The 137,730-nt window shown below is 41.0% G+C and overlaps 1 protein-coding gene across 1 annotated transcript; it reads left to right on the top strand.

Moving 5' to 3' along the window:
* Window positions 1-16,664: 16,664 nt before the first annotated feature.
* me1 (malic enzyme 1, NADP(+)-dependent, cytosolic) lies at window positions 16,665-104,530 on the top strand. Its single transcript, XM_080501234.1, has 14 exons — window positions 16,665-16,898; window positions 49,234-49,367; window positions 53,487-53,636; window positions 76,888-76,963; window positions 80,019-80,180; window positions 91,225-91,328; window positions 100,261-100,370; window positions 101,558-101,655; window positions 101,808-101,921; window positions 102,096-102,201; window positions 102,445-102,587; window positions 102,665-102,838; window positions 103,095-103,193; window positions 103,626-104,530. The coding sequence occupies exons 1-14, from the start codon at window positions 16,767-16,769 to the stop codon at window positions 103,791-103,793; spliced, it is 1,770 nt and encodes a 589-aa protein (XP_080357360.1). The 5' UTR covers window positions 16,665-16,766; the 3' UTR covers window positions 103,794-104,530.
* The last annotated feature ends 33,200 nt before the right edge of the window (window positions 104,531-137,730 follow it).

The raw sequence follows: 137,730 nt of genomic DNA, 5'->3' as shown, positions 1-137,730 counted from the left end.
GTGTGTAATGAGGGAGAGAGAGGGAAGAGAGGGGAGGGAGGTGATGATACACATCTGGCTACCGGGGGAACGACCAGAACACGATGCCAGAAACTGATCGCTTCTGTCAGTCACCGTGACGTGCAGCAGAATCCAGTCCACTGCTGCTGGCGTCGGCCATAAAGTTACACCTGTTCCTCAAACTGTGGGAGGGAGGGAGACGGGGCGGACCGGGAGACATGGGTGGGCTGCGCACCTGACCTCTCTGTGAATACTCATGACGTCCGCTCGTCCACGTGGGTGGTGACCACTCACACACATACGTATGCATATCTCACTCACAATTTTCAAAGAAGGATGCACCTCATCCTCCCTCCTGCTCTTTGGGTGCGGGCCCCCATTTTATCACACCAAACCACCATAACTACCTTTTATAGGTTTGACCCACTGACCAATTAAATGTTTTACGAGCACCCTGCAGTCCCGTGCAGATCGTTGGCTCCGGTGTCTGAAGCTCTTGACTTGTGCACCGTCATGCTCGTGTTCACAGTGCCACACAGAGACTGTGGAAAAACGTTGTGTATAAGTGACATCACCAGCTGCTTTCTGAAGGGACTTTTTGAAGCTTAAGCTGGGTTACCACTCGCCACAGTCTTACTCCAATTACTGAAGCCACAGAATCCAAATTATTTAGGTAATAAATTGGGAGGAGCAGAGGCAGGGTGAGTGCATTGGTTTTAAATCCTGAAGTATCGTAGTGGATAAATGAAATGACAAGACATACAATTTATTTAATCTTATTTACACCCAAAAGTAGATTGTCCTTGTTGACATAGCTGAATCTGAGATTACTTTGCAGTCGGCATAGGAGCTGCCTCACACAGCTGTAAGCTGGGTATTTGTAGTGTATTTTACCAGTATTGTGTCTTGAACATATTTACACTACTCATTTTATTCTGCCTCTTCGTAGCTCACCCTCAACATAAATACATAGTCCCTATTTGGCCCCGTCCATAGACATTCTCATTCAAGTTAATTCAAACAAGACGAGCGTGTCCTTCACAATGAGGCAAAGATGGAAATCAAGCATTATTTTATGCAGATGGAAAATAGGATGTAGACATGTAGACTCTTGTGGAAAATACTTTTTTTTTTTTTTTTTTTATATTGCTGCTCTTTTATAGGAACAAATACAATAGCCACTTTGACAATGTCCATATAAGTTTCTGAATCATAAGCAGCATTTGTCAAAGCTTATGGCTAATATGTCATTTGATAGTTTTAAACATGCATGTGTTGTCATCCAACTTAGGGATCAAATCCTGAAGCGGTAACCACTTTGGGTGCCTGAGTAAGACCATAGGCACCACGTCATGGCAGCCCACCTCTCCAAGTATGGATTCACTAAAGGTTAAATATGAATGCGATGTGTTAAATGTGCAAAATGTCCCCAAGGGGATGAATAAAGTCTGCGTTATTGGACAAGCTGTGCGGGGAATGATGATCAAAATACAGATCAGGTTGGAAGTGAATAAAAATCAGAGTGACAAAGAGACAACTATCTTTACAGAATCCAACACAGCGATTTAACAAAATTTCAGGGTTACAGTCAGTTTCCTCAGACCTGCTGATGGATTTAATGATATGCATCAAGTGGTATGAAGTGGATAAGTATGAGTTTTCTTGTATTTATAAAGGTGAGGTTACAACAGCGAGCTGTGCACACCAACAGATTAAATATTTGCACACTTGAAATATTTCACGAAGCCATTCTGATATGTTTGGAGCAGTTTTTGGCATCAGCTCAAAGAAACATTTGCAGAACCAGAAAAAGGTGGAGGCTTTCTGCTTGGGGTTAGTTCACTCCTGGTCCTTGATGGCTGCATTCCTGCACACCTTCAACGTAACCCCACTTTAACTGAACGTAAGGATTGGCTTGTTATCAGGCTTTCTGCAGAACTTCCTGATGATAAAAAAAATATAATCCAGGTGTGTTGGAACTGGAGAGCATTGAAAACATGTTATCCTGGAGGACCAGAAGTGCCCACCTCTGGGTTAGAGGAGAGAGAGAGGGAGAAGAGAGAGAGAGAGAGAGAGAGAGAGAGAGAGAGAGAGAGAGAGAGAGAGAGAGAGAGAGAGAGAGAGAGAGAGAGAGAGAGAGAGAGAGAGAAAGAAAATAATTGGATAGAGACAGAGAGTGATAAGCAACAAAACAAACCACCATTTTAGAGCTCTCTCATTTCTGAAATGCAAGTAATTACATTAGATCAGATTATTTTTAGGATCATGTAAATGGGCCCATGTTTTTCTTCTGACAGATTTAAGCAATTGGACGTCTGTGTCTGGGGTTTGGCCACTGAGATGAATTATAAAATTGCCTCAACAGTTGTAATTTTATTTGTAAAGATGTTTTACAAGTATTAAAAGGACAAGGTCACCCTGCTGCACCAGACACCACTGTGACAATTTGAGAGTTTTTGGAGAGGCCCAAAACAATAAAAAAATCTGATATCTGATCCATTAAGTATTGTGTTCAAAGTCTCTTTCTTTAGCAAAGTGGCCAATCAACAATAAATAAAGCAGGTTTTCCTCTGTTCCTGTGGGAAGAGGGTGAGACACCCAAACAGGCAGAGCTCAATCATCTTCAATCAAATGCTCGGTTTCAAATCCATTTTCTCTTTCCCCTTCATCACCACATTGCACCTGCATTCATTGTGCTCTGTTGAGTCGCCTTATCTTTGATGTCTAGACTTACCATCGACTCATCTTCCCGACCTTAACCCTCCTGTAGCCTCACTCAGGTCTGGATCTCTCACTGAGTCACTCATCACTTCGTGAACTCGTCGCCAATCTTCATCCGTACTTCGACTCTCTGCCCACCTGCACTGAGTTACTCACCACTTCTCCACCCATCTCCAACTGACAAAAACAAAAAAGCTGGGAATGGACTCACCCATTTCTTAAGGTCTCAACAAATGATTGAATGGACACTGCTGGCTCCATCGCATCTTGCATGTAAATTGTTATTATGTTGTGACACAACTCCATATGGGAACACAAAGCAATGCAGCCTTTCATGCTATTAGGAAAACTTACGTTATATATTTTTAGGTAACTTTATGACTTCCACAACAGTCGTGCTGCTCAGCTGAATGTGATCAGGGTTGTTGTGATTGTAAATTTTTTTACCAGATGAGAAATCACAGTCATTCGTAAAATATGTGAAGAATTAATAACAGCAGAAGGGATTCTTCCACTTTCACTTTGTATATTGAGAAGTCATTGGGCTGTGCTGTTCTTCCTTTAATAAAACATGGAAGAACAGACGTCATTGTTATTAGGCATCTACTTTTGGCGGTAACTCATTCATAACTGACTAATCATCCATCTGACTTCGACACCGGCGGACTGTGGGCGACGGCAGGATACACCCTGGACAGGTCACTACTTGATTACTGTGTAAGCTGATAAATTGACCAACCCAGAGTTTAACTGGTGACCACTTGCTGTAATGCAATACTCTAATTAGTTTTACAATTTCATTTGCTGATGTAGTGGATTCACTCTTCATCACTTTTGTAGTCGGTTCAGCTTCTGCCTCTCTTCATCCAACAGTTAGCTTTACCATTATCTGAAGCTGTTGGCCCTCCAAATATTTGACCAAGCTTTTGGGCACAACAGTTATAGTGCTTCATTACATGTTAGGAGTTCATCTGTTTTCTGTTTGTCTTGTTTTTATTACTTAATAGTTCAACTTCCTACAACTAACTGATTTAACTTCAGATGAACTCAATGAGTGAATCAGTCATCAGATTGACCTACACAGTGAATGTGTCACAGAAAAACTACAATAGTACAGTACACAACGTTGCAATAGATATCTTGAAATCATGCTTCCACATACCAAGCCTCATTTTATTTATAGTCCCTTAAAAGGGGACTGCAATTGTTTTTGAAAAAGTAATTAGGAACTGTATAATACGCACAGTTCTGGTAATATTCTTGGTTTGGTGCATAAAAGTCTTGACATGGTAACAATTCCATTTAAACCACACAGTTACCCCAGAGTTGGTACAAACATGCCATCAAAACTAAACAAGAGGAGATGGTGCTTCACAAGTTTATGTGTGAATGTTGTTTTCAGAAGGAGCTACCGCTTATATATGTGTATTTGGCATCTTTCTCCGGTCCTCTCAGACGCTCCTCAACACTGTAACTGTGGCCACTGTTGTCACGATCGCAACTCGCGCAGATGTAGAAAAGTATTGAATGTCCCTGTTTTCAATTGAGTTTGAGGTCGAAGGTCAATCAGGAGCAGTGAAACAACACACACAGAGGAGGTGGGAGGCCTGTGCCCCCTGTCCTGTGGCTTTCAAATAGAAAAGCAGTGAGTGATATTTCTGCCGCACTGTGTGTATGTGGGTGTGTATAGAGGGGCTTTTGTGCTGAGTGACACACCCTCACGGGAAGTGCTCCCCTTTGCGCTCCGTTCCTGTAGGCGGACGCTTATTGGTGGAAGCGAAGGTTTGAGGAATTTCATTAGATGTGTTTGGGTGCACTGGATGACACTTGAAGATCCTTCTCAGCAGTAAACCAGCGACTGATCGAGGGTCTTCAAGGACTGCGCCAAGTTACAGTGCGACTTTGATCCTCCAGCCGACATCTGCCCTCACTCAGGGATGTTAACAGGCTGCCGCTGTGCACCTCTTCAAAGTTATTTATTGTCTGGAGGAGACCAATTTAAGATGGCACAAACCTTTATTTCCTCCTCAGCCTCCCGAGACCCTCGTTGCTCTTTTCCTTGCTGCCTGTAGCCGTACACATTAAAGGCTACTGGCCTCTTTTACACAGACCGCACTAATAAACCAACTCACTGACCCGTAGTTGAAATCCCCATTTTTTATTTAGACAACTGAACGGTCTTTTTACCCTGCTGCCCACTAAAACAGACTGCCATTGATTTGATGAGATTCTCTAATGCATTGACCCGCAACCAAACATTAATGCAGTATATATATATATATATATATATATATATATATATATATATATATATAGTAAATGTGTATATGTATAAACAGCAGATGGATGGATAGCTAAAGAACTCGCTTAGATCCACATTGAGTTTATAAGCTTCTTTAATGGTAAATATTTGAGTAAATGGTTAGCATGCCAGTTTGCACAGACTCCACTGTACATGATGAAAGGCCAACTGAAGTCATACGCGCTGCTTTGATTCTCATGTGCAGATGAACAGATGGCCACAGTCCTGCTGCTGAGAGGCAGGTCACAGAAATGCCACTTATTAAATAAAATAGCTTTACCGTTGCATTTTGATTCTGCACAAGGATTTTGCACTGACACTGAATATATACAATTTCTTTTGTTTTTTTTACATTTTATTTTATTTATTTATTTTATAATTGGGCTGCACTCCTATTGAACATTTCACTGCTTTTGCCATCTCGACACATGTTACACGATCTGGCTCGTCCCCCAACACAGTCCATCACACACTCACTTATGGTTATGGCTCTCATATCAATTAAATCTGAAGTTTACTGCCGAGCCCAAGTCAGCTAAATCCCAGATAAAAAGACAACCTGGTCTATCAGCTTAGCCACAACATTAGTTACATCGAAATTACAGTGAGCTGACGGACCTCCCCGGAAGTGATGGAGATAACAATGTAATTGTACTGAAAACAAAAATCCGTTAGTGAAGTAATTCTTGTATTACTCTAACCTGCTGGAGGGCTACAGGACTTGCTTATTTCATGCCAAAAAACAAGCATCTGAAGCATCTATCAATCTTATCAAAAATGAGGAAATAATGTAAGCTGCCTTGCAAGCTTGCTTTTTGTTCCCACAAATCCAGGGATAATATTTGGATGCTTGTGGCTTCCAGTTGTGATTTATGATCTTGTAATCTCTGCTGTCGTACAGTAATTGTTAGTTTAGCAATGCAAAAGGGCTTGAAGGCAATGGTATTCAAGCTCTGTGTATCTGTTGAAAAGGGGAGACCCAAAATAGGAGGTGCCCTTTCTCTGACCTTTCCGTCACATTCAGATTCACTCGGACGGCTGCTGCACATACACAGCAGAGCCTGAATGCTCCACTAAGCACCGGTGTGACGGCTCAGTTTAATTTCCAATGAGAGAACAGTCCTTCCCTCCTCATCCATCCTACTTATGTCAAAACAAGAAGCACGGCGGAGATGTTTTGAAAAAGAGGAAGCAAAACAAACTCCAGCCCTATCTCTTATCACCATAATAACATGTACACACACATCAGGCAGTCATGCTTCAAGCAAAAGTTTGAGCAAGATATCAGCTCACACAAAAAATCTGTTTCTACCACTGAGCAATGTGAGCAGAGATGTATGTTGTGCAGCTTATACAGCTGATGTACATAAGCAAGGATCACTCAGAAACACTGGAGAAAGTGGAACCGACATTTCATGCTTGTTGTCGACAGGAACGGAGCCACGGTGGATATGCACTGAGATGAGACTGTTTAGACACACTGAGACAAACAAGGCGGAATATGACATCTATCCCCAACAGGCCTCTTGTTTATAGTGGAGGTTTGGACAGAGAAGGTGTTTTCATTTCACTGCACTGTGCCAGGACCCGAGATATTTGAGAGGAAGAAGGACACGAAGGTCTATCTAAGAAGGACACGTGTATATCTTCAAACCTTTTTGTTTTATCCAGGAAAGCCTTCTCATTTGCTTTTGGATGGAAAAATACAAAAACATCATTAAAAAAAAAAATGGCCACAACCTTTCTTGCAAAGAGAAAGAAGCAAAGCAGAAAAGCGTCGGTGTTTGCTTGTTGAATGAGACATACCCTGGGGGGGTCAAAAAGGTTAAACAAACACACTGTGTGACTAGGTTAACACACTAATCTCTGTCCCCTTTCCTGGAGAAGAAAGGGCTTTTTGTTGAAGTGCGATCATGACGCCTCTCCGGCTCATTCTGCCAAATGCCATTTAACAACTTTGACTGGAGAAGCTCTCCTGTCTCCCTGGATCGCCTTCTGCTGACTCACATTCAAAGCCATGTTCAACTCTGTTTGGGAAATCTCGGCTTTACTGCTGCACTGCTTTTTGTCTCTGGCTGCAGTCGTACCAAGCGCAGCGGCACACCTTGTTGCATGGATACAGTCTTTATTAAAAAGGTTAAAAGACTCAAATAAGTTAATACAAGTAGAAAACCATGCGTGCTGGGCACACCATTGAAAATAATGCTTTGTTAAACACTTACTCTAATGAAGCGTTTGCTATGGAAAATAGTAAAAACTCTGAGAAGACTTGCGACATTGTTAAATTTGATAATAATGAATGGGGTATATTTATTGGGGTTTACTTAATAATTCAAATTCATCAGCTTCAGTAAGTATCAAAAACATGATTTAGGGTCAAATTTTACAAAACTACCAAATGACCATGACACTGGTATGAGGGCCGTGATGTGAGCCTACTTGGTACATTCATAAGGCTTACTTAAGGGCTCAATAGTACTTTCCTCAGGATGTGTTTTGGGCTTTTTTTTTTACTCAACCTAGCCTATTATGATCAAGCTCCTTCTTGCAGTACACTTGTGTCAACTCAGCTTGCTCTAATAATGCAAGACAGAAAAGCTGCAACTTAAAGTTCTCTCTTTTTCCACCTCCCCAAATATCCGTGGGCTCGAACAGTGGGTCATTATGGAGAGTGATCAGTGAAAGAGCCCATTGATTTGGTGGGCTGTGGGAAGGTCACGTATGGACTGGAGCGAGAGAGAGAGGGGTGGGGGGGGGGGGGGGGGGGGGGGGGGGGCAGTCATGTATGCATGGCACCAGATTTGGAAGTGCACGCGTCCCCTCAGGAACCCCTCCAAAGCATCCACCCATTTCCTCCGCTGGCGCTGAGGGTACGCAGCAGGCCCAACGCCTCAGACCGCTTTTGTGAGAGCGTGTCAGCCAAACAACAGCAGTTCAGGCTTATTGCAGGAGGAAACGTGGTTCTTGTTCAGACTTTCCTCTGCCAGTGATCAAACGTACGCGCTGCCAGTTCCGAGAGGTGAAATGCTTTTGACAACCTATGGAATAGCAAACTGTGAGAAAGGGTGTTCTGTGCAGAAACAAATCACACAGACGTCATTGTAGCCGGAGTGTAATGGTCCGAGGTAGTGATAATTAAAGAGGGTGAAAGGTCAAAATGGAAGCTGAGGCAGGTGAACACACACTCGCCCCACACACACTCGCCCCACACGTTGGCGAACAATTTGACTTTTCTTCTCATCACCTGCTGGCTAAAGTGTGTATGACTTAATTTACAGTACACATCTTGTAACATATTTTGAGTGACGTCCTGGAAAGTTCCATGCAGAAACATTCTCCTTCCGTTAAGGGTTGGTCATTGCGGCATAGAGGTGATGAAGCCCCTGATGTGAATCAGATGTTCTGCCTCATCACTCTGCCCATAAAGGAGGAACCCATGGACACACAGGTGTGACGGTCGGGCGTGGACAGACAGAAGAGCCTGGAAGAGGCAGCAGCGTTTGGTTTGTGTTTTGTTTCACTTTAATAAAAGTATGGTCTTGGAAAGCCTGGACTCTGTGCCTCTGTGGGGGAACCCGGTGGTGGCAAGTGCAACTGCTACAGTCGTATCTCAGGAGAAGCATGAAGAGGGAAGGTGCAGCCCAGTGCGAAGCATTCATCAAAAGGAAGACAGTGATGATCTTGTTTTTACACTGAAACACTGGAGACTGTCCTAGTATGCATTACTCTATAGTGACAAAAACTATACTCTAATTTTCGAGTGATAAAACTCCTCATGTGCTCATATTTTAACCACTTTCTGCACACGACTGAATCTTTCATGACGCGCTTGGCGGTATAATGGAAGAAATCCACAGGAGAGAAATCTCGAGGTCTGAGGACATAAATACAGTCCCAAAGGTATTTAGCACCTCCAAAGTTAATTTTTACTTTTTATTTGAAAGTTTTTACACTGATTAACAAAATATGATCATATTTTAGAACGCTGTTGATCTACACTTTGATTTGCAAAGTGGAATAAAATCAACAATTGAAATCAAAATGCAAATGACCATTTCTCACTAGATTTAGAGTACAATCCCATCTCAGTCTTTCTGCTAAACATACATTGCTGATTAGAAGTAGGTAAAACTCCAATTTGAGATTTGTTTGGAGAAACATCGTGAATGCAATGATCTTTGTGTATGTGGACTATACTGTATTTAACTATTTTAATTGAATATCGATTCTGGATGACATGATGATGAACAGTTCTAGTTCATGCTTGATGCTATCACAACTGTTCATACTTGCGGATAAAAATATTGATCAAAAATCATTTGTTCTACACAGATCCATTCATCTTTTAATTTTTCACCGAATCTTTGCAGGTCACAATTGACATAAATATTTCTGATCTCAGATCAGCTGTTGTGACATTATGTATCCATGTGTATCAGAAATGCCACATAACTTGGATAACTACTGTCTTGAGAGCAATGTGTCTCTGTGTCGTTTCCTCGCCTACACAGCTCGAACACCACTGCCCCTCCTCACACTCCCCCTTGCACTCCACACTTGGTGTGTATTGCATCATTTGGATGTCTTGAATTAATTACAGAGGAGGAAGACAGCCAACACCAACCAACTTTTGGCACAACGTTCACTCTCCATGAAAGTCAACACAGGAACAATTCAAGCAGTCTTTTGTCAAGCCAACATATAATTACATGCAAATACTGGAAGTCGTGTTCTCATGACAACAACTCTTGATTATAAGTTACAACAGTTTTTTATGCATAATGCGATCTAATTTTTGTTGACTGTTTGGATTAAAACGCAATAAAAAAGCATTGCTTTCTGCAGCTGTACACCCTCCTGTTACACTCAGGTTTGTGCAGAGCTTTTTTCACAATAAAGTATGTTATCGTCATCAACTGGACATTGCACTCCATTCTAACAAATAGTGAATTAAATACGTTTACCATTTTTCACGATTTTATTTACAGTATACACAAAGAAGTAGGCTAAGAAATCTCTCAAAATATACCTTGAGGATTGTATTTGTCAAACAATAATTTCCATGTAATGAGATTGTCTTATCTGTGTTCAAACCACAGTACTGTTTTCACAGCTAATTTAATTTATGTTCACGTTTATAGGATTTGCTTTATAGCCTCCAAACACCGTCTTTCATCTGTCGAATGACACATTAAAAAGTGCCGTCCCCACACTGCTCCGAACTTGAGTGGAACTCTGTTCCCTATAGTTTATACAGTGACATCACAATCAGGAGCTCTTTTCCCACCATACAGCATGTCTGTAATTACATCTAACAACTACGTGTGTGAATCCTTTACCATCAGACACAGTGCAGGAAGTGCGGGCCAGGTGTTGCTGTCAGTGCGTGGCAGAATGATTGGCGGTAAGAGAGAAAACCCTGTGTTTGTGGGTGATTTCATTCTCAGTAATTGTATTTGTCTTTGTCTGCTGCCTCCTCCTCTTCCTGACCAGAAAAGCCTCACGGGGATAAACAAAAGCCAAAACACACAGGGAAAAAGAGGGGGCTGTTGTTTGTGATGTAGACTGGATGGAGAATTCATGGAGAATGTATATTAAAGCAGCTCCTTTCCACCTGTGACTAAGATGCCATAACAAGAGAGCAGGCCTATAAAGCATCTGGTTCAACAAGGTTGTAAAAAGCAGAGTCATTCTGTTAATAATACAACTAGTTATAACTGGAAGAGTTATATTAGATGTCATTACATCACAAGTAATGTCTGTGTTTTATCTTGCTGCTCATCAGAGCATGTCAGGGAGGAGCTGCTCACATTGACATTGATCTTTGGCACTCTGGCCTTGACTGATATCCACATGAAGCTTTTTTTTTTTTTTTAATCATTGCTGAAGCTTAAAGGAGAAAAGCAATTTATTCACACCTGATGTATTCACCACTGACTCTGTGACCCTAAATTGAATGCAGCAGGTATAAAAGATTGATAGATTAAAATGATCATCAACATGGTTATTGTAGCTATACATGTCATTCAACATTGATTTTCAGAAAATAAGGAATCCTGACAATGAATTGTGAATACATTTACATTTAATGGGGCTCCAGGCAGCTTCTGGACAGTCTGGCCAAAAGTAAACACAGATATATCATCTTTCTGGACAACAGTTTTGCAACAGCATGCACATTTTCTACCAATGGAGGAGTGAGATAGTGACGTGACTTTGAATGTGGACTGTGGACACTGCAGGTAAATCCAGTGCCAAACGACCCCACAGACCCTTCAGAATGTTTGCAAATGACTCCAGATTGCCGGCCATAATAAGTGTAAGCCAAGTCCACAAGCACAGACCTAAATTAAACTGAAGGGTGAGACTTGGGAGGATGGAATCAGAGGTGGAAAGACTGCATACCTTGGCGAACTGGTGGAGCTCCAAGTCTTAGTGCTCTGCTGCCAGTTAGTGAGGAAAGCTTTTTTCTACAGACAGAAGATCCTGTTGATGCCAGACCTGAAAAATCCCTATGTCCATTCAGGCTGTGGGATGAATGAATGCATCAACAGCTTCAACAGGCACTGATTTAAAAAAAAAATGTTTTTGCTACATTTAACTAACAGGTTCTGGTGCTTCGTTCACTTTGAGGTATTTCCACCAAATGTGCATGGTTTGTCATTAAAAAAAAAAAATAAAAAAATAATCATCACAATAGGCAAAAGGCAGAGTGCCTTGACCTGCAAAGATCATGATTTTCAAGTTCCCTAAAGTGGAAATGATGAATGACGGTGAAAAAAACAAAATGCATTTGAAAGGACCAATATATTTTGTGTTTGATATGTTGCTCAGGAGACTCAGGACTCTTGACCCTGGAAGCATTTAATTTACATGTGGTTTACTTGAAAACTCATCTCTGGATCTCAGGTCCTGAAGCATAATGAGTCAGGGCATTCCCTGCACCAAAGAAGCAATCTGCAATAAACACGATGAAGACCGGGCCTGAACACGTTGTCAAGTGACAGAGTCTGGATAGAGTTTATAGTACATGGTGCTAGAATAACAAAACAGTTTTGAATTTACATACATTTTGTTTTCTTGGTTCACTTCTAAACACTTTACAGCCAGGTGGACGACTTCCTCCATCCTTCCATCCAGCTGTTTGAGCACTGTGACCACCTCTGGTGGGTGTGCTGGTGGTACCTCTCAGGCTCTCATGCATTCCTCATTCCCTCCGTACTGCCAACTGGCAACCCGCCTAAAACCTCCCAAATCACTTCCAGCTCCTGATAAACACATGGCAGATGTTTGTCGTCCAGATTAGTTATTCAAACACAGAATCAAAGCCTGCTAAACAAGGTGATCACGAGGCCGTTAGTTTTGTGCAGGCTCACTTTCGGCTGGACACTGATGGGTATCAAACAGCGACTGCTTTGATGGAGCTGCTGGCAGTGTCACTCCTTTCTGCATTCCCCATGGTTGACTTGAAGTCATTCAGCATGGAGTCGGGGATGTTGCTGCTGTTTTATCTCTGTCTGGGTTTCGGGTTTAGCTCAGACACATTACACGTCTGAATTACAGCTGTTGGTTTGTACTTTTCTTAAGCGTCTAGCAAACGCAATACATGTATGGTGCATCCTTTTCAGGGACAAATGTAGGAAGTTCCCAAGAGGCTTAGGGCTGCTCAAGTTGTGTCAATAATAGGCAGCGAGTTCAAGGTCTTGGTTGGAGTGGAAATGAACAAAGCAATCGATTGTGGTTTGACTGTCTGGTTATAGTTGACAGCGAGGAGGCCTGGAATGCGTAGATTGGGAGTGAGATTAAGGGATTGAGGATGTTGCGCAGTGTTTTAGAGGAAAGGTTTGAGAATCTGTCTTGACATGGATGGGCTCCGGTCGGGGCCTGATAGAGGCTGTCGAAGGAGAGGTGGGGGTGTCTGCTGTTTTATTATAATACATAACTGTTGGATGATTATTTTAGGGGGTGAAACAGACAGACAGGATCTCAGAACATACTAAATAGTAGACTGGGGTATAGAAGAAGGGGTTCAATTAAACAACAAACAGCTTTGCCTGTTCCTACTAGTTTTTCCAGATATAATTAATGTTTATATGCCTGTGTGATATGAATGGGTTTATGTGGGGGTTATGGGTACATTTTTACATGAACTGTGTGTATAAATGAGTATATAGCTGAACAAGACAATTTTTTTTAAGGTAGACATGTCTGAAACAAGTTATCACCACCATCAAACTCAAAGTGTGTGATTAATAGCATGGCTGGAAAAACTAACACACAATTCAGATGAAAATCACATCCACACAGTCTGGACCAGGTAAGTTGCATTCTAAGTTCTAAATTCCTTTGGAATTTGCAAGGAAGAGCTTTGTTTGGTTTAGTTTGCCATAAATATTTATTATTCCAGACAAATACAAGTGAGTGGGATAGCAGAGTCCTGTCAGGTCTATCCATTTGGCAGCAAAACTTTGATGTTGTCTTGGGGGTTTGAGGACAAAATATTCCAGAGCTTGTTGCCAATGGCGTACAAACACTGTGTGACGTGACCCCATATGAACTTCAGCAACTCATTGACTCTGTATTGGTGGCCTTTTGCTTTAATGCCACCAGATGAGTTATTGCAGAAAGGGGTTAATATAATAGAAATTCTGAATCAATGGAAATAAATGTTTGAGTGGTGATGCAGTATCTTGAATTTATGTATGGTCATGCACAGACAGACGGGCAAGCTGATGTTGATGGTAGTTACATGGTTGGCAAAAATGCATGCCACTTTGGAAAATGAAATACATGTCAAATTGAAAATATATTTTTTTAAATCAGTAGAAAATAAAGGTTGTTGAAGAACAAATAAAAACAGTCTAGAATGTTGAATTAGCATATGCTGCTCTGAAATAGTTTAAAATTGCACAAGTTAAAGAAAACCCAAGCATTTTGCAATGAAGAGATGGAGGAAAATATAAGATTCCTCCACCCTGCTCTGCAAAAATACTCAACTCTATCAGCCCGGCCATCTTTTTAACCTCAGGAGTGAGACTCCTGACATAAAATATGCAACACACAAAGTTCCATGGGTTCACTCTCCTTTTTATCTCACCATGATGCACACGGCCTGTCAGACTGACACTGTTGCATGGGGCTGAGCTGCAATAAGTACAACTTGATTGTGGTCACTATTAATGCAACTATAAAGCAGTATGTTTTTCATTTTGATAAGCTTGTGCACTCCCTGTGCATCAGTTAAACAATTGATCCCATTTATTTAAGATAACAATTTAAGCCTTTACCCTACAAAGGGTTGTAGGTATTGGAATTAGTTATTAAAACATTAGTTATTTTCAAATGCATGTTTTTGGACTGTGGGAAGAAACTGGAGTACTCACACAAAACCCATGCACAGAAAGACAAGCACAATTCTGCAGAGAGAGACTCGAACCGAGATGTAAGATTAGATTAGATCAAACTTTATTGCTCAGTATGGGAAATGTCCATCAAGGAAAGAAAATCCAGCAGCGATACAGTAGCAAAAAAGAAAAGTAGCAGCACACATAAATAAACATGTCGATAAATATACAGATTTCTTAATCATATCTAATATTGCATCTGTGGTTCTTACTTAATCCTTTCTCTGCATTTAACCCTTCATATAGCTACTTACCCTTAAACACATGCTGAAGTACTGAAGTCAAGGGCCTCAGTCAGTGGTAACCTGTCAGCAGTAGGATTCAAATCAAAAGATTTCCAGTCACAGACTTACTTCTCAAACCACCACAGTCCTAAAAAAGAAGGTGCTCTGTGCAACATACCGTTCTTGTGAGTCTTTGAGGACACTTTGACTCAGACAGACTGAGATGAGAGATCTAACCACCAACCTTTGGATTGGAACACAACCCGTTCTACCAACTGAGCCACAGCTATCCTGATTATACTGCTATATATATACACACACACACACACATACATATATATATATACATGTATACACACACACACACACACACAAATATATATATATATATATATATATATATATATATATATATATATATATATATATGTATATATGTATGTCCTCGTCTGTGTCTTCATGACTAAAAAACAAAAAACAAAAACACTGCTATAGTAGAAACCAATGACAAAACACAAAGTTCTAAATACTCAGTGAGCCTGTGACAGTCACCTCGTCAGCTTGAGTGTTAAATAACCTTCGTCTCGCTCCCAGACTGCCGGGGTATTCCTCGCTATCAGACTTCACTGCTGCCTAATGTTGCATAACTCTCCCACCATAAGTATGTAAAAGGCTGGAGCTTGACCTTGGCCTCAGATATCCTCTCTGCTGTCGCAGCACTCAGATGCATCACTTTGTAAAAGGAACTTCACTTTATGCCTGCAACAGTAACCAAGTCTCATCCTGAAAGCCGTGGGATGACAGCATCAGCTGGTTATTTTCTGTTTATTATGCTCTGTAAACGTCAATCATGCCAGACATTAATAATCAATGTTAATATTATTATTTTACCAGCCCCTTTATTCATTTATTATTTATGTACACATATTATGCAACTAAGGTTTATAAAGGTAATTTCCATTATGAAAATAAACATAGTGGTTCAAAACAGTATAATAAATGGCCGTACATATTTCTTTGTGACAATTTTACACAATCATTTCTAAACTGTGCAGATATCGTGACAACAACAAGAACGTAGCACCTGCTGACACAGAAAAGACCAAGTTGAAATTTTTAAATCCCAGAACCTTAACATTGGCAATGATCGACATTTGGTTGTTAACTTTTCTACAATATTTTTTGTCATGTAAACAGATGGGAGATTTCTTTTTACATTCTTCAACCAATACTTTTTTTTTTTTACAACCTTCATCGATTTAAACTTTTTCAAATAAAAAAACATCTTTAACATTTTTAATATCTTTTAGACTTTTTAAAATATTTAAACTTTTTAGAAAAAAAATATTTTAAACAATGGACGGGAACACCCTTCAAATGACCTTTAACCTCCTTCAATTTTGAACTGCTAGAGGTCGGCTATACTTTCAGCTAGAGATTTCATTTAACTTTTAAAAACATTGCCGCATTTGTCAACTATTCAGGTGACAGTCCCGCAAGTAGCGAGGACCTGGTTAATGCTGCTTGCAGCTTTTACTTCGAAGTATTGGTTCGAATTTGACTTGAGCCAGTAAGTGTATTCTAGGAATAATACAGATAGACTTATGTACATATGTTACTTTGTCTGAGATAGGCTCCATGCAAAAATTCAAACATGTAAATTGAATAAGCTGGCCACTTTATGTTGTAAAACAGGGTTGGTTAAAAGTTAATACTGATTTTGTAATACCTTGTATTCTTATTAAAGTATTTGTCCCATGCATAATTGAGTACAATCTAAGCATTGTACAAAAGTGAGTACTCATCCCACCTCTCTAATCTAATTTGTCTGAGTGAAGCAGTGAGTTCACCTCCTGCAGTGTCAAACTATCAGGAGGATTAAACCATGTGTTACTATTTGTGTTCTGGTGTTTTGCAACTGTTGCCACAAACAAGAGGGAGTTTGCTCGCATCAAGACCTTGGGTAGATAAGGAATAAAAGCAGGCTTCCTGATAAAGAGGCAGCAGGACGCCTTCGCCCTCAGCTGAGACCTGCGGCCGGATCCTGCGCATCCACTTGTTGAGTTCACCACAGTTCACCGGAGCGGCTCTATTTAAAGCGGCGGCAGCGGCGACATGGCGGCACGCGGGCTGGTCGAACGGGAGTCGGTGGACACCGAGATGCACAGGTCCGAGGAGAAGAACAAAAACTTCGTGTACACCAAGAAGAGGGGCTACGATGTCACCCGGAACCCGCTCCTCAACAAGGTAAGGTAAAGCCGGACGCGCGCAGGGAGTTTCCGCCTCGTTTAGGTGAGAGAAGCGGTTAAACATGAGTTGCCTTCACGGGCCGTGGGAAATAAGACCACTCCACTTTGAGCGTCAATTTTAAAACCTCAGATTCAGCTGAACATGTGATTTTTATTTCAAACGTGGATGTCGGAGTTTAACTTACTTTTAGCAGTTTTAAATGTCTTGAAATCGTTAGATACAGACACATATGTATTTCCAATCTTGATAGAATGTTCACATCAGGCCTGCTTTGAATTGAGCTCACTTCTTATCGTTATTCTCCACATTAGCAGCATCAGTCGCTGTGTTGGATAATTAGTGTCTAACAATTTATTCATCCAAGTGTTTATTGTTTATATGTTATGTTTGGTCAAGTCACCGAGGGGTAAGTGAATGGAACATTATCCAGGGGGTTTAGGTATGAGCTTTAGACAAGGTTATATTTAGATTTAAAGAGACCAAACGTCTCTCTCTCTCTCTCTCTCTCTCTCTCTCTCTCTCTCTCTCTCTCTCTCCCTCTCTCTCTCTCTCTCTCTCTCTCTCTCTCTCTCTCTCTATCTCTGTCATGTATCACGTTACAGGGACACAGACAGTATGACAGTAACACAATCAAAAGCAACTCTGAATTCCTTTTCTGTTGTCACAGTTGTAATAATCCATGTATGATCATTTTATTCTAAGACAAAACGTACTTGAAATGTAGACGTAAATGAAAATTGCTGATAGTTCCCTAATAATCATGTTCTGACTGTGAATAAGGCTGAGCAGCATCCTGATCATGAGACAAGAGGATGACGTTGCATGTTGTTGCTGGAGGGAAAGCATATGCTGCTTGCATAACTTGAGCTAAACATTTGGTGTTACATTAGAGTGAAATTGATTCCCATGCCTCGCTTAGATGCAAAACAAAGAGCCTCTGGCAGCTCTTTTGAGCCTTTCTAGCTTTTTCTCCCGGTTTGTGTTGGTGGGACGGGCCCCCAGAGGTCAGGCTGTTGTGACAGCGTCTCTGTCCGTGGTGCTGACTGACCTTCAAAACAGCTCAGGGTCATTCCTATGTCAAGTGTGTCCTATATACACAGAGTGAAGTCGGGCTGCTATGTGTCAGACTCATTTTGGAACAGTCTATTTTTTACCCTGTGAACAAATTGTGTAAACGGAATCGTTTCACAGTTGAAAGTTGGATTAAAACTGTAGGCCTATCTGCTTTGTTTGACCAGGATACAGTATTCAAAATATGCAGCTGGCATTTTTTTTTTTTTTTTTTTACAATATGAGCTGTTTCATGCTGATAAATGTTGCAGTTGATTTTGTGCTGCTGGCCTGGTCGCTGATAAGTGAGATAGCAGAGTTCACACAGGCCAGTGTGTGTTGGGGTGAGAGAGGTGGAAAGTTGGTGGCAGCACAGAGACATTTTTGTTAGGCTGGGTAAGACCTCTGGCCCTGAGAGCACTGATTACAGGATATCGCCTGCGTGTGTGTGTGTGTGTGTGTGTGTGTGTGTGTGTGTGTGTGTGTGTGTGTGTGTGTGTGTGTGTGTGTGTGTGTGTGTGTGTGTGTGTGTGTGGCAGTGTTAGGTGTAAAATTGGAATGAAATGCTTGATGATGTTAGTTTAATCAGTTATACACATTTACAGTTGCTTTAACTTATTTTCTCAATGTTTTTAAGTACGTTTGATTAAAGAAAGCTTCATTGTCAATGAGAAATAGTCTATTTATTTGCTGTGTCCTACGAGCCAGGGAAATAGCGAAAGTAAATGTTGAGGGGGAGGTTTTTGCACAATAAATACAGCCACTTCCTCTTAAGTTCAGTAACGTGAGTATGATAGTCCTACTCATGTGCTGCTATTAAGTTGTACCTTTGAGCACTTGAACTTATTTGAATACTTATTTAATCGATGTATTGTCATAAATTCTTGAGCTCTTATACAATCTAGAACCCTGCCACATTCTAGAACTCTGACATATTCTGGAACTTTGACCCATTCTACAACTCTCACATGATTTAAAAATCTCACATGATCTAGAATTGCAACGTATTCTAGGACTCGTACATTCTCAAGCTCTGACTGACACGTTCTAGAACTCTTTCATATCCGAGAACTCTGACACATTCTACAACTGTATAACACATCCTGGAGCTCTGACGCTTTCTAGAATTCACACAAAAGGCTGAATTTCAAAAGCTCCCAGCGTGCAACACATTGACGTCCACTGTCATTTTCAAACATCCAACAGTTAAAAAGTAACTGATCCTCCATTACCACTCATCCTACTATCATGTCAGTATGTTTAAACAACAGTACTTATTACATGTATATTTTTTTATATTTTTCTACTAAACCAACAAGTAATAGGTGTCATCTGAAACAGCTCATTGTGGCAAGAATCCACAGTTTGATTTTCAAAGATACATCCCGATAAAAAACTGAGCAGCATTTTGAGCTGACACCACAGCATAAAACAGCGTTACATAAGATGATATCCGGGATCTTCCTTTGTGATGTCTTAATCTTCTCTGCTTTGACTCTGCACAAGCAACCCCTGCTTCCTTGTGCGCAAGCTCGACTTTGGGGTGTTAATTTGCTTCTCTGAAGTCGTCTTTCACGCTAAAGATTCTGATTTTTCTGTCTGTGAGCTCATCTTTGTGAGGCTGTAGAAAAGATTTGTACACCTCATCAGTTTTGTCTGGCCAGGCCCAGTTCCCTCCACAGCTTTTCCAAAGTGCTGTGTCTAATTAGACTGTTTGACTTCTCAACCAAATGTACCTGGCAAACCGTACATTTTGCTTTGAGACAAATGAGTATTAGGTTGAACAGAATGTGTTTATATTCATTGATTGAATGAAGTTTTAGTCTTGCCTGAAAATGACGGGAGGAAATCCCAAAGATCTTGGAAGATCTGAATAAATTCCAAACATTTGTGAATCTATCATTTGCTTAATTATGTCAATAGCCTTAATCATCTTCATTAGAGTCTTTGCTTGGTTTATGACATCTGGCCTGCCACTCCTGACAGAAGTTTACACTTTATAAATGAGACCAAATCGTCATATAATTATCTGTAAGTGGCAGACTGGCAATTTAATGGGAGAGGCTGAGAACATTAATAAGTAGGCGTCAATGCTTATGTCAGCAATGGTAGTTTCATCGTGATCAGGATGGGGCTTCAGGTTTGAAATGTTGTGGTAGATATTCTAAAAACATCATTTCTTCCTTCACGCACAAAACATTTTTATTTATAGACAGAAGGATCACTGGCCAATATGTTTTCACAATCCAAGGAGATGTTGTTTGATGTCCATTGAGCTCAAAAACCACATTTTAAATAGATGCCGTCTTCAATTCTCACGTCCTCACCGCTTAATGACTTAACAGATAGTTTGTAAATACAGACTTTAGACATCAAAGCAACAAAAATAAGCATTTTAATTGTGCTGGTGGTTATTTACAGATCCATCCAGCTCAACCTTCTCTGTTCGCAGATCCAAGAAGGCTGCAGCCTTTCATGTTTTCATGTCTTCCTGCTAAAACACCTTAATTTGCTATAGATATAATTCATAATGAAAAAAATTGAGAATGGCTTGTTTTTTCACTTTTTTTTTTTTTAATTGTTTTGGGTCATTCAATAAACACAATGCAGTAACTGTACTTGTCGCTCTTTTTGCCACCATGTTGAAAACCTCTGTTGGTTTTTCTTTTTAGGGAAATGTGACTCCCTTCTGATAAAATCTCCCTCACTGCTCTGATTTGAAATAGTTTCTTTTTCTCTCCAGACTAAGAGGGTGACTGTTTGTGGTGGAGGTCAGTCTGGAGGCCTCCAGCTCTGGCGCGGAGACCTGGCCCAGTAAACTGTTTGTTTACATCTCAATTTACACCCAAGGGGCTTTGAATGGACCCCAGTGTACAACAGGGCACTTAAAGAGGGGCGAGATATGGTGACCTGAATCCTTGTGGAAGAATCGGTGGTCTGCCACTCAGGATGTAACACAGTGCTTTGTCTCTTTTAATCAAGATAACTTAGACTGGACTTCAAATGTTTGAATGTGGGTCCTTTAAAAAAAGTGTTACAGAAATTCCTGTATTTTTTTCTCTTTCATGCTGTTCACTTATTGCGTTTTGGTTTCTTCACTCTTTCCTAGTGGTGTGAAGACTGAGCGCGACAAGAGCCACATTTATTTGTTCTACATTTTACAAGGTGGCGTTTCACTACACTTAAAAGCGGACCGTCCGGAATGAGCTCAGAGTTTGTGTTGTCACATTGTTCTCAAGGAATATTGTGTGATTTTAATGAGGTTTTGTTACGAAAACAGAAACAAGCCTTTTTGGAGACTGTGACTGACTTCACTCAGCACAAGCCACTCAATTTTCTTTTAATCCTCTTGAATGTGTAACTTCTGCTCCCCTTCTGCTACGTAACACTTGAGCCGTACATGTGTGAGGCTTAATGAAAAACCAAGCCATGAAACAAATGCTCAGTTAAAAGTTCAAAAGTGTTCACAGTTGCAATATCTTCCATGTCGGATGATTTTTTTTTTTTTGTCAGGGGATGTAAAGCAACTGAAGCAGCACCACATGGGTTGTTGTAGATACTCATTTGTAATAGAAAGGGTGTCCCTGATTGCATGCACTGGTTTTGCATGTTTTCCATCCAGCTGTTGTTCCTCTACACAGCTTTATCCACCAGGGCAGGGTATGTCCTGGACGCCAGTCCATCACTGGACAAACTATGGTCTAGAGCAGCGGTGGGGAACAAAATTTCCCAAAAGGCCACTTGAAAAATTAGCTCTACTTTTGAGGCCAGAGACGTAAGTTGACTTAAGTTTTGCTCAATAGGAATTGTCTCTTGATAAAAAGCAGTTTATTACATGATTACCATGAGAGACTGTTGCTCTGCCTGTCTGGAAATCACGATTATGTTTCTCTAAATGCTAAGTTCAGTAAATAAGTATATACTGTATATTTTCTCTTTTTTATTCACTATGAAACACACTTTTTTTGAGCTAATATCAAACTCTGCTAACCAAGGTGTTAGGCACAACCAATAATATAATAGAGGTAAATAATGTGAAAAATATCAACATTTTAGAACTAATTTACTTAATATGTTTTTGGAATACAGGAGGGAACCAGAATAAAAAAAGCCTCCATCAGAGGAAGAACATGCAAACTCCAAGTCCAGAATGAATCATCTGATGGTGAGGTGACAGTGCTCACCACTACATTACTGTTCAGCCCCATTTTAAATGTCCATGACCTCATTTGAGACTCTTTTGGGGGATGCTGTTCTTGCTTGAACCAAGATTATGTGTTGTGATTTGACCTCCTTCCAGCTGACTTTGGTTGAATCATAGAAAACAATGCCTCCAGCCTTTAATCACTGTTGGTTGTGTTGTGTTAACTTAACCTTTGGTGTGAAGTCTTGAAGGGGGAAAAAAGGTCTTTGTTTTGCAGCCAGCTGAACCATCTCGTCTCAGTCCTGTACATAAACTGTGGGCGAGGAAATTGGAGGAGAAGGTAGGAAATGACTGCTGAAGCATGGTAGCAGCCAGATATAGGCAGACTTCTGTGGTCGAGGCAGTGGCACTTTGTTGCCCTCAGTCTGATTTGAGCGAGCCCGCGGGGACGAGGTGTGTTTATCCCCCCGCTTCAGCTGGCCCACTTCACCTCTAACAGGAGCCAGTCAGAGCACAACCTGCTAATTGATGCTGAGGGACGCGGCGCTGAAAGCAGCCTGTCCTCACATCGTCAGGCTTCGATTTCCTTCTAATCTCTCCACACATGCCCGCGAGCCTGCGCGGCAGATGTATGGACACACACATGAAGCCTCACCTTACTCTTGAGTTCACCCCCGCCATTTCCAGAGGTGGAACCGGATATTATAGGTGTGTTTTGTGTGCGCTCACCGTGCAATAAAGAGATGAAGTGGGGGTGCGCGGTGCAGAAAGGCCCCTCTGTGGTGCCGAAGAGAGTGCTGGCCACGCTCCACAGAAGTCCCTCTGTCTCCCTGCTTGATCACGCCTTAATGAGGCATCTGTGTGAATCCCGGGCCTCAGTACGTCCCTCTGACGCTGGTTCCGCCTGCCGCTGCTTTGAAAAACAAAAACAACAACAACTCTTAGCGCCCAATCAGGGATGCTGTTTCACCTCAAACACTGAACTGAGCTGCTGGTGTGCCGGCGCTCAACAGATGACCATTCACCGAATCTGCACTGTGGGCAAAGGCGAGGACAACAACCAGTCAGTAGAAAAAGGCCGAGGAGAACAAGAACGATTACTCCACTTTATTTCTTGTCATCATTCACAGTTTTACCACACTGGCACATTTTGTTAGCTTAAAAACATCAAAGACGGCAACAATGAATCGTACAATCCCCATGAAGTCAGGACATTATGCAAGATGGGGATGAAAACGTCGATGCTAAATTTCAACAGGAGGAGAACCAACTCTTGTAGTTTAGAATTCACGTTTTTTTTCTGCATTAAAGTGCAAAATGACACGCACTATTGGTATTGAGAATTTGCCTTCATGAATTTGTAGTATCAGAGATGTGTTCAAGATTGTGAAAAATACTGGGAGGAGTTTATGCTAATAGATTAATGTAGAACCTATAATGTGTTTAGGAGGAGGTGCTAATCTCCTCAGTCTTCTGCAGAGATGCTGCTGTTATTGTGGTGAGAGGCATTTTCTAAATGGTCTCCCCAAATATATTTTCTGTGTTGTACCTCCTCTTAGGTCCTGCAATCTTTTCTGAATCTCATTTGCTTTTTATGTCCTACAGCTTTGACCATATCAGGTATTTTGATTTTCTTTGTCTTTTTTAAAATGTTTTGATATGTTATGTAATTCCTCTCCTATCACTACCACGTCCACTTTACATTTATGCTTGTTTACTTCAGTGCTCCATCTGATCACTCCATGGATACCACAAGTAATGACAGAAACAATACTATTTCTAGTAGATAATCCTCATGTAAGCAAAGCCTAATGCACGCAAACCCTCATTGTGAAAACAGTGCTAGAAGAAAGGAAGAGACATTGTTCATCTACAAAATGAAACCATGATAACATGGAGGCTGTAACAGGGGGGAAAAACTGGCATATGATCAGTTCATCAGTTTGTATATTAAACTGCGGCCATTGACTATTGCTGACAGTCACACTCCCCTACCGCCTAATAATATAATGCAGCTCATCATGATAAACACATAGTAAGATATATTTTTGCTTTACTAATTTTAAGAGAAATGCTTCAAGAAGTTAAGAGAATAAGGGCTACTGGACAGAACAAATTGTCTTGTACTTCAACTGTATACAAATCTGATAGAGTTGCTATAGATTCTGACTAAACGCTTCAAAAGAGTTTTAATGTGTGCTGTATACAGACAGTATTTGAAACAGTTGTATTTTATAAGTGTGTTTGTAATTGGTCAATGCAGTGATTTTCAGGAGTTTTGTATTTGATGCTCTCTGTCATGCAATAACTTTTCTTTATTAATATTATTTACCAGATATTGTAAAATCCCTCAAACTCTTTGCATTTTTTTTCTAAAGATAATTCTTAAATCTTGATCTTCACATTTTTGACTGCATTTCAATGTTCTACTTATGATAAGTCACATTTCTGACCCATTAGAAAAATATTTTGTGAGATGTTCCATCAGTTTTCTTTATACAACACATAACCTTTGAACTCTTGAAACCTGTCTTAACTTTTTGGATTTGTTCCAATTTTGGCAAATCTTTCTATTTGAACTTTTTATATGCTGTCTTTATAATAGATTGAATTGATGTAACTGTGTCCTGTTTTTGTTTAAACTCTACAAAACATCCTCAATTCTCTGCATTCACTTGCTGACATGTTGTACAGGCTGCTGAGTTGTTGTTGTCTTTTTTTAAATAAAGGGCGTGGGGGGGGGGGGGAGTACTGTCATTCACATATATGAGCTCTAAATCCCAGGAAAACTCAAGCTGATCCCCTTGATTAAACAATGAGGTTTTGTTTACTGGGGTCTGAGAAATTCACAAGCTGTACGCATCATTTGAGTCTGTGAAAGGCAAATTAAACAGAGCCCAAGGCCAGACTGTGTTGTAATCAAAAGCCCTATTTGTAACCACAGGCTCTATACATGACATTGTGAGATGGCTGGCTTTTCAGATGGCGAAATGAAGAATCTCTGTTGCTTTACAGCGATGAGCCGAAACGTGTCTGATTGCTCACTGAGGATGTGCTGCTCTGCCAAATAGCAGGAGTTCTGATAACCCACTGTGGCAACTGGCACTTATTAAGCTCTCATGTTGGATTTACTCTGGTTTGGCTGCAACACTCAGCCCATTTTTCACCTCCAGAAACAATCTATTTTCACCACCAGTTTTAGATTTTGCTTGAGCTGACTAAATTTAGCAACAGAGAAACAAATGGCAACGGATACAGTTTGATGGTTTGATTCCAAAGCAGAAATGATTCTGTTTTTTTGTGGCCCGAAATCTTCTCCTGTGTCGCCTGTGGCTGGTTTCTCGACAGTCAATGAGTTTTCCATGTGAGACATGATGTGATCAAGGCCTCATATGTTTTTTTTTATTATTATTATTGGCACTTTAACAGAATTATATCATAGCAGGAGATGCCAGTGATGAAAATTTGTGATGAGCTGGCAGTAAATTAAACCATTGTAGTCTGGATTGTTGCTGAGTCATTATGTCAGTATGACACGAGTCCAGGGTTTAATTTCTCTTCAGCCTGAACTCGTAAAAGCGCTGTGCTGACAGCTGTCTGTGTTGGTGAAGTATTGCAGCAACGTTCCGTTTGTGCTCTGAACCAAAGTTCCCATGGACGTACAGTTTCAGCTCTTATCACTCTCCCAAGCTCTCTGGCGTTCTTCTGTTGTACAATCATGCTGGGACCAAGGGAAAAATGATTTTTCTTACTGATAGCGTGCAGCGAAAGAGCGATAATGCCCTTTCTTCCAAGTGCTTTTTTTCTTCTTCTCCATAATACTTGTTCTTAAACTTTGGAAATTTATGGAAAATGATCATACCCGATTTCTTGTAGAGATTGAGATAATTGACACCACACTTGTGAAGAAAGTTGTGAGGGGCTGGCGATTTAGCTTAATCCTGAGACTGAAAGAAGTGACAAGAAGTTGGCAGAAAAAAATGGATATTTAAATGGAAAGTTCCAGGAAATAAATTAGAGAGAAAAAATATTTTCAGCACGATTTCTTTGTCAAACTATCAAATCAACTGATTGTTTTCCCGAGAGCCTCAGCTGTATTTTGTGTTTGGATTAAACTAGTATATGTTGGTATTCATCAATTGATGCGATATTTTCATTCTCATTTTCATTTATTCTGATTCTAGGGTTTACATTCTCCCAAAACCAGAGCTGTACACAAGCTATATGTCTTTAATGCTACTCATTTCAGGAAAGAAGTTAATTTCTTTGAAATGTATTTAACCTTAATCCATATTCTGCCAAATATTTTGGAAATATTAACCACAACATTTTCATTTTCCATTACTACTTGATTTTATTTCCAGACAAGTGGCTTACTTTCAAAACATGAAGTACAAAAACTAGGTCAACGCTTGCACATAACTGTATATGCATTACCTTTAAAAATTTTGTACATAACTATCATATTCTGACATTATTGAAACATCATTATGAGTGACAAACATCATAGGATGTTGTAGCATTGATATTCATGTCCATTGTGGCTATACAAGTGACTATACATTTTCACAATATCATGATGCACAATGTACTTATTGAACTGTGATTGTGTTTACATGCACTGTACATTCATGTTCTGCAAGTTCAAAATGACATCATTTAAAAAATGTGATGAATTGCATTGAGGTTCCAAAAATTTGTGATTATCCAAATGAAAAGTTGTAATTGATTGACAGCCCTAATTATTTCATACCTGGTCAGAATTCAGTGGCACAAATGCACAAAAATAATGGTAATAGCCCAAACACAAAATAAAAGACAAAATAATCACTTTCAACAAACTGCTCCGCTTCTGAGACCGGAATATAAAAAATTTAATAGATTTTCTTTTTAATTTTAAAGCACAAATATATTAACATCTACTTAAGTTTGTATTTATTGTTTATTAAATAGTATTGCCATGCTCAACAACATTGCATGTTTCAACCTAAATCGTGAAGCCCAAATGTCCCAGTTATATTTTACATTTGATCATATTTTTCACAGTATCTACACTACTGTGCCTGTTTCAGTAAGTTACAACTAAAGAGCCACAGGCACTTTTTTCTTAATTTTCTTCAAATCCCATTTCATTAATACAATCACTTTGTATGGGGATAAATCCTCACACTCAAAGATGAACTGATGAGATTTTTGGACCCAGTTAGTCGTGGTCATTGTGTGGAAATCAGTCCGTGATGATGACAGACTTCCACATGAACATTCAAAGGGTCTGTCCGTGACAAGTCTGGCTTTGTGTGTCATAATGGGAGCTACTCTGTGCATTTGTTAACAATTCTCGCAGCCTATTCCACCTGCTTTTGGTCAGACATTAGTATTGAGTGCAGCTTTGTTCTTTTGCAAATGCAAAACAAACTGTCTGGCAGGAATTCAACACAATTTTCTTCACTTTTGTTCTGCGCGTGCTGCAAAGACAAATGAAAGAGGATTCTGACGTTGGTATTATCTCTGGGCGGGTGCAGAGGCCACGCTGAAACCTCGGTGGGTGTGTATTACGGGCTGTTTAGAGGTGGGAGACGGTGGTTATGTGAGGTTGAACTTGATGATGTTGGCAGTCAGATTACAAGGCTTCGTTTAACTGAGCGGTGAAAATGGGACAAGCCTTTCTCTGTTCACTTTGAATGCAGAGCAACTGCACTCGTCAGGCTGCTTCACTGGGTGGACCACTGAGCTCCTTCGAGATGTGTGTGTCATGTATTTATGCGAGTGTGAGTGAGGGGCTGTCCCCCAGGTGTGGCCAGGTGCTTCAGTTTGACCGCACGCATTGCCGGTGACCAGACATTCCTCTGATCGACTGGAGTGAATCGTCCAGACGAGGAGGAATTGCACCTCCGTTCCCCTCCGGTGACCACCCTGTTAACCTGAGCTTTACGTACACACACACTCCCACAATAACGCACATGCTCACACACACACACACACGTGCTGTTACCCCACTGCCCCCGTAAGTGCTTTTAGCAGTGTTTTCTTCTGGGCTGGCTCAAATAAAGTGAGTGTAATACGATCAGACTGTCAATTCAACTGTCTGCACACACACACACACACACACACACACACACACACACACACACACACACACACACACACACACACACACACACACACACACACACACACACACACACACACACACACACACACACACACACACACACACACACACACACACACACACACACACACACACACACACACACACACACATGCGCTGCTGGCGCTCTGTTTATTCAGCAGCAGCTCCGTCCAAATCACAAAACCTCTTGAGCTCACTTTTGTGTTATTTTGTGAGCTGGGCCTTCATTCACAAGGGAACAAGAGGGAAGCCATTAGGTTGTCTGACTCAGAAAGAGTGAGACTATCTGAGCCTCATCACCTTCCTATGAAGCTCGTCTCAAGCACCCCGCCTCTCTCGGCCTGTCGTTCTCCCCTCTTCTCCTCATCAATGCCGCTTTTGTCTGTTATATTAGAGTGGTGGAGGTCTTGTCATGCCTTAACAAAGATGCGACAGAGAGAATGTAAAGGTAGTATTTTGTTTCAACATTCTCCAGCATGCAGATGTATGAGCAAATGTTTTTTTTTTTTTTTCTTTTGTCCCTGGGAGGAGAGATGGCAATCGTTGTGAATGATCCTGTGCAGACTGACAGCTTCTGTGAGGGGAAGGTTAATACTAATGAATCTCTGTAGTCTTTTGAGTGATGAAATTGTTCAGTTAAATATATTAATTTCATTGGAATCGTCAGTTTACTTGAAGGTTGTATGTCCTCTGGGCGAGACACTTCATGTTTTTATTACGGGTCAATATAAGTAACCTACATTCATTTATCCTGGTGGTATGATGAAGGAGCATTAATTAGTATTTTGTTGAAGAGTTTGCATGAACCCGCTGTGCTGTCATGAGTTCTTTCATGGCTTTTCCAGATTTATTGCCCACTCTAAAGACCTGCGTTTGATTGATTGGTATCTTTAAATTGGCTTTAGATATTTAGAATTTGTGTATACATTTTTTTTTTTTTTGGATTCCTTATGTTTCCTCTGACATAGAGTGGAAGCACATCAATGGCAGAAAGTACCATTTTCCCAATGTCATCCTGTGGTTATTCTGCAGTTAATTAAACAAATTAGTAAACTAGGGAATGAGAACTTTTCTTGTCTTGTTGACCTACTTGATGATAGACATGGTTCAGAGAGACACATAGCAGGAGTGAGCAGCAAAGGGGCTTCAAAAGCTTGTGAATCACTGGGTAACTGGCAGCCTCGCTCACCAGTCATCATCAACTTATGGAAGATGTTACACAAGTAGGGCGTCATGTTTGCCCTTTGAGACAGCATTTCAACTTTGGTGGCCTGGAAACCTGTTGAAGGTGGAACCCACTGGAGGAGCAGAATGTGCATTTAGTTATCTAAGGTACCCAGTGTATCGGGTGTCTATTTGTGGGGGAACTTTGCTTGGTTGGGTAGGTGTTTTACCCGGATGGAGGAAACTGCTTTTTGAACACTGAAGTGGGTTACACATCTGGATGCATTGGAACGATGAACGTGAGTGTACTGGACGCTGTGAGTTTTGGATATTAATAAAGAAACAAGGTGATTATTCAACAGTTAGGACTTTCATTCATCCAACACACCAGCACGCAGCGCATCAGTTAAGACTCTGATGTTGCAACTCATGGGCTGAAAACAACGACTTGGTCTCCACGTCTTTGCTCATACTCACCATGAAGCAGCTGCAGCGCTCAGGAACTCTCAGATGGATGGATGTGTGGAGTGGAGAGAGTCTATAACACCATGGACCTTCACATGGGAGGTCCCATTTTAATTATTCTTCATCACTTTTAAAAAATAAAATACAAAAAATAGCAGTTGAAAGTCAAACAGTGTCAGATCTTAACCAATCAGTGGCTGTTTGCCTGTTGTTCATTGTGTGTTTGTTATTGCTCCTGTTATGATGACGGTCTTATGTTCTTGTTAAATCAATTTTCAAACTGTGCACGTCCAGATGCGTTCAAACCACTTTTTTCAGGAAACAAGACTTCCAGTCACATTCAGACGCCTCTCATCAATAACACATCTACAAAAAGGCAGCAGTTAAAAACAAACTGGCAAACTATTGCTTTTTTAGGTGAGCTGTGAGTTTTATAATGCTTTACTTAACCAGTCTGACAGTGTTATGGGCTCATTCTCGCTTTTTTTTTTTTTTTTTTTTTTTTTTTTTTAAGAGCATTCATGTTTGTTTAGTGAAGAGGCAAGTTCCTTTCCGTTTTTTCCTTTACCGTCATGGTACTTTCAGGGGGCCGGGTGCTGTGTAGGTGGCCGTTCACACTGCATAAACTTCTGTCATCACAGAAACTAGCAGTGACAACAGGAAAGCACATTTCAGTGGGGCCCGGAGTATTTGCTCCACAGTTTAACATTCATTTAGTTGTACGCGAAGTGACAGAGGTGGAAGATGCAGGTTCACTGCCTCTTGACATGGTGCAGAAAGAAGCCCAGTGAGAATGCTGCTGTTGAAATGTCCTCGTTTTTGTTTCTCGGCATCGACGATAGACTGACGGTTATTTTGAGGCTCCCTCTGAGATTGGATTGGCTTTCTGTTGGACCACAAAGAGATTAATCGGAGATTTCCTGTTAAAGTTAGACAGGTCAGCTGGAGTACACTTCCCTGTAAAAGAGGAGTAGTCAGCCTTATTGTTGCAGCTTTTAGATTGCACTTATATAAGTGACAAGTAAACTCTTCTGTATATATGTGTGGTAACTAATAGATTCATGACTCAACTGTTCAGATTTTTCAGGTTTGACAAAAAGAGTCTTAAACCCCTGTAACATCCTCTAAGATGGTCAATGAATGCTGAAGCCCAATTTGCCCAAAAAGTAAATGTTTGGATTCCAAGCTTCATGTAGTTGCTGATTCCTTAAGGGCCTTTGGAAGTTTTCCCTGCAACACTCAGGCTCCTAAGGGACCTGAACTGTTCAGCATGAAAAGAAGGCTTGCCTCCAGGGAGCCCGATGCGTTTGAAGAGTTCTACGTGTCTTCAACCCCCACCCACTTTAAGGCTGCCCTCCCTGTGTCAACAGCGGCTTGGTTTTCCTGGTGCTTCGACCAACAAGCGTGGCCCTACATTCACCAGCTGACACCTCTTGATTTAAGGAGCCCCGCATTCGCATATTTGCTCAGGATAAGGAATTTAAGACCATCCTTTTTGGTGCGTCTTGAAGCTCGAGCTGCTGCTAGATGGAGATCGTGACTCACAGAAGTGACACAGGAGGTTGTCTGCCCGCTAAGTGCAGATTTGGACTAGAGATGTGCTGATCTTGTCAATTTTGAAGGCTTCATAAGACACACTCCTGGAACTGATGCATAAAGCTTCATACAGTAATTACAGCCTCTGTGTCCTATTTTTTTATTGAATTTGGTTAAATTTTATTTTATATATAGAGCGCCAATAACAGCTAAGCCAAATAATGGAACATTTTCGGAGAAAAAAAAACAACCTAATATTTCCTATTGATGCCAAGATTTAATTTGTTTCTCCCTTGGTTTTCACAAACTCCATTCCAAATATCTATTCAGATTATCTTAATTTCAACAATTGAAGAGGAGGGAGTAGATAGCTCTTGTGGCATTCACAGCAATAAACTTTTTCTTTCTTGGTGAATTATATCAGCACTGCTTAGAATAACCAAATGTCACATTAAAGCATTTTACGGGATGTTCTGTTTTTGCCAACAAGTGGCAGATTCCCCTTTTTCCCGTACAGCACACCACTTTTGCTGTCAGGACAATTTAAAGTGACTCAAGAAGAGAAAATGTGTTTCTGTTGAATCGTTGACTGTTTCATAATCTTTGGAATAACTTCAAATAGCATCTCCGATGACTGAACAGTATTAATCAAATATGATATGCAAACACTTTGTAGGATATTGTAATTGTGGCGTGACGTTAATGACTTTGTACTTTGGTCAAAAGTGAGCCCAAGAAGAAAAAGAGCAGGTAAAAATCCCGGTTTTAACGAGGCCAATAACATTTTCTTCTCCTTTTGATCATGTGTGCCTGCAGTTTCTTCCATCTTTTCAGAGGTTTAGGAGTTATTTCCTCGAACTTCAGGCTTTTTGCCACAATGTTTGATGTAACATTGAAATAATGGAGTGAAACATGATCTGTTGTGAGAATAATCTGCTGCAGTAGCCCTCCTTCTACTTCACCTGATCTGTTTATATGCGGATTGTATTGTTTGGCCAATATTTTGTTAATGTTAATATTACAACGCCAATAAATTGGATGTCTCGGCAGCACTTGGAGCAGCAAATTCATTCAGTTTCTTTCAGTCAACTTGGCAACTGTAACAGTGTCTAACGGGATTTTCCTGAAAATGTCTATTAGACAGCTGCAGCTAATTCAGAGCGCTGATGCTGGAGTCCTCACACACCAAGAGAATCAACCACATTAAGTTTTCCAGTATATGAGCTGGCTCCCTCTTGCACGGAGTCAAAATATTAGTTCTGATCTCCAAAGCCCTAAATAGTTAAGTTCCAATTTATTCCAGGTCTTCTGCTATGAGCATTCAAAAATCTAAGGGTCGTCTGGATTTTGTATTAATTTTGAACACTTTTATTCACCATTATGTTGACCTTTGAGTCTAAAACATAGTCATATTATTAAAGAGTTAACATGAGACTAACATTTTGCTTAACAATGAAGTATCTTTATCAGTCATTCATGTAAGACTTAGCCAACGATCGACGTGACATTGATTATGGACATTGTTGTTGATGTCAGCCAAAACGATGCTAAATGGAACAAACATGGATCCCGTACTTCATCAAATGTCAAATTTCAGTTTTATACCAGATGTCATACTGCAGCTGCAGTCACTATACTGGACAGTTATTGTATTTTCAATTATTCAACTCTTCTGTTAAACAGCCAAAAAGTTTCATATAAATCATTTCCAATCAATCCTGACTTTAGCAAATAGTTTTTAGATATTGTGCCAACACTGAAAGAAAAATCAGCTCGTATTTGTGCCTTTGTTGACTTTACTTAAGACAAAGAATGACTTCTGTCAGCCAGTAACACGGCTTCATTTTTTTCAGATGTCAAAAACAAGTGGATATATTTTCTCTCCTACAGAAAATGTAAAACACATTAAACAAAAAGATGCTCTTCAAAGCACAGAACCCCATTTCTGTCCGATGTTTTTCAGTGTGCTGAAACTACTGCTATAGCATCCAACATTTAACAGATGAAAGAAAACAGATGACTTCACAGGGCACATTTATCAGGAGATATTTGTTGGGAATAGCTTAGTCAGGCTCCAAGATTATCAGTGGAGACGGACAGGAGCTGATGTGTGCTCTTTCTCTTCCTCCTGAGAGGAAGGGATGGATTTAAAGAGCTTTTATTCTGAGTTCAATCCAATTGAACCCTGCTATGTGTGCCATTTTAACAGGAAACAGATTGGGGTAGGGTGGCTTCTAGCTTTTGCTGAGTAAATCAACTTTGGTTTGAATATAATAAGGATGCCTGCAATGCTATGACTTCTGTCTGAATGCAAAACATGGCAAAAAGCAAGAGCTTATGTGCAACACCCCCCCCCCCCCCCCCAAAAAAAAAATCCCATAACGCTCTGCCACAACATTCATTATAGTCCTAAACATTTGCTTTGTGAACATTTTATAACATGCGACTTTTAGCTGGGAAGGTTGAAGAATCTGGAATCTATTTTTGTTATCAGCCCTGGAAGACAAACATTGGTTGAGCCCGCTGGCACATTTATGAGGCGCTGTACAATCCTTACATTCACACTCTGTTTCCTCTTTCTACCAATTATTAACAAGCCCTTTGTATCGTGTACGACACATACACATGGCCTATACATTCCTGCTGGTTTTTGCAAATACTGAATGTAATGATTAGACACGCACAGTAAACTGTCACTGACCTGTAGCGAGCTACCGTATTTACAATCGCTGATAGAAAAAAAAGGTCAAAGCATAGACTCGTGATTTACTGCAGATTGATAGGAATTTCTTTTTTTTTTTTTCAGCTACAGATTTCCCTGAACGACAGTAACAAAACTCTCAGTGTAAGTGCTCAGATTTCAGCAGCGATGATCATCAGTCTCAGTGTGGATGTCTCACGTCGTGCTCTGAATGACCCGTTTGTCAGGAGCCTCATACAGGTGGTCTGCTCTTTTTCCCACTGGCAGGTTTATTGGGCTCAGTGTGCAGTCCAGTCTGTCACTGCTCATATACACTCACACACGCAGGAGGAAGATGGGTGACACCGAGCTGTCTTACCTTCAAACCCTCTATAGCATATAGACATACAGTATACTGTATGTTATTATGGGATCAAGAAGAAAAAAATGGCTTCCTCATCCTGATGACTGTTATTATTTTTTAAGCCTAAAATTAAGTATTGAGGTGTCTTTCAAGTAACTCCTTATTATAAAGCAAAACAGACCTCAAATCCAATTTGAGGTTTCAGTGTTTGGACAGTTTATTTTAATGGCTTTAATGGGAAAATTAACTTTTTTTTTTTTTTTTTAAACCTGTTTCAAGTCAGTACTGTGACAATATCTAGCAAAGGTTCACCATTCAAATATTGTCTCATATTCACAAAAGGCTGTAATTCAGGCATTAAAGCTACTCTACCAGAATCCACACAGGAAAAAGGAAGAATTTAGGAATCCAGTTTTAGTTGTTGATGTACACCTCTAATGCATTGTCAAAATCTTTCAGGAGGAAATTTGTCTTTACACAAATACAAAAATGTATTTCCAGCTTTTAAATTTTGCAGAACGTACCCTGCTTAGTTGACATCTTCGCATCACGGAAACTCCCGGGAACAAAACGATTAACGATCAGTTTCACAAAATGTAAAACCATTCTTGTGGCTTGAATACTCTTTCTTTGAGAAAGTCTGGCTTTTTTTCGGGCTGCATCAGTCAAATGTTGATATTTTCACCCGAGGTGACGCACGCGTCTCTGTGTATCCTTTTATGAGAAGTATATTTTAAAGATGATTTCTGGTCGAGCAACTTTAACATTAGAATGGGCTTCTTTTGGGGAATGTCCGTCACTTCTGTTCTGATCTTTGTCATGAAAACACAATATTTTGCTGAAGTCTGGTATTTTCTTCGTAGAAACCTGAATCAAGCAGATTCAGCATCATCACTTTACGCTTTCTTGTGGTCGTCCTTTTGGCTCTTGACCTGGTGTTTATGTCACTCCGGTATTTTCATGGCTGTAACCGTGTGTCATGGTACTTGACAACCGTCAACGCATTTATACATGTAAAAAGCACATTGCAAGTAGTTTACAGCAGGCCAGTTGGTTTCTTATTCATTTATATTCTATTTTGTTATTGCTTGACCCAGAATTAGAATTCAGAACCCATAAATAACCCTTCGACTCACTCTGTGTCTAATTAGGTCAATTTAGAAAATACTTCACTCTTGGTTGGCAGCAGGAGAAAACACTTTTACTGCTCCTCAAGGTGGCCTTTATGGCTTTGCCGCTGAGTTTGTGACAGTGTCATTTGTTATTTTTAGGTTAGGTGCTCAGTCGTCACGAGGGAAAACTGAGAACGTTGTGGAGGAGCTTTTGTAGGCAAAGACTCCCGACACCTGTCATGTGTTGAACAGAAAAGCAGCCATGTTTTCAGTGGCCGTGGGCCAGGTAGTGCAGAGCATCTGGCCTGTGTGCGGCTCTGAAATGAAGAAGTGTGTGAGGGAGAACCGGGGTCATTTAAAGACCGCGTGTCACTGCTTCACCTCCATGGGAAATGAGCACAGACGTCTCCACCCTCACGCTCACATTGCTGCCTCACACTTTATTTGCTCTCTTGCTGCATTTTGGTCGCTCGTTTGCAGAATTTTCTATAGCGTTATGCAACCAACCGGAGTTTTAAACGCAACATGTGTTCTCTATGCCGCTCTTTTCCTGTACGTGTGATTTGGTGCTTCAGCAAAACATACAGAGGAAGTTCAGTTCTGTCAGTGAGACATGACTCGACTCTTTTCATTCCCGCTGGACCTCAGTATCGCTGATTTGTCCCCCTTTTGTTTACACTGACAGAGGTTGGTTTGTTCTATCTTCTACTCCATGTAATGATGAAGAAAAAGTTCCATCAGCCTATCATACACTGAGGTCTGTTAGAACCAACAGCATGGCTTTTGAGGCCCATTGGAGCGGCTCTGCAGCCACCGCAGAACGACTCTATTCCAAAGAGGTATGGCCTTCTAATATTGCTGCCATTTCCACTTGATTGCTGGTGCCTGTAGGATTGATATATAGTTGGGGGACTGCCACATCCATTTGGAACAATGAGTGCAGTGATGCCATTAGCATTGCTTCCTCGAAATTAGGAAATGCATTCCTGTGAAGTGTGGGCCCACTGCGTAGCTGGTTTAGGTTTACAATGAGGTTTTTTTTTTGAAACCCAAGAACATTTGCAGGACGCCTCTATGTGGCTGCACAATTTTAATGATTGACACAGACACTGATCCAGACATCTGACCCCCCCCACCCGTCACCCCCACCCCGATAACATGAGGTACACCATGAGGTACCCCAATACACCATGACCAGACCGAACACACACACACACACACACACACACACACACACACACACACACACACACACACACACACACACACACACACACACACACACACACACACACACACACACACACACACACACACACGGTTTTACTGTTGAAGTCGTTCTTAGAAATGAAAGAGCGATGGATGAAAGACCTGAGAGGATTTATGAGAGAGGAGGATAAATATTTCTGAGGAGCCTGGAGAGAGTTAAGGGGGGACGGGTCATTAGTTTGACTATGAGGGTCCCTATTTGTGTTGGACTGGAACCAGTCCGGTGCTCGCCGCCTGCCAGATTCATGGCTGCCGCATGTTTTGCAATCAAACGTGGAGAGTGGGCACGATTCCCCAATGAATGAATGCTTTCTTTTTACCGCTCGTTCCCTTTTATCACTCATCCAACACACACTTACCCGCTTGCTCTAATTTGAGATGTAAGGAAACACGTGTGAACTCACCGGACGTCACCATGCTGAATCGTTGGGCTGAGACTGCAGTGCCCTGGAAAGCACTAAAGAGCGAACAACAGAGGTTTAACACCTGTTTTCAGTCACTCATTTTCCATTTCCATAGTCTACCAGAATGTAGACTAAAGGTTGTACCTTGAAGAAAAGCTACAACAGTCCAAATCTACCAAAGACACTTGCGTCATTAAGAGTAAGCTGGTTTCCCCAATGGTTTTTAACTGTTGATATTTATGGCTTTAAGGCATAAAAATGTGTCTCTTAAAATTCCCTGTTTAATATAGTTCAATGGAAATAATACATTAATCTGAGAAATGTTAAGTATAGAACAAAGAAGGTTGTTTTTGCAGTTTTAGTTCATACAATAGTTATGTAGTAACTATAAATCTGCACTTGAAAGAACAGAAGAATCTATGCTGTCGTGGTTCCAAATTGTATTTTCCTATTTTTTATTAGGTGTGACGACAGGGAACTTTATCTGCATCTATATTTTTTCACAATTAGATTTGCACATGTTAAAGAAAAAATATAATACAACACTTAGACGGGCTCCAGGGTACAAACGGACCACAGGTTTAATTTTTATCCGCATATTCACAATAACTGTGTAGTTTCTCTTTTTCCTATGTTTTCTTTTAATTTGAACGTCTTACTTTGTCACCATTCCTTTCTCTGTTTCTCATCTGCGCTCTCTTAACCCACTTCTGTCAGTTGCACAGCCATGGTGCCTCACTCCATCTCCTCTCACCTCCACAAAGCTGCACTGGAATAAAAGAAAGTCATGTTTCATAGTTATCTGCCGACATCGTTGTCCACACCGTACTGCTACGGGTGACAGAACCTGGATGCAGCAGGTATCTGCTAAGCTGAAGCTTCATTCTTACATACCAGATAAAACACAAGCAGGATCTGGTAAAACTCTCACAGTCATCTATCAGGAACCACTCCCGAGAGAGTTCTCTGAGTATGCTCACAAGTCTTCTCATTTATTTGTTTTGATTACTAACACAAACCAGAAACGGGAAACGTGTTTCTTGCGCTAAAAAAAGGCCAGGCCTGATAGTTCATACAAGATGAAAATGTTGCTATGTGTAGGTGTCAGTTTCACAATGTTTATCCCTTTTAAATTCATTATTTTCTTTTTCACACTTTCCAATCAGAAAAAGTCATGGAACTAAAGTCCTTACTTTTTTAGTCACACATAATATTCTAATGTTGGCTCTTTGTTTCAAATTTAGCTAAACAGTCCAAAAACGGTGTGTTTATTTGATTAATTTTTTTTACAAGGAAAGCTGAGGGTGGTTCCAATAACATAATCAGCATGAGATGCTCATCAGTGATTTTATGTGCATGTCGTCATGGTGATGAGGCTGGTTACAAAACACTTGTTACAGAACATGAACCAGCTTCCTATTTGTTTCATGTTATTGTGTCATGTTGTTTCACTATTAGATCAATTGGTGAAACATTGGCTTGACTTGAATATGGTTGTTCATTTAGTTTCTTTAGTTTTGTAGCTACCTCACTGTTGAAGGATTAAGTCTGTCTGACGTGTTGACCTGTCCAGTATGTACCCTGCCTTCACCCACTGTTTGCAAAGAGCTCAGAAACAGTGTAGAAGATGGAGAAATGGAGTTCAGGCTCATTGTAAGCAGACCTGCATCTGCTCTTGTATGTAACAGGTTTACATCTGCAGTGAGGATGGAGGGTCTGTGAAAGCTCAGTCATTATTGATGAATATACCACACTCTGGCTGAAATGATTGCAGGACATTTATTGATTCATTGCTTCCTCTGTTCTAGAGAGATTCCTCACCGATGACCTCCTTCCTCTCGATTCAAACTGTATTCCAATGCTTTTCTTGTAAATTCCAATGCATAAGAACCGATAAGACCGTGGCTTGATTAAGATTTTAATGTATATTTTTGTTGTAGATGAAATGATTCCTGTCTGTGGAGCTCTGATAGACTGCAGTAGTGAATGTTTGGTCCTCCTCTCTTTTTCTCGACGTGGCAGCACCACATGGAGACTGAGCTCAGTGTGGTGAGTGGTTTGGTAGAACTGCAGTTATATAACGACCCTGGCCAGTTGGCTGATCACAGACATAAAGAGCTGTGAATACTGGCCAGGTCACCCCACCAACCACTATCCAGACGCTAACAGCCCGGTCAGCTTGTCTCCGACCTCGTGAAGCACGACCCTGCCTCCTACATTCTTTCTTATTTCCTCTTTCCCGCTCTTTTCTGTGTTTTTGTCATTCCACTGCCCGCCATTTTTCTCATCTTTGGATTCCATCCTCTAATCCCTGCTATGATAACTGCGGGATAAATCTGTCATTCCACAGGCATATCCACTCTCTTACCCCCACCAGCTGTTGTTACAGCGTCTAGACACACATACCGCTATTGATCAAACAAAAAGAGAGAACGGTGCGCTGCCGGACAATGAGGACGTCGTGGAGTGTGGTTCCTCTCCTGCGGCAGGATTAAATACACTCACCGCTAACATTTTGGCGGTTTGGATCAGGGTTTACCGCAGCGTTGTGTACAGCTCGTGTGTGTGTGTGTGTGTGTGTGTGTGTGTGTGTGTGTGTGTGTGTGTTGGTGTGTGTGTGTGTGTGTGTGTGTTTATAAACATCACAGTGGCGATAGAAGCAGGCGTATGACTCAGTCTTTCCTCCAGCTGTTGGCGCGAGTCTCTCCCGAGCAGGACTCATCGGGAGGCTTCCTGTGATAGCGACTTTCTAATTCTGGTTCATGCTGACTCCATGCATTCGCCAGCCTCTTGCATGTGCTTTGGTTTACAAATGCGCTTACTTTGCAGCGTCTGCAGCGCGTGTCGTGTTCAAGGTTAAGACGGGAGACGGTAACGTGGGGGATGTCTGAACCCTCAAGGCCTCGAGACCTCTTTGCTTTCAAGCCAAGTCCAAATCCCAGACTTCTCGTTTCTATTTTGTCCGTTTGCTGCCCAGCTGCTGTCTTTCTTCACTGACTGCACGAGGTGCAACGGTCAGCTGGGGCGTTACTGTACGCTGCACATCTCAGGGTAGCAGACCCGACCTGCAGCGCTTCGGGAGAACACGTGGCAGTAATGACGGGGTAGAGTGGATGGAGCTGATGCTGCTGATTATGGGACTGGCCTGAGCAGTCCTCCGCTCGCTGTTTGGTCAGCTGCAGAGAGCCTGTTGGTGGAAGAGCTGTGACATCACCAGCAGAAGTGGATCCAGATATCCCGGCCTGTGGCGGAACGACGGTGTGGGCGAACGCAACCGCTAAAGATGACTTTCTCACAGTCCACCTAAATGTCATGCAAATGTTAGCCTCCCCACAGCTTCAGTTTAGGTTTAGTCAAAGTCAACTTTGGTTTGGAAACCATCTACAAATTCTTTCTTTCTTTCTTTCTTTCTTTCTTTCTTTCTTTCTTTCTTTCTTTCTTTCTTTCTTTCTTTCTTTTTTTCTTTCTTTCTTTCTTTCTTTCTTTCTTTCTTTCTTTCTTTCTTTCTTTCTTTCTTTCTTTCTTTCTTTCTTTCTTTCTTTCTTTCTTCAAGTCATGTTATGTGGGACATATCTTTGCACATTTCTAACGGTCAGAAAAGTGCCGAAAGAAACCTTTGAAGTGTGAGCACTATTTCATCAAGCAAAAACTCCCAATTAATAAAGGAAGAATATAAGAATCCGGTTTGGAGGTTTTTGACTGGAATTGGTTGGTGTCATCTCCCAGTGGGTTTATCCTTAGATTGAGTCCTGAATTGGGGGCTTTTCTTTGTGGAATTTGCATGTTTTACCTGTGTGCATGTGTATTCAAGGAACCTTGGCTTTGCACATAGTGAGCTGGGTTCACCTCCAGCAACCTGTGGTCCACAGTAGCATAAATTGCCATGGAAATCACTAAATGAATAGATTACAATAGAACTTTATTGTCACTCTGTAGTGATGTTAACACAGTGCGGGCAGCAGTGAAATGTCGTTACAGTGACCTCAGGGTTAACAATATACACACAAGAGTAAAATGCAAAACTGCGAAGAAGATGGAATATTAAATATTAGAAACTGAATGTACCATGACGTGGCCTAAAAGCAAAGTTTTTACTGTTTGGTTGAGCTCTGTCCTAAAACACTTTTATAGGTTGTCAGCATCACTGATGTGGCTGCGCTCACTATATTTTGCAAGCCCATATATGTATCGCTTTGTTCTTTTTCATCCCCCGAAACCTTCCAACATGCTTTGTCTTAACATGCCTCATGAATACTGTTGATGCAGCGTGAATCATGAAGCTAAGCAGTCAAAGACAACATTTCTCAAGCGATGCAATCTGAACGCAGCAACAGATAAATGAGGGGACTCGGGGCTACGATGGCTATCGCTATACATCACTTTCGTCAAGCGGTTTAACTGATAAACAAGTTGTACAAGAAAGCCATATTGTCTGGAGGCCCGGTGCTCCCGCCTCTGAAAAGGGAGCTCTCCCTCTCCCACACAGCATTGAATAGAGAAGTGCTCTGTGGCCACACACGTCTCTGCCAGGTCGTATCTCAGTGCCAAACATTTGAGCCCTCTCCCTGTTGAAGGCCTGCAGGCCTTTGTCTCTGTGTCTGATCTGCGACTGCGGTTGAGCGAGGCTCAATGGGGGGAAAGGCCTCCCTATCGTGTTAGGCTCAGGTCGCTCTCAATAGAGGCTGTTTCTCCCAGAGCAGCGGGTCTTTCCATTCAAATTCAAGCAACAAGGGAGGCACGGGATGTAGTGAGGCGGCGTTCAACGTTTTTATTGTTTCGCTTGTTTGATTTTGTCGGGATCAAGTGTCTTCTCCTCTTATCTGTGAATTTCAAAGCAAAGTCAGTCATGGCTTTGTTGTGGGATTACATCATTCTCAAGTTTTCCCAGGAAAATGTAAGAGTTTTAAGGTTTCAAAGTTTTGGTTCAGGTTTTCCTTTGTCACCGCAATGACAACATTGTGGATGTTGACCAGTTGCTTATACTTATAGTGAAACCACAAGCCACGCGTTTGCTTAAAAAAGGATAGACTATTAAAGCAACACACAATTTCATGTAATCCCATTGGAAGGCTGCTCTATATTTTGCTGCCACAATATTCATGTTATTTTCCCAATTTGTTTTTATGGTACATGGTAGTGTATGGTACGCTGTGGCAGCCTGTCACACCCCCGACTTTACGAATCACCTGCAAATGCATGCTGTTGGACAGTTGTAGATATCGACAATACCTTAAAAACACTTGAAAACTCCACATTGAATGTCCAGAGTCAAACCCACAACCTTCTTGTGACAAAGCAAGTGTGCCAACCACTTTAAATATGAAGCAAAATTAAAGTAAGAATGGATATTTCAATAAGTTATTGTCTTTCTGTAAAATTGGAGTTGTCTTTTCTTTCTGTTTTTGCCTTCTGTTATTTTCGAGCTCCCTCTAGTGCCTGCAGTCACAATGACAGAAACAAAGAAGGACTTGAAAGCTCTTGTAAAGAGATTGTTTCTTTAAATTGAGAAACTGAACATGACAATCTTATAACATTAAGTGCATGTTTGTTATTTATTATGTGCATCAAGGGTGACATATTTTGAGTTTATTTTGTCAGGAGGATTGGAGTAAAACTGTCACCCTGATTTTTTGTTAAAATAGTTCAAACAACTTTGAGCATGTGTCATAGGAGAACCCAATACTTTTTGGAGGAGATCTTAATCATGAGACAAATGACAAATTGTGATATCCTTTATGACAAAGGGTATCTGGCCCATCTAGTCTGACACCTATTGAAATGCAGTAGGCCGCTGTCATGTTCATTTGTGGCAAAAAAGAAAACTGTAGAATTGTGACAGCTCAGTAACACAATCTGCATTTCCAGGCTTTAGCGTGGAACAAGTGTAAACAGTGCTGCAAACTGTTTCTATGATAGATTTCACCAGTGAATTTATAGAGAATGTAATCCAATACATTTAGTTGTATGAATAGATACATGTACAGTCGCTATGTGTGCAGAAGAAAATCTGTCTTTTTAAAGAGATTTTGTTTTCTCCACAAAGCTGGCTCACAGAGATGACACAGATAAAAAAAGAAAAGTTAAAATTGAAGTGGCTGAAGCAAGTTTTTGTTCCTGCTGTGGTTCAAAAGAATAACCACACCATTTCCCATAGTATAACCCGATGTTATCTTTGTATCTTGGGGTTTATGTTCGACATTTGAGTCGGCAGGCTGAGCGCAGTTCTCCAGCTTCTCCAGGACCCTCAGAAGACATGGCTCTTTTCATAGTTCAACAAGGAGACTCAGCTTTATGGCTCTTTAATGTCGGACTCCATGTCTGGTAAAGATCACTGCCTTTTTTCAATCTTCTGTCCGATTGGAAGTTTGTTTCACTCGTGTTTATAAAGTATCGGAATTTCCTTTAAATTCCCTTCACACAGAAGGTGAAATATGACTCGACACGTGATGGGAGGGTTGTGTGTGAGAACGCTTCGGGAACATTGTTGTTTTTCTGATAAGGAGCTCTCTTCTCCAGTGGCAGTAAGGAATTTGTAGATGAGGGTGAACCTCGCCTGTAATGAAGGGAGCGGCTTCGCTGTCAGCTCGCTGTTAGACGGAGCTCTGTTAAAAGGTTGTGGTAAAAAAGTGTTTAGGTTTCTCAAGCTTCGCGCTGAAAAGCTGCAACAAACCCGCCCTTTGAACTCCCTGGCAACAACTGAAAGGCATTTTATCAGTTTAAAAGAGCCCGTGCTTTCATCTTTCTTGTTTGTCTCATCTGGTTTACTAATTAGCTGTTTCCTCTCCCCGCTGGAGGTTTTGGGGTGGGCATGGCAGCAGTCCGAGGTTAGGGGCTGGCACTGCCCAGTGGGGAGATTACAGGTTTAGGTGGTTACCACAGCTCCTGGAACATGAAGCTGCGGGCGTCACATGTGTTGGCACAGGGTGAGGGCACCTCTGATGTGGTCGGAGGCCATGTGGAAGCTTTCTAGGGTTTGTGCCGCCCGGCCCAGTTCAGGACTCCCGGAGGAAAGAGGGAGAGCAGGCGGAGCGCCGGCAGTCAAACACTGTGTAACCTGTGTTCAGACAAACACACATTGGTGTGTGTGTTTGTGTGTGTGCGTGTGCATGTGCATGTGTGCCAACTATATATATATATATATATATATATATATATAATAAAGCTTATATAAAGGTTTTTTATTTGCATATTTACCTCCATCAGCTCCATGTAAACCAAGAGTCATTCACAGGATTAACTATGAGTCAGGACTTTGTATGGATGGGAGACAAACAGAGTTTAACAAGATTAAGCCAACTTGCAATATTTTATTGTTTATTGTTTCACTGTTTTTGAGCCTGTTCAGTCTTACTTCTTGTGCATGATATAAGTTCATATTTGATACAAGATTCAAAATGTTGCTCATCTGGTGGGGCATCATCTGCAACTCAATCATTGAGTTACACATTTGTTTTTCATGGAAACAGTATTTACACTTTATTTGTTGTTGTTTGCTGTTGATTAGAAACAAATGGAAACTCCTGCAACATTCTGAGTCACCATTGTCTCAGTATTTCAACCCTGGCCTGACTTGAAAGAACATCCTTCTTCAATCTTTAGCAAATCACCTAACAGGGATGTTGACTGAAAGACAAACAGACTCCGTAAGAAAATAACATTGGCAGCTTGATTTAAGGATAAGGGCGTTGCAAAGCCAATATTCAAGTCAAAAGTCAAACAGATGCCAAAAGTCAGAAAGACTTCAAGTCAGCATTAATGGTTCCCACGCTTTCCTGGCCAAGCTCTATGAACCGTGCACTGCTAATCTTCCTCGCAATGAATCTGCTCCTCCTTCTGTTCTCCCTCCATCTCCGCTGGCCACCGCTGACCTAACCAGCCATAAAGTCAATCACAAAGTCACTCCACAGCGCAGGGATTCCCCGTTTGGATGGCCAAATTGCTCAATCCTTTGTGGATGATGGTAATTGGTCATTTCGGTTTGGATTCAATGGATGGTGTCTGTTTCAGATATGACACTGGCAGCCTTTGAGCTGTGTTGGTAATTATTCTTAATGAGGCATGGCTCACTTTCATGCACTTTGAAGGACTGTGACATTATCATGCAGCACATATTACGCACAACTTTTAATTTATTGTCTATTTTTCTTCTCTGATCCACTCTGAAAACCAATGTTTGGTTCTGTGAGGCCTCTGGATGTTTTTTGAAAAACGATGAAAAATGTATTAAAATCTATAAATCCATATTTTTCTGACTTGTAGGCCAGGCAAGTGAAAAGGGGAAACTTCTGTTGCATTATGGGTGTTCACTTACATGACAACAGTGCTGGGAGCCACTGAAAATGCAACTATTTAACAATAACTCACCATTGTTAATGTTTATAACATCTGCAAGCATGTGTGTGTGGTTTCATTACAAAAACGATCACTAATGCCGATTCATGGCCCGGCATGTTAACGACATTGTTTTCATCATTTCTGTGATTTGTGTGTAAAATGACATTGTTTTCAAAATGTCACTGTGTGAACACAAACTTTTTCTGAAATGAAAATGCAAAAACATGTTTTCACTAGAAGCATTGTTGTGTAAACAGGGATGTAGTTGGAACATTCACAGGAGTTAGCATACTGCTCCACTGTGTGTTTCTCTGGCAGGTTTATTTCTAAACGGTAAAAAAACTCATCTCAAATAATCTATAACTGCCCACTGCACTGTATGTCAGTATGTTTGTCTTGAGTCAATAAGTATGTATAAATCGGCACATATTTAAAATGTATGCTGCGTTTATGAAAACCTCTCCTGCAAATAAAACTTAAAAACGATGATAAAAACATCTGCTTTTAAAACTCCCAAAATAAAGTGCAGAGTAAGCAAAAAAGTGCATGCGTCATTCGTAGCGCTGCATGTGTGCGAATCTGCTGAGTTAAATCTGTGCAACTGGTGCAAAGAAGACTGTTTATCCAACAGGAAATGCAGGTCTGTTTGTGAGGGTGTAAATGTTTGTCACAGGCGGCTGTACACAGAATGTCACTGTGCAGTCAGTTACCGCTGAGTGTGTGATTCTCAGCTAATGAAAGAGCAGTGTGAGGAACGAGTCTCGTTTTATAGCTCCATATAAAACCCAATTTGCCTGGTGTATTTTAAGACTTTTCGGCCCGGTACGTGCCGCACGGTCAGCTGCTCCAGACGAGCGGAGAGGCGGCACATCGTGGGCCAGCTGCTGCTGCTCCAGTCTGCCGGGAACAGCTGGCTCTGGGAAATATAGAAAATGTTTTTTTGATAATTGAAGGAAGGTTGCAATTCAAAGTTGCTTCTGTCTATTTGAAGTCCGCTAAACACAGACTGCACTGAGCCACGGCGAACGACGGGCCAACCCGGGGCGCGCTTTGTAGTCCACCAATTGCCAATTCTTTTCCCATCACGTCTGGATTCACTGGTGTCAATGTGCCAAGGCTGCTTGTGTGACACACAGTATTCTCTTCAGACTAAAGACGGCAAAAAAAGAAAAAAAACAAGATAAAATTAATTTCTTTCTGATGTCCTGCCAGAAGGGAAATGGCTTGTTTTTGCTTTGCCGCACTCTTTTTGCTCCAATCACAAATCAATGCGATTAAATCTGAAAGCAACAGTGTCGAGGTCTCAGCGTTTTTTTAATCTGATAAAGGAACTCTAACAAGATCTGGACGTGCGTCTGCGGTCGGCGCTGCTGGCTCGTTTGACCACAGGCTCACCAAATTCCACGTGCCTGACGCCGATTCGTGTTTCAACTTCTGATAACCCTTTATGTTGTAACTTAATCATGTCTTCTTGTGTTTTATAACCAGTGTGCGAGATCATATCTTTTTATTTTAACATTATAAATAAAAGTGAAAAAAAAAAAAAAGAATTACACCATGCTTGGCAAATGAAAGTGATTGGATGTCAGCTTTCTAGTGTCTAATGTGTCGAGTCGACTCATGGATGCATCATACTTCAGTTATGACAGTAGCATTTACTGGTGTATAGACTGTGACAACAAATCCTTCCTGAAATAAAGGAGAAAAACGTTGTTTTAATCTGCAAATGGTACCTGATTTGGTTTTTTTCACATCATACAACATTTTCATAGCAAATAAAAATCATATATCAGGTTATTTTAATATATGCTGCAATCACAAAAAGAGGAAATTACGTGTTGAAACATCCTTCAATATGTTAAGTTAGCATGTGTTTCAGTGAATGTCTTGTCAAAGGTAAATGTGCAGTGTGATCAGGTACATTTTAATTGCAACCAAGTGTTTCAACACAGCCATATACACACGAAGTGCCAGCAGAGGCGCTGAAAGGGCCATAGAGGGCAGCGGCCCAGGGGCCGAGCAGGTGTGGATGGGATCCCAAACATTTACACTCAATCTTAATAACCAGCAACAGTAGCTGGCACGGGGAGGCTGAGGTTTCACCGGGTCGCTGCACGTCCACGACGAGAGAAAGGGTTGAGAGTCGCCGCCGTGTCATGCCTCACTTGCAGAGAATAGTGGAGAATGTCGCCTCGGTTTGCGATATGGACTTGATGCTCGCTCCGGGTGCTTTGGGGACACGCACCCCCCCCCCCCCCCCCCCCCCCATTTCACATCAACAGAAATGTGCTGTGGCTGCTGCCTCGCTCTTGTGTCACTTTGAGGTGAAACATCTCCTCTGAGTGAAATCATTGTCTCCTCTTGAGAATGACCCTTCCAGTCAGAGGTCAGGCTCCTCTGGGTTTCAACCTTGACACCGCACGTGTGCATGCTTTTCCTGGATTCAAAGTCTCAGGTCGGAGGTGAGCGAGATGAAAGTCTAAGCAGAGGTCAAAGTGAAACTGGTTATTAGTCTAGGCCTTGCGGTGCGAGTGTTTGAGGTTGTGTGTTGGTGACAGCGGACATCACAGCACAATGTGAGCTGGCTGCAGCCTCTCTGAAGGCCGAGTGGCTGACAGGGAGCCCCTCGGAGAGCAAACACTCCCACAACACGTCTGACAGGCCACCGCTCAGCACATAGGAATGTAAGACCACAAAGCACTCTTCAGTATTTTCTTTTAATATTCGCTTATTTCCAACAAAATGCCAAGACAAACCGTATTTGCAAAGGAAAGACAATATTTTTTCATGCAGAAGGTTTCACTCCTATTTTGAACTTAATTCGAACATTGTTTTAAATAACTATGCGTCACAATCGTCTTAGATTTTAGAGGTCATCAAAGTGTCTGAACAGAGTGAGAGAGATATCTTCCAGTAACCAGAGATACCTGAATGTTACTGTTGTAAAAACTTTGAAAGCTAAGGTTCAGAGGTGTGAGGCTGTGCTGTTCTCACAGCTCCACTGAGATTCATTAAAGAAATTCCACACTGTTGTGTTATTTTGACCTGTCAGTCACCGGGAGTCAGATGTCAAAAACCCAGAAAAGCTTTTCAGCATCTGCAGTTTGTTGTTGTTTTTTTTTTCCTATGTTTATTCCAGCTTTTTACTTGCCACAGAATAATGTCATTATGAATGAATATATAGATTATTGGTCTTTGTTGCACAGACATATAGATTTCACACATTGGAATATTAACACTGGGTTGGTGCTATTCATGAGTTTATATCTATTTTAACACATTTCTTTTTCTTTTTTCTTTTTCTTTTTCAATGGGAACTGTTGGTGCTAATAGATTCCTGAAGATATGGTTCTACCTTATTTTGCATCAACACCTGTCAAAAAAGGTTAACCAATAATTTCATTAAAAAAAGACAGATTTTTATTTATTCATTGCTCCAGGAGTAAAACACGTTCCTACAGTGTGGCTATATGACGTAACAGATAAATATAAATGTATTCCACCTTTCCCCCCCAGACACCAGCACAGACACGATGATCCGGAGGATGACTCTTGCAGTTACCATTCTGAACAATGTGCTCTAAATGTAGCATGTAGCTTTTGCTCAGTCTTGACTTTAGTGTCAGTGTTACTTTGATTGAGATTAAATGTCAATAGTGTCTGGTGTGTGTTTGTAGGGCCTGGCTTTCACCCTAGAGGAGCGTCTGCAGCTGGGGATCCATGGACTCCTGCCCCCATGTTTCGTCAGCCAGGACGTCCAGCTGCTCCGAGTGCTCAAGAACTATGACATGAAGACAGACAGTCTGGACAGGTGAGACTCACATTTTCACAATCGATTTACAACCTCCTTCCTGTTTGCAGCCACTTGAAGAAGTGAGTTTCTGCTGATGCCCCAGAGAATCACTCAACCTCTTTACATTGTGCATCTTGAGATGCTGGAAGCTTTTCTATTGGGTTTCGAGGTGTTGGTGCCAATAATATAGACATCCAGGCTTTGATTTTTGACCTATATCCACTATATTATGTCTTCTCATTCACATGGAGACCATTAGTAACCATGAATAAAGTTATATTTCTTACTCCAGGGATTGTGAGGGGATGTATCCCCTCTTTGACGCGGCCTCCCATGGCCTCACAGCATGCCGCGGGTTCTTGCATATGGACGACCTCCAAACGTCGGCTTTTCCTCTCCTAACATAATAGATTACACTTAACACACCTCCACACACATCTCTATTGCTTTTCCTTCCATTTCTCCTTCCCACATCATCTTCTTCTTGTTTTCATAATCTCCACAGTAACCAGCCAGACTTCACTTCAATCCTTCATGCTCCATTAAAACTGCAGTTAGTATAATGAAACAAATATATCACCTGCTAACATTTAAACTGGAGTTTTTTAATCAGGCGCAGTGACTGTTCTGAATTAAATTCACTGAACTATGTTCAGTAATATCTGTGAGCGATATCCCATCTTTCTTTTGCTTTTCCATCGGCTGTCATTCTTTCTGTCAAGGATGACTGAGTTACGCCTGTGAGTCAGAGTTCAGGGTCAACCCGGTCCAGCAAGTTTCTTCCACCATAGCAAAGGAACAGCATTACTATCTAAAAACAGTCATGGCAGCTTGTTGTTGACATTCCCATGCCCTGTCAGTGTCGATTTCGGTCCGTCTCTGGAGACTCGAGTGCGCCCGAGTTTCAGTCTCGTGTCCTCATAAGTGCTGCTCCCCTGCCGCTGCTCGGCCCGGGCGTGTTTACACACAGTCTGCTGCTCAACTCACATCCCCTTCTTTGGTATTCACGGCAAGACGCTTGTTGTTTATTTTATTTTCTAGACATAATTCAAAACTTGCACAACTTCTCATTCTATTTTTAATGAGCTTTCTGGACTCGAATTTTTTTTTTTTTTTAATGTCAGTGGAATCTGTCCTGTTTTTTTAGCTCTTTGCGACTAAGTGAAGAGCAACTCACATAATGGAGTGACTTACGTACCCGCTGCGACTCTTCCGTCAATGGAGGAAATGGATGTTCAGAGACTATGCCAAATAAAATACTGCACTTATAAGCTGAAGGGACACGTCACATCCAATGAGGTTACTAGATGTCAGTGACAAGCTTGAATTGAATGCTGCGAAGGGAGAGCTGCTTGATCTCTCATGTGAAGATAGATTAAGACAGAGACAGACCGAGTTCTCGACTTTAAAGGAAGCAGTGCACTTCGTAAGTCAGCAGGGATACTGCTTTAGAAAGCCATGTGTACTGTAAATATTCCTGTTTCCTGGGTGTGGGCAGCAGTGTTCACGCCTTTTACGGTGAAAAATGGAGAGAGAAATCTTTACTGTTTGCAGGCAGGAAATCAGGCACTTCGCTATCAGGATTCATCTTTAAATTTAGTCTGCTGACTGATAATAAAGTCGTCAAAATTCTAATTTGTACATTTAGCCTAAAGCCAGCTGGCAACACAATGACTCAGTGTTTAATATATGTCCTTAGCTTTCCATTATTAAAGTTTCACTTCACCAATTTTAGACAGGAGGATCGGTTTACTTGTCAAAACACAAGTTCACTTTGCCTGTGGAAGGATGTTGTGCAAAGGTCTCTGATGAGGAAGTAATCCTGATGAGATCATCCGCTCTCACTTCCAGTTGATCTCCATTATAATCAAAATATAAAAGAAGAGAATATTTAATATTTCAACTTCAATTTAATTTTTTTTAATTCTTGCATGATAAATTGGTTACATTTCTGGATTTTCACAAGTCTCCCATTACTTCATTAAATTTGCTTACTGTGGTCAATTTAAATATATTTTTAAAGACGTTATGTTGTGCATGTGGTGAACATGTTTTTGCTATCTGACAATCAACTCTTTATATCCAGATCGGCAGCAGATCCACTCTCACACAGTCATGTCTGTACAGTATCCTTGAACAAACCAAAGTCTTGCTTTTAGAGAAGGGATTTGTCTCCCTGGAAGCTACTAGACATTAAGAGATGTCCCACCCTGCATTGCCTGGACTAACACACAGGCATCCTTTCTCCAGGGCACACCAGTCCAGCCCCTCAGGGGAGGACAAATGTCTTGTCACCTGCTTGTAAGGCAACGACGAAGAGTGCGGTAATCAGCTGATTGTAGTCTGCCGTCTCACCACTAGATGCCACAAAATTATCTATACTGCACTCACTTAATTACACTTTCTTTGTAAAAGTAAATGTAATATCAATACAATTTTGGTGTTTCCATACATTTCTATACCAAACACTGATTTGTGTTGTTGTGGCACGTCAATGCTGATGTGTGATTCCAGCATTGATGAGCAAAAATGAATATTTGCTGAGTTTTTTTTCTCTCTGATAGTTCAGAATCCTGTGCTTTAATCACACTGTTTTGTTTTGATACACTTTCCTAAATCTTGCTTACGGTGTCTCTGTGACCTCCTGGAGGAGGTTAACATCATCTGATCAAATTGCACAGCAGAATATTTCCTGTTTTTTTTTTTTTTGTTTTCACTGAAACATCCATGTTTCAAATAAAAAGTTGACACACATTTCTTACACAGTAAACACCAATTTAGCTTAATTGTATGTTTAGTTTAGTTCCCCCTGATCCAAATAAATGCGGTTTCATGACCCTTTCATGACCTTGATCTTTAAAGCATCGTTCACAGACACACTGTAGTGGAGTTGTCGGAACCTTTTCTCTCTGTGAGTTTGTAAAGCTTTATTCAATATGACTCATGGCTTTGCATTAAATATTTTGTATAGCTTTCACTTGATTGGAAGTAGTTTTCTGTTTTGGGAAAATACATTAGTTGTATTCTGCTAACCTTGACTTGGTGCTACTGCAAACACATATCATTCAAATAGTTTTATGGTCCTTTGCATTCTTACTGATGTTTTTCTTTCTGATTTTTACGGAAAATGACACAAACTGCACATAGCAACAACACAAAGCAGAAACCACAGCATTTGTGATCAGGAGTAGTTTTTTTTTCCGTTTTTTCTTAAGTTTACATTTTGTATTGACACCCTCTCAGCATTATGGCATTGATTCATGGAATGGGCATACACCTTGTTTTCCTTTGCTGATAGAGGCTTTACAGGCGCCATGGAAATAGGCACAGATTAATCACATCTACATGTCTTAAGCAGTTTTCCATATAACTAAAAGGAGTCCAGGAAAAGGGTTGTAATAGAACGTCAAGCTGAGAAAAATAAACACTTTGGAGTCAAAAGCAAATAATAGATCCAATGCTAAATTAATTTCACCTGCACACTGAAGCCCCTCTTGTGATATATTGCATGTGGCAGATGGTAATAGCTTCTCTAAAGTGAAAGCAGCTCTCTTGGAGAACTTGTGTCACTTCCCTGTATTGTGCAGCTGTTGTGTCCTAACCTATAGCAGAGAGGCCTGCATGCTTGTATCCCTTCAACAAGAAGCACCTTGTGCTTTTGGCTTTATGGAAACTTCTCTGATTACGAATAGAGCTCTCTTTGGCATGCGCTTGCCTAATTTGCTTCATGCGCAAACCTTAAGTTTGCAGGTGATCCCCGGTCAGAACAAAGACCGTGTGTCAGCTATCTGGGAATTGATTTGTTTGCAGTGCATTTTCTCAGTCATTTGGAATTGTCTTTATGCATTATCATTATATATCACAGAGGAATTATTTTCTTCTTCTTCTTCTTCTTCTTTTTCTTTCCATGTTATTTGAAGCATGCTCCGTTTCTCAGTTGACCTTGTGGTATTTATCCATATCATGCAGTATACTTATAGACACACACTCAATTCCAGGGTGCGTCTCTCACACAAACACCTCGTATTTAACATCTGATTTCAATCATCCATTCTTTAGTTCAGCAGGTATCGGCCCTCAATGTGGTAAAGATTAACATGCTGTGCTTCCCTGCTTGATCCTCCTTGCCACTCGCAGATATGTGTTCCTGATGGGGCTCCAGGATCGCAATGAGAAGCTCTTCTACCGGCTGCTGATGTCAGACATTGAAAGGTTCATGCCTATCATTTACACCCCCACCGTGGGCTTGGCCTGCCAGCAATACGGCCTCATATTCAGGAAACCAAGGTCAGTAAGATTTTTCTTCCCTCTTGAACTATGAAATGTTGCTTTTCCCAAGCAAATAAACCCAGTTCCAGTTTCATCTTACAAAAGAAAGCTGATCTGGTTTTCCCCTCTCTGGTTTATGGTTAATCACACGCCCAGCACTCAGTTATTGGGCGGTTTAGAGAATCGGTTGCTTTATTAGTTTTGTTGCTGCGCTTGGTATCTGCCAGATTTGTTTTTCTCACATTGACTCAACTGGAACAAAATATCCAGTCACAGGTGTGTGCCAGTAGGTCAAAAAATCTCACAGACTTATTTTTAGGTTTATTTGAGAAAGTTTGGGAATGTCGGTGCATTAAAAAATACAGATGTGATGAGGACTGTTGAACTCCATGAACCGTGACCTATTATTTTCAGGATAGAGTCATCAGCTGTGATTAACCTCATCTATTTTTTAAGAGGTGATGCTGTGGGTCAACAATCAGAAAACCGTAATAGGAATCAGTTTGCACTTCTTTAAATGTTTACATGGGAGTTTTCAGAGCAGACGCATTTGTATGTCAGGGTATTTTACAGTCCGACATGCAATTGCAATCTACCTGCACTGCCAATGCTTTCCATAGGTCGATCAATATTGATGAGTTGACCACCCACTGGTGTACAGAAAGCATGTGACGTCAATGTGCATTGGAGACATGCTGTAAGTGGCAAAAATGTCCCCTGTTATCCCATAAATAATGATCTGTCCACTTGGCACAGATCATTATTTACCATTTAAAGCTGGTGAACATGGAGTCTTTAAATTATAAACCTTGATGAAGGCTAAACTCTTGTCATCCTTCAGATTTATCTTTTATGTTGCTATGAGTCATTTGTACCTGTGCTTTGCTATTATCATCACAGGTCTGTGCTTGACACCGTGTTCAAAAAGGCCTTGCAAGGCTAAGTGATGTTCAAATTGATTACATCAGGTTGAGAATTCTTTTAAAGAATGTACTGTACAGAGACAGCCATGAATGCGTGTCTTGGTTAGTCCAGTTTTTATTTTCCAGACATAAATATAATGTACATTTTAGACACGGTTGCTCCCACGGCTCCATTTATCTGGTAAACTTAAAAACGATGCAGATCTTCAAGCATGTCAACCTCATAGTGTCAAATGATCGGATATATTGTGAGAAAACCAGACGCTCAGGGACTCCTAAAGCAAGTTTATGCTGCACTGGAACAAGATACTCTCGTGCCGTAAAATGTGAACCAAAGTCAGGGGTTGTGGTCGCCCTCGGAGCAGCAGTTTGGTTTAGCAGCTCCGCACAAGGCAAACCACTATAAGCTGCCGAATTCAGTTCAGAGTTCACCTTGAGTGAATCTGGCTCTGCTGCGAGCGCACAGACATTCACTGGTCTCATTTCTCAACTCTTACTGTAAACACACTTTCACTCTCTCCTTCACACACACACCTCTGCTATTATCTGTTTTCCCTCCAAGAGCTTCATGAGGCCTTTCGCTATCTGAAAGTGAAACTCCATGAACAGTCACTAACACACGTTGACTTTGCTTTGTGGCTCGGTGCTCCAGGGCTGTGTTCTGTTTTACTTGGATCGCAGAGCCGGCATTTAACCTTATTCAAGTGGTTCTGAGAGAGAGAGAGAGAGACAGAGAGAGAGAGAGAGAGAGAGAGACCACCCTGGTCAAACTGTCCTTCATGGGCTCTTAAGCTCCTTTACTGTTGTTACAACTATAATTACTGACTCCTTTAAAAAACTAAATGGATACGTGTAATCCAGTAATCTGCTCAAACCAGCTTACATCGGTGAGCTATTGTGGGTACACAACAGACATGTTAGCGAAAGAGTTTGTCATTTTTTTTTTTTTTTTTTTTTGCAGTTGCTGTATTTGGTTTACTTTTACACACCTCAGAAGCCAACTATTCTCACATTTTCTTTTGTGTCAGACTTTACCAAAAATTGCCTAGAACTTCCAACAATATAGCAAAGTTCCAGCAGTGAATAGCATGGCTCAATGAGGAATAGGAGCTGCAAAAATCCTTTAACTTGTATCCAATGGATAAAGATACCGATCAGAAATAGAAGTTGAGTTTTATAGCCCCTTTAATGCATCTGTAGTCTAGCCTCAATTTTGCTTTGCTTGGGGATGGAGACTTTGCTTCATTTATTCTACCTCCTCTGATGCCTTCGATTAGCTGTGAAACCGCAGTTATCCTAATTGTTTCCAAACAGTTTTATTACAAATGACTATCATTTTAGATGCTTGGAAAGCAAAATTCTCCCAGGCTTATACCTCTGTTACCCAACCAAGTCTCCACTTTCCCATCCTTGCACAACTATGTGGAAAATATTTCTAGCATGCTTCCCTTCTTCTCACACTGAGCCAGCCAGAGGAGTCATTCCATACACTCCTTGTGCCTCCCATTACTCAGGCCTGGCTCCTGGAGCCCCTGGTGTTGGTAGTTGGGCCTCTATATAATGTGCATCAGGATAGTTGGTAGAACAAAACCAGCATCAAAAACGGACTTTTTCAACATTTGTGGTAATGAAAACATCTGCATTGACTGCTTTTATAGACTCTTTTCTGATGAGTTGGGCTAATGATGCGGTGCCTGTGTTTTAGTTGTTGGCTAAACATTTTGATCAAGAGTGAAGTCACGTTTGGAGGAGATGCCAAAAAATTTGCTGCATATCACTATTTTTTAGGAGAATGAAGGCGAGACATTCATCAAGTTGAACAATGAGCTGGTAATTTTAGTTTTTAGTTGAGGATTCCCACAGTTCAGAGATGATGGTGGAGCTGATTGTATACAGATGTTAGTTCAGGGGCATTTAGTACAGAAAAACAAAAACAGCCACAGAAATGTATTACTGCACATTATGGAAAGTAATGCTTCAGTCGTGTTACCCCACAGTTCATAAGTCACATTTACTAAATAGAGGAATCAAGGAACATGTGGTGGTACTGCCAAATAAGAGCCGTTCTACTCGTGAGGATAACAAGGGTAAAGATTGAGTAGAAGCAGGTAGAAACTTTATTTTATACTTCATTTTAACTGTACTTTAGTATGAAGCTGTTTTGGAACAATAGATATTGAAATAACCCCTTCGGCATTTGACATGCATACCTATTGACCTGGATTGCATTAGAAACATTTTGTGTTTGATTTATTGAATTTTGAAAATGCTCCGGACTTTTTTTTATTTTTACACGGTATCATTTACGCGATACAGATTTCTATGTCAGGATGACATAAATATCACCTTTGTGATATCAAAATCGACTTTAGGATCAATCCCAAGCTCCCGAATGCAATGATTATGACATGTGAAGAGCCTTACTGGGTGTTCAGAGAGGAAGCAAAGCTAAGCTTTACTTTGCACTAGACTCTGTTTATTGCTCGCAGGTCTTACCAGCTATTTACCAGCTAACTCCACTGTGTGTGGTAGTGTGTCCCTGTATATTATACTTGTGTATTTTGGCAATTTACGAAGTCACAGTAAAATTTGATTGTATACTATTTTTTTTTTAACATTTTATTCATTTTCAACGATCGTTCATACCTGCAAATCTGTTACGTGTAAAAGTCTGACATGTCATTTTTTATACTATTTACAAACAAGCATTGTCAGTAGTATTCCTCAAAATGGATCCGCACTGCCACTGTGCATGCTATTGTGCTTGCGTGTCCTCTTGCAGGACCACCATAGCAGCAGATTAGGTCTCTAATCACTGGCTCTCAGGTATAAAGCCCGTCTGTGTGGAAACTGCAGCAGCCTCTCCTTGTTTTGCCTGACTTTTTTACCTCCTAATCTGCCTCATTGAGACTAAACACTTGGACACTGGACTCTGTTGCAGAGGCCAAAGGTCGAGAGCCATTTAGCGTCAAAACACGGCTGATTTACAGATCGTCAGATGGGGAAGAAGCAGGGAGGAGAGCCAGATAAAGGAACACATTCACATGTTTAGAAGATTAGTGGACATGCTGACTTGTGGTGTTTTGTGAGTTTATAAACGGATACAGTGTTCAGAGAAACTTATTCCGTCTTCATTACACAAAATTAGTTTTCAATGTAAATATTAGTCATCTCTTTAGAAATCACTCACTGGTCATAAGTGATTTTGTTTTGTTGCAGTAAAATGATCTCAACTGTAGCATTTGAGATTATTAAATCGAGCTCAGTCATTTCAATGTCACCATGGTCTCTGTGGGACACTGGTATTGAAAGTCTAAATAAACTTTTTTAGAGCATGCGTCAAGGGCCTCTTGTGGTAAGTGACAAGGCCCAATCAATCATGCTGAAGGAGATGGATGAACATTGGTAGCCCATTAGTGGATTCCAGGTTGAGCGTGAACGTTTTGGAAATTCGGTGCAGAAACAGCTGCCTGTCTGGAGCTGGAGAGTGAGATGCAGGCATTCTCAAACTCCCAGGAGATAAACTATAGGAAAGACAAATTAATACCTTTTCTTTTGCCACAGCTGCTGTTAAAGCATTGGATCCTATCACTGTGGGAATTCAGATCAAGCATATCATCTATCAAAAATAATAGTAAGAGTTTGTGGACAGTAATTTTCGCTACACAAGCTTTACATTTTTGTCAGAATGTATTCAATAAATAATGGCAATTCTGATTGATTCAGTTTCAAGGACTTGTGTTCTAAAGCAATGTGTCAGCATGAAATATAAAATGTCCTCAGATGTCATTGAAATGTTAGGTTTTACAGTTCACCTTCTTCATCACCAAATGAGTGACTTTACAACCTTTACAACCAGATATCCACCATATTTCTTTTTCGATCCGTGCTCAACAATCTCCCACCCGCAGTCTCACAGTAATGTGGAGTCACGCAATCAATCAAACAGTGTGATCGCCCAGCAAAGGACAGTAAGAAAATCCACAACGGCCCAGGAACAACATGTAGACTGCACAGGCAGACAGAGAATGAAAGACTGGGTGGTCTCACTATAAGGTGTCCCCTTCAAGAGGCGATACAACACTGCAAGCTATCCTTGGTTTTATTGAAAAAGTCAGGTGAATCACCCACAAATCAAGGAACGATTCAGCCTTTTTTTCCCCTTAAGCCTAAGTTGATGAGATTCAACATCTCAAATAAGCTTTAATCTTTAAATCTTAATGTATCTGCAGTGAAGATATGACTCAAATTTCACCAAATTCTTCTCTCAGTCAGTTTCATCTTATGGCCTCAAATGACTTGGGTTGTTTTTTCATGAAGCTTTAACTGCCTTTCCTTGCTGATGTCCTCTTTGTTTAAACCAGCGGGCGAACTGCAGGACGGTTGTACGGCGGCGTAATGACCGTGGTCAGCCGAAGGCCCCTCGTCACCTCGAAAGGGACACGTGTTGGATGATGAAGTCTTCCAACTTTACTGATTAGGGGTTTCTGAGCTGTGATTTCACACTATTCTAGCCCGCACACAGTTTTACAGTTTACTGGAAAAAAAACTATTTAACTTGGATTGATCAGCGTGCAGGATAAGCAGAAACAACCTTCTCCTTCTGGATCATTAATGCAAGCTCTATTATTGAACAATCATGACCAACTTAAAGCCACAATTCTGAAACAACCACTCACTCTACATGATTTCAAGGCGAATTTCTTTCCTGATGATGACTAATGGCATGCCTTTGTCCGAATTGTTTGCTGCATTTTTGCTCTTTGGTCAACCGTAAGAGAAGTTAGAAATGTGCTTTGTTTGAATAGAACCAGTTGTGGAGAAGAGGGGAGGAGAGAAATGGTTTGCAATTATGCTGACCTCACAAAGAACGTGGCAAACATTTGGGAATGATTCCACTCTGAACTTGTGTTTACAATACAGAGCTCATGTCTAAAGAGGTTTTGGGCCAGTGAAAGCAAAAAAAACCCAAAACAAACAATGAGCACAGTAGAATCCCTTTGGATAATAAAATCGATACTATTAAATATCCTACATACATCTGCAAAGGTATTACAAAAATACAGGGTAAACATCCAGAATAATCAGACTCAAAACCTGTTTTAAAATAAATATCTGCACAATTGAGACTAGCTGAATCATCTGAGGCCTGCAGTACCAGACCATTACAGTTCAAGCAGCCATAACTTTCCATGACTGCCTGCTGCAGCCCGCCTGGAGAATCGGGTAGGTGGGTCTGGCTACAAGAGAGGAAATCTCACTTATTCCATTGTGTCTCTAAAAAAAACCACCTTAAAATTATTGCAACATGTATCAATAGAGTTCTGGGTTATGCTGACACCTGCCAGCCAGAGGACAGCTCCTGTCCACATCTTGCCCCCAAACTTCTGACAGCTTTGGCTTCAGTCACATGCTGTTGTTGTTCAGGAGCCGTCAGACTTTGTAAACTTGCCGGCTGGCAGTTCCAGCTTTACCAAATGGTCTGTGAGGAAAGATGTTTGACTTTGCTGTGAGCATTTTTGGAACATGAACTACGACAACCACACATTGTATTGAAGCAACAGGAAGTGTCTTGTGTGAATACAAATCTTTAACGCATCAGTGACATTAGTGGTACATTAAATAGCATTTTGTTTTCTATTCATCTACTTGAAGTCTGAAGTTGCCAGGTCCCAGAAAGCCTATCTTTTTACAAAGTGAGTCAGCTTCTGTGCAACTTGTAGTGTCAATAATTTGACACCTGCCTCATGCCTCCTGTTATGTCTTGAATGGGTTGCAGTGTTTAAAGCAGGTGGATATTCAAAAACTCCATAATCAAATGAAATTTGCTCACTCTCCAGGATGTTACTGAGACTTGCTTTAGGTTATATCTGAGATATTTTTAATATCTCAGATATAACCTAAAGTAAAAATAGTAGTTGTGATTAATAGAAAAAGCGAATTTCACATTCGATATAGAAAATATTGGAACCTTAGTTGGTCCTTTTTGAAAACCCATATTTCAGAATGTGTTGATGCAACTGTTTGTATCCTGCAATGTGTTGATTGTCTCTCTGTGCCACTGCATCAGTTGACTAGTGACAGCCTGCAAACAACTAATAAACATTCTTTTGATAATTGAAAAATGTTTTCACACAATGTTTATGCTGCTTTCAATAAACAATGAGATGTAATGTTGTTTATAGCTAACAAACCTGAAAGTCTTATTTAAAATAATAACAGAGACAAAGAAAAAGATGAAAGTAGTTGATTGTACGGATCATTGGAGTGGTTTTTCAAAGATTGTCAGAAAAATTGTTAGATTCTGTGTGGAGTTTGATAATGTCAGGGTACAAAATACAGAGAAAAGTTTAACTTGAGGTTATGTTGACATCATAAATACTTAAAATTAAATGTTTGTTGGGTGCACCTTGCCAACTTCAGCAGATTCGTGTTGTCACGTCAAGCAGTTCTTGTGAAAATACAGACTTATGTGCTGATTTACAATTTTTGTGTGTCGTTTCTACAGTATTTACCTTCCTCGGAGATCAGCCAGTACTTGTCTGATGAATTAATCAGCTTTTTTCCTGTGTGACACTTTGGGTAATATACATATACAGACATCTTTGTAGGAAAAGCATTGAAACTATGTGGAATTGAAGCAGGAGCATGGCATTAAGCAATCGTTTGCTGACCAGGAGTTTGAATAGATTATTTAGCTGCTGATGGAATTTCGGCCCATCTGCTTTTCACCCTAACTGGCCATCTGGTCCCCCCATCTCCACTCAGTGCTGTGGGCGACCCTGGCCGTGTAGGTCATAGCAATCCGTCAATCAAAAGGCTTCGCTTGTGTTCTGCGTGCCAGTCCATTCAATCTAAACACCAGCCTGCAGCTGCACGTAAATGACATCAAAGAAAACCACAAGTTCAATTTTTCCCAAACACATTTTCGTCGAATCAGTCTTTAATAATGATGTTTCTGTTGGACATCGGATGTGTAGCGGGTACTGAAAAAGACATTAACACAAGATTTCCCCAACAAACCTTCAGAGAACACTTCTGTTTCCTGTATTGTTGCCACTCGTCGCACTGTTGTTGCACAGCAGTAATATTTCATCAGCCCACGCCGGAAAAATCTACTGGCTGGATTATCCCATGAAGCTTATCTAGTACAGCCCTATCTTCAACTGGCAGTTTCAAAGCAAACCAAGAAAATAGAAAATGTATTCAGCATATGTCTCACAAATTGGCAGAGAGGTGCTATGCTCTCTAATGGCTTCAGCATGAACCGGACATGGCAACCGGACCGAATAGAAAAGTTATAGAAATTAAGTTAATGGGATTGGTTCAAATGAATTAAACACAAATGCAGTCAGTATAACTATTAGGTACAGTTAAAATACCACAACTGCCAGCGCTATTTGCACCCAATCAATGCGTCTTTCGCCTTCCTGCCTTCAGAAAATCTGACTGTATTGCTGTATCTGCAATACAACTTTGAAGCTAGAATGGTTGGTGAGTTTAATATAATGCCTGGTGGAATAAAGTTAGAAACGTTGGCTGCTTCCACCTCCTGATACTTATGTGCTCCGTATGTTTTAACGGTGTTATTTTTACGCCAAAGTTACAGCTGCAGGGCTCTTATAACCCAAGAAAGTGACTGCAAATTGAAACAAAACTATATCATTTCTTTATTACGCCTGTCAGAGCTGAAATGTGTGCGTGAGTTCCTCAGATGCTGAAACAGATGTAGGTGGTGGCGTTCCCCGAGCTACAGTAGGAGTGTTGGAAAGGCCTCAGCGGGGTTGTTTCACTCCACTGACCTGTGCCGGCCTCATTCCTGTGTGACAAGGAACAGCCAGGTGGTATGTGTGATACATATGCATGTGTGCATGTTGTATCCAGAGAGTCATTCATGCTGTCACAAGGTGGGGATTGGTCATGTTTAGAGAGATTTGTGAAAACAAGTGGGATCCCTGGATTAGCATGATTTCCGAAGTCTGGAGGTGAAAGTGACCGGGGGGGGGGGGGGGGGGGTTCCAATGTGGAGGTACAATTTTCCTTCTGCAGCATGCCACAGGCAATAATTTTAATCAACCATCATATAGTTATGTAGCACCAACTTTCAGCCTGAAATACTTTATTTTTGTAGTGAAAAGGTGTAATTGCTGTCTGTAGAATAAGGACAGTGAAAGTCAGACTTTAACAAACTGTGGCTTTGATGCAAAAAATCTGAATGTATTTGTAACTCGCTAGTTTGGGTCTAAACTATCCTCAGCCTGGCCACTTGCAAAGACATGTGTTTTAACATCTCCTGGTGAAGTAGCATTAGTCACGACAAGGGTAAAATTTTCCACTTCTAAAATTAGAAGTCACTTTAGCAAAAGGAACAAGATGCATGTGCAGGGAAATGCTTTCATGTCCCAAAAGAAAACTTTGGATAAAATACTGTCTTGTCAGAATATTTTCTAAAGTCATTGCATTCCCATATGAAACACAAGGGTTTTTCTGACACATCACTGTTGCACTTGAATATATTCCATTATGATCTAAAGGACTCTACCCACATTGAAAGTGTCAACTGTGGGTGTTGCATTTCAAGTGTCAGACTTACAAACTATAACCGCCATACACGGAAAAGTATCCAAATGGTGTGCTGAATCCAGCTTTGTTTCTCACTACATAAAGTGGAAATTCCTAACCAAACATTCCCAGAGTCACGGCCCAACCTCACTGGCTCGCTGCCTCCGAGAATCTCTGGTGTTTCAATTCTGGTGTAAAACTCACATCGTGGTCTGATGGAATGATGCAAATATTGGGAAACAACCTCATTAGAATGTAAACTTGATGGAATAGAGCGTCTTCAGTAATGTGCTTGATGAAGACGTTTAGACAGTGTGGATAAGTGAAAACAATGAGGCCTGATAGTTTGTCTAGTTTGATCCCCTCACTTATGATATCTGTTTTTCCAGGTGTAGCAGCGTTTCATTTACAGTACATGTGCGACAACAATTGACTTAATGTTTTTCACGGCAGTGGAAAAATTACTTTTTGTTGGATTGAATTGAGCCAAAATTACTTCTGTACTCAGGATGATTTAGTTACTTTTGTTTGTACATGTCTTCATATTCATTGCTCATGTTTAATGAAGGTCCAATGTGGTTAGTAAAACACCCAGGGTACAATAAAAAGCTGACACATTTATTACAAGGATAGTCAGATTTATTTAGATTGTATGGCTGTTTCCTTTTTAGAAAATGCATTGAGGAGTGCCTATGTCCCTTTTTCTAATTTCACTTGCTGAAATTGTGTGACGCGCTTTGAAATGCGAGTGCTGTCCCCGAGGGAGTCGGAACTCAACTTCTGTGATGTCTTTATTTGCAGTGCAAAAGCTGAGCAAATATATCAGTTTTGTATTTTTCTTTTCACTGCGATATATTTGTATTCTGTGTGAAAGTAGAAAATGATTCTTTTAACATGTCTGCTGGGTAAACATCTTTGGATCTGTGGGTTTGGAAAAGAAGGATACTATGAAAGATAAGCTTTGTGTTACACAAATGAGACTGTCACTCACTCTCTTAAACATACACAAGAAAGGTTGATCGTTTTCAGAAGATGGCATACGCCATAAAAAAGTGATAATTTAGCATGGTGTTTCGTCTCCATGGCGCTTCATCCAAAACATTTCGGATTCTCATACAACTGACTGCACACCTCTAAATAACCACAACGATTTACATTTCCAGCTTGATATGGAGAAAACTGGGTCAGCCTCATGTTGACATAAAACACTCCCCTCTGCTGATAAGCGCTGAGACCACAGATCACTCATTAATCACACTTAAATATCTGCTTTCAGATAACATTGTTTGGAAACACAAGATCTCACTGTGTCCGACATGTAGATCTTTTTTACCGTTCTTTCTGTCCCATGTCACTTTAACAGTTCCCTCTGTTTTGTGAATGAATGTGGTGAGAAACAACCAAAAGTTCTCTGTTTTGATATTTCAATCACCTTTTAAGCTTGGCTTGGCTCTGAACTGTTGACGCCTTGTCAGAAACTTGGCCTGATGTTTGGCACGTTGAACTTGAAGAAATCCATCTGCACATCTGGGTTGTATGACTTGTCAAATCAGTCAAAACTTAAAGTTTGTAGTGTTTTTGCACTTCCAGGCCACCGTATCAAAGTGCTTCTGGTCAAAAGCACCTTGTTCTGCCGATACACATAATGCCACGCCATGTGCTGATGGAATTCAAAGTTCTGGGCCTGCATTACTAATTTGATCATTAACAGGCATGCAAATGTTTAATTTAAATCTAATTTGAAAGGATTATCCGACTATTAGTATATCCCGTAACATGAGCTTAATTGACATAAATCCGACTCGGCCTACAAGAACAAAATTCAGTTGCCCTATATTAATTGCTAATCCAACAGGATTTTTATAAGTGTGCCCAAAATACTACTGTGCAGTGAGCCTAAAACACATAACAAGCTTGTTAATACATACTTATTTTTACGTGTGCAATGGAAGAGCTTCAGCAAATCAGCTTCAATCTGCTGATACTTGTTGGAATTTGGCCTTTTTTCACATTACAGAAGAAAAATACAATGACATGTTTGTTATCTTACTAAAACCCGTGGAATTTCAGTCAAATGCGCTCCAATATTGCAATGTTTTACATATTATGATCGTACATGACATGTAAATGATTTTGGCAGAGCTGGCAGAGTGTCCAAGGTTACATTCAGGACCTTCCTGCAGTGCCAAATGTTTGTAGTTTACACTGAAGGAAATTATGACGTGATAGCATTTATGTTCAACTCTGTTCGTGATCTCAACAGGAGTGCTGGCTTTCATTCTGTTTCAAGGACACATGACAATGAATAACGTGCCACTTTGATCTCCTGCTTCTCACATATGATCCCACTCTGAAACTTGTGTTAGAAATGCAGACTGAGTCTGCAGCGCCCTGTTTGACCTCTACAGGAATGGGCTGTGACCCCAAGCGGTCATTTCTTCACCCCCTTTGATCCCATTTCATTATTTGAGACTTGGCCTTTCCCCCCAGCACCCTGAACATTCACTTTGATTTAGAGCTCAGCGTTACATGAACAAGAGCCGCCGCCTGCTTGTTAGAGAGCTGAAAAATGCTCCTGCAGGTTAACAAGGTGCACATTTACCTTCAAGAACAGTTTAAAATATCACCCAAAGTCTTCTTTAAAATCCAATCAAATCATTTTGCAGAGATATCACAATAACCTTTAGTATCCATTTGCACAAATGTTCACTTCGACTCAATGATAGACTGATGCAAAGAATGTAATTCGAATTTGAAGTCATGATGACCTCACAAAAGGCATCACGGGACCATGAATTTCCACTTTAGGCACTAATTATGACATGATTTCACATGACGGGGACGAAGGGCTTTTCAACTTTTATTTATGATGACTGTGATTTAGAGCTTTGATGGTGAAACTCTCCGCCAGGCCTTTTCACTCCTCTGTAATAACACTCTCTAAGAGTAAACATTGTTTCCACTGGAACTCACTCACTGGAGCTAGGTGGTTGTTTCCATTTCACCATAACATACCATCTATTTCTTAGATGAAGTAAGTTTCAGAGCTATCCTCATTATATATACATGTATATTGTGTGGGGTGTCAACAAAATGTGGAGAAAACAATTTTGGTGGCCTGCCTATGATTGCTATTATTGCACCAGACAAAGAAGCACAACTGCCCTTTTGCCAAAAGTAGAATTAACTGTTTGTGATAATAAAGCGAACCATACCTTGTGAAATATTATTATTTCGAAAGATGACACTGGATTCTGGTGACTGGAAGTCCAAGGTCCAGGGTCTTCTTATCAACCACAGTACCTTGAGTTAATTTGCTTAAATTTGATACATTAAAGAGATTGAAATTGGCCTATTTATCTCTGTTAGATCTGCCTCACCTTCTGACCACCTTTTGTTTACATTCCTGAACAGTTTCTTCTACAGATACAGCAGATTGTTATACACATTTGTTGTTCTTAATTTATGAAAGTTTTGCAATGCAGCAGATGTTTATATGTCATTATAATAATTCTACAGTGAGCAGAAGACTTTCAAAAGCCACATACACCCAATACAATTCAGCTGATTGCAGCATCAAATCAGAAACTGTATGTGGTGTACATGATTGTAATGAACTTCTGAATTCTTTAAAGAACTTTAAAGCTGTTGCAGGACACTGCCACATGGCATATTTAGTTTATTCATTCTTGTTTAGTTTGTCAGCCTCTCATTGTGAATTATATAGTCCAGGACTGTCGCAAAGTCATCTTCAGTTCCTTTCACATGACAAATACATTGATCTGATCAAATTTGCCAATGATATATAGCAAAATAGAATAGTTTTAACTTCTTGAGCATAGTGTACTGCTTGATTGACTTCCTCAGCATCAAGCCATGCAGGCCTAGAAGCACATTCCCATCTGTTTTATTTGTGACGCTCATGGATTGCAACGTCTGTGAGTGTCAATGATGAACACAATTAGTGATAAATTACCATCATCTGTACAACCGCAACCTGACAACATTCGTATAATGCATCTTCTGTTTCAAGTGAGCTGTCTGAGTGTTCATGAGAAAGTTTTTCCTGGTGGAATTTCAGATGATTGTAGTTTTCCTGTAAGTGCATCATGTTGTGGAAGTCTCATCCACTGTTGCTAACACAAAGCAACGCCTGCAAATAAACATGACGCGGCGTGACCCGCTTGTGCAAAGTAAAACCAACTGCTTTTGAACGGGAGTTTGCATCCCACACAGAAACACCACTGACATGCCTCAAATGTCAGGACGAGTGTGAAAAGGCGAAGGCATGGAAAGCCTGGCTGCACGGGGCTGAGGCTCATCTAATAGCAGACAGGGTTCATTGGGGCTGCGCTTCTGATCCCTTTAGCAGGGCCTTTGAGCTGGAATGATACTTTTCCTGCTGTTACTTGCCCCCTTGAGTTATGTAAGGTCGAGAGAGAGACAAACTGGACCTTCACAGCAGTGGCACTGGACTCCTGAGCGCCTCTCCTGCACTCAGACAGCTAAATTAGGCAACGAGCCGGGAATAACCCCGAACACTCTCAATGTCTGGTTGTTGTTTTCATCACCTGCAGGCCGGCTTGTGTCAAAGATTCCGTGTCTTTTTGTGTTTAGTCTCAGCATGTTCCCCCAAAGTGATGAAAGGCCGATCAGATTGTCTAAACTGTGTGTTCACTTTGGCCCGGGCATTCTCCAGAGCCAACGCTCCCTCTGCTCGCACTCCCGTTGGAACCGATCCACGAGGGAAGATTGGTTGTTGTGCGGAGGCTGTGGCTCCAGTTACTTTAGTGGGATGCAGTGGAATGAGAAGGGGGCGAGGTATGCCTTCCTGACGCCAGCAGCTAGGGCTTTTACTAGCGATGAAAAAAAAGAGAGGATGGGAGTGATTCAATACTTGTATGGCTGTGATGGAACCCTGTCAGAGTCTGAGCGTGCCATGGAGGGTGGGAGGCAGAAAAAAAAGAGGAAAAAGAAGAAGAGTGCATTGTCTTTTTAGAGTTGCACTGCATTGAGAGAAGAGGAAAGAGAAAGAGGAAAAAATGACTGGAAATCGAATCCCTGCCATCACAAAGAATGAGTGGACATCTGCGTTGAGCAGCAATGGTCTAATGCAGTTTTCTTACTAATAAAATCCAAGAGGAAACACAAACATCACACTCTTTTTGCTTGTTGAGCAAAAGCTTTTTTTCCTGTCTGAAGCACCACGCCAGGAAGACTTACATGTGCTGAGACAGAGATTATGTCCTTTTTGATTCAAGATTATTCTCCTGTAATCTGCATGTTGTGAATTCTACATCTTTTTATTTAGAATTTAACAAGCATTGTCGGCTTCTCCCAGCTCTCTTTTGCATACTTGTTTTCACAATTGATCATGTTTTCCATTGCAGTTACGTCTTTTTAAACTGGGCAGAGTTTAGCCGGAGCTGTTGACTGGCACTGCCAGACTTCTGCTCCCAGAGGCTTTTCTCCGTCTGCTCTATTGGTTCAGTCAGTCACCTGGCTGTTTCATGTGTTGTAGCCTGACTGTGTCACATGAAATGCCGACAGCTTTGCTCCTTTTTGGTTTTGCGTACCAAATTGCCTCGGAAATGGCCAACATGAACTAAACCAGCAGTACAAGCTGTAAAGATCAAAGCTGCTATCCTTTATGTCAAATTGATATTTACAGCAGAAATACATTTTCTCATAAAGTATAATGCCTTACAATAAAATACTCTCGAGGGGAAAAATACAAACTGCTTTTTCTTCCATGGAAAGCCATTTGCCTATTAAATACCTCTCAGCAAAGGCGGCAAGAAAGTTGAAACCAACAGCCTCATTGCTTAAGTATTGTGCTGTCAGTCCTTTTCTAAAGTGTGTGGTTGGGTCCCACATCCACTCATGAATTTGTCTCCGTATAAGTGCTCTGCAAGTCTGAGTGTAAGTAGGATGACTGACTCAGAGGTGTGTTCAACCTGGACCCATGTCTGACAGAAGAAATCAAATTAAAAATATTCAGCAAAAATAGTTTATCCTCCAAATCAAAGCAGTGTTTGTTTTAAGCTCTCCAGATACGTTACAAAGACAAGAGTCCTCTGTGGCATTTGAGGAGCGGCGAACCCAAGTCCCTTCATGTCTTTGTCTTCACTTATTGTTGGGAAATCAAGGTGTAATAAACGCATTGGCAGTGGTTCTGCATTGGATTAAATGCAGACGCCGAGAGTCTTTCATAACACAAATACAAATAAAGCCAAATTAAGGCACGAGAAAGGCTTGGCCTTTCTTTGTGTGGAACAGCTTTACGAATAGGAAACTATATTAACTGCAACCACAGGAGAGACCTTCATCATGTTGGATGAAGTCTACCGAGTGTTCCTGTACCATGTTTGCTCTTTATTGGTTATTTAATTGTCATGAACAATCGCAGCGCCAAATTAGATCCAGTTTGGGTGTTGTCCCCAGGATGACTTGTGGCGATCCCTTCACTCGTTACTTCTACCTTACGTCACCGGGGTTTTCAGAAGGAAGGTTGCTCAGGCCTGGTAGCCACGTGTCTTTGCATGCACAATCCAAAGTTGTGCTGGTTACTTAAATTGTTGTAGGCGTGAGCTTGTTAGCAGCATTTTGTGCATTTGTGTGATCAGCTGTTCAGGGTGTAACCTGCCCTGGTGCACTCCTGCGATCCTCATTTTCACCAAGCAGCTATGGAAAATGATGGCCTTGAATGTGCCTGATGACTTCTCTGAGCCTTTTCAGTTTTTTTCAACCAGTTTTATTATTTTGAAGAGTTTGGTGTTTCTACTTGGCATTAGAGCCATTTCAGAAGAATAAGCGTGTACTCATCATGTCCCATGTCATCTACAAAAGGTAAAGCCTGTACAGGCGTTCATGGCCACAAAAAATGTTAAGTGTGACTTTTCGTTGTTTCTTGGAACTCATACATCAGCGTTTGATAGTTTTCCATCCAAGTAAGCTTTTTGACCAATCTCCAAGCAGGATCAAAATGTTGGTTTTGTGGCTTGTGTGTGTGTGTGTGTGTGTGTGCGTGCTTGCGTGCGTGCGTGCGCAAACATTTCTTTGTACATCATGGTTATGTCATTAAACTCACATGGAATGGGATGTTGCATAGATGCACTGCAGTCCTGCTATTACATGTCTGACCTTAACATTTCTCTCTAGAATGACCAGCTTCCAAAAAGACAGACAAAATGGTTTCAAAGTGTAAATATGACAATAAAGTTAATTTCTTTCTTTCTTTCTTTTATAAATTGTCTTTAATTGATTAATATTGAAATGAAAATGTGTCCAGAATTTGAAGTATTTATAATAATAACAACACTTGTGCCAATAAATGTGATAATGATACTGAGTGTGACCTTCATGAATGGAACTTTGGTGCTGCGTTAGTAAAGTCCATCGATATAATTGTTAATCTTTTCGGGGACTGGAATATTGTCACATTTCCAATATGAAATTGCATCTTATTCAGTTTTGTGGCTCATCCTTCTGTTTTTAACTTTTTGGATTTCTTTGCAACCATATGAACCCTTAACACATGCCACGTGATTCATCCTCATATATTATTCTCTTGTTGGATGTTTTTGTTTCTGTGGGGGTCTGTTGAACTTCCCAGATTTAATAAAATGATACCTCAAATATCCCAGCAGCTGGTCTGGCAGAGGAATCCAGTGTGTTAATTTTGGAGGGATGACCATGTTTGAAGCTATTTTGAAAAGCCGCAGGCCTCCAAAGAGGAGGTCTCCTCTTAAATAAATGCATATGTGTTACTGTCAAAACGCAGACTGTATTTTGGCGATCTCCCTGCTTTTCTATAACATGAGTTAACAATTCATGTTCACAACATTTAAGTCCAAAGCATGTTCCCAGCTTCATAGGACCGGATTCAGTGAGGCGTGCCGTTGCTAATTGGGTGCATGTGTATCACCACTGCAGCAGCGACGGTGACACAGAGCTAAGTATGTCTTACTGTCTCTGTGTGTGAGACTGCTGGTGTACAGTTACTGCAGACACGGGGCTTCACATGGCTTGCATAACTGTTCAGATTGCATAACCCTGTCGATTCACCATGCGAGGCAAGTCGGGGTGTAAATAAGAAAATAATTAGTGACACAGCAAGAGTTCTCTGGACCCGATGGCCGCAGCAGCTGGCTAATGGCTAGAACAGATATAAGGATGGTAAAACCATACGTCCCGGGACTATTTTGTGCCCGGTGCTACCTCACTTCACAGTTCATTACTCAGTTTATGGGGCATTACGTACAAGCACGGGTTAAATAGGAACAACAACATAATTTATCTTGTTAAATTTTACACCCGTTATACAATTTAGCCTGTAAGAGATTTTGCACAGAGTGAATCTTGTAAACTATAACTCCTATTTATGCACAACTAAACAATTGGCACTACTAATTTTGAACGTGACCTACTATGTACTATCAAAATTAACGATGTTAACCTCGCATGTTGTGATTTCTCAAGCCAGGCGTTAAAAGATTGTCACAAATCTTTCAGGATAGAGGATTTCCTGCATCTCTCTACATTGTCTTTTGATCTTCACATGGAAATGGCTGTCAATTAGCTACATGTGGAAGAAGATCTTTTCTTTTTAACCAGTTCTACATGACTCTACACAATAATAAGTAGCATGATTTTCCAATTCAGTAACAACCTCAATCAAATAACAGGCTTCAAAACTGTCAGTGCATTGAATTGTGAAGAGAACTACTACTGTCTATGAGTGAAACACCTGAGAAAGGCAATGATACCACCCACCATTGCAACTAAGCCCACCAAAAAGAAATTATTGTCACAGTTGCAAAATAGAAAAATCTACCAATGGGTTAATTCCCTTCAGTATTTGGTTTTGATCATGTGAGGGTAATACAAATACATGTAGGTTTTATGCAACCCACTGTTTTCCAGCCTTGGCTTTCTGCAATTAGACTTGCTTTCTGTCCAAAAGATATTTCTGAAGTCACAATCTCAGACATTTGTTTTTTGGTGAAAAAAAGTTCTTGCCACAAAGTCGCCTCCCTCTGAGTCCCACTGCGAGACGTTGGCTCTGCTCGGCTCCAACAAGGCCCAGTTCAACAAAAGTAGAAACTCCTCTGTCATAATGTTCCTCATGGGACTCGGGCCAACCGTAAAGACTCGTCTGTTGTGGCAGATTCAGCATTTGATTAGTTAGTTGGAGAAATGTCATATCGCGTGACGCTGACCTTTAACACTGTTTTCACACTCCTTCCTCAGTGATTTGTGCCCATTGTGTCAGTTGAACCGTATGTGGCCTGCTGACTGAGGTCGTCCTGCAACAGCAGGATTAAGGTTATGTGGCTGGCGAGCAGGGCGGCGACTGGTGGTGTTTTGTGCGTGCACGGGTCATTGAACGGAGGCTGCTTTTCATGTGGGACTCAGAGTGTGTTTTGGGGTCGTGGTGTGGAAAGCGGGGCTTCCTCCCTCCAGCCAGCGGCAGCCTTTCTGCAGCCCATTGGGGGGCGAGGGGGGGGGGGTTTGTGTCAGGCTGCAGGTCAGCAGTTGTGCTGTTTCAGGACATCAGGTTGTTTTCTTTACCGTCAGTGTTCTCGCCACACTCTCTTACAGGAGGAGCCAGACATGGCGGCTCAACCCTTTATGGTCCTCATCTCAACTAGAAAGCGAGGCGTCTGTATTGACACATCCACGCACACAAACGCGTGTGCATTTTAACTGCCGCGACACAATAAATCAAAGAGAAAGTATCGTTCTTATCCAGAGGCATTTGCGCCCTACGGTGTGTTGCCTTGGCTGAGTAAATTGAAAATGTTTGAGATATACAATACATTTAAAACCAAGCAGTGACTCCACAACACCTCAAAGAATGAAGAAAAACAAAAAAAATGAGTAGAAAAATTTAATTATTTTTTCTTTATCTGTCAAAAGAAGGTTGAAAATAATGATTGCAAGTTAAAAGCAAGAGCAGCTATTCACAATGTTGGCTAAATGTGAAAGTTCTTTTTCCAAAATTGATATTATTATATATAATATTATACTGAAAGGAGCAATAATAATATATTAGCGGCCCCATCATGAAAACATCATAATTTTCATGGTTTTTGCCATTTTTGTGTAAATGAACATCGGTGCCAAAACGTTGGCATCTAAACTTTTCCAGAACAAAAATACAAAATCAGTGAGTTTTCCACTTGACTTGAGATGCTGTTATGTAAACAGGGCCTACTATGGCAAAGTAAGCCTCAACTAAAGAACTAAAGAAAACCCCTAACCCAGCGATCCAAAACTCAAAATACAAATGGAGAAAAACCAATAAACTATGTGGTACAAAATGTAAAGGGTAGAACAAACTTACCTAATCCAGAACATCCCTCCACCAGACCTTTATTTTTTAACAAGACAATAAATGTCATGAAGAAGCTAACAGTCCACCACAATCTGGTGGACTGAACTTGGTTATATGTTTTGGAAGACGTTTCGTCTCTTATCCAAGTGGTTTCATTAGTCCATGCCGTCTCCTTGGTGAGGCTGGCCCGTCTGTACATGCTCTCATCTGCGCAGCTTGGCTCACCAGCCTCACACTCGCCAGCCTCGTCAAGTACACAAACATCATGAACTGATAAAGCTTGAATGAGGATAGAAACGTCCTCCAAGGCATATGGCCAAGTCCGGTTGACCTGATTCAACTGATTTCAGAAGCACATGTTCTGGTTTTATTTTTGCTGTTAGCTCAACAAATCTGAACATGCTGCAGAAACGATGTCTTTTAAAGCCAAAACCAAAATAATGACCACAAACTGGCAACAGTCTCCAGATTAATGTTTAACAAAAGGATTTCATTTTTGCAACTTTCTCACACAAATATGTCAAACCTACTTCTTTTCCATTTCACTTGTTCTCTGCAACACACACACACACACACACACACACACACACACACACACACACACACACACACACACACACACACACCCTGTCCTAAGCATTCATGTCATACGCCTCACCCTCATACTGTCAGTGATCCATTAAGCAATTTATTCATTTTTGCCATTACAAAATCCTTGCTCTTAAAAAAACGATTATCTTAAACAGAGTGATGATGGATTTCAACCAGCATGGATCCTGACATCATTCAAATCTGTATATTATTTCTTTACTGGGACTGCAGCCCCACCTTCAGCTGTGAGGAGCGCTCCGGGGCCAAAGGTCTCAAGGTCGACAAAGTGGCAGAAAATGAGAATTAGAGGAGGAGAGGTACACTGGGAAGGTGAAGCTGAAATGTTTTGGGTGACCTTCATGTTGACAGACATTAGGAGCTGCTGCCAGCCTGCCTGTCTGGTTTGATCCATCATAGAAAGTTGTTTTCCAACATTCATATTGTGGGGGTCAACCTCTCAGCTGCAGCACTGCTGTTTTGCCCAAGAATTCCCTCATAGCAGTACTACAGCACTTCGGCTGGTGTACTCTTGGCTTCAGATTAACACACAAGCTGCATTAGAGCCAGCACTTATGCATCATTATGTACTAATATGTTTTAATGTGTTTGCTTCATTAAAAGTGACAGGCGATGTTTGGATTTCCAGACATCTGTGGCGCACTGACCTTCATCTGACCCGCAGAGGTCTTTGCATTAGGGCGGAGGCCATGTTACCTCTCAAGGCTTTACAACAGTCAGTGTCACAGGTCACGCTTTGTTTCCAGGCCTCCTTTACTTTCTTCTCTCCTTCTCTTATTCATTTGTAGGTTTACAGAAAAGGGTTGCTTTAATCATCAAGAGACCTTCTGGCCATGTTTTTCAACTCTGTTCAATGGATTTCATTTACAGTATATAGCACATGTTCATCGCCTCAGAAGGCATCCTTCCACACCCACACACACCAATGGGGACAGTTGCCATGCACATTGATCCACCTCCAACCACTTACTGTGGGATAAGAAGACATACCGCTCCAACTGTTAAGCAAATGGTGAAAATAGGACATTTTCAACAGGAATCCAGCAAATATCATGACAATCATGAACAGTTATATCGTGTAGCTATGACTTAAAATGAGTTCACTTTGTGTAAGCAGAGTACTGTAGTTTTCTGTGGCTTGTTTCTCTGTCTGTCCCATGATGGACTGGCATTCTCTTTAGGGTGTAACCTGTCTTCACCTATGGTAACCCGGGTCTGCTCCAGTGCCATACAAGCAGACCACTCTGCAAAAAACAAATATTTTATTGACTATTACTCACAAATTTATGTTGTTTCTTGTATAAAAGGGCATACGAAGGCAAAGGCAGAGCACAGGATGTAATTTTAAAGTGACCATCTCACATCCCGACCACCAATAACCAATAAATCAATTTGTTTGGTATTTCTAATAATTAAAGAAAAAGGATGGTATGTTATACTAATAATTTAAGTTTTAAGATGGAGCGTCTGAAAAAAAACTATACTTAACATTTTTTTTACCTCTATTTAAAGAACTTGTCTATCCATTGAGGTTTGTTGTTTGCTGCTAGTCTAAAAAAGAGTAGCCACATTCCACAGAATTTCAAAGTGGAGCCCCCAGCATTGAGCCTTTGCATGAAAAGCATGCACACAATCAGGTTTGAAAAGATGGGGGGCTTCGGGGTGTGAGCCCGTTCTCATCAATGACAGATTAGAGAGGACGCTGAGTTTACCTTGGAGAGCAAACAGGCCAAGCCCCGGGGACACTGACATCAGTTACCATGTGTTATTTAACAGGAGCCATGTGGAGGTGGCACTGACTGATCATCTGAGCCCCTCACACACACATCCACACTCCCCAGAGAGGAAAACAGAGTACAGGGTTTATGGGCAAAATTTGTCAAGCAGGAAAGGGAAATCACTCTTTGAATAATAGTGTTTTCAAGCTGCGTACTGTCTGCAACTCTTTCCAGGTCTTTGCGATTGTTCCCTCTAAATATTTCACTTAGGAAAGTGATATTTAAGGTTGTTCTTCATGCACACATGTTGGATTTCTACTGCGTCCGCATATGTTCAAGTGAAACTCTTGTTGACGGTGCATCTTTGCACTCTCGTGACTCGTGAAAGCATTTTTATGTGACACTTCTATGTCCTCCTTTACTATTTCACCTTACTCTTCTCTTGCATTTAACAGCATCTGATACTATTTGCATTTGACATTTCCTCCACCGGCATTCAACCTGAGACAGATTTTCCTACATTATGAGCAGATTCTTACAAATAGTGACGTTTTTACTGTCCTTGGCACATGAAGTCAATGTTGCCCCTTTTATACTACAACCAGATGGGTGCGTTTGGGAGGAAAGACGCTTCAGCTGGACCCCACACATTGAGATGATCTCTTCATCCCGGGATTGTCCTGGAGCGAAGGACAGCGATGCCAGCAAGCAAGCAAAAGGAATGGGAAGAGGGGTGGCGGAAGGGGGGTGACACAGAGATGAATGAATATTTGGAGAGCCTCGAGGCTTCACAGTGAAGCTCCTGCAGAATCTTTGGGCTCAACATTAAAGACCCAGGTGGCACCATTATTCAATAAAGTTTGGTTCAGACGGAAGAAAGACTGTAAAGAAACAGCAGCTTAACATCAAACAGTCTCTGAGGTGAAGCTTAAAGCTGTTTTATCGTCAAATCTGACAAAACAGTTTAAGATATCGAGTGGTGAAGTGTTGACGTTGTTTTTCCAGTTTATTTCGCTCAGCAAAGGCTTTTCATGACACTGGGGAAAAAAAAGTGCTTTCAGAGTAAAAAGTGTCTAATTTATAAACACATCAGATTTCTCTCTTTCTCTGTGTTTCAGGGGATTGTTTATCACTATTCATGACCGAGGCCATATCGCTGAAATACTGCAAAACTGGCCTGAAAAGGGCATCAAGGTAAATCAGATCTTCCTATTTTGTTGCACTGATATGACATTATACAGCTCTAAAAGCTCAGTTACTTTTTAGGTGACTGTCATCACAGGTATTCATTCAAGATGCTTATAAATGTCAGTTGGTTTGTGCTTCGGTCAACATTGGGTCAGTGATAGAACATACATAAATCATGGCTCTGTCTGTCAGTGTCAGTTCATCCATGATAATAAACTCATAATATTTGATCACAAATGAGCTCCACAACCACGCTAAACTGCCACAGCTCACAATGTGACCTTACTGGCAGCTCCACTAATATCAGACCTAATATTTGAAAACATGGCAAAGCTCTGTAGCAATATCTATTTACTGGAAACCAAAGTCACAGACACCCAGTAACACTGGTATTGATTTTATATGAGCTTGCATCACCTTTCAACTGTGTTGGCTGAGAAAAATAAAATACAAGCATATATGGGTGGTTGATCAACGTTTAGGTCACTGGTTCTAAGATACAGTGTTGCTGTGACTCCACTAATTTGGGCAGTAAAGTGCTAGTGTCTTATAACAGAGGACTGAGATTAAGCAAGCTCACATTACTTGAGTTTCAGTGGATGTTATTAACCCCGTTCACTGGAGTTTGCTTAATAAATCCCGAACTCAACTTTTTCTCTTGACAGCAGCATGTGGGACGACTCGTGTGTTTTCTACATAGCTGTGATGCATTTACAAAATGCCTTTGCATAAAGAAAAGTCCACAATTTGATTTACTTTAATAAGTGATGACATTCAGATTATTGAGCATTTTCCTAAAACTTCAGCTAAAAATATATTCACAATCTATTTTTTTCATTAGACTGAACCATAGACCAGTAACAGTTAGAAAGTGACAACAGCAGTAAAGTAACACATCATTAGGACTTGTCTAATTTAGGGCGCCACAAGAGTTGCGTTCCCAGGTAACAACTTTTCCTGTAATTTTCTTCTTCTCCTATTTATTCAGTTGAGAAACATTTTCCTCACACTGTAGAGAGGTGTGAGTGCCGGTTTAATGTGGTGGATTAAAATACTGGGAGCAGGTGAAGCCAGCAGGAATTAGGAAGAGGGCCAAAACAAAGTGTGGGGGGACTGCCCACCTTGTTATAATGTTTCCACAAGCCTGCCCCAGTTCGCCCTCCCAAGTCTACATGGAGAACCTCAACACCCAAATAGTTACTTTTTAAGTGTTGTGAGTTGTATTTACTAATTACTATAATTGTTGATGATGGATTATCAGTAACCTGAACAATACTGCTCATAACACCCAGCTTTATAACACATCTTCAATATGAATTAGTGTTGACCAGGGGTGTCAAACACATTTTAGTAAAGTGACCACAAAAAGCCTAGCTCCATCTTGAGTATGCCTGACGGGTAAAATAGTATCATAATAACCTTTGAATTTAAACTTTGAAGTTTTTAGTTGTTGTGGTGTATACAGAGCATATATGCTGACTCTGTCTATATTTTCACAAAACCAAACAATTACTGCCAATAATGTAACATAAAGCCAATATTAATAAACACTTTTTATGCAAAATACAGTGATATATATATATATATATATATATATATATATTTTTTTTTTTTTTTTTTTTACTTCTCTTATAGCTGTTGTATTATGCATGTTTTTTTTTGTTTTTTTTACAAACTCACTGTAACAACATGGCATTGAGGCTTGTAATGCTAGTTTGGTAGCTTTCCTGGCAGCATCACTGATATCTCATCTCAGGTTTCAGTCTTGTGTTGTGTTCACTATTTTTCCACTATAACCCTAACATGTGCTCATTTTCTTTCAAACTTTTAGAGTTTGCTTGGTGGTTTGGTGGTCCAGCTTGAGGCCTCTTTTGGCCCACAGGCCTTGTGTTTGACATCCCTGATCTAGAGGCTGGGAAATAACAGTATTGTGGAAATAGGAGAATACTGGTAGATTATGAACACCTACATACGTGGTTTTAGTCTTTTTTATTGTGACTGGATTAAGTAATACAGTCGTTTTTACTGTGATTGTTTTAATTTTAATAATTGCTTTTGAACCGTTATTGAATAGTTATAATCACTGACCGTATTATGGCAAGTCATGGTTGCATGTGCAATAAACTGATCACGTTTAACGTTAAAGATTTTGGTGTTGAATCTTTTGTCCTGCTGTATTGGACAATTTCCCAAAAAGCTAAAGTATTCCTTTCATCTTCAGCAATGTGCAGGTCATAATCGAGCCACGTTCGAAATGACGACACCAGCAGGTATTTCTGGCATGTGAAATATACCTGTGGAGTCGGCCACCTGTTCGCTGCTGTCAACAGCAGGGCATTTACCTCAGCGCTGACATGCTGCTTCTCATTGCCAGGGTGGTCTTATCGTGAACTCACCTAATATGCCCTACTTTTAAAAAGAGGGCAAACGAGAGCCAAGGTAGCCACCCGCTGATGAGCCTTGGCAGCTTATATGTCACATATTAGCAAGTGATAGAGAAAATATGAGCTCTGATGGTTCTTTCGTATGACCGTAATGCATTTTAAAGATTGAAGGGGGACACGTAAATGGCACTCTTTAAACATGTTGGCATGTGGGAGATCCGGGACTGGTAAACCTTTGTGCCAGCGTTTTCTGCGTCACGCCAGTGGTGGGAAAAGAAAACACCCAATAAATAGGAATGTTTTTTGGATTAAATACTGATACTATTTGCTTTATGAATGGAAAGGAATCAACCCACAGCAGGAAGTTATCTGTGAAAACCTAAAGCGGTTTGTGAATGGAAAGCCTTGAGGTTGTAGGAGTTCCTGGCTTACACTGAGCGGAAAAAAACCTGTTTCTTGGTAGCAAGGCGAACACATTTAAATGATAAAGATACAATTTGGAATGTTGCTCTTTTGTAATTAAGCCTAATCTTATTATTCAAAAAGTGTTTACTTCCTCTGTATGTAACTTCCTCTCTCCGCCATGTAGCAGAACCACAAACAGATTGTCAATAAACAGATTTTGAAATGGCTCCCGTGGCTCCTGTACTTAATGGTTGACAACTGTCTCGTCTCAGGCTGTGTGTGTGACAGATGGAGAGAGGATCCTGGGGCTGGGAGACCTGGGCTGCCATGGCATGGGTATCCCAGTTGGCAAGCTGGCCCTGTACACTGCATGTGGAGGTGTGCCGCCACAGCAGTGCCTGCCTGTCATGCTGGATGTTGGCACAGACACTGAGGTAAGAGGTTACATTATACGTATTAGATATGGGAAGTATTAAGGCTTACTATGATTTTGTTCTTTCGATAGTAACTTGTACTGAACTTTTTATGTTGCTGGTGAAGCAACAGCCCAACATAGGTTGTGTTTCATGCGGGTTCAAGGTATGAGCTTTGGGCAATCAGTGCCCTTACATTTATCTTGAACTCAGCATTGACCGTAAGTGGGTATGCCGAGTTGGTGCGTGTTGGTAATGATTGGGTATCCATAGCCAATGTCATGATTGGTAACTTTGGACTAGAGCGGCATGGGAAAGTGGTCACCGGTCATCGAGCTTGAGTTGTCAAGTCATAAAATAAGTTCACATGTTTATAACTTCCCAGCAAAAGGATAACCATCACATGCAACATGACAATAGCGCCATTTTAAAACTTGCTGTTTGTCTTAAATAGATCACATATTGAATACAAATCAGTTGTCTACCTATATTTCCACTTGGGATGAAATTATGAATAATAACTAACAAGGTTTCTTCAGTCTTCATTATTCTACATTTCTGAAGCATCTTAAAAACACAATGGCGTTTCAGGTTGCTCCACTTTATGTACCCCGTTCTTCTCTGTTCTACTTGGCCAATAACTATTGTGTCACCAATGACTACAAAAGTATAGCACCTTGAGAAAGCATGCACACTGCACATAACAGTGTTTAAACCACTTTGCTCTGGACTGGAGTGTGGCATGAGAGTTATAGTATTAGCTAATGACCCAAATCTAATGGCCGCTCTTTAATATGAAGGATGGTAACTGACTCTGGGCTGTAAGCTTTCTTATTTCCTTTATAGTTCTCTACTCCACAAAGTGAGAGAGAAAAAAGGCAGAGTGGAGGAGAGCACAGAGTGCACATGTTGGGCTTATTTGACCTGCTTTACATCGTATTTAGTTGTTGTTTGTAGTGAAGAAGCCTTTGTTTGATCAGATTATCAAGGAGCTGATCTCCTGTTTTTGTCAAAGCAGCTCAGGTGTAAACACCTGCTTGACAGTTCAGGCGTCCACTTCAGGGTTTACACTAGTAGTAATAGTGGGCTGTATTCACTCGATTCGTTTGTCTAATAAATCTATCTGTGATTTTGTATTTTCTTTTTTTTTATGATTTTATGTGATTTTATTATAATCATAACTTGAATGTTTCTGATTCAAATAATTTCTCTGACTGATTATTTTCTGGAAAAATATGATTGGATCTTTCAAAGATCCTGAAGATCCTGGCTCCCCAAAAATCCCACCTGCACTTCCTTCCTCAGTAAGGTGCAGATTTATCTGACTTTTTGTGGCTTCATATTGAATTGTCAAAGCTCTGTGAAAAACAAACTACAGCAATATACAATGCACTTAGTCAGTCTCCCCATGACTCTGCCGCATTAAGGTCGCGCAATTACCTTAATCATCAAGCCACTCAGGCATGGCTGCAACGAGGACATAACTTGTTCATTTTATGAGTGGCAGGTACAGCTTTATAAGTTTTGTGACCTTAGAGGCCTAAAGTAGCTGTTTTTACTCTTTCCTTTTCTTCTCCCCTTTCCTCTCATTTCCCTCTCAGTTTTAACATTTACTTCATGACCTGACGGGGCGAGATCTTGGATCCAAGCAGCTGGTTTTCTTCACAGGGTGAAGGGCCATACTCTTTGTGGGGAATGTGAGGAGCTACTTAACTGTTCGGGAGCTACTGGAAGTAGACCTTCACTCTTCCACACTGAGAAGGCACGCCTAATTAGAAGTGTATCATGGACGTTCAATTGGAACGAGGCCCTGAGGTCGGTTCAGGACGGGATGGTGGTAGATTCCATCTCTCAGAAGGTCTGGAAGAAGCTTGAGGTATCAGAATAGTTGCAGGAAAATGCAAGTGTCATAGATGTATGGTTTTGTTGCTCTCCACGATTTAAAGACCTCATGTGGACGAAGCAGGAAAGGAGACGAATGGATGGATATTGTCAAAGGCAAAGAGAACTTGCCCAGGCTTTGTTTTCATCATACAGGCACTATCTTTACCGGAATGTGAAGACAGCTGCTTTAAGACCTTGGCATATTCAACAAGTACAACTTTCAGTCGCCTTTATGAACATCATTGTCTATGCCACTAGACTGAATCCATATTTGAAGCATCCTTTATTTTTTTCAAACAAATCAATCCTTCTTGGTCCTTTTAAATAAATACTTATTACAATAAACCCTTTTAAGAATCAGTGTTGAAGTATTTAGTGAAATTGAGTTTGTTAAAAACTCGCCTGTTTTTGTGACATTGCCACAAGAATAAATACTGTTTGAAGGTTTAAAAAAAAAAACCAACAAAAAGAAAATGAGTTTGTAGTTTGATCAAAGTGACTATTATGTGCATAATAGACTGTAATTCAGCAGATCAGTGTATTTTAATGGATAAAACATGCAACACAGTTTAACTGAGTTCTTTTTTACCATAGATTTGGTTTTAATTGGGCTTTTCATTAAAAATCACCTCATGTTGGAGTTCCTTCACATTTCCCTCTGGGCATCAAAGTTCTCCCCTGTGTACCATATTTGAAGAGCACAGGGTTGCAGTAGATGAGTTCTTTCTGGGTCAATCATGGCACGATTTTTTTCAAGCCGAAACTAAAATGTCCAAAAGCTGAAGTGTTTAATTCACCATAGCTGGGAAGGTCCCGCCTCAGAAAATTAGCCAAGAAAAAGAAAAAAAGATGTCAGTCTTCACACCGAGGAAACACCCGACACATGAGGTAAGCAGCTCAGTTGATGGATGCCAGTTGGGAAAGCACCGCTCCGCTCTGCCAGCCTGTGAGAGAAACAGCCAGCAGAGCTACATTCATCCACCTGTGGTCTCTGTTCTCCATCAGCTCACCCAAGCTGTGCAGGGCAGCACGTGCTTCTGCACTCCTGAACAGCCTAAGAATAGATGGTGTGGATTTCTATATATACAGAACTCCTGGCCTCTGCTGAGGGCGTGGCAGCCTCAGATGCAGCTCATCTGTCTTCGAACGACTCAAGTCCTTGAAGTTTCATTCTCCACAGATGTCCCAGGCAGATTAAGGATGAGTGATGTGTCATGTGATGAGCCTGCAAGTTGAATTGAATCTGAAAAATTAGGTCGTAGGAAGATGATGGACGACTGGACAGGGACCAGGAACAAGACAAACTTTAAGGTCGACGCAAACGATGCATTCATCAAAGTCTTCCTGAAAGCATTGATCCAAAACATAAGGTTCTTCACCTCAACACTGAATTCCCGTACTTTACAACAATCCAGAAAGTCCCATGTTCCCAGAAAAACCCAACCAATGCGACATGGCACCATTAAGTCCTGTTCTCGCCATTGGAAGAGCATTAAGAGCAAAACTGTTTCTTTTTATCTCAGCGCTTTATAAGCTGAGTGTAGCTCTACTTTTTGACTGCTTCCTGCACTGGTATATCCAAGCATTCAGAGTTTCCACACTGGGTTTCCTCTTTAAATAAGGTTGATTTCGGGGCAGTCATGCCGTCTGCAGACTCTTGGGTCCACAGCAGCACTTTTACACATTTAAGGGGGATCACAACACAACTTTAACAGGCTCTTTGATCCACTTTCCACTTAATCCCTGCTCGGTTTCTCCCTGCTAAAGTAAAAGGAGACAAACTTTATTTATGGATGATCAGATTGTCTTACCCGCAGTAGCGCAAACACTGGATTTAACTTTAACTTCAAATTGTACAGATGTGAAAAAGGCTTCTTCTTCCCAACAGTGAGACGAGAAGATTGGAAACGTGTTTCCAATGTTTGTGTGTTAAGTGCAGAAGTGGAACCACGAATCATTAAACTTAGCATGACGAGTGAAAACAGCCGGATTCCGTCCAAACTGGATCGGTTTGAAAGCATTATGAGCAGCGAGATGACATGTTATTGGACTTGAAACAGTTATAACACCTAACTATTCACAAGCCCTGCAAAGTTTTGCGTTTCTGTTTGAACAAATGAGAGGAACATTTATTGGTTACAAGTGGTTCTAATGCATTGCAATTGATCCGTATTCATCACCTCGTTTGCAGATCAGCACACAAATTTATCCATAGCGTAATTTTACTCCTTTGTAAATTGAGAGTTTATGAAATCTGGATAAAGCGTAACATCAAATCTAGTGAAGTTTTGAACTTGTCAATCTTCACTGCTGATCTAAAAAACAATCCAGTCTTTGTTTTTCTGTTAGTTCCCCGTCCATTACACACAGGCCTTTGAATCTTGCAGTTTGCTGACTGTTTCCTCCAGCCTTCAATATTTTCTCAGCTGGATCAGATGGGAGGGGGGGAGTAATTGGCTCACTGATGAGATTCAGGCAATAGCGTCTTACTCACTACAGAATAATGTCAAGGACAACAGTTGCAAGTATTTACAGATTTTGGATTGTTGATCTCACAGTTTAGTGGACACACACTAAAAACAAGCAATGTGTCACACAGCACCTCGAAAGTGTCGTATGTTGATTCTCCTCAGTCGGCCGTTTGATGGAATCTGATCAACAGTGTCAGTTTAACTTTGGTTGGGATTAGTGCAAGTAACAATGTGCCAATCATCTCTGACAGTGTTTCGTCTAAATGAAGGTCGTGGTGTGCTGGAGCCTAACCCAGTTGATTATGGGCGCAGTCACAATGACACACACACACACACACACACACACACACACACACACACACACACACACACACACACACACACACACACACACACACACACACACACACACACACACACACACACACACACACACACACACACACACACACACACACACACACACACGTACATTGCTCAATCCAATCTATCCATCCGACTACACTACACTACACTGTCTTATCCATTTCATGGTTGTGGGGGTTCTGGAGCCTATCCAAACACACGCACCTCCACATGCATGCTGGAGCAATTTACAATCACTGATCGCCTTCAAATGCATGTTTTTTGGTTATGGGAGGGAGGAAACCTAAGTACCTGCACATGGATTTGGAAAGCATGCAAACTCCACACATTAAGACCCAGTCCAGACTGGAACCTTTTGCATTCTTGCTTTGAGTACTAAACGAAGTAACATTCATGTTTTGAATATTGGTGATTAATTCTGGATTTTTTTATTTTTTTATTTTTTTTATTGGAGGGTGTTTTTTGCTTTTTCTAAAATGTTGGCTTTTATTATCAACCTGAAAATGCAGCTGTGAGGTCTCCCAAGAAAAGTGTTTTCAGTATGTTATGAAAGCCCCCCAAAAAATCACAACCCTCTTTGTTTGCCACTCGGTTGTCAGTTGAATTATTGCATCTCTGCATGGCACTCTCTGACCACTGTGACAAGTTGACTCACTGTTTTTCAAACTGTTGGTTCAATATTTTACAGGAGGATTGTATCAGCATTCCCAAATCTTGCAAAGAAAGCCAATACGCTTATTTTCCAAAACCATGTCTATAATCATGTAAAATTACAGGCAACCATTACTATACACAACCTCTGCTGCAGTCACACGCACACACACGCACACACACACACACACACACACACACACACACACACACACACACACACACACACACACGCACATTGCTGCACATGCAAATTGTAAATAGCCTTACAGGAAGTCGTACTGCAGTAAGCCTGGCTGTGGCGGATTTTTCCATTTTTCTTTTATTCTAAAGAGATGACAGGCTAAATGCGATATAATGAGGTAAATAGATGTGTTTTGTGTGTGTGTGTGTGTGTGTGTGTGTGTGTGTGTGTGTGTGTGTGTGTGTGTGTGTGTGTGTGTGCGTGCGTGCGTGCGTGCGTGCGTGCGTGCGTGCGTGCGTGCGTGCGTGCGTGCGTGCGTGCGTGCGTGCGTGCGTGCGTGCGTGCGTGTGTGTGTGGTTCTGCTGGACCAGTTTCATCTGGAACGCCGTCCTGCCCACTGCCCCTCAGTAACGCACTTCACTCCGTGCCTCTGAAAGGCATGATGGGAGCAGATGGGGGTCGGAGGATATGAGGTAGTAGTAGCTCCGGCTAATTATTAAAATGACTGTTATTATGGGATTATATTTGTCCTTGAGTGGGAGTGGGTGTAGAGAAAGGTGGGCAGGCTTTCAAATAGTCCAGGCCCCTCCACCAAGCCTACCTTTGTTTTCTTTTCTTTTTTAAATCAACAGTTTTTAGACATCTGTACGTTCACTTACCAAGACCCAGGTATGAAAATTGATTCTTCTCTCTATGATTATATTGCTATTAAGTAAACGGTTAGTTAGTTCAGCACTCCCAGAAGTGACATTGTATTGTATTTACCCTACAGACATGACCTTATTCCACCTTTCACATGAATAAAGTAAATCTCCAGAAATGTGAACTATTCCTTTGGTCTTTTTTATCAGATCGTGAGCAGGCTCTGTAGGGTGGCGTTTGTTTTTTTTTTTTTTCACCCAAGAAAGTGGTAACCGTGTAATCTCATGTGAGAACCAGCAATAAAACCTTTCTCTCTCTCCCTCTCTCTACCTCTCCCTCTCTTACTCTCATAATCATGTCTGTATGGGGCAAAGTGTAGAAATATGCACACGTCCTGCAAAACACTGCATGTTTTGGATTTTGGGGTGTTTTTGAGGAGTTTTCACTCTTATCGTCCTGGATTATGTTCATGTGTGTACCCCTGTACCTGACGTCTCCTGGTGTAACCTCTGCTCACTCCAGCTCTTGATGAAATGAGAGCATGATGTCAACATTGACAGTGTTTGTGTGTGTCTTGGGTGAGCTATCACAAGGTTCACTGCCAGGTGACTCGTACCTCCATCGGTGACCTCTTGCCTGCAGTCTGTAAAAGTGCATTTTTATCCACAAGGCAAAAGTTCTAAATGTTACAGCCCAGTACTACACCCAGAAGGCGAATATAGTTTTATATTATAGTCCTGCTGTCCAAAAGTCTCCAGTTTGGAAAAAGTTTGCAAACATATCTCTGCGTCTGTGGCGAGCAGGACCTGTGAGGCCATACCCGAGGACTAATCCCTCATGAGAGGAGAAAAGCTGTACGACACAAAGAACAGCTCAGCCAATCAACAGCAGATAATCTGGGACAGAAAGACGGCTCATGTCAACAGTTCACGGTGTCAGGTCAGGCCATTTGAAAATCACCATGGACTCATTTTTGTCCTTCTTATACACAGTTACAGTTTTTTTTGTTAGTTTTTTTTCAAAATGTTATACAAAGATTGAGGACCGTCTAACAGGTTCAAAAATACAATGATGTGCAAACCACTTAAATGCTAACAGTATTCAGTGTAAATGATGAATTCGCATTTTCAATTTTAGGAGATGAGTTTCAAAAATAGTACCACAAAGCAACAGAAGACTGAAAGGGTTGTGTATGCCTCCGAAAACCTTGTAAAATATGTTAAAACACTATAGATGTTAGTTGAGTGGCACTAGCATCCCAGAAGTTTCTCCCAGTTGTGAAAGCAAAATGGGCAAAAAGTGTAAGACTGCTGAACAGTCATACACATTTTATTAGCTGTATAAGCCACATAGAATGTTTCCAAAAACGCAGAGCTGAATGCGTGTATGAGCTGCACACTGGTGCAGTGGTTAGCATTCTCGCCTCATAGCAGGAATGTCCCAGGTTTGAAGATTTCCTCCGGTTTCCTCCGACCATCCAAACAGTTGCAATCAAGATTAATTGATGATTCTGAGTAATTATGAGTGTGTCTTTCTCCGTGTTTGTCCTGGGATGGTCTGGTCTCCTGTCCAAGGTGTTTCCTACATGCACTCACAGAAAGCCCAGATATGTTTGAGAACCCTAACATAGATAAAGCATTTTTTTTTTAAATGATAAAAAAAAGCAGATACTATAAAGTAAAGCAGTTATTCAGATTCTTAGGAGTGCACAGATTGAACAGCAACATCTAAAAGGGAGCCTTCATAATTTCTTATTCCTCAACAATACAGGCATGTTTTTGGAGGAAGTTGTGTTGCAAAATTTCAGTTTCAGAGAATCAAAACCACATTCTGCATGTTTTACAGCAGCATGCCTCTGCTGTGAAAGAGTCAGGGTGCTGATCTGTAATACCTTCCATATATTACATACTGAACAAACCAAATACAAAACATATACTGGAAAATACTTTTTTGTATTGCAGTTGTAAAGCTACAGCAGTTGATATCTAAAGTTGTTGAAGAAAATATGACTCAAGGTTGGACTCAAATACAACAGACACATATTTACACATATTTGTACATAAAAAGGAGTTACTTGAAAATCACAAGAGGCAAGTAAAAGCAACAATATATCCTAGTGACTGCATGTGCATATGACTCTGAAACTATATGAACAGAACATATTTGATGTAACTTCTTCTTTTTTTGTGTTTTTTATCACCAGAGGAAAGATTACTTCTCGTATCTCAAAGACCCAAGTGATCATTTTGCTGTCCTTTTTAAGTACAATATGTACAAAAGGACCAAACCTAAATATGCTATATGCTTAAAAACACAACACTAATATGGTGTGGGTGTGTGTAGACCAGGGAGAGGCAGGAGACAACAAGACTAAGAAGGAATGGTAATACATGCAGCACCAAATACGTATGTAGAGAGAAGGACTGTAGTGAAAGAGTGACAGGCAGCATAGAGACCATCATAAATGATGAATCTCCACTGATAACAAGTCGTCTAGCAGTGAAGAACTGAAACTGTGTGGATCAACAATGTGTAATATTTGAAGACAGACAGCCTACCAGTCTTTAATAATGTTTTGTGTCACACTGGAAACTGTCACCAGGGCCTAAGAAATGGTTCAATCGGTCTTTCGGATCAAATTCTGAATGAGCTTATATATTTTAAAATAGATATAAAATGTCACCTTTTCAGTGTTGCATGTCTTGTTTCAGGACCATCTCTGACCTTTCTTCTTGCATGCTGTTGCAACATTTTCTGACTTTACGTCCAGAGTCTGCCGCTGGTATCAGCCGGCTCTAGAGATCACACACTGTTCAGTAATGTTTTGCTTGTTTTGGTTACAGTTGAACTTGGTCACCTCCTGCTTATTACCATCCATTAAAGGCTTGCCAGGAAATGACTTGTCAACTTCAAATAAATATTGCCTTAAATAAGCTTTTTGAGCTGTTCTTGGAGCTTCTCCGCTTCTCCACGCCGCCCTCACAGTGGCACTCTCTAATTATCCATCGCCAGACGTTAGCTTCGTCAGCGAGGCATGGCAACGCTGTGAATCAACTCCAAACTCTCAGGGATCAAAATTCTCCTAAATATTTATAGAGAAACCACATTTAGCCATACCCAGTACTCTAATGGTTGTTGTATGCTAAGGCCGTGCATGTTGTGTGTGGCAGGTGCACCATGCCAGGGTCAGATAATTTACTGTAATCCTCAAAGCAAAATCTGTGAGTAATCTATAGTTGCCACGTGTAATACATCACAGTCTCATTTCCCGTCTTTTTTTTTTTCTTGTTCTACAGCTCTGTCACAGGCATGCTTCTCTTTTACTTCTGCTCCTCATTTTCTCGCTTTGGTGCCTTATTCCTCTCATCCTTCAAAATGCTGTGGTGCAGAGGTTAAAGGTGGCCCCTTCATCTCCTCAGGCTGAAGTTTGCCTTTGAAGCACTGTTAGCTGATGTAAATTTGAAAAAAAAAACAACCTTGCTTTCCCTTGTCCTGACACGTTTTAAGGTTGTAGTCATGCATCTGAATTACCATCGACTCATTCCTTAATTACAGCTGATAGTGATGAAGTAATAGAAGATGAGATTGTGCAATAGACATGATGATCACCGTTATTATCCAGGGTTTGGTATGAAAAGAAATCATGAGCGCATTGATTTATCGGCAGTTCTCTATGATCTGTCCATGGGCTGGTGTGAAATGACACGACACATGGCTCACAGTAAACCAGGTGTGTGTGTGTATCAGTGTGTGTACATGCGCATGTACCATCACAGTTGGGTTTTACATTTTCTACATGTGTGTGGTCTTTATTTTTGATTTAATGGTTTTCCCATGAAAGGTTTTTATGCACTAAGCAGTTGCTTTTTCTGTCTCTTTGTATTTTTGTTGTTGCTGAGAAGTGATGAATAATGCATTGACATTTTTTCGGGGAATTTAAAACTGAGGACACGGACAGTTAAACTTCCTGAAAAATGTGAATAAAGTCATTTTAAAAAGGAAGATGGAAAAATATGTTTTCTCGATTCATCTGATTGTATTTAGTTCTGTGCAGACGGATGCCAAAATGTAAGTGACTGGTGACAGAAAAATGTAAGAAATTATTAGTGGGTCAAGGCTGCGGCTATTTCATTGAGAACTCAATTAAATTCAGACAGAAAAAATAAACAAGAAACTTTTACACATCTTTTTTTCAAGTTTCGGGCTCAGCTGAATAAATAGTGGTGAATGCATGATGTGGAATTAATTTACGATATACTGTACATTCATATGCTTTTAGCTGACCTACCATAGAAATAATCTGCATTTACTCACATAATTGAACAAACTTTTCCTTTTTTTATTTGCATAGTGTAGGCAGACAGAGATTTTAAACATGTGTTTAATTTTTGTTATCATACAACTCTGTAAAAACAAATTTGGTACCTTGTGATTTTTCATGGACTTTCTTTTTTTAATATTCACTACAGTTTTTCAGTCATTGGACTGGACATATTTTTGTATGGCATTGAAGGTTAATACTAGAGGTTAATTTGGTATAAATAAAAAGTTATAATATAATGATAATAACATAATAATACCAATCACAAATCATACTATTATAACCTTATTGATTGAGAAAAAACATAGATACTCGCTGTGGAATAGAATTACATTCCTAATAATAAAAAAAGTGGTATTCATGGCTTCAACATCCCGACGGTATATATTCACACATGCATATTTAGTTCATTAGTGGGGGGGTAAACGATACTTTTGGATTTGTGTTCCTTGTGACTGACAGCTTGGTGCTCTGCCTGTCTTTTTATTTTTTTCTACACTTCATGCTCACCGTCTGCTCCAATCTCTGTTCCCATGTGTTTTGCAGGTGCTCCTGAAGGACCCTCTGTACATCGGGCTGAGGCATAAACGAGTGCGCGGCCAGGCCTACGATGACCTGCTGGATGAATTTATGAAGGCCGTTTCAGACAGGTACAATCGAGCCGGCCTTCGATTTATCATTTGCCCACTTCCCTTCATGCGGCCTGCTATTGTCATTTCAGTCCAGACAGCACATGGTGCTCTTAAAAGAAATATGTGAAGGAGTTTTGCATGGTCAGTGCACACGGAGTGACGGAACCATATTTCAGAGGTCTGGAACTCAAGTCACCACTGATTCACTTTCAACATTGTTGAGCTTCTTTGAAGTTTTGGTAGCAAAGAAATATGATTGTAAACGATGCTGACGGCCCGAAAGGCAACATTTGGATTATTGAAAAGTTATCAGACAGCCGTGGTATAACTCCATCTCTGTGGTTTTCTTCAGAGGTTTGCTGAGCAGCTATTTGGAGACAAAATTAAATTTCAGTAGGCGCTCTGAAAGTCCATTCTTGTTTGTGCTTGTCGTGATGTTTAGACATCTGAATGTGCATTTTACTGAATGTTTGGGAATTATTACACAAGTAAATGGCAATCTTGGAGAAGTTTGTGGGGAAACTGTGTTTACCCCAGCATTCCAGTGGAGAGAAAGCATTCGATCCCATCATACTCAATTAAAGAAAATGCATAATTCGAGCATGCAGACTTGCTTGATTTTGTTAGCAGTTAACAGCGGCCTCTTCTTGTGTCTTGGCAGAACAGAAACTGAACTTTGTTCAACTTCTTGTCTTGGTTTGGGAAGAAACATGAATTGAAACTCTGGTGACTGTCTGAGCGGCAGCAATTAGCTGATTAAAAAGCAAAACCTTTGTGCTGTTGAGTTCCTCTCAGTGGTTTCCTTCAGCAGACGCTGAGTGACGTAGCTCAACAGCTATTTGGAGAGTGAATGAATAATCGTTCCACATTATGATGGGAATTTTTCATGAAGCTGAAATGGAGATGAAGGAGCTTTGTGCAATAGCATGTTTACAGTAGTAACCCGGTGGAGAAAAATGATCTGGTCAAATCATGGCCACTTGGAGAGGCTGCCTGATGAGACTGTGTGATGTCATGTCGCCATGCTCAACTCTCCAAGCGGTTAGCTATGGTTTCTTCTACTTCTACTGTTGTTATAACAGCGTTTCAAGTGAAAACACAAAGGAAAGTTTTGCTTGCACACGGCAAAGTTTGAAAACGATGTCAGTTTGCACAGAAACAGCAGAAATACTAGAAACGATACTAGAAACGATGTAGTTTTTAGGTTGAGCAACTAGTGAGTGGTGTTTGTTTTTATAATGAGACCACCCACACACACATGTGCATAGAGAAGAATATGCTGTAAACTGAACAATGCACGTACGCAGACATTGGTATGGACAGGCGACCAAGTTGAATTATTATGGGTGACTCTCAACTATAAAACTACCAAGTCCCAGGAGAATATGGACTGGAAGTCATGACATTCCAGAAGCCACCATTGTTGTTATTGTCCATCTAATATTGTCCAGTATGCGCAGAAGAACTCATTACTACGGCCGTGGTGCACATGTGGGGTAGCAGCATTTCCTCCATCTACACGGAAATGGAGCATTTTTGAAAAGTTCCATGCGAATTGGCTCCAAGCACCATTGTCATGTAAATGTAGACCCAAAACCCAATTAAAGTTTTGCGTTTTCACTTGAAATCGGTGTCGTGTAAACACATAAAGGCAGTGAAATGTTTTATCTTGTCACTTCGGGAGCCAATGTGATTCGTATAAAATATGTATGAGCAGCTACGGCATAATGCTTCTTCCAGGACCTGAATCTCGCTGCCTTTATTGAAATATTGACATTCATGTAGAGTTCAGAGACGTTTGCTCTGTACACATGCTGACACGTGTGTGTCACAAACACACACGTAGGACTGGTTAAGCCTCATCCTCACCGAGAGAGATCACTGTCCAAAGGCAGAAGTCTGCTTCTGGGGCCCCTCCAGCTGGCAACAGGAAGCTACGACTCTAATAACCGGGTAGCTTCCCAACTACAGGGAACATTGCTGCTTTTTTTTTCCCAAAAGGAGCCAGATTGGCGGAAAATGAGTAATTATGGGCTCAGAGATTCAATGAATGATTACAGCTCTGCAGTCCTTTAAGTAATATTCATGTTCAGTTTTCGAAGAAACTCACCAACTAAAATACTCCAAATTGACTCATCATCAATAGGCAGAAGCCAGGAGGGATGTTTAAGGACACCGTTCAAAAATACTTTTTAGCTGAAGGCAAAAGTGATGCAACCGGGCGTTTGATTTGAGGCCAGACTCTCATCTCCAGAAAGGATCCAGCTCTGGGTGAACAACCAGCTCTGCTTTTGTCTTCAGGCAGTAAAGATCTCGTAATCTTCTGGCTGCTGCACACACACCCCAAGCACTTTTAGGGGAATCAAGTGAGACTCGTCTGTGGGTTTGAAACGTTGATCTCTGTTTTCTCTCCTCCTTAAGCGCAACCTTCAAGGTTTGAGCCCCGTTGCCGGAATGTAAACCAGAATGTCTCAAGATGTGCTTTCAGAGACGAAACATATGAAATAACCAGTTTGAACCTGGAAGGAAATACATATGATTGTTATTTAATTGTTTTGTGAAAGCTAATACAGATTTTAGACCTACCTTACTCTTTATATCCTTCATTCAGACTCTTTATGACCTAACCTAACACTAAATTAAAATTAAAAAAACTAAATATTTGAGTTGTTATGGTATCAAATTTGACAACTAAATGTGCTTTTACATTCAGCCACACACGTCCATTTATGCCGTCACATTACTGTGATGGACGTTGACTTGCAAAGTGGAATTATTTATTGACTTTCATCGCTTGCATGGTGAATGTAGGATAGTGGTGGCCTGAAAAATGAGGAAGGAAGCTTGTAACTCGAAGTTTTGTGTTTTAAATATATGTTTACGGGTCACTGCTGTGTGTATCTACAAGAAAATACTCAAGCTGTATGAGGGAAGATCATCCAGCATAAAGATTTTGAAAAATGTATCATATAGATCACGTGATCCACTGTGGCAATCCTGGATGAGAGCAGATAAAAGACTAAGAAGAGGATTGTCTGTATGATTAATTTCATTTGAACCAGCAGAGCTGGTTTATTAACATTAAACTAAGTACACTTGGTCCATGAAAGCTTTGAAAGCTCACCAAACAAACTCCCAAAATACTTCCCTTTTTCCACTATTTATGCAAACACATGCCAACAATGTGCCTTTGGTGTTTTTATTTAAAAGGATCAATCATGCGAGTGTTGCTTTGTTTAGGCTCCAGCTTTAAACTGCTGCAAACTCTTAGTTTGGACAAGTTGACATCAGCTCTCCACAGACTTCTTCCACTGCAGACACACCAGCCAGCAATGCTGTAGTGCTGGAGTCAAATTACAAGCGCACAATGCTCTGTGGCTCCTTTGCAAGGCAAGGAAGAGAGACACTTGTTGATGTAGATGTTTGAAACAGTTGGTTAAACAGTTAATGTATCGCTTGCAAGGTTAAGAAAAAAAAACAACACTTTTATAATTTGAAATGTTCAGCACATTTTCATTTCATGCAAAAAGTTTGAATCCAACCCTCAAGTATCAGGGTGTCACAACACCTCATCTGCGTGGTGTGAAATACCTCAAGGAACTGTTTTAAGATTTTGGATTAGGCGGCAGACAGGCCAGTCGATGGATGAATGGATGAAAGTAGCACACAGAGTCGAGGAGAAAGAATGCAGAAGGAGTCTTTCTTTAATGACGGCTTGGGGATTTGAGAAATAATGTGTGCTGAGAGATGCTGGCTCTCTGGAGAGTGAGAGGGAGGGCCGGGAATTTATTAAGGACTCAGCCACAAAGCCCCCGCAGGGACGGAGGTAACAGGCAGCCTGTGTGTGTGTGTGTGTGTGTGTGTGTGTGTGTGTGTGTGTGTGTGTGTGTGTGTGTGTGTGTGTGTGTGTGTGTGTGTGTGTGTGTGTGTGTGTGTGTGTGTGTGTGTGTGTGTGTGTGTGTGTGTGTGTGTGTGTGTGTGTGTGTGTACACAAACACACATGTGTGCACACAGGTTGGACAGCTGTGTTTGGACAGAGCACCCTTGTCTGTGACCTTCTCGTGCTGAGGTGCTTGCCGGCTCTCTGCAGCCCTCATGAATCCACTGCGGCTATAAAAGAATCAGCTCTGCTGTAAGTCTCCCCCTCAGCACCGGAAATATGTATATGCCATCCACCTACGTCCTTTCAGCTGGAGACTCAGCCTTCACCGAGCCTCGCATGAAACCAGATTGAGTTACCCGAAAAGAGGCAGGTCACTCACTCAATCTGGGCTCCTGAAGACACCAAGAGCCGGAGTGATTCCCCAGATGGCTCATGTCTCACCTTGTGTTTCCACTCCTATCAATCTTCAATAATAATGTCACAAGCATTCGCTTTCAGTGTTTCTGGCTGGGCTTTGCAGTAGGTGCAAAGAAACTTTGTCGAGACTTCCTAAGAAAACAAAGAGTCTGAAAGTCTATTCTTTTATTCTGGTAGCACTATTATTGTAGAAAGTCATAAATCACAGCTAAATAACAGATCTCAGCACAAAGAAGGCCTGTGTTGTTCTGGTCGAGTGGCTCCGATGACTTCAGCAGCTCTCTGACAGGAAAGGTTAGACTGCAGCCCTGTCTGGCTGTTTTGTGTGTGTGGAAGTCTCCAGCGGTCAAACTGCTCCAAACACCTGCTTTCATATGATAATTTATATTGTGCAAGTGAATGAGGAGTAATCAGATTACGGACAAAGTGAGTCCGTAATACGGAGCCTTCACATGGGCTCTGAAAAGTGATTTTCTGAAACAGCCGCCATGGTTATTCCTAGTGTGTTGTCTCTGTCTGCGCTACGTTTGCAAAATCAGGGCTTTCAACTAATCAAAAGAAACAGTCAAATCAATCCGCTTGCTTCTATAGGCCTGATCGACTGAACATTTGCATGTATAAAATGTGTGCAGACTTGCACATAAGTATATAATTTTGCACGCTCTATGCAGGAGCTTGGTGAATGAGACTCTATGTGTTGTGCTCTCTGCATTTGTACTGAAGTTAGCAAGATAACTCGTTAACCCTATGCTGCCCAGTCGTGAATCCACCATCGAATCCTCAGTCGCAAAACATGAATGCTAGATTGAATTGAAAATATAACATAGGCCGGAATTCTTGGTCAATCCATCCATCCATCCATCCATCCATCCATCCTTCCATCCGTTCGTCCTGCCGTCCATCAATCTGCTGTAGCCTACTGCTATATCTCATCCATGGTCCCGTCCTGCTGCAGCATAAATGATTACCAGCTAAAAACCAAACTACCAAAACTGACAAATTCAAAACCTATAGTGAAGACGCACTGCAGACACTTAAAGCACTAAGATGGCTTTAATCAAGCTTTACGCACTGTCCCTTTAAAGGGAAACTACACACAGACATCTGGAAACACCTGGAGCTGCACACTGGAGACACATATTGACACATTATGATTAATAGACTTATTCATTCATATGCCATTGTCCTTTATAAGTAATAAAAACAGTTATGGCTAGAAAGCAAACAAACATGTAAATACCTGTCAGGCACTGACTGTTACCAGCAGTTTGGGTGTCCAATACTTTGCCATGATTTTATTGGTTCAACATAATTTAATTGTCACCTATAGTGTTACTTATAAACTTTATTGAATGATCTATTAAATGTTTGTAAATTCGTTATGACACGAGAAACAGGTTTCATAGGTTTCCAGGTCAGACATCTGTTTTCTGTTCTTTGCAATTACGATCCAGTGCAATTTCTGCACCTTCCTCCTCCGCTGGCACAATTTTCATGGCACAGTAAGGAATCTGCTCCGTGCTTTTCATCTGTGGGGAGTGCCTTGGCTTCCTCCGGTTACTGCCCTTGATATTTTAGGAAAGACACATGAGCAAATACTTCTTATTCCAATGGTCCTTTTTCGATTTTAACTCAATAGTCAGGGAGGTGCAGATTTTGGTCTTCCATTCACAGGCTTGTCAAAAGAAGAGACGACTCAGCATTGCTTATATATTGTCAATCATAACCATAGTTTATCATCAGTTTATGATCACGTGCAGGTTGAATGTCTCTCTGAAGATCATCCTCGGACTGTCTGACTGTATCATGAGCATAAAGAATAGTTTCATCTCGCAGACGACTAAACTTTTCAAATCTCTGAGCTGCTTGGTTCTGCGTGAACTGCTGTGACCTCTGCAGGAACAAGTAGCACCAGACTGTACCAGAGGGCGCTGTGCTGGCGTATTGGGCGAAGTCCACACCTACCCTCGCCCGTCGCCTGTCTCTGTCTCCTCAAGCCCAAACACAATGAAAAGTTTATGGCTCCCTTCTCTGCCTCATTATTCCTCCTCTTCACACAGACCCTCGGTGCTTTAGTGCCGCTCACTGCTTGATAGAAAACACATTTCTGTCCTCGGCAGTGCTGCAGCGTTGGCAGTAAGTCAGCCACGCTGTCAGGCTCTGCATGAGGCATCCGAGTCGTCCAGAGGGAAGTATGAATTCTGACCCGGCGATGCCACTCTCTCATCAGGGCATTCCATTTTATTACAGCTGAACTCATCCTGTGATTTTCTTGCCCACCTCGCTTCCGCAGTTTCCGTGTGCAAGAGCAACACGGACAAGGATTGTTTTCCTTGTGAAGTGGGATTTATATGCTTAAAGTTGTGAAAACTGAGTGCGTGAAGAAGGATTTAAAAGTTCCCTCACTGGTATTCAGTGGGCTGACGGGGCTGCAGGTGTTGGAGGCGACTCGTTCCGTTTGCTTGGCCTGTCCCCAAATTCATCCATCAGCTCACTGCCTGTAACTCGAGCGCTGCAGCTTTTAAATGCGGCAGCCAGAAGACCTCGCCTTTTCCTCCCTTTGTCTGTAACTGTGAAATACAACGTTTGAGAAAAGTCACATTGCATCTGTGCCTTTTGTTGACCCAAACTAAAACGGGCAACAATAAGTTTTGTACATTACTATCAGGCCGGAGGATGTAAACAATACACAACTTCAAAGTGCTGCAGGGCTGAAGCCAATGCAGGGATTATTGTGGTGGAGTTGTCATCGACTTAGAGGTCACCAACAGGTGAAAACATGTATGAAGGAGCAGAAATTCCTCTTCTGCACACACCAACATCAACAAAGAAGAATAAGACAGACGCTGTGATAACTGTATTTGGAGCATTTAGAGGTCGTCAGGTTTAAGGTGAACTATTTCAACGTTTGTTTCCAAAATGACTCAAATCTGCTCTTCGAACACCGAGTTATGTATTCCCATGATATCGCTGTGGATTTTCACGATGATGCCAGAGATCATCGTCATGTCTTGTGAAAGATGTCTAAAGAAACTTTTTAAAGAGAACCTAATCCTCTCCAGCGTAGCACATCGCAGTATTTCCGTAATCCAGTTTGTCAAATTTGTCACTTAGCCAACTGTTCTCATGAATGACCTTGTTTAAAAAGAAACAAAAAACAAAGATTTATGTGGCAGTTGTTTTCTAAAATAAAACGAATGGTTATTATTTGCTGTTCAAAAATGCAAAGTGATTAAAAAAGGTATTCAATTAATCATAATTACTCTACAAATCCAAAACCAGCCGGTTGCCACCATCAAATTATCTGGGAATGTTCATAAAACAGTAACATTTCTTATATTCAACATCTGATGTTTCGCATCTGTATTGCTTTGAGACGAGAATTTGTCTTTGCAAATTACGACATCTTGTTTTTAAAATTCTATCTACAATCTGCCTCAATGATTTCAAGAGTTGGATTGAATTTACTTATGTAGACTTCCACCCATTCAGAAAAAAATATTAAATTCTTGGCCTTTCACTGTTTTATCCTAGTTGGGTTTATAGAACTTTGTAGTCTAGCGACCTTCACTAAACCTCCTGCTGAGATGGCACGTAAATATTTTGTTACCTCCAATTAATCTATATATAAAAAGTTTACACAGAAATCTTACCCAGTGGAATATTAAAATGCACCGAGGTCAATATTAGCATGTTAGCAACAACTGTAACCGTTATCGAACCTGCTATTTTAAACCTTTGCAAGTACCCACACATTCAAGTTATTTATGTGACAGACAGAACAACAGTACCATTAAAAGGAGTCATGAAGCCGTTAATCTTTATTGGGGATTAGCTGCAAATTAGATCTTGATATTGAATAACAGAATGACTGAGGCAGGCAGTTTGCAGTGACACCCATTGTTAAAAAAAAATAAATAAATCTCAGTATTTTTCCCTGCATACCTTCAACAGACAAGTCTTTCCTCTGCAAAAAGCAGGAAAGCTGCCTTTCATCTGGAGACGGAGCAGCAGCAGCTCTGCAAACATCCAGTAAATTCCCAAACAAAGTGTTCCATCTGCTGAAAGGCGTGGAAACTCGGGGATTCCTCTTTGTCGCTGCTAAATCCAATTTACAGACCCATAACTCTGGGCTTATTTTTGTTGTATGATGTTTTTGTAGGAACTTATTGGTGCAGACTCCTGTGTCGCTGCAGCGGCTGCACGCGATAGGTGGTCCCAGCAGCATCTTGTAAAATCCAACACTGCTGCTTTACTGGGTGGACTCTTTGTATGTTCCCCCTCAAATTTGTGATTTTGCTTCTTTATTAGATGTCTGACCTCCCTCATTGAGTCCCATTGTGAGTCGCTGTTGTAAAGTTGGGCGCACAGGTGTTGGCTCATCATACAAACTTTTAAAACCAAGTGGTGCACAAAGTTCTGTTGCTGTGTTTAGTTGTTTGAAACAATTAGGTCTCTGAACTTTTCAAAAACCGTCTTTTCTCTGTTGAGACTTTGTGCTTTCAGAAGCCTCATTCTCCTCTTTCCAGCCTGTGTGGTGCAGAAGGTGCAGAGGGAGAGCACCCTCGTCTGGACTGACATCATGTTTCTAAAAGTTGTGTATCTGTTGAACACATTGACTAATTCACCTTTTCATTTATCACTTCACAGGTATGGAATGGACTGTCTCATTCAGTTTGAGGACTTTGCAAATGTGAACGCTTTCCGACTGCTGAGCAAGTACAGAAACCAGTACTGCACATTCAACGACGATATCCAAGGTGACACACAACATGGCTAAATGGAAAGTATTCACAGCGCATCACTTTTTCCACATTTCTGTTGAGCAGTTGTTTACACCAGGTGTCAGGAAGTTTAGGTACGTATGCCTTCCTTGACACATTGGCAGAGACCATCTTGATGTGCAAACAATTTGAAATCAGGTGTCATACATGGAAGTGGATTTGTACAATCAGTCACAGATGGGATACATATGTTTGAGTGACAGTAGGAACCCCTGCTGCACTTTAGTGTCATCCATATTTTCCACATTTTGTTATGTTACAATCCTTTTCCAATCCTTAATGACAATGTGAACAAACATTACGTGTCCTGCCTGTCACTGGTCATGCCACGCTGCTTCCATCTATAAATATTATATACACATCCACACTGTCGCCCACTCTTCAATTCAACTTGTTCTTCAACATTCCTGGATGTTTGATGTAAACCAAACCAAATAATGTGGGTGAGGCTCTTAATATTTCAGGTGAAACAATTCAGTGGCAGGCAGACTAAACGATATGATTTCCACAACACTGTTGTTTTCCTGTTTTGTGACGATTCACAAGTTGAGCCATCTGCTCCTGGAACGCATGTGCATCCTTTGACCTTTAACCCTGTGCAATCCATTTCAAAACAAAAATAGGAAGTTATTGCACTCTATCATTGGACATATTGATGTTCATAAGCCTTGAATCAACAAGTAGGTTTTAATTTTTTTCTTTTAAGGAAAAGAATCGTCGTGTTCTTTTGTATGTGCATTGAAAAGCAGAGCTGCTTTGAGACACAGATGTACAGTGATCTCTGTTGCAGACAACACCAACAGTGTAAACAAAACTAATGAAAAGCTCAGCAGCAGACCGACACCCACACATTAGTCTGGTACAACATTAAAAAGAAAAACTTCTCTTGTATTCACTCATCATTCAAACCTATACATATTCTCTTTTAATTCATTTCACTAGACATTAATTATCAAACCATTTTTTTTTAACAACAGTCCAGATGAATAGGGTTCATGTTATTAATCCTAGTTTCATTTCTGATTTTGTTCAGCACTTAAAAATTAATAAGTGTTATTACAGGCTCAACACTCCTACACTATGATCGACTTTTCCCCCATGTTATAAACCCCACAAAGAATGCCAGTACATGAGTGCTGATGTGGGTCTGTCATGTTCCTCAGGTACTGCTGCGGTGGCAGTAGCTGGACTCCTGGCTGCTCTTCGCCTCACCAAAAGCAAAATGTACGATCACACCATCGTTTTCCAAGGGGCGGGAGAGGTAGGTGCAACATGAACCATGCATGCTGACAATACATATAAACAATCAGCATTTTGAACTGTTTTCTAGTGTTTCCTCTTTACTAAAATGAGAAACTTTGAATTTTTGAGAAGCAGCTCCAAAGTTTTTGCACACTTTTCGTCTTGTCCCAGGCCGCGATGGGGATAGCTGAGCTGATCACCATGGCCATGGAGAAGGAGGGACTACCCAAAGAACAAGCATTGAAAAAAATCTGGATGGTTGACTCCAAGGGTCTTATTGTCAAGGTTGTGTTTTGCATAAACACACACACATAATGTGTTCATGCGCAGGCCAAAATACAGTTATTCATTGTACTCTAACCACGGCAGATGGCCACAATGAGACCTCCATTATTGCTTTACTGTCTGTTTACACTGGTTGATCGTTTGTCTATGTTTACCCCCCCCTCGGATCTTTAGGGTCGGGACCACCTGACTCATGAGAAGGAGAGATTTGCCCACGAGCATGCGCAAATGAAGAAATTGGAGGATGTGGTGCAGGAACTGAAACCCACTGCTATTATCGGTAAGACAACAAGCATCATTGCAATGCTCTTTTGAAGAGAAACAACATGAGTATTCAAGAATGTGGTGATGAAGGACATTGAGATGGTTGGTAACAGCATGGTATAGGGTGAGATGGAAGCAGGTCATCCGCTGCGGCGACCCCCAAAGGGATCAGCCAAAAGACGGACATCATGGTAAACAGGAGCCACAAAAACAGTGAATAACTAAAAAGATTGTAATTGAATAAACTATCTCTTCTCAGGCGTGGCAGCTGTCACTGGAGCCTTCACCGAGCAGATCATCAGGGACATGGCTTCCTTCAATGAACGTCCCATTATCTTCGCCCTCAGCAACCCGACAAGCAAAGCCGAGTGCACCGCTGAGCAGTGTTACACGCTCACAGAGGTGCTCACATCTTTATAAGACTCTCACGTGGTCAACATGTATAGATTTCTGCTTTATCAAGCCACTCTGTGTTGCAGGGACGGGGTATTTTTGCCAGCGGGAGTCCGTTTGACCCCGTCACCCTGCCTGACGGAAGGACGTTCTACCCCGGGCAGGGAAACAACGCCTACATCTTCCCTGGTGTCGGCTTGGGTGTGATCGCTTGTTCCCTGCGACACATTACAGAGGAAATCTTCCTCACTTCAGCCGAGGTAACACATTGACACATACCGTGTAAAGCAAGCTTTTTATGTTATTTACACTATTTCTATGAGAAAATTGAGGATTTTGAGTGAAATTATGAATAAACATACATTGTCATTGTACAACAAAACAATTGAATCAGGTCAACTGGACTTGGTCGTTGACACGAGATGCCTCATGCCTGGACAAATAAGGACACGCATAGAATTCTGTCACTGTCACTGTTCTTTTGTGTTTCAAAATATATATTTTGATGTTTTTCAGGCTCTTGCTGAGCTGGTGACAGAAAAGGACCTGGCAGAGGGTAGACTGTATCCTCCTCTCAACTCCATCAGGGACGTCTCGCTCAAACTTGCAGCCAAGGTGAGAGCTGAGTTTATTTTCAGTCCACAGTTGGAGTTACTCGTCAAATCTTATCAATCACATGGATCCAGATGCAGACTTCAGCATCTTTCAGAGGGACAGGAGGATTGAGTTGGGTCAGACTTAACAAATCTCGAATGAAATTGTAGCAAAGCTACTCTAGAGTGGAGACAAGAGCTTTGATAGTGCTGACGCTCATGCTCTGTTAGCAAATGAGGAAGAAAGTGCAGCTCACAAGACTTTGTTTTGTTGTTTTTTTTCATAGCATGAAAAGTAACAGTAAGATGAACTAGTGTTGCCCCCTCTAGTAAACAACAGTTTAGTGAAATCGTAAGTGAACTTCTCCACTTTAGCTGACAGTTGATTCTTAAGCAGCAGCAGCAATTTGTTGGATGAGACACTGTTGAAACTTTCCTCTCCTGTGCCTCACAGATCATGGAGTACGCCTACAAGCACAATATGGCCACACTTCGCCCCGAGCCGTCCGATAAAGAGGCGCATGTGCGCTCCCTCGCCTACGGCACCGACTATGACGAGTTCGTGGTGGACTCGTACCGCTGGCCGGAGGACAGCATGGCCGTGCAGTCATGCAAGCTTTAACACTCCCACAGCGAGCCCTGCGAGGTCAGAATAACTACTGATGTGCAATATCGTCACAAGAAGTGATGCCGTGCTGAAAGAAGCTGTGTGCAGGAGTTTCTCTTGGACATGTATTACTGTGAAATAAATTGTTACAACACTTACACGGTCAGGTCCATCAAACAGTGTGAATGATTATTGGGAAATTAACTTTCGGATCGTTTGTGTTTGTTATCTCATTATTTCACACTAATATGTCAGGGAAACCTTCACAAGTTCTTTAAATCAAACTGTAGTAGGCAGTAATGATGATAATCGGCTAAGATTAACAAGCTACAATAGTTTTGATTTATGACCTACATTTCTGATTAAAAAGATACAAAGTGTTTGAAAAAGATGCATCAACCTTCATCTCATGGAGACACACTCCATCTTCCTGTAATTAAGCGTGCAGCACAGAATGTATAGTCATGTATAAAGTGATTCACTCTTTATGTGACATGACTCGCCTTGATCTATGTTGAATTTTATCTTTTGTTGTGCTTTTTGTGACCGATTTGATAAAGCTATACCAAGGTATCTCTGAGAACGTATGTAATGGTGCTCTAGCTCCCTCTAGAGGCTTTATTTTGTCATTGCAATGCACAGTTGCGATGAGGCTTCTGGATGAGAGAGATGATTCTCCGTCGTGATGAGCACAGTGTCACACCACGTTCAGTCTGAGCCTCAATAAAAGCAGCAGGTGAATCGACCTGCGTTATGACCCAGCCGTGTGTTCTCTGTCTGTCTGCCTCAAACCCAGGATGATTTCACATGAATTAATTGATCAATCAGTACCCAGACAGTCAGTACCAGAGGCTCTGACTGGCCCACAGCCCGTCCCGGTCTGAAATCAATAGAGGAGCAAGCAGACCAGTCAGCGTCCAGCGTTCAGCGTCCCGCCCGGGGCTAATTTCTGCCAGGCAATCATTTGTCTCCCTCACTTTCCCTGCTTTGCTCTCAGTTCAAATCCTCCAAATGAGCCTCGGGCGACCTCTGCTCTGACCTGATGATCAATATGTCTCAATGTCAACACCATCCTGTTTTCAGTTTGGCTACGTAGGACACATGTTTCTAACAGATAGGTTACCATACAGTGCAAGGAGCTGTAAAGATGACCCCACGATGTGCAGCATCGTCCATCAAATGTCAAGATATGTGCATTATTTTTTTCACCTTATCGACAAAAGGGGAACTTAAACTTTAAGATTAAAATCGAGAAAAACACTGATTAACCCGACAGAAAGACCGTACAGTCTTTCTACATCCTTTATAAGATCACTAAATCATTGACTAGTCATTTATTTTGAAAATGTATCAGCACCATCAGCCACAGTTCAAATGCATTTATTTCAACTGATTTAAAACTGGACGCCTTGTAATGCTCTGAATTTTTTAATAGGACGAATGAAAACCACGGATAGGTCTCTACCATCCAAACAATAGTTTTACTCTTTGTTTGAGTTCTAAATATTTGTGGGTAAAACTATATAATCCTCACGTTGCACATTGTTTCATTTGTTATTATATTGCATTACTGGGTCACTATATTTTTAATAGTCCACTTCAGCACAATTGCTATTACTTTTAGGTAATTACTTTAGTTCTCTCTTTTATTTACGAACTACTTCAAACAATTATTACTTTTGGTTTACAATTTTGAAATTTTGCACATGTTTAAATTCTCAACTTGCTTATATTTTTACTTTTAGCCAACTCCATTCGAAGTTAAGCTAGTGATAAGCTAGTTTGTGATAGAATTTATAGCATATAGTTTGCTTTTTCAATTATTTACTTTTCAACATTTCCATCATTACATCAGAGGTGATTACATGTATTTTATACACACATCCAGGCAGACATGAGTCATTCAGTTATTTTTCTCACAGATTAATTCAAACTGTAAAATCGTCCACGTGTTGTAGATTCATGAATCATATATTGAAATGTCATACAAGTGTTATTGTTTCATTCAGTCAGAAATTCACTTAAAAACACACACATGCACAGGGAGACAATGCAAATTCAGAAAAGACCCAAAACCCAGATTCAATATTCTGTTTTCTTCACCAAGATTTAGGACCTGCACAAAATTTCAGTTTTCATTTCCTCTTGTTATTCTGCACTATTGTTATTTGTATATTATATTGTATCACCTTGCTGTGACTGGCAGCTGTGACCTGACCTTGCTTTAACCTTCACCCCAGTTTCACATTAAATGACACCTTGCTAAGACCTTTTAGATCACAGCCAATCAGGAAACTCTCCCTCAGGGGAAAGTTTCCTGTCTGAGTCCGTTGGTCCATCTTTTCCTCCCACCAGCCTGTCTGACAATCTGCACACTACATATCAAATGTAAGTTTTCGTTTTTGACATACGTACTGCAGTTCTTTGAAACGATAAAGTATTTTATTCAGCGTTTCAAGCGCTTCTTAATCCGTGCAATAACGTGCAGGTCAGATATTTCAAAGGCCAGTAGAGGGCGCTGTGATATATTGTTTTAACAGCAGTGCAACATTATTGAGTCCTCTCATCAGCAGCACATTACATTGTAATGTATGTCTCATGTCCCTAATGCATCCATATAATGACTCCACACAATGAAGGCTTTGACTGCAGTAATGACCCTGCCTTTAAATCGCTGCATTTACTTTTGGACTAATTTCACCAGTTACGTCTTCATGTATGTGCGAGGGAATTAACTTGTGCATTGTTGCTGTTCAGTGATTATGGTCTACAGCTTGTATTAAAGACCATAATGGTAAAATTGAGTAGGTAGTGTCATTTTCAGTAATTGCACATGTGGCAATTATGTTAATATACTTACTACTGGTTTTATGGAAAACATTTTCTTGGTTTCTTGTAGTGATTTAAAAGTCACTCTGTGGTGGATTAATTAATTAGCCTGTAACTCTCAGGAAATCTTAATTACTGTGTCTGTCAGCACACTGTAAGTGTGAGCAGTGCAGTGAGTTCATGGGATGGCTTTTCAGTTGAAGCTAATCTTGTAATCAAAAGTAGATTAAATCCTGGAGGAACATCCTACATCTGCTATAACCTGGATGTGATTTTAAGAAGCAACCTGTTCCACTTCGCCTGAAACTGTAGGCGCAGCTTTTGATCATAGAGTTTATAAAGTGACTGAAAACCGTAAATCTGAATTAGATAAACCCCCCTAAAAAATTCTTGGTACAAAAGATCACACATAGAAATACCTACCATTTACAAATGAAGAAAGTATGAATGTGTTTCTTTAAAATCGGTTATTCAGATCATCTATGATATGACCTGTGAAACAATCAGTGTATCAGCTTAACATCAAGGATTTTACAGGACCCAGTAGGATGCTTTCTGTTACTTCTCATAAATAGCAATATACATCTCTGCTGAAGGACACAAGTTTAAATATAGTGACTGCAAAGTTCAATAAAGCAATACTAGTAATTGCTCCATATGAAAGGCATTTTACAACAGTCCTTTCAGTGATGGTGACAAGTCACAACAACTTCATGAAAACATAAAGAAACATCATCTCCGTGGTCCAAAATGTTTCCTTCAGTTTAATTTGTTCCTTTATGTAATTTTTTTTTTTTATTTATTTATTTTTTCTGTTTGACAAAATTCCAAGTTGCACAGAGGTTTGCAAGGTAGAGGATTAGATAAACAGACACATGCATCTTGGTGGCTGTGTTTCATGGTACCGTTATTGCGGTCTGATACCATGAATAATTGTACTTTTTGTTGATTTTGTGTAATTTTCTCGATATCTATCACATTTTTTCTAAATGCAGGAGATTCAACCAGCTTCCTCTGACATGGTAAGCATTTTTTTTTTTTTTTGTTATTCGTGGTATTTTGGGATTGATTCTGTTTTTCATTTCAGGCTCCTTGACTTCCCATCCGTGTGCCTGATTACTGTTCCCTGATGTCTTTCACCTGTGCCTGAGTGTGTAATTGTCTTCACCTGGTGGCTTTGGTATATGTTGGGAGTCTTCTGTGTGTTCTGGTTGTTGGTTTGTCTCTGTGTGTCTCTGTGTCTGCGCTTTTCCAGTGTTTCATCTTTACCTCCCATAATCTCAAAGACTTTGGTTCTTTGTTATTTTTTAATGTTCTCCCAATAAAAAAAAAAATTATTTACATCAAAGGGGTGTCATACGTACAGCTTATGGGCCAAAACACCCCACCAGGGTTAAATCTGGATCCATGTGTGACACTGATGGTCTAAAAAAAAAGAAAGAGAATAACTTAATATGCAATAATAGTAACTGTGAATATTCTGTGGGTTGCCCAGTTCAGAGGAGACGTAATAGTAACAGACACTTAGAACTGAACTACTGATTACAGCGAGATGCAATGGTAAAAGTCAGTGACCTTTACATCGCCCTCATGGTTCTTGGTTTGAGAACACATGAGCTGAAGGTTGCAGAAAATGTGCAGCTTGAGAAGAAACAAGCTTCTTTTTTTTTTGTTTGACATAAATCAAGAAAAAATAAGAGAAAAGATTGAAGTGGATTGCATGTGAAGACTTCCACCATGTGGCCCACATCAATAGAGATCAAACTGCTCTGAGAATTATGAGTAATCCGGCGAGGTTTCACCTGAACGACTTTGCTGAAGTGCATGTGATCGTGGTTACCTGAGCACAGAGTGACTCGGTGCAGTCCAAGCTGAGAGCAAATGAGTAAAGAGAAGTCTTGCTGCTATTTATGGTGCCAGACAACACAAGTTGCTACACAGATTGACCTTATTTTCTCAGCAAATTTGGAGCCCCTGCCCGGCTGGTGTTCGACTCAATGAGGACCGTAACCATGAAAAGGGCCCCTGCTCAGCAGCTTCGCACCGTTCCCTCCGTCCTTATGAACGATTCTGTGAATAATCCGGAGAGACGTCTGTTGTTCCGGACACCGTTTGCGAGGCCCTCGTGTCGCACAGGTTTTAGCCCGGGAGGCAGTGGTGGGCGCAGGTTTCCGACAGCCTGTTGTTTCTCGGGCGGGTACCACGCGCCGATACCAAGCGGGAGCGCCAACGCCTTGACAACTTTTCCTTAATTAGATGAGGCCTGGCGCTCCGATCTGAGATCCAACATGACGTGTGTGATCACGACCCAAAGTCGTGTTCAATTAATTTCGGGTTGCGATGCAGGGCGTGCAGACATCATTCCCTGCAGCACTCATCACTGAACAACACAGATTTCTACTGAAATAGGCCACTTTGTCACATTTTGCAGAGATTGCGTGCGTGCTCACTTAACAGAGCCTGTATTTTAGACTAAATTCAACAAGTGACAGTTGCAGATCTTTGGTTGTTACAACCAAAATGCTGTTCTCCTATCTCTACATTCAAATCACAGGAAAATTACCATGTTTTAATCCAGTTTAGTTCGGCTTTTCGACATGCCAAATGTTGCCTTTAGCTGCTGAGCATCTCCTTGCCGCCTTTTGAATGTGGGCACATGCTGGCCGGGCTTGTGCTTATCATTCTGCTGCAAGCTCCAGATGGATCAACACATGCTGAAAACATTACAAGCAAGACATTTGCATGTGACCTAAATCACTCACTTCTGCTCCGTGATGCAAACAAGTCCATCCAAAGACATTATTTAATGACACTGGATTAGAACATATTTCAAATAGACTTCAATTAAATAGACGTTAAAAAAAAAAAGTGTAGTAAAACATGAGCTCATTTTTGTGGAAAATGTAAAGATCTGTTACACATTGATTGGAAATGACAGCCCTCATGACACTCTCTCATGTGGCTATTTGTCTGTTTTTCTCATGTTCATTAGGCTTGACGTAAGCATCCGGTCACCTACACTGTTTATGCAGACTGGACAAGATAGAAATCACACGTCGACAATGAATGCTTTGTCGTATTCAATGCATTGTGTGCACGTGTTTTGTTTTTAAGTTCGCAATTTCTCCTCAAGTACAGACTCGCTCCAAAATAAATCCGACTGAGTGACAAAGAAAGGTGAGCCCTACGTCGCACTTGACACACTCATGACCAGTAAGAGATCATTGATAGCCGGCCTGAGCAGACTTTGTGCCACACTATTGGCTGGGATTACATTTACCATGCATGCGATTTAAGATATTAACATGCATGCGTTTGGAACAATAGCCCTGACCATTGTTTTCTCTATCTTCATTAATTCTGCAATTGTTTGCTGCCAGTGATTTACTGCCAGGTTTTGTGAACATCAAAGCATTTCCAGCCTTTTTTTCTGAAACCAGACATAACCCATTAAATTAACATGCATATTGCATCTTGAGCTCAATAAGTTGCCTAATTAATTGTGAGAGGCAACAACAGCTTCTGGTTGTTGTGGGTATAGAAAGTAGTTTGTGCCTCTTAGCTTGTGCAGTCATTGTTCGCAGCCTGCACATGTATGTTCAGTGCATGTGTGTGTGTGTGCGTGTATTTGTGTGTGTTTACTGATTATAAATGAGGACAGCAAGGTGTATGTGATGGTAATGCAGCCTCCGGTCCTCTCCTTGCCCGTTAATAACCAGGTTCTCTTTGATGTGGCCACGACGAGCGAGGTGGCCTCCTTTTTTTGCATCACTTGCGGCATGTAAATCCCCCTGCTGTGTTATCTCCTTAACCGCTCAAGGGTCCACCTGAGTTTGTCCACCTGATGGATAGATTAAAGAACCACCAAAGGCTTTATTTTTTTTGTTTCTTTTTGATCATGTGTCTGTGTGCTGTGGCTCTCTCTGTTCTCACAGCACAGTGGGAGGTCGGAGGTCGCTCGGATATTATCTCCAGTCTGTTTTAAAGGTCTCTGAAAGACCAGTTCGTCTCATTTGAAAGTAATCGATTTCATGTTGAAGTGTAACAGTTTCAGCATCCAAACTCATGAAAGGTCGTACTCAAGTGTCAAACTTACCACTGTTTGAATCCCTTCTTTAACAGTTGCCTGATGATAAAATTAGCATTTTAAACAGATATACACAATCATGTGCAGTGCAACCATGCAAGCACAGCATATAAACTGAAAACATGAACCCCCACCCCCCCTTATCAACATGGACTTAAACCAGGGACATTGTCACTATCTGTGCACAAATAAAAGTAGAGTAAAAGTATAGTAACTGTTTCAAAAAGTTCAGTCAACTTCATAATTAGTTTTTTTTAAACATTCTCCTAAAAATGTATATCTAAAAAGCTATCTGACATTTTAGACTGGTGGACAACATTGAAAAAAAGCTCAAGGCTGTGTCAACTTATTCCACAGAGCAATACCACAGCTTTTCTTATTTTGTTGGATTGTTTAAGATAAAAGGCTTATGTGGTATTGTTCAAGTTTCCCACTTCTAGATCTAGAACTGTAACACAAAGACACAACTAGCAACTGGCTCGGAAACATTTAATGCCCGCTATGCACTGTGTCATTTTAACAATCTTTTTAGATCACAACAAGACACACTGAATGGCATGAATCTTTGGGCACGCCATGGGTTTACTGTGTGCAGATTGCTCGGTGAAACATGAGTGGAATCGAAGCCCACAATGTATGTGAGTCAACAAACTAAGAAAACATGAACAGAGCCCTCACTATTGTGGTATTTATGCATTTGGAGAGAATTACTAAAAAATGTTTTTTGACCTTGTAACCACAAAGCATCTATTTAGGTGTAGTGCCAGTGTTGTGCTGATCAGTACGTCATTTCCTACTTCATTACTATTGGTTAGTTAGTTGATGTAGGTCAGTGGTCCCAATCACAACAAGTTTCTGACACAGATATCACCACAATTCTCTCACGATTGTTATATTTATTCTGGGATGGCTGAAAATCACAGTGTAGCAATGTCATATTGCAGTGTGACATTGGCACTTTGTATTACATTGATTGTATAAAAAAGTACTATACAAATAAAGTTGATTGGTTGGAGCTTAAGACTAGAGTCCAACACAATGCCAGACAGTGGCTTGATTATGTTTCTGATTATGTCTCTGCACAGTAAATTCCTTCAACATATTCTTCTAACATACCACCCCCAGTTATTCAATTATTATGTTTTTTTTCATTCCTTAGGGCCAATGAATATAGTCATATGTTACGCTGGTCATTGAATGTCTCACACACCCAGTTAAGAGCACCTGATTAAGCTCTTGACCTTGCGCTGAATGCCTCCCGTGCACTTTCTTCCTCTCCATATCCAAGTTTGCACTCGGAGAAGGTGGGTCGGGTCAAATAATTTCAAGGCAAAAAAAAAAAATGAACGCCGGTGAAGATGAATCAGTGAAAGCATTGGACAGCAGTGTGTGTGTGTGTGTGTGTGTGTGTGTGTGTGTGTGTGTGTGTGTGTGTGTGTGTGTGTGTGTGTGTGTGTGTGTGTGTGTGTGTGTGTGTGCGTGCGTGCGTGCGTGCGTGCGTGTCCATCTTCTGCTCGCTGCATATGGATGGATAAGCTCATTATCTATTGTGGACGGGCACAATGCGCCGAAGGCCAGGCTCCACTGGCCCAACAGCCCCCGAACACAATACCTGTAAACAGCCAGTAACTAATTGAAAACACAGTCTATCATGACCATGTTGTCTCACAATGACAAACCCGGTGAATAGGGAGGTGGACATTTAAAAAGAAAAGCTTTGTCCACAGAAAGGTGGGAGTATGTTCTAGTCGTGAATGGTTGCAGCAGCGAAGGTATCGAGTGTAACCTCAAACCTGTCTCTTTTTTTTCTTCCTCCCCTCCCATCGCTCTCGACTGGTTGCCAGACTGCTGGTTCTCTGATCAATGCAGTTTTCTAAGTAGATGTATCGACGCCATTAACTTTGAATAACTGTACATTCACGATCAGATAATGAACTTCTCTAACCTGAAATGCAGAATTGATTTACAAGCTTTTAAAATGTCATGCTTCAGCTCACTAATGCGTTTAGCTCCCATGTTTGATTAACCAATGTGGCCCTAATATGAGCCCCTGGGCAGTGAAATCTCAACGCTGTATGTTCCAGATGAGGCCTCTAAGTGTGTGGAAATGTTCGTCAAATAGGTCAGCGAGTCTACATCCATCCATCACCTCCACCCACTGAGCTCTTAAACCACAGCAATTCAAAAAAAAGAAGAAAAAAAACGGGGAAGAAAGATTCTCCCTCGTGCTTCATTGCATGTGGGCTAAGTAACAGTAATCCAATCAGATATAAGACTAGTCAACATACAAGTTTTGCTGGATATTTCAGCCGCTGCGTGCCCACCACAGATTCACTAGTTCCCTGTCAAGCCGCCGGCTCCTGTTACTCTGAGTTCTGACGCTCTGGACCTCATTGTTTTGACGTCGTCTTAAAGTGAGTTTTGCGATTAGCCTCGGATATGTGCCTCTGTTCCGTCTCATGCGCAATAAAGACCCTCAGCCTCATTTTACTCTCCCTCCCTGTTTCTCTCTCTCTCTCTCTCTCTCTCTCTCTCTCTCTCTCTCTCTCTCTCTCTCTCTCTCTCTCTCTCTCTCTCTATCTATCGCTACCTCACCAAGTGGCTTCTGCATTTGTTCTGGTCTGTCCTTGTTTGTACAGTGAGCCTATTCAGAACCATAGGTTGGTTATTGTGGGAACACATATCTGGTGGCGAGTGAGCCTTGTGAAAGCGCTTGTCCTTAAAGTGGGTGACGAGGACAACAGATGCTCGGAAAAATAAACTGGTGCTGAGGCAAAAAAAAATTATAAATAAGTTCCATCACTGCAGTGAAATCAAGTCTTCCTCTGTACAAGCAGCAAGTATCTGACCATGAACAGGATGAAGTGGAATAGAAGATGGCTGCCAAGGTATCTGTGGCCATAGCATTTAAAGTGGTGGAATAAATGTACAGGTCCAGAGGATGCATGTCACCAGCTTTAATCTTTACTGTTAATTTCTGAGAGGAAATCTTCATAAAAGATACCTTGAATTCATAAAAATCACGCATTGTCGGTGTGATTCAGATTAATTAAATTAATACAAAAGGATTCAAATCCATGAACTGGTCACTCTTGGCACTTTATAAGAATTATTTATAGCTGTAATTTTTTGATTGCTCCTGGAGGCCAACAGCCATGAAAAGTAATATATATCATGTTGAGCTATTGGACTGTACAGTGGGCTGGAAAAGTCTCTGTACTGTAATTTGATGTAAATGTATTCTACTTTTTCTCCCCTTCGCTTGCCCATCCCACATTTATGGTAGTAATAGAGGGGGGTTTTGGTGACACTGTGGCAGCATTCTGTTGTCATGCAGTCATTCATTGTGTCTGCTGGGTTATTTAGATAGAGAAAGTCACTCCTTGAAATAAGTTGTATAACAAAAACAAAACAAATAGGTGTGACTTATACAGCTTTATTGCCTTCATGGCAAATATTGTTTTCAGTGCACTGAGAAGAAAAGTTAACAAGTACTATTTTCTTTTGAATGGCACTTTTTGTTTGGTTTGTTTTAATCCTTTTCTCCCCCAATTGTGTTGTGTTGGCTGTGATTGATTTGGGAGCGGTTTTTGTTTCAATACTTCTCTCTCGTTGTTGTGTCTTTTTATGAATGAATGCACTTCACATGAAACAATCTTATGTTTACGAAAGGATGAAAAGGAACTCAAAATGCAATTAGGGTTCATAATTTTCCAAACAATGACAGTTTCTCTCAGTCTGAGCCATTATTACATTATGACCAAAACCAGTAAGATTATCAATGTAACAACTTCTTACATCATATAATGTTAGATAAAACACTTACGTTATTGTGTTGTGCAGATCTCATGTTTGTAAATGACAGCAATGATGATTCTGGTTTGTAAAAAGAAGGTATTGAAATGAAATGAAAGGGGATTATCATCCTGATAGCATGTTGGTTGTTTTGTTTTGTTTTGTTTTGTTTTGTTTCGGTTTGTCATTGTCAATCACAGGTTAAAGCGAGACCAAATATTAATTGAATACATTAGAAAAGTTGAGAAATATTTGAAAAGTTTCCTTGATTTGAATAGTGGTTTGTTATTAAGGGATGCTTGTGGTTCACAAAGCCATACCGGTTGATAAACACTGATGTAGCATGCAATGAGTCCTGAAAATATGAAGCAATGAAGAAGCAACCACCTGGAAATACAACAAATATGGAAATAGCAAGCCACAGCTTGCAATTGTTTCAGTGATTGCTAAAAAAATGTTTTTTATAATAATAATATAAGTGATCTCAGGGACCAGAAGTCAAATGTTAACATCCACTGATCTTGGGACCACATGTATCAGAGAGGCTTGGCCTGTCATGACCCTGAGGCCAGTTCACCGCTGCTCCTTCCGTTGACCACTTCTGAAAGCTGCAGACCACAAATGCCCTGCAAGAGCTGCGGTTTTGGAGGATGCTCTGACTCAGTCGTTTCATCACAGCTTGGCTCATGTCAGACTCACTCGAATCATTACAGTTCTGCTTCGAACGCATCGACTTTAAGGACAAAATGTTCATGTGCTGCTTAATGTGCTCATGTACGGCACAACAGGTGATAAAGACAAAATCTGTAGATTGTGCTCCACCTTTGAGGACTCATGATGTAAATTTGTATTGTCAAAATGTATTGAAACTAAACAGGAAGTGGAGAGCTGAATATTTTATGATTGAAGATTACCAGCAGCAGTTACTTGACCATCATAATCAACACTAAACATGGTGTTTAGTCTGACTTTAGTTACATTTTGTCAAGGATCAGGAGAAAATCTACTTTGGATTTATTAAGGCAACTCTGTAAAGTCAAGGTTTCCTGTTTGTATAATAGAAAGCACCTCAGTCATACACTGAATTATTACTTATATTGCATGAAATGATGCCCTATGTTCCTTCCACAAAAATCTGCAATACTGTGTAGTTTTCTGAACAAACCCATTCATGCATCTTTTAAAAGATGCTGAGATAGTAAAGCAGGCAAATAGATTATCCAAAGCACAACATGAGTTCAGCAGGAGTTGTTGATTTTTTTTAGTGATGTTAAAAGTGACATTAAAAGTGATGTTAAAATAGAAAATGTTTATACTGATGTACTGTATATAAAGTCAAACAAAACCAACAAGCATGATATTGCAGTTTAAACACACACACACACACACACACGCGCGCGCGCACTGCTTGAGGCGACACCTTCCAGATGTTCTTCCACCCACTAGAAAACCAGGAAGGGTCATCATGTGACCATCATGTGTCTGACCATTCTGGTATTTCTAGGTCGGTCATCTTCCTTCACTCCTTCCCTGCCCGTGCTCTTTCACTTCCCCGAGGCCGTCCAGGCCTGGTCAGCAGAGCCACTCCGCCCGAGGCTATGGTTAAACTCAGGCAGGTCTTGGGCCCAGAGGTGCCGCCTCAGATTTGCAGCAAGTCGTCGTGAAGAGCCTCTGTGATGGGCCTGGATGTGATCGAATCCGAGTAGCACTAATCCACTGGGCTGGTTGGGGCGGGTTGGTATTCTGGTGTCCCATTAAGTTTAGCCTGGAGGATCATAAGGTTGCAATTTCAAGAGTCTGGACTCGCCTTGGGTAACGCGAGCCGAAGGTCCACGGTGCCGAGATTCTTCAGACTAACGGAGAGAAGAAGAGTTATTAGACTATCAGAGTGACAGACAGGAGAGGAGAGGGCTTTAAGAGTGACCGGACTCCTCCAAAAAGCATTCGTACAGCCTCTGCTTTGGCTGGAACAATGAGGGCTCATGGCTCCATTAGTGTTGTTCTGTTTTCATGTGGTTTGGAGTTTCATACAGTTTTCCATCGTGTGTTGTTTATAGGGCATCCATTTAAATACTGAATCTTTGGGTTTGAACAAAGCACAATTCAGTTTTTAATTTTTATTTTTTTTATTTTAACTCATTAAAGTAAGAAAAATAAGCAATTTGGCAAAACCAATGCATAGAAGGTGTCAATATAAAGGGTGTGGAACGCAAAATTGCATTATACACAGACAACATATTCATGTATTTAAGAAGTCCAAATACCTGCCTGCCAGTCGCCCTTGATCTCCTTGAATCCTACGGCCAATAGTCTGGCTATGAATTAAATATTCAGAAGACTCAGGTCTTATCTTTTAACTTTACCCCAACCACCAAGATTACACAAAGCCGCTCTCTTAATTGGAATCCGAGAGCAAATAAAAATATTTGGGAGTTTGGCTGATGCAAAAATTTGAAGACATGTATGAAAGAATTTGCTTTCCTATTAACACCAAAATAAAAGACAGTTTGGGACGCTGGTCTACCCTCCCTTTGGACATGAGTAACAGGATTGAAACTATTAAACAAAATATCTTGCCAAGGTTATTAAATCTCTTCAAGACTTTACCAATAAAAATTCCTCGTAAACAATTCAACGAATGGGATAAACGAATATCACGGTTCGTCTGGAAGGGAAGAAAACCATGAATTAAATATTCAACTCTCCAACTAAGTAAAGATAGGGGCAGTATGTCTGTACCAAACCTCAGAGATTATTATTATGCTGCACAGCTTAAACCACTTGTCTCCTGGTGTGTCGATAAAATAGAAGCCAAATGGAAAGACATAGAGCTTAATCACCAAGAAATACCCATGCAAACCTTATAGGGAGATGTAAAACTAGCCAAATCTAAAATCAACCAGTTTGACCGAATTATAGCCATCATCCATACAGAGTTGGCTCACGATCGTTAAAATGCTGAAATTAGAGACACAAACTAGGAACCTAAAATGGAGAGCATACGGCAGCATTTACGCCAGCATCTATGGATCAAAGATTTAAATTCTGGTCTAACAGGGGTGTGAATGCTTATTGTAAAATAATGAAGCATAATCACTTGCTGAGTTACGAAACTGAAGAGTAGATATGACCTCGAGAAGGCAGACATGTTCAAGTACTTCCAAGTACGAGAGGCACAAATGCTAATCAACTGGTGAGACCTTTTGTACAGGCATACCGAGAGGGGTAAAGAATACTGTCTAAACTATATCAAAGTATTAATGGTTCTAGAAAACACACAACGGACTACATCAAAGAGAGATAGGAAAAAGAAATGAAGGCTACAATCTCAGCCGAGCAATGGACAAATATTTGTAAAATACAACACTCCACTATAAACCCTAATACCTGGCAAGAATTCAGCTGGAAAAACACCAGAGCTTAAAACAATGCAGAAAGGAGTACCGCAGACATGCTGGAGGAACTGTAATGAAAATAAAGCACATCATTACCACGTTATTGTATTTTATCGAGTAAAAAAAAAAGTAGTAAAAAATAATGCTAAGATAGGCCTTTAATAGATGATAAAAATCAGTTTATATCAGAATTTGTAGCGAGAGAGAGGCAATGCATTTCTTGATGAATGTTACAGTAATGTTTAAATTCTCTTTGGCAAATGATAACTTTGTAATGTAATAAATATATGACTTGTATTTAGCATCACGAGGCACAGCGTCAAACATTGTGTTGTAATCAACGTTTTTTATATCCTAAAACATGTAAATAATCTTAGTTCAGGGGCCACACGCAGTCCAATTTCATCTTGAGTTGGACCGGACCACTAAAATAGTGTTTTTTTTATTGTGGTGCAGAGTATATGAAATAAAACTGTCAAAACCAAACAATTATTTCCCAAAATTACTACAATCTCACCATAAAGCCAAATGTAATGAAACATTCTGTTGCGAAATACAGTGAAACTTCCTCTACAGCTGTTGCATTATGAATGTTTTTACAAACGCACCCTGACAACATGACTTTGACCAACAAGGTAGCTTTCATTAGCTTTCATACCAATATCTCAACGTGGGTCTCGGTGTCCAACACGCTTTGGTCATTTCATTAAATTTTTTTTTTTTTTTAAATACAATTTGCTTGGTGGTTTGGTGAGTCGGCCAGGACTCTTTTGATGGCCCAGTTTTGGCACACAGGCCTTATATTTGACACCACTGAGCCAAGACATTAAAGCATAGGTGCCATAAATTGCCACTATTCGCATACATTCTCAAAACCTTTCCCAAAAGTTACATCCATTTCAGAACTTTTTAATCAGTGATTGGTACAAATTCCTACTGTTGGTTTTCGGAAATGTGAAGTAATGAGGAAATTTCAAGTATGCTGAAATATGACTGAGGGAAATAAGTACTAGTATTCATTCCTGTATTGACGTCCATCAACATCTGAGCAGATACACATACACTGTCATCATAATATGTTTATTTTGATCACATCTCGTTGTTTTCTTTTTTCTGCTTCATAAACAGTACTTCATCTATACACATGTTGAGTTTAAACTTTATGTCGAATGCTTCCTAATGACTACATAACCCTTACCCACATCAACATGTGATAGCAAATAATGAATGGTAAATTAATGATCCACATGCCTCTGGAAGCAGAAATTGGAAGATTTAAACAAAGCAAATAATTCAAGTAAAACCGGTTAAATGTGTCCCTTGAAATATGGGTCAAGTAAACATCCATTCGTTCCTGCAGCGTTTTTATTCTCTTGACATTTACAGGTGTGATTTAGGATCAGAAAATATCTTGAGTTATTCAGCCATTTTTCCCTGAAGACAAACTCATACCCCACAGCCATCATTCCTCAAATTAAAGCTGATGTAATCACACTCGATTACATCCCAGGGAAACGTCCCTGTGAGCTAATTCTTTTTGTTTCTCTGCTGTTTGAGAGTTCAGCTCCATGATATTAATTGGCTCCCGTCGCTGCTCACTTTATTGGACGTGACACACGAAACAGGCCTCGTCTTTAGATCTCACAGAGTGGAGGCAAGCGGGGGAGTGGGAGGTGAAGAGAGAAGGGGGGGGGGGGGGGGGGGGGGGAAACCAACGTAATAATTAAAATGGGATTACTGACCAGTTAATTTGGTGATGGTGGTAAATGAGCCAGCTCGTGGAGAGGTGTGAAGAGTGGAGCAGGCCCCGATGTACAAATGAGCATTGTGACACTGTGACCTGTTTCAGCCTTTAGGCAGGATCACACACACACACACACACACACACACACACACACACACGTGTGTTTGTGTGTGTTTAACAGCTAACAAGCGCCAACACTTTCACACAAGGGCAGATGTGTTTATCACTGAGGTTGAGTTCAACATTATTCTCGATGTAAACCTGCAACAGACATTATTTACCAAATAACATTGTAATACCTATGATGGCAGTGTCAATCTTTGCTTTTCTGAAATAGATATAAAAAAAAACAAGACATCTATGGCCCAAGGACTGCGGGTAGGCAAGAGGCATGCCGTTTGTTGCATTTGCTCCCCATTTTATTATTTTTCCCCGTATTTACGCTTTTTTCATCACTTCATCGCCTCGTGAATGTTTCTCAATAATACATCAGGCACTTTGGAGAGGTGTTCTCTTTTATGGATGAATCCCAGTTTTCACTGTATAGGGCGCCGCCGTCGTGTGGGTGAGCGGTTTGCTGACGTCAACGTTGTGAGTGGAGTGGCCCGTGGTGGCAGTGGGGTTATGGTATAGCCAGGCTTCCAGTATATTATGGACAATGACCGCAGGTGCCTTTTATTGATGGCATTTTGAAAAACACAGAGCGGGTGTGATGAGATCGAAGGCCTGTTGTTGTGCCATTCATCCACGACCATCACCTCACGTTGCAGCATGATAATGCACGGCCCCATGCTGAAGACATCTGTACACAATTCCTGGAAGCTGAAAAACACCCCATTTCTCGCATGGCCAGCATATTAACTGGGCATGTCGCTCATTGAGCGTGTTTGGGATGCTCTGGATCGGCGTAGACGGTGGCGTGTTTCACTTCCTGCCAATATCCAGCAACTTGGCACAGCCATTGAAGAGGAGTGGACCAACATTCCACAGGCCACGATCAACAACCTGATCAGCTCTATGTGAAGATATGTTGGACAGTAAATGGTGGTCATACTGACTGGCTTACTGGCACCTTCTAGATAGTTTCACAGATCATAGTCAACTTTGTTGCACCTCAAAGTGAGCACTCTCTCATGAGTCTGTACAAAGAAATAAGGTCATTCTGTTTCTCTTGTACTTCAACTGACATTTGGTCTGGATGCATCTTTTGCTTACCTTCATAGACACATTTTATTTCTCTACACTCTGGTCCATCAGTTCTCTTTCCACTCGGCTCTATTAACACAACTTTCCTTAGGTGTGTGCTTTCATGCGATGAAAAGGACTTTTTAAAAATGGCACACAGAGCGTAACTCCAAAGCTCCACCTAAGTGCAAACAGGGAAAACACAACACACATGCACTTCAGTTGCAGTCTATAGTGTTTTTGCAAATGCCCATCTTCAGCCACCAAATACTTTGAAATGTTCCACAGCTTTTGTTTGTCACTGTTTATCATACATTATTCTCACTGTGTGCATGTGGTTGTATTAGAGTCACGCATCAAGTTCAGGTTTTTCATGTTTTCATAAATTTATCCCATTAAATTATCAAAGCGATGCACTCTGAATGTGAAACTTTTCACATGTAAAATCACAAAAACAATGCAGTTTTTCTAACAGACATAGGGTTTACACCTTCCTGTGTTGCGACAGTGCTTTAATCATGATTCAAAGGCCCATACACATTTCTCAGCACTGGTTGTTGTCATACTGGACACGAAAAGCAGACGTGTCATTTCAATGAAAATGTTCAATCGGAAAGCTTTGGTTAAAATCGGTGTTCTGGTAAAGTCCTTGTGTTATTTCTTTCCGCTGAGAGGCCGAGTCAAACAACCTGCCGTGACAGAGCATAGTGGCACTCGTGCTGTGCTCTGTTCCAAACATAACAGCTTTCGTATGGCTCAGAGGTTATTGAAGGGATGAACATTATATGCTTCAGTTACCACCAGTAATAAGCAATGTTAAATTGGCACAGACAAGCCGATGATCCAAATGAAAGTCTGGATCAGGGGGGAAAAAAAAAACGGGCGGCATGTTAATTCCTGCTGGTGATTTTGTTCTTATGTACGTCTGAGTATTCCTTGGCGACGTGTTTCTTCCTCAAATACCAACAGAACGAGCAGACAGACAAGATTAAGTCTCCTGAAAGCAAATAAACTCTGCCTGCTTCTGCTCAAGTGAAGAAGACCTGATAGGAAATAAGTCATGCTTAACTGTTTTGTTTGGATCCAGTCGGCAAGGTCTGAGGCAGCAGGGACGTTAAGTTTGACACCAGCAGAGAAGATAAAGCCCTTTTTTTATATGCTGGTGACTTTTGTTCTTCTATTTACACCAGTTGCAGCTTTCCCTATGACCTCAAAATTTATGGGATGCATGGTGTATAAACTGAAGATCCTTTCGAGTCCCCTGGATGTACAGGATAGTATAAGTAACCCTAAGGTCTGGATATTTAAAGCCGATGTCAAACGAATACCAAACCCTCCACCGTCCACTACAAGCACATACATACTACTGTACACTGGCATCTCTCACCTTTTCTGATGCCGACAACCTACATTTGCAGGAAGTGTTGCCAGCTTAATTGCTAAAATCTTCAGCTGTGGTCAGAAGTATCTGAATTTGCCCTTGTTGTAGTTTCCACTAGAAATTTTGTTGCGGAGCAAACCTTGAAGCGGTGGTGCGCTTTATTTGCAGCTAGATAAAAGAAGACTTGTATCCCAAGACCACAGGATGACCTCCTTCATCGCTTGTGAATTGATTTTATTCAGAAGAAGAGAATTAGCAAGGCCAGTAGATTTCAATTGTTGAAAAAAAAGTTCTTTGAAAGAGCAGAAAAATAATAAAAATAGCCCATTTACCTCACAATTTCTTACTTCTTAAGGCAATATTTGTCCGTGCCACTATACAGATCTGTCCGCCTCAATGGGGATGAATGTGTTCACATGATTCCGAGTGCTCCTGAGGTCATTTGCATTACTTGGAGCCGATCCTGCCTGTTTGCACTTCAGTCAGCCTCTGTATTTCTTTTGACAAGTCATTCGATATCCCTGCAGTGGAGGGATTTCTTATCGGTGAGCCTTCAGGTTTTTCCTCGCGCGAGGTGTGAAGGAGTGCATGGATTGCGATGACGGATGCATCTCACAACAAACCCCCCCCACCATCCCCCTCCCCAAATAGCGAGCAACATTATGCGGCCTTCGTCTCCTGACCCTTCGTGACCTTCAAACTGCGGCGCGGCGTTCATGAGCCACCATTCTGTGCGGCCCAGAGGCAAACTGCAGCAACAACAGCTTGTTATTGAAAGGATCACAATATTCAGATGATATTTGGCTTTTTGATGCCAGACAGTGTCAGTCATTGTGTGGAAATATAACATTTGTTTATTAACGGTATGAATGATGTTTGATTAGTCTGCTGCTAATATGGCTGTTTGACTTCATTATACTGCATTGCAGTTAAATAAATCTCTCTTGGTATTTTAATGAAGATTATTTCTCTGTTAAACTTACAAATGTCCAAACCAGGTATAGTATTTGGAGCTGAGATGTAATTTCATAGCTCATTTCATAGATTTATCACATGGATGAAAAAAAAAAAGGATATCTTTGCTATTTTCACAACATAAAGTCAACCTAATTCCAACTAGAGGGCTACAGGTGCAAATAGTTTGAGATCTTAAATTCAAATATCTAAGTGCATAAAAAACATTGGAGCTTTCTCAATTTACAAAAATCACATATGTACTGTACATTGTCATATGTAGATTTTATCAAATCAGGCTACTTATCCAGCACTCACTATCTAAACAAATTCAGGTAAATATCAAGTGTTTGTTGCAAAATTGAATCTTCATGCTTTGAAAATTAGATGACAAATCGGGAAAAAAACAAACTGTTGACAAATATAAACATAATGCTAGTTAAAAAAATAAATATAAAGTGTGTATGTAGGAGTTTACTTTGATTTCAATTAAGCTAATGTGTTTATCTATTTTCATATTTAATTTAAAAAAAAAGCTATTTCCTTGTGTAACTATTGTTTTTGGTGTAAAATTATTATATCAATAAGATTTTATTACAAAATCAGAATGTATTAGCATTAAATCTCCACAAAAACCAAAGACCTTGATTTTTGTATAATGTTTAAATCCTGGAAGAATCGAGAATTAATCCAATTAGGAGGAAATGTGTGCCGATCGTCTACCTTGATTTAACGTCGGGGCATCACTGTCGTCCAGTCTGGTCAGCCATAGAGCCAATTATAGAGTGAGGACACACAGGTTACAAAGCAGGTTAAAGGTTTTGTTTGAATTGTGAGGAGATGTTGAGTTTTAAGAGTTCTGCGAGCAGAAAAGGAAGCAGGCGAACCAATTATGATAACAAGAATACTTCCTCGGGAATTCAAAGGAAATAATGACAGCAAGGCTCCGCGTCGCTCTATTCTGCTTGATTTGGTTGGTTTGCCGAGGCCGAGATATTCAAAAACAGCGTTTATAGCCTTAAGCAGCATTATTAACTCATAATATAAAAGAGAGGGAGAGAACAGAGGATGCATGGCAGTAGGAAGACATTTCCTTGAACATGCACTTGAATCCAGTCCGATGCGCTTTTTTGCACAACGCCTGTCTGAGTTCACGAGCCATTCCTTCCCCCCCCTCCAGGTTTGTAAACCGCACTGGCCTCTTGCAGACCCCAGGGCAAGGCATTCGTACAGCGGGGCGCGCTGCATATTAGACACATATGGTGCCGAAACAGATTTGAGAAATAAGCTGTCATCAAATAATCAAATCATTCATGTTTCAGAGAACAATAATGGGAGGTATGTGAGCAGATATGTCCGGGACCTTTCCTAGTGGGATGCCTTCATGTGTGCTTGGTGTGCCTGTGGACAAAAGGCTTGTCACTGCCTCTCCTCCTCGTCTCTTCGTCACAGCTACGCATTAAAAGAAAACATGCAAACCAGGGAATGATCAGGAAATTTCCGTCTCCGAGACAGACTTTGATAATTGGGGCAATTGAAGGGGATTTAGATCACTTTGTACCCAGATTAGCTCATTTTCAGAGTCGTCAGAGGACAGTTGGAGAACTCAAAAGTTACGAGCAGATGCATGCATCTATTTTCAGTGCCACAATGCCAAAGGTCAGGAGGTCTTGCGGCAGCAGAGATGCTTCGACACAGCCTTCAGACCCAGAAACTTCTGCTTCTACTTAATATATCTCTGTTATTTGGGTTGTATCAGTATTTTATTGCCAAATCAATTGTAGTCAATATGGTTTTGATCTTTTATCCACAAGAGAGGAACAATTTGAAATTTGTGACTGATGTCACAATGTTCACAGGTGGAAGCCGCACAGTAAGGGTGGTGCTGGGTTCCTTGGAAAAATCGATAATTGCTCTTGAGAAAGTTTGAATTGAATATTCCCCACAATATTGACATGAGATTTCCACCATTTCATGCATGCCCTGCAAAAGGCAGCCATAGCATTGAGATGAAAGAGTGTTTTTCTTGCAGTAACGGGAGCAGCTGACTCTTATCGTCCTAACAAGTTGACTGCTGATCAATTCCCACTGGTCCAAACAGGCTCTCGGATTAATTAATTAGCGGCTGAGGCTCGAGCGGCGGCAGGATATGATGCACACTATGCAAGCACTAGAAAAGACAAGCCGCTCTCCCTGTGTCCTGTCTGCACTCATCGCATCAACGTCAACAGATCGCAGCGTCCCGGTCGAGAAAACAAGCCAGGGATGGGCGGAGGAAGGAAAAAAAAAGAAATGGGAGGAAAGAAACACACACACACACAACATGCACCACTCCGCCCACCAAACCCCAGGCTCTGCTTTTTTTATCTCCTCGCTTCAGCCCCGCCTGCCTCGCCTGCTCCATCATCCCGCCCTCCACCACCACCACCACCACCTCGCCCCTCCGCCATCACCCACCCTCCACTTGCAACCCAAGGCCATGCGTCCAGGCTGTGCATGACAGCTCACAACCACCCCTCCTCCTTTTTTCCTCCCTCTGCCACAAATATTTTCCCAAAGCATCCACTTTCGTGACCCCCATCCAGCAGATAAAATCCTTCCCCACAAACCCTCCCATGCCTCTTTCGCTTCCCCCCCCCCCCCCTGTTTTGAATGTGTCAACAATTTCTGGCTGGCTGGCCAGACACCACGTCCTGGCAATGTGTGTGCGTGTGTGTGTATCCATGTGTTTGAGTGTGTTTGAATATCTTTATCTCTTTGTGTGTACGTGTTTGTGTGTGTGTTTTAGTGTCTTTTCCTACATGGAACAGAAGGAAAAAGGCCATGTCATTCTTCCACAACATAATCAGGAGCTACACACAGGAGAAGGCCGCAGCAGCACGGCCCTCCCTGATCATGTTAATGAGGTCCCCTGGCTATGCAGTCATTGAAGTATAATTGACTTGTTCGTCTCTTATCTTCCTAATAGACACTCTGACCCAGAGCACGTTTATTTCGCTATGAGAAATGTCAAGAAGGATTGGAAGTTTCCTCAGCGTGCCCATTAAAACTGAAGGCATGCCACCCTGTCTCCAGCCGGCCGGGGCTGCCATTGGCTCCCTGCCTCATTATGCAGATGCCAAACGTAAATAAATGATTTGCAGATCACTGCTGCTCCCCACCGTCCACCCCCCCTCTTTTCTCCAAACTGTGATCCTCTTTTTTTTTCTTGGACTGGAAAGAAGGACAAGAAGGGAAAGACGGAACAAGAGAGGGACGGAAGAATGGAAGACATGCAAGCATCCAGGAGGCACCATGACAATTTGTGTCTCTGGAGCAGAATAAATAATACATAGGTAGTAATTATACCAAGACATGTCCCTGACTTGAAAACCTGGCGAAGCGCATTGATGTTGTTACGGCCACGTATGTCTCCTGGCCTTCAGGACCCATCAGAATCAAACACAGGGGTGTGTCTGTGTGTGTGTGTGTGTGTGTGTGTGTGTGTGTGTGTGTGTGTGTGTGTGTGTGTGTGTGTGTGTGTGTGTGTGTGTGTGTGTGTGTGTGTGTGTGTGTGTGTGTGTGTGTGTGTGTGTGTGTGTGTGTGTTTGCGTTTGGAGCGACCAAGAAGCGAAGGCGATGTGCACATCGAAGGCGAACCAGTGAGTGTGGTCACACGCTTGTGGATTATGAGGGGGAACATCTGTGTGCATCAGCAGCCTCCCATCCCCTGGCGCGTCCACCACGTCGTCTCGAGCCAGTCGCACAGGCTCAGAGAGAATCGCTTTTTGGTTCCAAAACATTGTTCGTAGGGAGGAAATCTTGTTTGTGCATGCTGCAGCGCCTCAATCCCCCCCCCCCCCCCCCCACCCCACCCCAATACCTTGAATTCCTTTTCTCACACTTGTGCTTCTTATCTAAAGGATGCATCTATAATCTATTCCACTTCATCCAATTTAAGGAATAGGAGATGATCCCAGTTGACTGTGGTGAATGAACAGTACACAGTGCACAACAACACCATGGGTCACCAGTGTCATCAGAGGATGCAAACAATAACTTCATAAAAACCAAAAAAACACACACACACACTGTTCAAGCAGAAGAAAAACTTAGACGTTTGGGAAATTGGCCATTCTGAGAAACAGGGCACAGATACTAAAAATACATTGAGGAGCAATCATGAACTGAAAATCCTCCTATGGTAATGTGCCCACTGCATCCAACATTTCTGACCCAGTATAGGTATTACATTGAGTAAATATGCTGTTTACACCAACTTTATCTAAGTTTAAGTCACGGGTAGAGGCTGAGCCCAGCAAGACGACAAACTCAACACAATAATAAGGGTAATTAGAGCCATGATGAGCTTTTCATATTTTTAGGACTGTCAGAAGGGAAACAAAGAACATTGAGAGGCCTCCAAAGTCTGGACTCGAACCAGGGATATACCACCAATAAAGTGTTAAAAGGAAGAGGTTAGACTTGAATATTACTTCAATATCTCAACCAAATTTATCAAAATCGTTAGTTTATGCTCGTTATCTCTTTTCCAATATGAAAGTTCTGCACGTCCCCACTGTTTGCGTGTTTTATTTAAATGTATTAATTAAATTTTTAGCCTGACGAAAAGAATGCCACAGGGAATGACATATGATGAGTTTGAAAGTCTTTAAAACTCAGAATTTGTAACAGAACGGAGGACCTGCGTGTGAGCATGACTGTACAAACATTCATCCGTTAATTATAGTCTGTAACCTACAGAACACAATCCCAGCTCTGCTGTCTGCCTCCCTTCATGTCTGCGGAGGGCCGAGCAGCATCTTTCTGTCATTTCTCCTTATTAGCAGGCATTAATGAGTCGGCTGCGGCCGCCTTGTGTGCCCTCTGAAATTGAGATTTTCCTGATCAGCTTCTGTGTGATCGCGGCACTGGCTCTGCCCTGACTTGAAGACATCATTATAGTAATTACCACAAGCTCTAGTAGTTGCAGGCAAATAATTCTGCCGTGTTTTTTTCTCCCGTCCTTTTTTTTTTTTTTTTTTCCGGCAGCAGCAGCTTCACAGAGGAGGGGAAATTACATTTTTCACCAAGCCTCTCTTGTTGTCTGTATTGTGACAGCGGTCATACTCCATCATGTAGCCCCCTCCCCTCGCTGCTACGAGCATCCCACAATCGGAGTAATGGTGAAAAAGAAAATCAGAGCACAGCAAACAGCCTATTTACTGCGCAGTGCCCCGTCACCTTTAGTGAATAGAAGAATGAGTTCACTTGAATGTCTACCTTTCATTTGTATTCATCTCAGTGGTGGCTTGATGATCATTTTTAATTAAATGAATCTGGATTGAGGGAATCCAATTAATCTTCTTGCTGCTTCAGTGTTGCCACAAGGTAAAAAAAAAAAAATTCCTTCTCAATTTGTCCGATCAAGACAAATCCTCAATCTTTTATTTGGTGATTTTTAACATTTATTTTAATGCAGATGAAGCTTCAAGCTGTCACATGTGGTTTGAATGGCTGGTATCCATTTGTTCTGTGACCCCACCAGAGAAAGATGGAAAAAAAGCGCAACAGATTCTATAAAGTCTTCAAAATGGTCTTATTTTTCTATTTGAAACAATTTTAATTACTCATCTGAAATACAAAGCAAAGGAACATGCTCTTCTTTCATGTTCTGTTGTGAGACTGGCAAAAGACACACAGGGGGATTGATTCCCCAGCATGCCACGGAATCATGAAAAACAGGTGTCAGTAGTGTTTCAAACTTGTATTTAATTTCATTTTCAGAAATAAGTGTAATAATGATGTAATAAAGATACATTTACCTGATAAAATCAGCAATAGAGTGCTACCATAGTGTAATTGGTATGACATTGGGAGGAAATGGCACATATGTGGCAGCAGCTCGACTAACAGGACATATGAGGATTGGCTCAGAATAAATCGCACTGCTGAGATGTCCTCGTGAATATGGAATAACAGGCATGTATATTGGTACATAGCAGCTCAGCCTTGATATTGTGGTCAGAGGCATTCTCTCAGCTGGCCCCTCTTTAATTTGCAAACTTCATTATAAGATGTTTTTTGTGTTTTGCAATTGTTTTGTTAGGTCTGTCCCATTAGATATTATTAAAGCCATTAGTATTAATCATCATGGGAAATATATGATCAATTTAGTTACCAATATCCCAGTGCCCATCTGTGTCAGACCTGTGAGTCACAACTTCTCCTTGAAAGTTATCAAAACATATCGCCACACCTCCGGATCGATTTGATTGAATTCGCTGCATCTACTTCTGTTCAACAAACCCAAAACTATTTTCTTCACTCAACATTCTTGGGGGCGGAAAAAAAAAACGTAATACAAAAGAACCGTAAAACAATCTGACAACAACAAAGTCTGTAGTTTTTAGTCCCTTGAAATAGAGTCATGCACTTCACATATTTTCACCCTATCAAACTCTTTCACCGATCAAATCCAATCCTGAGACCTTCGATATTTCCAAACAGGACGCATTTCCAGCTTGTATTAGGGGCTACAGTCATTGCCTTTCCTGCCAGTGCTCTTTTGTTAATATCTCTGCAAAGACACATCTCTCTTTTTTTGTCCATCTTTCTTCGCAAGCTGCACATCAGTTGCATCCTTTAATTTTGTGCTCATGTCAGGGACAATCTGTTCAAAGATTTGAATAACTTGTGCTCTAATGTCTGCTTCTTTCTTCAAAGCCTTTAATACAGAGCCTCAATCTCATCCTGTATCAATCTTTGTTCTCCAATTCTCATCTTAAGCTCAGTGCTGCCTTTACTTATTTGCCTGTTTTGTATCTCCATTGCTTTAACCTTGGCTTTGCGCTCTTTAACTTCAACCACCCTAAAGCCACAGCCTTCCAATGGCTTGTTGTTTTGTCTCCGCCAGCTTAGCATTCATCATTTCTTGCTTTTCTTACGTATTATTCTAACATGAATCATTTTTGAGTTTTGCAATTGCTTCCATCCCCTCCTTTACCCCACGCATGACTTTCTTTACTGTGATTTCTTCTTTGATTTTACTCGGTTTTGGTGAAAAAAGAATTCAAAAAGAAAAATTGGGACTGTGTGTTCAGGGGCTTTATATCGTGCCGCCGCTCAACCCACCATCTTGCTATGTGTGTGTCAGCACTCACACTCAAAGTCATATGATTATAAATGTATTAGTGCTTGAAGTTTAGCAATAGGTGAGCATCTGCTGACCAGTCTGAATATGAATATGTATGCAATCCTTTTTACTCCTCTTATTTTATCATCGTATCTTGGCTTTGTTTTACCATTTACTAAAGTGTGCTGTCAGAATGTGAGTGTTTTGTATGGGCATTTCGGTCATTTAAATGGCTGGTTCTAGACTGATTTTGTTTACTGTGCAATTCCTTTTCTCATGTGAGCGTCTAGGTTTGAGACTTTCATGCCTAATTTATTACGACTGCTGCTGCTAATATTACACAAAATGCATGTGAATCAACTTGCACAAAAAAAAGAAAACAGAATACGTATAATTTGGCCCCTGGCTTTGCACTCTTGATTTGAACTGGATGACCCTGGTTTACAGCATATAGTTCTCTTGTAAACAATTATTAACTCTCATTTCAGTACTTTGTTGGTAACTTTGTTAGTAAATTGCTTGCACGACACATTGTTTTGGTGTTTTCATTTCAGGAGACTGTCACTTTTACATGGCAACGTTTAAAAAAAATAATGATATATATGGGAGTAGACGGACGACACAGTTGAACTGTCATTATGGGTTGACTCATCTATAAAACCACCAGGAGAATATGACATTCGGGAGGACGCCATTGTTGTAGTTGTCGAACAACTTGCACAACTTGCACATGTGCAGAACTATTTACTACAGCCGTGGTGCAAGTCCGCAGTAGCAGTGTTTCAGAAAAAATTGCATTTTCAGTGGCTCTAAGAAACGTTGCCTTGTAAACGGACACCCAGAACACATCCCAAGTGTTTGATGTTCACCTGACAACATTATATAAATGGATAGGACCCTCGGTGAAGCGTCTCTGCCGCCACAGGATGTCTGACCTTCGGGAAGTGAAAAGTTTGAGATGCTGCAGGTTTTGGTGAGTTTGAAAAAGCCATTATTTTTCACTCCTTGCTATATAACCCAGTACTCACCCATATGGAGACATCCTCGTGACCTCGAACATCTCTGATGAAGTAGAGAATAAAAACGTGGCGACGAACACTGCTGCAGTCTGCAGGGAATTTAAATGTAAAGCTCACTTTTATTTCCTTCCTCTGGTGCTCGGCTCTCACTGAACTCTAATGTTGGTTTTTTCCAGTGACCAGCATGTCTAAAACTAATTGTTGAGCATGTAATAACAAACATCATTAACATATCTTTTATTTTTCAAATGATTTTTGATTAAGCACTAAAATAACGCACTTTATTGCCCTGCTGAAGTGTGCTCGAGTTTTAGCTTGTGTGCAACATTTCACAAGTGCTATTGTCCTTCTCACTTGTTGTGCGCCACGCCAACTCTCTATTAACAGCAGAACAATTAAGACCGATGCAATTAATGCAAAATAGATGAAGAAGAACTGGTGAGAAGAAGGCATAAAGAAAAACCGAGACAATGGTAGGTTAATATTGGTTCGAGAAACATTATATGGAGCTGAATATTTGAAACACTTCACATACACAGACACATGAGCACTAGAGGGACTGAAGTGTTATTTCAGATGCATAAAATATACACACTGATCAGATCATGTGGTCAAGGCAACTGTCTGTTTGTTCCTTCTTCAGCTGTAATTTTAGTTGAGGGCACTGGATAATTTTTCCACTGTGTAATTAGGTATTCAAGCCAAGGCCACGCTGGTCCTGTCTACATGTTCCTCTTCTAATTGGCCCAAATTGAACAATTTGTTCCTCCCTTTAAAACCCAAATCATCTCCTAATCTGCTTGTCATTTGCATTCAGAGGAGTGACAGCAAATGACACCGACAGGCTTTCTGCTGCTTTATTAGCACGAGGACGTCCAATGAAATTACAAAGTGTCACCGAGGACTGATGAGGAGTTAAAGGTGCTCAGTGTGGCACTTCATGTTTAATAATTACAGTGTTTCTAATGAACACTCTTGCTTTATGTTAGAATTTGGCTCTTCAGTATCCTTCACATCAAATAAATAGCTCTGATTCTTAGGCTTACATAAGTACCATCCTCAAAATGTAATAATGTTCGTGCATGTTGACATCTTGTCATCTTTTTTAAACAATAATGTGTAATTGCATTTCATATTAGTGTGTGATTTAAGGTTTAATACAAGGAAATAATGTATTACAAATAGTGCTGATACTGGTACAGTTACCGTAAGCATCTTTTTTTTTAAGTATGTAGGCTAATTGTACTCATTACTTTTATGAAATGTGTAATCTGCTTTCTAAAAACCTCAAATCAATCCTGACATTTCATTTTCATAAATTAATTCAACTGTTTGACTTTTGTTATTTTAATAGAAAAAAAATCATTGATTCCTACTACAAGCCATTTTTTATATAGATTGTATTTTATCTGAGAAGATGGGCTTGAGGTTTAAGATGATGGGTTGTGGGTACACATAGTCTGCAGTTGCGAAGCCGGTTGGATTTGCTGCAGATTCTCCAAAAAAAACTTCCTTGAGAGATGATTTATGGTCAAGAAATGAACATTCAGTTCAGGGACAAGAGCTCTGGTGGACGTTGTCCTGCAGACAGCAGTCATTTTAGAGGGTGCTTTTATTATGGGCAGGCAAAGACACACGTGTCCAATAATAATCTGCATCTTGATGTGACTCAACTGTGAGGTGGATGGACAATCTCCGCAAAGAACTGTTCACTCACAGAGAATTAAATAAATTTGTTGACGATATCTGAGATAAATAGGCCTTTGAAAGAAGAAAAAAATCTTTGACGTTTGACTTCACCTCATGAAAAATAGGAGCAAAGATAAAAGTTTTGCACTCATTCTTGTTCAGTGTGATTTTTGGAGGCAGAGGAAGGGTTTTCAAGTATGGGAGGTTTCGGCTCCTTTCTACTTTAGCTTATGTCTTCTTATTATGATTTCCTGAAAATGATACAAGTAATTAAAAAAAAAAATATGTTGGGAAACAGTATTACCCTGACCCCTCAAACAAGGCACGACTGCTCCATAGATATCTAAGGAAAGAACAAACAACTGCGCCACCTTTAATCCCATTTACCTTTTGATTAAGGAATATCACATTATTGCGTGTGACAAAATCCTTCATCCTGCTTTGATTTGTTTCTTCCAGCTGGCTCTGATGAAACCCCTGTTTAGGCCCCAAAAACCAAAGTCACATAACACAGTCATTCCGATCAATAGCGTCTGAGTAAGCAGATTGTTCACTCAGTGAGTGTATCCAGTGTGACTGACGTGTGTCTGACAGTGACCTCTGGCCTCGCATTGATAAACACAGAGTATTACCACTGGTGTTGGCAATCACTGCTCGTACCTTCTGCAAGTGTCTCAGTGTGGGTTTGTTTCTTTTTGTGCATCTGTGTCGGTGTGTTTTCATTTGTGTATGAATAGATTATTACTGTGGGGGTGCCCGCGTCCTTGAGTGTGTGTATGTGTCTGTGTGCGTGTGTGTGTGAGCGGCAGCGCGTGTTGAACATGTGCTGGCGTTCTCAGAGGAACAGCAGGGCTCTAATAAGGACTAGTCCTGGATGGCAGCTGGTAAACTCTGTCCTCAGAATAGGTGTCCTTTATTCACGCACAAAGGAATGCAAATTAGTCCCAGCGCCGAGTGGACACTGAGAACCGATCCACATGGCACGCATGCTTGCTCTCAAAACCCGCTTTGAGAGTTGCACTGCAATGCAACTTCCCGCAATCAAAAGAAAAACAAGCAGGACTAATGACAAGGCCCACCCTCACAGCTGTTTTGTTTGTGTGTGTGTGCAAGCGTGCGCGCGAGCTTGTGTGGGTGTGTGTGTGTGTGTGTGCGTCCGTGCGAGTCCAAGCAAGTGTGGTCACCAAAGGGTCATTTTCTGTGGTGACAACAAAAAATCTGGTAAAAGTCTCAAGAGCTCACACACACACACACACACACACACACACACACACACACACACACACACACACACACACACACACACACACACACACACACACACACACACACACCTTCGTCGCCAGAATCAAAGTACTTCATTTTCAAACTCCACCTGAGAGCTAAATATGTAGTACCTACTGGTGACCTCATCATTGCGCTTGTGTTATTTTTCAAATACCACTCGTGATTTTTTTATTATCACCACCGCAGCACTAAGATGGCATATAAATACCTTTTATTGGTTCAAATAAAGCTTCAGCCCTTCAACTTGATATTCAAGTTCTTATAGATATCAAGTGTGCATCTTTCCAGAAATTATCTTTTTTTTTCCAAAATCATGCCATTCTTCGCCTGCCATTCAAATTGCTCCAATTTATACCAGAGTTGTACACCGTGTCACAGTTCTTCAATGAGGGTGCTCCATGCTAAGAACCCGAGGCCTTGAGAACAAGTTAACGGGTCGGCGTGGAATGCATAGTTGTGTGTTGGTGTGAGATGAGAGGAGCTCTTGACAACAAATGCACAATGAAAATGTATCTCCGTCGCATTCAGTTATGCAAACAGTAAATTAATTAGCAATCATGTAAATCTAATGTCTCACATTATGCTACTGAGATGGTCTTTGCTATTCTTAAAGTTAGAGCAGTAATTTAATGATAATCAAAATGATACCTCGTATGCATCATCTCTGCCTCATGGTTGTCTTCACATGCACTGAGCATTTTCAGTATTTCACTTCTAAATTCAATTCACACATGGATTTGTTTTGCATCGTAACAAAACAGCTCTCTGTTTCCAGGTTTTCTGTTGATTTGCAGATTAATCCAACCTGAAAATGATTTTGCTTTTGGTGATGCCATGATCAAAGTAATATCAAATCAACATCTCTGGGTTAATGTCTAGTGTAAACTCACTCAGCTTTTATTTTCAATTCGACCAGTTGGCATGAACATTATATCAGTGTTTTTACAGCATGGAGAAGTTTTTCTGTTGTTTAAATGCAACTCTGGGGCCGTTTTTTTCTGTGACTCTGACCTCACACTGTTCTTGTGACTGAAATGCGGCATAATGTTTTAATTTATTCTGAGAAGGGCCTTGAACCAGAGCAGCATTGTCGGACATGGATACATACTGTAAATAATCATCATCGGTAAAAAAACAGAAGAAAGGAAGAAAACAACTAGAAGTTATCCTGCCATGACTTCAATTGATTTGTTGCTCACTTAAAGAGACAACTGGATCTTCCTGCTCGATATACAGAACGAGGTGTCCCTCGAGATCAACAGGAAAAGCAGGGAGTTTTTTTTTAAACTCTGGTTCCTGTGAGAAACCTCAAGGAAAATCAGTTTCTTCAGTCTCTGAGTGTTGAGAGGCGGCACAGGACACCCCTGATAGGTATCTGTAACATGGTGCCATATAGAGAATGATTTCACCGCCCTGAGATGAGCGTGAATAGATCCCCTGTCGGATGCAGCAGTGAAGGTGACCTAGTGCGAAGCCAGTCAGACATCAAAGGGGGCCAGCTGTTTTCTCAAACTGGGAGAAGGGGGGGTGCAGGAGAAGAACGAGCAGGACTGAAGAGGAAGATTGAGATCTCCAGGAGTGTCACTTTGTGTAATAGGTGAGTGGCGGGTATTCATCCGCCCGGAGAGAAAGAGAGGGAGAATACTCCACATGGACTTCAATGAGACTTCAGTAATTACTTATTACTGCACATATGGATGAGATGGGCCATGAGAGGACTCGAGGCGTGCGGAGCTCTTCCTCCATCTGAAAACCACCTCCGGGGTGACTTCAAGAACATCCCTATAATGCTCCAAGACAAAAGTCTCATTACAGGTAATTATGGATTACCTATACTTCCCCCAAACCCTCCCTCCTGCAACCCAACCCCTTCTCTACAATCACCCTGTGTCTCGCGCTCACTACTTTTATCCCCTCATTCAACAGGAGCAGGCAGCCTGGGAGAGGGAAGCAGGGATGTGGAGAGGAGGGGAGGCGGATGGGGGCTATTACCTGGGAGCAGACACTGATCATGGCTGCGGACGCTTTACTGCACTTCCATTCATGTGGAGTGGCTCACTTGTGGGCAGCAATTACTGACCAAATGATCCAAACTGGGCCTTGTGATGAAGAGGCTGGACTGACTTGAGTGACTGGCTGCACTATTCTTCTTTGCTTGTGTGCCGGGCGACATCCTTTGCTTTTAAACAGAGTAGAGTGAGTGGGACAGTACAATGTGCTTTGAATGCACCTTGCATATGTGTGTGTGTGTGTGTGTGTGTGTGTGTGTGTGTGTGTGTGTGTGTGTGTGTGTGTGTGTGTGCGTGTGTGTGTGTGTGTGTGTGTGTGTGTGTGTGTGTGTGTGTGTGTGTGTGTGTGTGTGTGTGTGTGTGTGTGTGTGTGTGTGTGTGTGTGTGTGTGTGTGTGTGTGTGCTGCAGGAGCGGTACTCTTTACACGATAACATGTGCACAACATGTGGTTTTTAATGCGGAGATCTTTCGAAATACAGTGTGTGGCGAACGGAGAAACTTTCTATCTGAATGTGTACATTGACAATGTTCACAAGGGAAAGTAAAGTGCATGTTTCATAGAATATCAGTTTGAGGAATGATTAAAGATTGGTCATTTGAAGCAGTTGTTGCTGATGGAGCTAATGCTGACGGTCCTGAAAATCCACAACTCTGTTAAATACGCTGATTTCTTCTGTTTATGTTGTGTTGTTGACTTCTTCAGGATGATTTATATATCATGATGTCCTGTATTTACTGTAGGTGCTTTTTTAAAATTTGTTTATCTATTTATTCTGATCCTGTGTATCACTATACACAATACATAAAGAAACAGGCCCACAAAAAAGAAAAAAAATAGAAGAAACAAAAACACATCCCAAAACAAAACCAGATAATGTTTTATATTCTATTTTACCTGCCCAAAAGGAAGTAGAAGGAATTTTAAACTTCCCTTTAACTTGAAATTCCATCTTATAAAACCAGTATGTGATATAGTATTAAACGCTTGCTATATCACAAAGTCCTACTTGTCAGTCAATTGTCGAATAATGAAAATACACATTTCCCCTGAAGTAGTTTTATATTATGAACATATCATTTTGTAGAACACTGTTCCCACATTGACTAAAATGGAAGATTTTTCTTCTAAAATCCTGCAGACCAATACCAGATATCCTCGTGTTAGTTTCTCCTAATCAAACCCCCTGTTTGTGTGCCCGTCCCTGCCTATACGCCCTGCTCCCATCTCGCCATGAGTTGGCCCGTGTGGAGCTGGTGCAACAGGCAGGACTGTCATCCACAGATCAGGGGCAACAATGGCGCCTTCCCCGGCCGCCTTTGAATATGTCACTGTGGGAACAGCATAATCAACCCCGTGTCACCACCAGCTGCTCCATCAGGACCACATTAGAATAAACAACAGGCCAGGAAGAAGCAAAGGTACAAAGAGAAGAGACAAGTGGGTGAGGAAAGACAGCGATACA

This window comes from Blennius ocellaris (assembly GCF_963422515.1).
Source record: "Blennius ocellaris genome assembly, chromosome: 8".
NCBI classification, from domain to species: domain Eukaryota; kingdom Metazoa; phylum Chordata; class Actinopteri; order Blenniiformes; family Blenniidae; genus Blennius; species Blennius ocellaris.
This window is presented reverse-complemented; position numbering and strand designations above follow the sequence as displayed.

What these genes read in the sequence shown, in the direction of transcription:
- me1 (XM_080501234.1), top strand. Translation starts at nt 16,767, where the DNA reads ATGGCGGCACGCGGGCTGGTCGAACGGGAGTCGGTGGACACCGAGATG. An exon ending in TTTTCCAAGGGGCGGGAGAG is followed by an intron (nt 101,656 to 101,807) that starts GTAGGTGCAACA and finishes GTCTTGTCCCAG; the next exon opens with GCCGCGATGGGGATAGCTGA. An exon ending in CGCTCAAACTTGCAGCCAAG is followed by an intron (nt 103,194 to 103,625) that starts GTGAGAGCTGAG and finishes TGTGCCTCACAG; the next exon opens with ATCATGGAGTACGCCTACAA.